General features: G+C 34.2%; 8 protein-coding genes across 19 annotated transcripts; 4 read left to right on the top strand and 4 right to left on the bottom strand.

Annotated features, from left to right (window-relative positions):
* Positions 1-23,062: 23,062 nt before the first annotated feature.
* LOC120088066 (RNA recognition motif (RRM)-containing protein) lies at positions 23,063-31,681 on the top strand. Its single transcript, XM_039045107.2, has 4 exons — positions 23,063-23,345; positions 23,414-23,740; positions 28,045-29,180; positions 29,939-31,681. Exons 1-4 carry the CDS (start codon positions 23,343-23,345, stop codon positions 31,203-31,205), a joined length of 2,733 nt encoding a protein of 910 aa, XP_038901035.2. The 5' UTR covers positions 23,063-23,342; the 3' UTR covers positions 31,206-31,681.
* Positions 31,682-32,238: 557 nt separating this feature from the next.
* On the bottom strand, positions 32,239-40,232 carry LOC120087907 (portal protein). Its single transcript, XM_039044916.2, has 22 exons — positions 39,980-40,232; positions 39,318-39,863; positions 38,970-39,226; positions 38,805-38,885; positions 38,537-38,671; positions 38,288-38,412; positions 37,826-37,990; positions 37,191-37,296; positions 36,899-37,004; positions 36,706-36,816; positions 36,354-36,517; positions 36,112-36,229; positions 35,411-35,635; positions 35,084-35,274; positions 34,768-34,935; positions 34,570-34,675; positions 34,280-34,417; positions 33,941-34,099; positions 33,348-33,554; positions 32,967-33,161; positions 32,730-32,801; positions 32,239-32,631 (listed from the first exon to the last, which is right to left on the bottom strand). The coding sequence occupies exons 1-22, from the start codon at positions 40,025-40,027 to the stop codon at positions 32,473-32,475; spliced, it is 3,582 nt and encodes a 1,193-aa protein (XP_038900844.1). The 5' UTR covers positions 40,028-40,232; the 3' UTR covers positions 32,239-32,472.
* An 8,360-nt stretch (positions 40,233-48,592) lies between these two features.
* LOC120088290 (Endomembrane protein 70 protein family) lies at positions 48,593-51,624 on the bottom strand. Its single transcript, XM_039045481.1, has 2 exons — positions 51,499-51,624; positions 48,593-51,060 (listed from the first exon to the last, which is right to left on the bottom strand). Exon 2 carries the CDS (start codon positions 51,052-51,054, stop codon positions 49,075-49,077), a length of 1,980 nt encoding a protein of 659 aa, XP_038901409.1. The 5' UTR covers positions 51,055-51,060; positions 51,499-51,624; the 3' UTR covers positions 48,593-49,074.
* Positions 51,625-68,125: 16,501 nt separating this feature from the next.
* On the bottom strand, positions 68,126-68,458 carry LOC120089013 (uncharacterized). Its single transcript, XM_039046448.1, has one exon. The coding sequence runs from the start codon at positions 68,456-68,458 to the stop codon at positions 68,126-68,128; it is 333 nt and encodes a 110-aa protein (XP_038902376.1).
* Positions 68,459-73,350: 4,892 nt separating this feature from the next.
* On the top strand, positions 73,351-78,655 carry AKR2 (ankyrin repeat-containing protein 2). 2 transcript variants are annotated; one of them, XM_039046046.2, is made up of 9 exons: positions 73,351-73,610; positions 73,750-73,791; positions 74,599-74,771; positions 75,556-75,768; positions 75,872-76,020; positions 76,135-76,300; positions 77,321-77,413; positions 78,030-78,169; positions 78,259-78,655. In XM_039046046.2, exons 2-9 carry the CDS (start codon positions 73,758-73,760, stop codon positions 78,356-78,358), a joined length of 1,068 nt encoding a protein of 355 aa, XP_038901974.1. In that variant the 5' UTR covers positions 73,351-73,610; positions 73,750-73,757; the 3' UTR covers positions 78,359-78,655. The 2 variants fall into 2 exon arrangements, with proteins under 2 accessions (XP_038901974.1, XP_038901975.1); XM_039046047.2 differs by lacking the exon at positions 74,599-74,771.
* A 3,385-nt stretch (positions 78,656-82,040) lies between these two features.
* LOC120087597 (UDP-rhamnose/UDP-galactose transporter 3-like) lies at positions 82,041-84,625 on the top strand. The gene is made up of 5 exons (XM_039044417.2): positions 82,041-82,402; positions 83,258-83,442; positions 83,530-83,730; positions 83,839-84,000; positions 84,095-84,625. The coding sequence occupies exons 1-5, from the start codon at positions 82,180-82,182 to the stop codon at positions 84,455-84,457; spliced, it is 1,134 nt and encodes a 377-aa protein (XP_038900345.1). The 5' UTR covers positions 82,041-82,179; the 3' UTR covers positions 84,458-84,625.
* A 6,830-nt stretch (positions 84,626-91,455) lies between these two features.
* LOC120088599 (histone deacetylase 19-like) lies at positions 91,456-96,590 on the bottom strand. 11 transcript variants are annotated; one of them, XR_016523859.1, is made up of 9 exons: positions 96,436-96,583; positions 95,505-96,109; positions 94,700-95,140; positions 93,626-93,856; positions 92,731-92,801; positions 92,584-92,641; positions 92,360-92,422; positions 91,944-92,100; positions 91,456-91,847 (listed from the first exon to the last, which is right to left on the bottom strand). XR_016523859.1 is itself a non-coding variant. In XM_039046006.2 (8 exons), the coding sequence occupies exons 2-8, from the start codon at positions 96,030-96,032 to the stop codon at positions 92,014-92,016; spliced, it is 1,479 nt and encodes a 492-aa protein (XP_038901934.1). In that variant the 5' UTR covers positions 96,033-96,112; positions 96,436-96,590; the 3' UTR covers positions 91,456-92,013. The 11 variants fall into 11 exon arrangements, 7 of the variants coding, with proteins under 7 accessions (XP_038901934.1, XP_038901938.1, XP_038901936.1 ...); XR_016523860.1 differs by having other exon boundaries at positions 95,505-96,055; positions 96,436-96,579; XR_005484976.2 differs by having other exon boundaries at positions 95,505-96,112; positions 96,436-96,579.
* Positions 96,591-110,427: 13,837 nt separating this feature from the next.
* On the top strand, positions 110,428-114,952 carry LOC120089349 (dihydroflavonol 4-reductase-like1). Its single transcript, XM_039046786.2, has 6 exons — positions 110,428-110,819; positions 110,917-111,083; positions 112,225-112,413; positions 112,868-113,030; positions 113,116-113,308; positions 114,763-114,952. The coding sequence occupies exons 1-6, from the start codon at positions 110,504-110,506 to the stop codon at positions 114,902-114,904; spliced, it is 1,170 nt and encodes a 389-aa protein (XP_038902714.2). The 5' UTR covers positions 110,428-110,503; the 3' UTR covers positions 114,905-114,952.
* Positions 114,953-144,179: the final 29,227 nt, after the last annotated feature.

The following is a 144,179-nucleotide window of genomic DNA, read 5'->3' on the forward strand; positions in this document are numbered from 1 at the left end:
GGCTCAGAAGCTAGGCCTGTCGACCCACTAACCATCCCATTCGAGATTCCTCTCACAGGCTCAGGAGCTAGACCTCTCGGTCCCCTAACCATCCAGTGAGGTTCTGCTCCCGAGCTCAAGAACTAGGTCTATTGACCCCCTGACCATCTCATTCACATATCCTCAATCTCATGCTAATTACTCATTCACAACATAAGCATATACATATACTCTAAAATATATGCTTAAGACTAAAAGGAAATTACCACTCATCTTGCTCGAGTAGGAACCTTTCTCTCTAGAAATTCCTTGGTTTCCTCGGGCTCCCTTTTGAACCCTAAATTCTAGATTCAAATTCAAACTCAAATTACTCATAGTTTCAAACTTTATTTTGAGATACTTTCTTCTACAAACATGTTCTAAAATATCTTAGGAAGTTTACTTTAGAATCTCAGCTCAGAACTCCTTATGATTTGGCCGGAATCCTCAAATCATCAAGATTGGCTCAAGCTTACCCGAGAGCTCGACCCTTCTGTCTTTTTCTCACTCTCCAACCTGATTCCTTGGAGCTAAATCTTGTAGGTTCCTATATTTTGTAATTTTATTGTACAAACATTTTATTTATGTAATAAAATATGTGATGTTTTATTTCCAAATTAGTTATTTACCACAAACCAATAAACTAACATCCAAGGTTATCTTGTAAGTTAAACATGTATGTAAAGGCATATAGGTGGATCATGTTTAAGTGATAACCTAAATGGTTTGTAGTAGATAAAAAAAGTTGGATACTTTATCCTGGTGACACTACGAGTATAACCCGTTTTGTAGCTGTTACAATTGTTGCAAAGTGCTACAAATGATCTGATTCCAATCATTTATGTGGAGACATGTGAGTTGGGATAGTCTATACAAAGGATTTTATATAAGTTCGAACCACAGAATTTTTAGTCTCATTATATAACGTCGTTCATAATAGAGACTTTCATTTCACCAGAATGACCATAGGTAACATGATCTGAATTCTAAGTGAGCTGTGAACTCCTGCCTATGAAGGCGGTCCTTTGATCTGTATGGATGAGAGTGGCCAGATCATCGACTCAACAAGCCTACCATTTTGGGGATTCGTCTGATTGGGGAGCTGGAAACATATCTACACAAGAAGGAATTTACTCTTTCCCCAATGTCGGGGTAAGTAGATAAATTGCTCCCTTAAGGACTAATTCTGGGGCTTGAACAATGTGGCACCACACTCTTTTCTAGCTCGAGAGGGGTGTGGTCATAGTTGGATTATGATCTATTGTTCATTAGAGGGATCAGTGGTACTTAAAGAGTTAGATGTAACTACAGGGGCAAAACAGTAATTTTAGCCAAACTGTACTTACGAGCAATTTGCGAAAGGTCATTATACTGTTGACTGGTTATATCAAATGGACAGAAATATATTTGTAGTGCAAAGAGTGCAATTGTCGGTCTTTAGTGGAGTGTCTGACAGTTAACGGATGATGAATAATTTAATCAAAGGAGTTTAATTAATTATTCACGTACTGTTGGAGCTTCAAGCTACAGGTCCATGGAGTCCCCTCTGTAGTTCAATGGGAATTAATGAAAATCAATTTTTGGATTAATTTGAATTGTTCAAATTAATTGAGGGAATTAATTATATGTGATATAATTAATTTAATCTAATTATATATAATATAATTACAATAATGTATTTTGATGCATTATAATATAAAGTTTATTTGAGAGAAAATAAATATTTGAATATGATTCAAAATTATATGAATTTGATTCATATAATTAAATTTAATATAAATGAGATTTATACTAAATGTCATTGGTGAGAGAATAGAAACTATAGATTACGTATTATTTGATATAACATATAGTTATATATATATATATATATATATATATATATATATATATATATTATATATATATATATAATATTATATGATAAGATAGTTATCATATAAATATATATTAAACTAATTTATGAAAATAAATTAATTTGATTTAATTTATTTTAAAAAAAAAATCTTGGGAGGGAGTTGTAACTCTCTCCTCCTCTTATCTCTCTAAAATATGCTAGTGGGACAGAAAAGAATGGGTTCTTCTTCTTCCTGGTGTGGTTTCACAAAAAGAGAATAGATACATAGAAACATTTTTATTTTATTTTATTTTATTTTTTTTGGTATCCCCATCATTTCCTCTCATCTCTCTCAAAATCCCTCTCCTCCAAAATAACCAGAGCTCAAAAAACTCCTAGATTCTCACCCAGACAATATTGAGGTAACATTCATGGTGATGTCCTCATTGACGATTAGAGGGTTCGAGATGGTACGTGACAAGATTCGAAGAAGGAATCTTGTGAAGAAGGGTTCTTCAAGGGTAAGGTTTCTTAAACCTATTTTCTATTCTGTAATCTTTATTATAAAGCATGATGCAACTATCTTTTAAATGCATAATTTGTATGTATTTGCTATAAAATTTATGTTCTATAAATTTTGGGTTTGGGTTCAATCCTATGCTTCTCCTCAAAGACCTTCAATGGTTTCTTCAGATAGTTGGGGACATAGTGTGCAAGATGAAAGTCACTCCTACTCGTTTTAAGGATAGTAGAGAGGTTGTTCCCTTAAGTCTTGACTCTGGGTCTTGAACAAGGGGTCTCACCCTCTTATTGGCCCACGAGGGACTTAGTTTGGTGATTGAATCATAAACCAATTGTTTATTAGAGGATCAGTGGAACTTAAGGAACAAGAAGTAATCTCGTGGTAAAACAAGTTTTGACCCAACCATTATTACGAACAGCCTGTGAAGGGTTGACTTACTAATTATGGTTATATCAAGTGGACAAAAATATATCTACAGGGAAGTGCAACTACTGGGCTTTAGTGGAGTGACCCGGTAGTTAACGAATGTTGGTTAATTAGATTTAAAGAGTTTAGTCAATTAATCTCAGATCCTTGATTTGGCCAGGAAAGACTGCACTGCTTTGGGCCCAGGAAGCGAAGGGAATGAGCTCGGCTGCTTCTTCTCCACACTTTTTTTTATCCATGTCCGTTCCGCATGCGCTTCTCTCTATCCTGTTAGAGTTTTGCAAGCTTTTGGCTTCTATATCGGGTTTTCACTCTTATTTATTTTATGCAATTTTTTATTGTCCATGATCTATAGGTCCATGAGATCCCACTACTAGGTCACAAAAGGATTAAAGCTTAGAATAGTGTGATGAGTGAATTTGAAACGTTCAAATTCGAATTAAAGGAATCAATAATTATATATGATATAATTACATGTTTAATTATCGAATTAAACGAGCATGGAGAAGTGGATAATATTTAAATTTGATTTAAATATTAATTACATGAAGAGAGTTTCATGATTGAGGAACTGGTATTTAATTAATTTAATAATTGATACTAAATTAAGTCAATTAATTAAATTGTTTAATTAATTATTTAAATAAATTTGATTTAAAATTCATTGTTTGAATTAATTTAGTTTAAAACTGAAATTTTGAATTTATGAAAATTCAAATAATAAACCATTTTTGTTTTTATTTAAGTTTTGAATTTTTTTAAAGAAAAATTGATTTTAAATCAATTTTGACCTTAGTGGGTTTTTCCACCCAAAACACTTAATACCACTCAATCTTTGAGGAGGTAGGTGTCAATCTCTTTTGTTATGAGATAACATGCCGAAATTGAACAAAAACTAATTCTTGTTGGCTAGAAAGTGGGTACATGTATGAAAATTGAAGAGTGAAGAAGTATTCTTCATCCTCATGTGAAAAGCCTGATATGTTCTCCATTTCTCCAAAAGATTCCAACTCATTTTGGATTCTACAATCCAAATTAAGGTCCTAAAGGATAGTAGGAAAGATCAAGTGGTGGTCTACAATATTTTGGAATGAAGATTCAGGTTGTCTTTGAAGATTAAAGAGTTCTTCAAAGGTATATCTTCAAAACTGTATTTTTAATTTATGAATATGCTTGCTTAGTTGCTAAAATTGATTGAATTTGAGTACTTAATGATTTTGTTTGCTTCCGCTAATTGTATGCTTACTCCAACATTATTGTTGTTGTTGTTATCATCATCTTTACAGTTTATTTAGTCATTGGTTTATTTAGTTGTTATTATTATTATTATGTTTACAATTTATTTTGGATTTTTTTTGTTAGGTATACTTTGTGTTATAGACACTCTTATATTAGATTAAGTTGTGTTATTCACCCTTATATTGTAAATTTTCTTATGATTAAAAAACAAAGATGCATGTCTATATAAGAGAATATTGTCATTGATTTTCAAAATGAGGATGCATGTCTATATAAGAAAATTTATGATGCATGAAACATGATTCGTTTAGAAAGTAATTTTAGTTTATTTCTCTCTTTCATATTAATATATTTACGTTGTTTGTTTCCCATGATTTTGTACTTATTTTTTATTTTGTTTACAGTGAATATTATTTCCAAAAAATATTCTTTTATAAAAATGAGAAACCCAAAACAAAAAGTAGAAAGTCATCAAATTGGCGTCCAAATATGTTCATTAAGCAATTTTTTTTTTTTTTTTGTGAAGAATTAAACACTAATTTGATAACACATACTTCCCATTTTCAACCCATTGTTCAAAAAAATATTTTTTTAGCAAATGAATTGATAGTAAACTTAGGTTCAAATGTTTGAAATGAACATAACTAAAAAGTTAAATTTTTTTAAATATATAATTGGCCTAATTAAACGCTCAAATAAAAACTATTAAATGTTTTAAATGATAAGATTAAAATTTCATTTTTGAATGTAATAAAATCTTGAATTTTATAAAAATATTGAGACCAAAGACTAAATTAGACTTTTCAAATGAACATTAAATGTTTTAAATGGTCATATTTGGTATACAGCAAATTTCATTTTGGAGTCTAATAAAATATTGAGACAAAATTGATTATATTGCAAACAATAAGGGGGAAAATTCAACTTTAACCATAAATTTGTTATGATATATTAATTTAAACCATAAGTTTTTTTAGTTCCTCAATTTTAAACGTAAACTTAAATAAGTCTCTATTCCATAAAGATTCTATATCTATTTTATAATGTTATATTAAGCATAAAAATATTAAATTTGGACAGTTTAACATAGATGGAATATTAAATTTGGATATTTTTTCTTCTTAATATATACTTATATAGTCTATGATAAATATAAGATTGCATTGGCCAAACTACAATGGACGTTGTGAGGTTTCTATGTTATATGCATGGAAACATTGTTAATGGGCAAAATGGTATAGAATATGATAGGCAACCATCTCTTCGTATAAACATGCATCGTCAAGTTGAGTTCAACACATTAATCGATGGATTATGTAATGAAGTATCCATAAACAGAAATGATGTGGTAGAGGTAATATTTAGATATGGTAGTTATGTAGAGGATCTACTTTCTACATTCCTATCTCATTACGAAGTGAGCTGATACACGGTTCATGATGAGCAGCATTCCATACCCTCCAAATACAGCTGAACTGTATATATCCCAACCCAATGTCCCAAGTCCAACCTCAACGGGAGAAATAAACTACTATTGAGTTGGAAAGTCATTATGTGGAGGATGAGCATTGTGATCCAACTATTGCCATAAACGATGAAAAAGTTGAAATAGACGATGATGATATCAATCTAGATCAACTACCTAGTGAATTTTATGCTGGTCATGAAGTCCCCAAATCCTTTAGTGAGATAGACCTGAACGACGTGAACATTGTACTCGATTCGACAACGGAGGAAGACAATAATATGAGGTCTGATTCCTTGCTTAAAGGGATGTTATTCAATTCAAAATTGGATTTAAAAAATGCAATGAAGAGCTATTCAATCATTTAATATCAAAATTTTGACATTATTGAGTCGAAGAAAATAGTATAGGATGTTAGGTGTAAAAGATATGACAACGGTTGTACGTGGAGACTTCGTGTTGTCTGTCGTAAAAGACACAGCAAATTTGAAATTACCTAGTATAATGGCTCTCATTCCTATGTGTATGCAAGACTGAATAAGGATCACAATCAATTAAACTCAAATCTAATTTCATCTGAGGTAAGCAGCGTAGTTAGAAAAATACTTTTGTTGATGTTAAAACATTGCAAGATATTATCTTGAAAAAAATGTGGCTATTCTGTTAGTCATTGGAAAGTGTAGAACGAAAGAAGAAAAGAAATTGCCAAGATATTTGGAGATTGGATTGAATCGTATAATTTGCTACCTAGATGGATGAATATCTTACAAATCACAAGCCCCAATATAGTTATCCATTGGAGGCTAAATGAGGTGGATTCTGATGATAGGGTTGTCATGTTCAATAGCGTGTTTTGGTCATTTGGACTTAAAATAGTGTAGAAATGCACCCACCATGAATGTAAACGTTATTTCATTGCAACAAATGAAATCAGAGTATCAGAAACCTGGCTCTGATACCAATTAAAGGATCTTATACCAAGAGTTCCGTGAGCGAGTTTAGATCACTTCGATTTCACAGTGACCGGAACATAAACGATATACATTCTATACTAACAGTTATGCATATTAAACTTATCAACAGCATGCTCGAAATACTATAAAACATAGAGAAAGGGGTTCATACCAAAGGAAGATGGTCTTCGTTTGTGTGAACCCACAGCAGCGGAAAACTCCCACCGATCTACCAGCACCCGGCGAGTCTATCGATTGTTACTGCACGATCTGAACGTACATGAATAAGGTCATGGGGACAACACCACCACAAGGGAAACCCAAGTATCCTCGGCGTCAAAAATCCAAAGAGTGGACTCTGGTGAGTTTGGTAGAGGACGGAGGAAAAGATTTCGTGTAGACGATAAGCACGCACGAGAAGAACTCTGCTATCGTATAGCGGAGACGATATCGTATAGTATAGCTACACGGTCGTTTAGGAAAAACTGGACAATCGTTTAGGAAATTGGTATACGATCGTTTAGGGAACGCGTGAATTAGAAGATCGTTTAGATGAATGAGATTCTATTGTATAGGCTCTCGCGATCGTTCTCTTCACGAATTTTTTTGGGCACAGGATCTCAAAGCACGACTGAATTCATTCTCCAAAATGAAAACGATTTTCAATCTTTAACCCGTCGGTTACCTTAACCTTTGCGGCCCCCACGTTCCCACATTCATACGTGAATTAATTGGTTGATTATTAAATAATTAATCAATTAATTTAATTAATAAATATAATCATATTATATTTATATCCTATAGTTTGATATCATATATCTACTATAGTATTTTTTCCTCCACTTGATATAAATTATATTTATATCTAATTTCTTCCAAAATAATGTATCTCATACATTTAGCCAATTATATCACATAAAATTAACCAGTCCAATTATATCATATATAATTGAACTTCCTCTTGTCAATTTGAACATTTTAAATTAACCCAAACACTGGTTCTCAACTTTATCCAAGCTACCCAGGTGACCTAATGGACCTGTGGCTCGAAGCTCCAACGGTACGTGAATAGCTGACTAAACTCTTTAGCCACGAGATTCACCATCTGTTAACTATCAGTGATTCCTCTAAAGACTAATAGCTGAACTCTTCTTACCACAGATATATTTCTATGTCCATTGGATATAATCAATCATGAGTATGATAACCCTTCACAGATGCTCGTAAGTATACTTGGGCCAATTTACCGTTTTGCCCCTATAGTTACATCTCACTCCTTAAGTACCATTGATTCCTCTAATGAACAATACAATATAGTCAAATTGTGTGTGAACACCTCTCGATCCAAGAGAAGGTGTATGGCGCCACATCGTTCAAGCCCCGGAATTAACCCTTAAGGGAGCCATCTATCTACTTACCTCTGCCTCAGGGAAGGAGTGAATTCCATCTTGTGTAGTTGAGTTCCCAGCTCCCAAATCAGACGTATCCCCAAAATGGTAGGTTTGAATCGGCGACATGGCCACTCGCACCCATACAAATCAAAGGACCACCCTCAATGGCAGAAGTTCCCAATTCACTCAGGATTGAGGTCATGTTACCTATGGTCATCCTAGTGAAGTGAAGTCTCTGTCATGAACTATGTTATATAACGAGACATTAACACTTCATGGTCAGGTCTTATACAAACTCTTTGTATAGGACGCCCCCGCTCGCATGTCCCCAACACGAATGATCAAAATCAAACCATCTGTGGCAAGTCACAACCTTTGTGACCATTCCACAAAGCAGGCCACGTCCGTAGCATTATATCAGGATAAGGTTTCCCTCCTATATCCATATACTACAGACCCTTTTGGTTATCACTCAAGACATGATCCAGTTGTATGTCACCACATACATGCTTTGTCACACCCCCTCCCTAGCCTTAGCCCCCAAGACTTGGAAAGGAGCGTGAGGGTACACCAGTAGTATTCCAAGAAAAAATTTAAATTTAACATTCCCCCCCCCCCCTATCTATTAAAGATTTCAACATATTTACAACACTCTATCTAACTTTCATACACATAGTTCAATTTCCTATATTCTTTATTACATGATCCGAGCCGTGTCCTGAGAATTAACCAAGTCCTGGTATGTTGATGGTTAGTAGACTCCTTCCTAAACGCTCCGCTTTGCTACCTAAGGGGGGGGCGGGGGGGATATAAGAAAACATTTGGAAGAGTGTGAGTTATTAAGCCCAGTGAGTGGTGCTTTTAAAATAATAATCACTTTGCAAAACATATTTTTGGGAAATCAATCACATAATCACAATTCTAGTATAATTTATGCATGATCATGTGTATATTCATTCAATTATCATCCTTTAGTTCCATGCTATACTTGGCATGTTCACATCATGGACATATTATCAATCATAACAACTTTTTATGGAAACTTTCCTATAACCCACTTTTCCTGCCAATATGCACATCGAAAATTCTTCTCCCGCTAGTCATGCTTAGGTAACTTGACTATATTTCCCACCAGTCATCACCGACTATTATTTTCTGCCGACCAAGGCCGACTATATTTTCTCGCCAAGTACCCTTTTTAAGCATGCTAACTTATGTAGTCCGGGTATAATCTCAGTTTCCATGAAATTCCACGAACAATATCATGGCAATAACATAACATCATAAGCATGCATTTTGTACTTACATATGTATTTATCCACATATCAACGCATAAAACTAAGTAAACACTCACCGCAAGCAAGTTTTTCCACTAAAATCACCTTGAGAATACCTTCCTGAGAATTCCTCCATATCAATGAAAATTCCTCAATTAATACTTGTTATATCAATAAATAATGTCAAAATAGCCAAAATACCATTATATAATGATAATACCAACTTATCATACTTCAATTTAGCCAAAATCCCAAAATTAGCCTCTTTAGAGGTTATTTGGACCGTGGTAGGCAGCTGGGCGTTTGGGCAGTAGGCAAGGGGGCGTGCTTGCCCCACAGGGGGCTAATGCATTGGGCGTGCGTTACGTTGGGTGTGATGCATCGCACGGGGGGCAGCTGCACTAGGCTAGCGCACAGGATGCGTCCGTCTACGCGCTACAAGGCGTGCGCGCAGGGTATGGGCTGGTTATGCATCCGGCTGACTCAATGCCTCACCAACGTAACCTTTGTTTCTTTTGATCTCCAATCAATTTGGCAGCCTAATAACTCAAACGTAACTCTCTAAATATGCTCTCAACACAAGATTTAGGTGATGGTATGAATAAATTCCTCTTGCCCAACCCCTCTATTTATAGCCATTCCAAACTCACCCCCTTGTGACAACTCAACTCCCATTTGTCTCACTTTGGAGCTGCCAACACTTAGTCTACCCAGCCTAGCCTTGAGTTGTTCTCATCTCAGCTTGCCAACCAAAATCTCTTTTTTTTGCTTGAAATCTCCTTCACCCACCTCCTACTTGGGGAGATAAGACTTCAATTGCATGAAATCTCCTTTGTCCACCTCCTACTAGAATTTTGTGTGATCCTCCTTTTGCCACCTAAATCACTTAAATACTTAACATATTTCTCTACTTATTTAAGACTTATGCTCGTATACCATTGGCATCTTCCCTTAAAGTTTTCCATCAATTAGCCTTACCTTTTATCCTTAACGCATAGCAACTCACCTTTCCTTCATCAAAGTCCCACTTAGCCATCGCATGAGTCGGACATCACCAACATATAAGGTGGCCGCTCACCCTCGACGCATGGCTTGCTAGGTATGCTTGCTCGGCCTACTAAGCATGGACGCACGGTGCTGACCATCGATGCATGGGCGTGCTGCCTAGGCACTTGCGCGCTTGGCTGCATAGGCACGCTCGGTCGCATAGGCACTCTCAGCCGCATGGGCATGCCTCGTCGCATGGGCGTGCGCTTGGCATATTGCATCGACCCATGGCTGCTCGACAAACCCGGCAGCGTTCAATGCATAGGATGGCTTGCCTGCTCGGCGCATAGGCAGGGCGCTCAGCATACACCATCAATGCATGGGCTGCGTGCTTGATACATGGCCTGTGCGCTTGTCCTCGATACATAGGTTGCGCGTTTGGCGCATGGCCTATACGCTTGGCTTCAATGCATGGCCTGCACGCCTAGCATGCTCACTCGACGCATGCTTCCTGCCCGTGTCCGCATGGCTCATGTATGCCTTTGCATTGGTTGTATGCAACCCTCAGCCATTTTCCAAGTCTTCTTGCTTCCATCCTTCATGCATTCTTGCGTCCAACATGTTTAAGCCCTTCATAGGTGTTTGGACTTTTGGTCACCTTTTTGGATAATTTTAATGTTTTCCACCCTTTTTTCCAATATCCTTACTTAGGATTTTTCTTCTTTATTTAACCTCCAACTTTAGATGTAATGTTAGGGTCTTACATGCTTGAGTCACATACAGATAACCAGGGATTTTCTGTTTATTGGTTTGTGATAAAGCAAATAAAACACGTAAATGAGTAAAACAACAAGATGTGAAGTAAATATCATATATTAACAATCACAGGTGTTTATATATACTGTTTACAAACTACAGGATATGAGACTTTAGGGTATCAACCCCAACAGCCCCCACGTGTGTCATGCGGGCATCCAACTACGGGTAAGTGCCTTTCACAACTTAACTCTTATCAACATGGGTTTCCCCATTTCTTTGACAGAGGAGTTTTTATTTCCAAACATTTTTTTATTTATTTTTTTATTTTTTTATAGCATCGCAATATAGTGAATGCATTTTTCTAAGACCGCTGCCATTCCCAAATTTAGAGGTTGGCAGAGCTCTCGCCGCATAGCTAAAGACAAACTCAATAGGAATGCGGCAACAAATGTCTGAGTAGAGGTTTGCGCCTAATAAAACTTAGACGGACAAATTTTGAAGAAGCTATCAGAAGTAAGATGAGCCTTGCGATGCTTAGTTAGCGGACGTGGTAAATTATACGTACCATCATAGATGCATCGCAAAGGTAAGCAATCGGACAAAGAGAATTTCAAAAGGATAATGCATAAAAGATAACAAAAAAAGAACCTTGAATAGAATAACACTTGTGACCATGCTTTAGAATTCATGCGGTCGAAGCCATGCGTTGAATGCTGAAGAGGATCTTTCCGTTGTAACACCGAGGAGAATTATTGTCGTACCTATAAGGGGTAAACGCACCACATCCAAAGAAGCAGCCGCATATCCAAAATAACAATAAAAATAAACTAAACTAGAAAAGCAAGGTAAAGATAAAGTAGAAGATGTCCCTGAAGAAATTTGAGTGAAGTCACTGCAAGGAGTCTTCCATGCAGGAGATTGCTCTCAACTGCTTAAGTCAAGAAGCTCGCCCTGACCATTGGAACTTCCGGCATTTGTTGGGCGCATGTTGGCCACCATGTGCTTAGAACTACCTTCAGCTCATGCGACTGATTGCCCTTCTATCTTGGGGCCAATACTGGCTTTCGGTGCATCACTCACACTTCAATGTTGTTTGTAACTTGGTCGCACAAGCTACAATACTCCCAAGGTAAAAAGGTTGCCTCTGAAAACACAAAACTCAACAAACTATTAGTTGCCAAGTCCCAAGTAACGGCACCAAAAACTTGGTGACGTAAATTTGGTAACGCAATTATGCGATGCATGTCTTAGGTTATGCGTTTGTTCTCATGCATCGGTGGTCATACGTTGGAATGGAAAGTATGCGTAATTTCTTATGCAATGACCATGCGTTCCTATCACAAGTTTTCTTGCACTCTCGCCAAGTATAACGAGATCGCACGTTTCTCGGATGATCCGAGGTCAAACTTAGGGACTTGTAGCTAAATGATATGCGGAAATGTGTTTGCGGCGAAAAATAAAAGAATATTGGGGGTTATGAGCTATGCACTACTCCTACTTCTAACTAACAGATTAAGCGGTGGAAGTATGTCTAAGAGGTAGAGACACGGCAACTGTTAACGCGTAGTAAAACGCATGAAAAAATAGATGAAAAGGCGAGGATGTCTTCACTGCAACACTAAACTTGACCACAAGGGTAACCCCAGACAACGCAAACTATGCGATCATGCTATACACACTTGACGTAGACGCATGCGATGTATATGCAATAGTGTTGAGAAGCCTATTTCTAAGCCTCTACATTCCCGCTCACGTGCTCTCACACATAAGCAAGATGACCGTATACCACCATATCCTACTTAAAGGGTGCATACGATATGTAGTAGCAAACGGAGCTTATTCCTAAGTTCCCCATTCTTGCTTATGCGATCCAACCCGCTCTCCCGAGTCTTAGATTTGGTTTTTAGACTACTATCCCAAGTATGCCTAAATGATGAATGATGCACTCATAAGACAAGGTAATCATAGAAACATGGTTGACATAAGATTATTTCTATCTCTAGTGAACACTTGCTTACATTGCTTAATGCGATCAACTACTTACCCTCACGGGCAGTTGGTTACTACTGATTTTACTCATAAACAAGCATTGCGTCCGCTTATAAACAAGCATTGCTACAGCTTCACATTAAACAAATAAGGTTTTCTCACAACACTCACGCAACGCACACCTCCCGGTGGTTTGCTAGATGCTTCATATTCCTATGTCGCATGATTAAGTATGCGATACTCTAACAGTCTTACTGAGTGATGCAATGAAAGTAAAAGATACTAAGTAAATGAAGATGAAGATGGAATTGAAGGAAATGTAGAAATGCATTGATCACAAAATGTATAATATCTTAAGCTAAAATGCAATACATACAAGGAGAGAAGAGATATGGAGGGGCGGATGGAAGCAATGTCTTGCTTCCATCAGATGTGTGTCAAGGCTACTGGTGGTGCCATGGATGAGCGGTGGAGTAGACTCTCTTGAGCTCTAACTCCAGCGCCAGTCATCACTCGGAATGATTGAAGGGATGAAGAACTCTCAAGACTATCTTCTCACTCTTTGGTCTTGATCACAAGGATCTGCCGTTAGGCAGAAAACCCTGAATGATTTGAAGTTCTGCTCAACGGCTTCTATTTATAAAGCTTGATCGCCAACAGCATTAATGGACCTGCTTTGATTCTAACACTCACGGCATGATGGTCCTTTTCTGAATCTCTACTGCTAACGGCGTGGTAAGTGAAATGTCAACATCATCTTTTTTATAATCCCAGTGTATGCTTCATGTTTGCATTCCACCAACCTTGTGATCGCCCTTTTATTATGGTTATTCTCTGTAGCCACAACTTCTATGCGATGACCGCATTCGCTCGACAGCCGCAACTTCTATGTGATGGATGCATGCTGTTAATGGTCGCAACATCCATGCATCAAACGTATGCGTTTGCTTCTGCGATGGATAGATTCCCCGTATGCGGTCATCTTTTGCGATAACCTGACTTCTGCGCATGCGATCGCTTTCTGCAGTTGCTACAAAAATAAACAATTGAATGCATAATAATGGGTTAGTCGAGATTCTTAATGCCGATCGACGCAAACTCGTTTTCTCATAATTTCTAATATAATCGCCACATATTCTACTTAACAACCCTCATATTTCTAAATAAAAGACCTATAATGACATGCATTTCTGCCTGTCATTACTGGTTTTTGAAAAAATTATGGGATCATGTGCTGCATGGAAGGGAGGGAATGTGTCTAATTTCATATAGTCACAAAGGTATTATATCTGTTGTGAGAAGTCTTAACAAAGGCTGGGTAGAAGTACACCACAAATTCTTCTTGCAACATATGACGAGTAATTTTAACGACAAGTATAAGAATAGTATATTGAAGAGCTTGGTGTATAGTACAAGGTCAACAAGATCAAAATTTCAAGTTTGAAAGTTTAATGACTGTATGGCCGAACTTCAAATAGCAAACTCTAATTGCTTATGATTTTTTGCTTCCATAGATCTTAAGTAGTGGATGCAATCACATGATGGTGGTCATCGTTATGAGTGGCTAACCAATAAGTGGTCGAAAGTATAAATGCTATTCTGAAAGGATCTAGAAAGCTACCCATTACCGCACTAGTCCAAGCAACATTCTATCAAACTATCGCTTATTTCCCTACTCTTCGTGTAGAAATAGAAACTACTCTTGAATCTCGAGAGTGTTTCACAAGGTAAATTATTCACATCTTGGTTATCCCACATGTTCGTACTAACTTTGAAGGTATTCTAAGTAATTGTTGTATATGTCATAGGTATACGATTAAGAAATTAACTCATTGGGAAGAAAGTGCAACTAAACATGTCATTAACATATTTGACCATCGGACAAGGTTGTGTGATGTCACCACATCAATCAACCCAATAACACTAAAGAGTGGAACCACACACCGAATAAAGTTAAGTGAGAAAACATGCGTATGCTATGGCAGAGTTATGGAATACTATGTTTTCATGCTATGGCTGCGTCAAAGACCATTGAGTTAGACTACTTGTACTACATTGAAGATTATTACAAAATTCCCACTTATCTGTCTGTTGTTCACCTCAATTTGAGCCCATCCCCGATAAGAAATGTTGGCCTGATCCTAACTTCCCTGTTATTTATCCGGAAGAATCAAGAGTTAGAAATGTTGGCAGACCACATACTTCTTGCATGCAAAACGAGATGGCTTGAAGGGAACTTTACGAGACACATTGCACAATTTGTAGACAAGAAGGACATAATAGACGGAATTGGCCAAATTGAGCTCACGATGTGACTTAGTCATTGGATTTCGTTTTTATTTATTGGCTCGTTTTTGGAACTTTCTTTTGTAACTACAAACAATGAAGGGTGTTTTCCTTATTGATTGTAATTGTCCTTATTGATTGTAATCACATTGATATATAGAAATATTTAAGTTAAATTTAATCATGTTTTTATGGGACCAGATGGACAATGATGTTAGCATAGGGCCATGTACTTACAGTGCAACCCTAGATCTGAAGTTGTTTAGGAACATCGGATGCGGAGGCATACTTAGAATGGGAAAGGAAGATAGAACATGTGTTTGATTGCAACATATTCAGTGAGAATAAGAAGATGAGACTTGCCATTGCCGAATTCACTAACCATGCGGGAAATTGGTATCAACATCTCAAATCTGAGAGAATGAGGAAAGAGAAGGATTCCATTGAAACTTGGGAAGAACTTAAAGAAGTCATGAGAAAGAGGTATGTTTCCAAACATTATGAAAGAGATTTGAGAACTAAATTGCAAGTTTTGAGGCAGGGAACAAAAAGTGTAACTGAATATTATCAAGAGATGGAAACTTTGATAGAAAGAGCAAATATTCGAGAAGAAGAAGAAGACACCATGTCTAGATTCCTTGGAGGTTTAAATCGAGAAATTACTCGTATTGTTGATAGATATCCACAACTACACTTGGAAGATATGTATCATTATATAATCAAAATTGAAGAACAATTGAGAGAAGAAAAGGAACATTCCAAGAGGTATAATTCTAATGCTAATACCTTTTCAAATTCTAATGTTTGGAACAAGGATGGTTTTGTGAATAGGGGTGAAGCAAAAGGGAAGTTTGTGGCTCCTAAAAGAGTGGAAGCCGGGAGCACCTATACTAAAAAGAATGAAGCTTCAAAGGAGGAAAGAGATAAATCTAGTTCCATTCAATGTTGGAAGTGCAAAGGATTTGGGCACATAAGCAAAGATTGTGTCAATAAAAAAGTCATGGTCATAAGAAATGGAATTATTGATTCAGAAAATGAATGTGATGAACAAGGTAGCAGCCTTGAGGAAGAATCCGAAGCCTTTGATGATGAGTACATTAAAGAAGGTAACTCTATATCCTTAGTTGCAAGAAAAGTACTTAATATGCAAATCAAGGAGGAGAAAGTTGAAGATCAAAGGGAGAACTTATTTCACACAAGGTGCTTGATTGAAGGAACCCCATATAGCTTGGTGATTGATAGTGGAAGTTGCACAAATGTAGTAAGTAGTTTTCTTGTAAAAAGACTCCAACTTACTACTCGTCCACATACAAAACCATATAAACTTCAATGGTTAACAAACAAATGAGAATTGAAGGTAAACTCCCAAGTTCTTATTTCTTTTACTTTGGGAAGATATAAGGATGAGGTTCTTTGCGATGTAGTACCTATGCATGCGGGTGATATGTTATTGGGCCGACCTTGGCAATATGATAGAGAAGTCACATATGATGGTTTGTTGAACAAGTACACATGTACTTTGAATGGGAAGAAGTTTACTTTGCTTCCATTATCTCCATATGAAGTACAATGAGATCAAGTGAAATTAGAAAAGAAAAGAATTTGAGGATTAAGAGAGGAGAAAAGAAAGTAAGTTAAAAGAGAAGAGCAAAAAAAAGGAGAAAAGTGAGGGCAAAAGGTGAGTGAAAACCAAGAGAGAAAAAAGAGTGATTTTGAGGAAAAAAAGAAAGAGTATAAGTTTGGTTATGAGAAAGGGGGAAGAGAGGAATATGTTTTCATTCGAAGCATCAAACTTTGTACTTATGTACAAAGAAATGTGTTTAGTAACTGAACCTAACTCTAATGATGGTTTGCCTGGTGCTTTTAAATCTCTTTTGCAAGAATTTAATGACATGTTTCCACATGAAGATGTACCTACGGGTCTACCTCCTGTAAGAGGAATTGAGCATAAAATTGACTTCATACCTGGGGCAACGCTTCCAAATATGGCGGCCTATAGGACCAATCCAATCGAGACCAAGGAAATTCAAAGGCAAGTGGAAGAACTCATGGATAAAGGTTATGTTCGAGAAAGCATGAGTCCTTGTTCGGTTCCAGTCATTTTAGTGCCCAAGAAAGATGGAACATGGAAGATGTGTGTTGATTGTCGAGCCATCAACAAAATAACGGAAAAGTATCAACATCCTATTCCTAAATTGGATGACATGCTAGATGAATTACATGGTGCAAACTTGTTTTCAAAAATTGATCTTAAAAGTGGTTACCATCAAATTCGAATGCATGTGAGAGATGAGTGGAAAATGGCTTTCAAAATAAAATTTGGTCTTTATGAGTGGCTTGTTATGCCATTTGGTCTTACCAATGCACCAAGTACTTTTATGAGGCTAATGAATCATGTTTTGAGAGAATACATTGGAAAATTTGTTGTGGTATACTTTGATTATATTCTTGTTTGCTCTAAAAATTTGAATGAACATATGTTGCATGTCAAGACAATTTTGTTTAAACTTAGAGAAGAAAAGCTTTATGCCAATTTCAAAAAGTGTAGTTTTTGTCTAGACCAAGTCAATTTCTTAGGATTCATTGTTGGAAAGGATGGGGTGAAAGTTGATGAAGAAAAGGTCAAGACTATTCGAGAGTGGCCAACACCCACCAATGCAACCGAGGTGAGATCTTTTCATGGTTTGGCTAGTTTTTATAGAAGGTTTATTAAGGATTTCAGTAGCATAGCCTCACCATTGAATGAACTTATTAAAAAGAATGTGAAATTTGAATGGAAAGAAAAGAAAGAAAATGCATTCAATGAATTAAAAGATAAATTGGCTAATACACCTTGTCTTGCTTTACCTAACTTTGACCAATCTTTTGAAATTGAATGTGATGCAAGTGGGATAGGGATTGGAGCTGTTTTGATGCAAGAAAATAGGCCAATCATGTTCTTTAGTGAGAAGCTAAATGGAGCACAACTTAGCTACCCTACATATGATAAGGAATTACATGTACTTGTAAAGGCTTTGCAAGTTTGGCAACATTACTTGTGGCCAAAAGAGTTTGTCATCCACACGGATCATGAAAGCTTGAAGCACCTCAAAAGCCAAACAAAGTTGAACAAAAGGCATGCTAAATGGGTAGAGTTCATTGAGACATGTCCATATGTCATTCATTACAAGAAAGGTAAGGATAATGTGGTGGTTGATGCATTATCAAGAAGGTATGCATTGTTTTCTTCCCTTAGTGCAAAAATTCTTGGTTTTAAACACATGATTGATTTGTACAAAGTAGAGACATCTGAATTTCATGATGTGCATATTCAATGTTTAGAAGGAAAAAATGTGCATGATTATATTGTGTTTGATGAAATGCTTTTTAGGAAAGGAAAACTTTGTATTCCTAAGTGTTCCATTCGAGAGTTACTTGTGAAGGAAGTTCATGCGGGAGGATTAATGGGGCATTTTGGGGAATTTAAAACATATAACATGTTGGCTGAACATTTTTATTGGCTGAAAATGAGAAAGGATGTGAATAAAGTGTGCAAACAATATTTCAAATGTAAGAAGGCTAAGTCTAAGACACAACCACATGGTCTTTACACACCTTTAGATGTTTCTAGTGAACCTTGGGTTGACATTAGCATGGATTTTGTTTTAAGACTACCAAAGACTAGGAGATATCATGATAGCATTTTTGTGGTAGTTGATAGGTTTAGTAAAATGGCACATTTCATACCATGTAATAAAACAGATGATGCTACTAACATAGCTAATCTTTTCTTTAGAGAAGTGGTTAGATTGCATGGAATTCCTAAGACCATTGTTAGTGATAGAGATGCAAAATTTTTAAGTCATTTTTGGAAAGTTTTGTGGGGTAAATTGGGAACTAAACTTTTATTTTCAACAACTTGTCACCCACAAACCGATGGGCAAACTGAAGTGGTTAATAGAACATTGGGAACTTTGCTTAGGTCATTAATGTCTAAAAATCTCAAGTCTTGGAAGGATACTCTACCTTTTGTAGAGTTTGCTTACAATAGAGCAATACATAGCACCACTCAATGTTCACCTTTTGAGGTTATGTATGGCTTTAATCCATTAACTCTATTAGATTTGCCACCCTTGCCACCTAATATGTTTACTAGTGATCCAGCTATTTCAAGAGCAGAATACATAAAAAAATTTGCATAAAGAAGTCAAAGAAAGGATTGAAAAGAAGAATCAAAAGCTTGTCAATAGCAAGAACCAAGGGAGAAAGAAAATGATTTTTAAACCCGGTGATTGGGTTTGGATTCATCTACGAAAGAAAATGTTTCTAGATCAAAGAATGTCTAACTTAAACCAAGAGGAGATGGTTCATTTCAAGTAATAGAGCAGATAGATGATAATGCCTACAAATTGGATCTTCGAGGTGAGTACAACGTAAGTTCTACTTTCAATGTGGCTGATTTGACTCCTTTTGATGTAGAGAATGAAGACCTTGATTTGAGGACAAATACTTTTAAAGAAAGGGAGGATGATATGAATTCAACCATTGAACCATTGCATGTACTTAAAGGACCAATTACAAGAAGCAAGACAAAGAAGATTCAAGAGGCATTCACACTACATCTTCAAAAACTAGCAAAATCACAAGAACCGAAAAATAATTTTGAGACCAAAGTTTTACATAATGTTAGTTCGATGAGTCAAGAAGAGGCATGAAGATGGCACGGAAAAAGTCCTATAGTTTGGAAGATGACATGGTGGTAAAAAAAAGTGTGCTGATTTTATGAAGAAAATGTTGTCAAGTGTGCACTGCATGGGAAAATGTGATGTTAAACCTTGTCAAACGTGCATATCTACTTTGCCACCTTCTAGAGGAGATATTTAAGGCAATTTGAAGACTTTCTACATTCCTAGTTTTACATTTTGACTTATAATTTAATATGCAATCAAGTTTCAAGTTTCTAGGTGTTATTTTCTACAATTTATAATTAATTGTATTTGAATGACTTTTGAGTTTCTTGGTCTATCCACGATCATTTGGCTTATAAAATGGCTTGTAGTATTCTTCAAAACTTAGATTATTGATGTCAAAAGCTTGTGCTTATTCAATCCTTTGGTGTTGTCTTTTTCTTTCAAATATTGCTTTAGATATGATATTTAAATCAATTCATTGGATTAGTCTTGATCAAGCTAATTCTGGAGTGAGTTGTCTTAGGATCTAAGAGTGACTATCATAGATTCTAAGTTCGATCTAAGTAACTTTCTTTGTGAGTATTTGCAAGGATCCTAGAAGGACCTCTAGCTTTGCATCCAACAAGTATTGCGGGCGCTTATCAAAAGGAGTGAATTTTGCTTGTGTAGTTATGTTCCCAGCTCTGCAATCAAACAAATCCCCAAAATGGTAGGCTTATTGAGTCGAGATTTGGCCACTCTCACCCATACAAATCAAAGGACCGCCTTCATAAGCAGAAGTTCACAACTCACTCAAGATTCATGTCATGTCACCTATGGTCATCCTGGTAAAATGTAAGTCTCTACTATTAAAGGTGTTATATAATGAGACTAGTCATTTCGTGGTTCGGTCTTATACAAACTCCTTTGTATAAAATATCTCCACTCATATGTATCCACATGAATTATCAGGATCGGATCATAACTTTGTGACGTCCTTTTAGGCATAACAACGAATGACGCCATTCTTAAGAGAGGTCATCTTAGCCTGCCATGGTTAGCTGATCAATTCAACAACTTTACCCATCTACCGGATAATGCTGATGAAGAGGAATTCCAATGATATGCTCGAGCATATATTCTCACATTGATTGGAGAATTGGTATTTTCCAACAAATCCAATAGCAAAGTGCACCTAATGTATCTTCCTCTCTTCGTAGATTTTGATGTTGCTAGGACGTACAGTTGGGGGGCTGGATGTCTTGCATGGAACAAGAAACTATGCAAGGGTGCAGTTATAGATGGCAAAGACATTGCATGGTCGCTTCTATTGCTGCAAATTTGGGCATGGGATCAATTTCCTCTTTTAGCGCCTCGAGACTCCATCGATATGAGAACAACTTGGGTGACAGACCACTTGCAATATGGTAAGCATTTTTACCTCATTATTGTTGTCTTCATTATGAAATACTAATAACTAATATTCAACTTGTGATTGTTGTAGATAAAATAACAACTTTTCTATCATTAGAGCACTGGCGCATGTTCTACCGCAATATTGATACATATTGGATATGCATATGCCTAACCAAGTAATATTATATTCATTTATATATTATATATTAACAATATTTCAATCTTTTGGTTCATTCATATTTTGACACATATGCATGCAGATTATTTGGGAGCCATACAATCATCTCATTCAATTATTTGAGACCTCTTATTAACAACGGTGTAGATACTAGGCCTAGATATAGTGAATGGTATTCCACTTTGAGCAGACGATATATAATGAAAACAAGAGCATCCTATCACTAGTTGGTATGAGTTTATTATTTACTAGGATTGTTTAATTTTATTGCTTAATTTCATACCAAAATAACTTTTAAAGTCATAAACTTGTTATTCGCTTTTTCAAGCTGGTTTACCAAATATGACATTATTTGCTATAAAGGCCTTGCATAGACTCACCTCTAAATATCGAGTGCGATATTTCGACAGTGATGTTCCAATGGAAGAACAAGGTGATCCAGCAAGACATTAGGATGTTTCTATTTGACCTAATGTTTAGAATGAATATCCAACATCCCCACTCGATCATTTTACACATGGTTCCATGATGTCATTCCCTCAACATTTGAATTTTTTCCAATAACCCTTAGTACGATAAGTATGGCGAGGTTATACACTTTACAGAGGAGGGTCAACCATTAAGTGTAAGAGACCGGGGTGATCGTGGACACTATGTGACTCAATAAGATCGATCTAGGCATAATAGAGGATCTTCTTCTAGTCATGAATAAAGAAAACTGTACTTATAATCAAATAATAGAAATTTCTTAATCAAAGTAACATTATTGTTTATATTGTTAAAAGATAAGTAACATAATTATGACTATAAAAAATGAAACTAACGAGATGGTTGATTTTAGGATTAAAAGTAATTACAAATCTTATTGTTAATTTTAGGTTAAAAGAATCAAAAAATTATTTTTTAAAAGAAATCTAGTCTTATTGCAATTCATTAGGAAAAAATTGCATTTTGAATGCATTTGCTCAACAGATGCATTCTAAATGATTTTGCATGCATTATATTGAATGCGTCTCTTCAGGAGACGTATTGACCTTTTCTTTTCCTTTTTATTTAATTATTTGAATGCGTCTCTTGAAGAGACACATTTAGAGGAGGATGGTTAAAAAAGGAATAAACTACAAATAATGACCAAAAAATACCCCATTTTTTTTTCTAAATAGTTTGAAAACAACCCCTTTTACCGAGTTAAGTTCTAAAAGATCCTTATTTCTCCAATTAACCTTCGAACCCTGGCGGGGTTGATAAAAAATGCATGACACCACTACTATTCCAAAGTCGTCTACAATATTAAAAAATATACAATCTATTTATATGAATCAAAAACATGTTTTAACTCCATTTATATTCCGTTGGTTGCATGAAGTGGTGGCATCTAGTTTAAGTTAAATACATCTTTTGAAGAGACACATTCTAATAAAGACGAAAAAATCACACTTTTTTCCTAAATAGTTTTATAAGTATCCTTTTTACCTCAATTCTTTCTAACTACCATAACTTTTTAATTGATCTGTGTGTTAGAAATCACCAGATTTGTGATTAAAATCTCTACTCAATTGTATTAAGGAAAAATACATTTCATAGACAGTATCCCATTTGGAAACTTTTTCGTGCGGCTGAGCTGGCACGACTGTTGGACGATAAATTTTCGCGTTAAAAAAAAAAGTATAAAAATTGGATTTTAATTAATAAAAAGAATTTAAAAAGTTCTGAACCCTAACCACGACGAAGAAGATGAGATTTTGCTCGAGCGAAGGTTGATGAAGAAACTCAGCCTCCAAGATCGTTTTAAGCTGCTTTTTCCTCGTTGACGTCTCTGAATTGATCGGAGATCCACTTCCAGTAGTATTTTGCTTGGTGTTACTACTTTCAAGTTTCAACAGATTCTTTCTTGAATTTTTCGGAGTAGCTTTGGGGTTTTTGCCCGAAACTCAGATACCAACGTTGAAATGGTGAGTTGTTTTCGCTTCACTTCCGAGATGGGTTTGTTCCTCTGATTTGATTTCTTGTTTTTTGTTAGTCGGGCCGGGTTGATGGAGGAAGGGATCGGTATCGTAAAGATTATACGTCGAGATATGACGACAAGTCGCAGTCTGGGCATAGCAATACCAGCAGTAATCCTCCGTCGAGACATCTCTGGGTTGGAAATTTGGCTCATGTTGTAGTGGAGCGTGATCTAAGCCGCTACTTTTCACAGTTTGGAGAGCTTGACAGTATTGCTTTCCAGCCCAGTAGGAGCTATGCTTTCATCAATTTCAAAAGGGATGAAGATGCAATGGCAGCCATGAGAGAGCTTCAAGGTTTTGCTCTTGGAGGGAATCCCATTAGAATTGAGTTTACCAAGGCGGTTAGTCTTGCCCCAACTTACTTCTATCTGTTACTTTCTTCAAATTCTTTCTATGTTTCCTTATTGTATATCTTTGATCAAATATATAACTATTTATTGGAAAACATCAATTGTGTACCTCTTACTAATCCAAATGCTCTCATAACTCCATTGAAAACAATGCTGCCCTCCACTGAATTAAACTCACTCAACTACATCACTTCAATCACTTCTCCACAGTTCTCAGTATCACAGAGTAACAAAATTCTAATGTTTTATATAGTCTCAACAACTGGCATTACCTAAAACGTTAAAGATTTAACTGCTCAGGGTCATATGTTACCTTCCACTTCGTCTGCTTTAACAATTTCTCTGAGTTAATTACATACAAGATCTGTGGATCTCAGTTGACCCATAAGGACGATGATAAACTACAAAGCAAGTGGTATTACATTCTTCAATCAAAACGACGAAACATTCAACAAACACAACATTTTCATCACAAACATGCTTAATTTAACACCCTCAGGCAACAAAAAAAAAATGGCTAGGTCAAGGAATAGCTTCATTTATGTATGGTTAGAAAAGTTAGAAACCTGATTTCAATAGCATGAATTGTGACAGCTTACAAACGTGCAAGAATCAAGGAGCAGTATGAGTTATATTTGCTACAAAAGATAGACATACATTGTAGTTGAACAGTCGTTTGATCTTGCACATTCTTTTAGTCATCCATCATGATCTAATCAACCCTCTTATCACACCCTAAGAGTTTAGACTTCACTGGTGCAATAACAAATATCAATGACTTCTCAAACTAGAACAATAAAGCATTGTAACTTGCCATTCCCTAATATTGAAAGCTATCGTTACATTAACGAATGTCAAGAATATAATGATTAATGATAATGTAATTTAAGGAAGCTTTTTGCAGTTTCAGAAACAACCCTTTCAACTACTTGAATGTAAAAGTTATTAATTGTTGTAAATTAATGTCCAAGAAAAATATATATACTTTTCATGTTTTTTCGTATCAAATCAGCACAAGCATCTCCTTGATCAACTGTTGAGACAACCTAATCAGATTGCTAAGGTTGTAGTGGGTTATTTCATAGTATATTACTGAAGTGTGTACCTTTGCCTCTGTGCATGTTTATACCTACTAAATGGTAGAAATGTGTGCCATCTGGAAGATTGGAGTATGTTCCTGAAGGAAGGATTTTTCTTTAAAGAAAAAAGGCTCAGATATTCCTAGTTTGTAGTACTAAAGGTCTTCATGATATACCAACCATTAGGCAAGCACTTGATATCAAGATTTCCAATTTAAACTTTCAAGTATCAGGTCCGAACCCTATTATTATGAAAACCTCAATGTTTCTTGCCTAAAATGACTGAATTTATTGGTATCACTCAGAGAGAAGGTCATAGTCCATAGATAAATGGAAAATCTTGAGCAATTTACAAGTATAGCATAATTTCCAAATTTCTTGCAATATACTTGTTTCTTCTAACGAAAATGAAAAATACTGGGAGAATCTAGTTATCTAAAATCTTTAATGAGCAAACTTATCAATAGTATTGGACTTCTTTATATACCCTTTACCTTTTAAGGGGACATCTTTAGCTTTGACCATCTCTTCCATTATCCTATAAGAAGAGATTTGAGAAGCTCAAAAAATTGACATCTAAGCTAAGCATTATGTATACAATTGCTCTGAACATGACCACACATCAAGAGTTCGTCATAGAGCTACTTGAATTCAACATCATGTAATCAATGAAGGGTTTTACATTTGAGTTTTCTTTCTTTCTTTCTTTCTTTTTTTCCATTGCCCTTTTTCCTCTTAATCCAGTACATTAATATATTATCCATTATGCTGCTCTATTGTTTTTCTTCTAATGCAACTTTAGGTTTTAGTGTAGCAAATAACAGTATGTAAACGCGTTTAAGCTTGGGAAGAATGGTGATATTACAATAGAAAATATGAAATTATTGTGGAATCTTACTTTTTCTATTGGTGGATAACGTCCATAATTTGCAGCTTCTCATCATCGAATCAAAGTCTTAGACGGTTTCATAGACTAAATCAGCTGTTTGCAATTTGACATGACCATTCAATGTAACACAGCACCTCAAATCTCATAAGACATTGTTCAATAGACTTTTTGGGCTGTGCTTTTTGTCTGCAGTAATCAAATATCTACTAGTAAATGAATACCTCCACGTTAAAAGAATACCAGACACTGACTATTCGATTCTGACCATATTTCTCTTTCCATGTTGATACTCTCCAAAGTATGTTGAGAATTCTATGGAATTCTCGGGAACATGTTGAGAATCCTGGGTACATTATTCATTTTCACTGTTCATCTAATCTTGTTAAACATCAGAGGATCCTCATCTCTTCACCAGGTAGAGTGAAGATTTCAATAAACACCATGAAATTTTGATATAACAGAGATGCATTTTATATGTTGCTTAAACCTTCCAGTGAAGCCTAAGTGTGTATATTGTGCTCAAAGCAATTCCATGGACACACTTACATATTGTGATATTATATAACCTTTGAGATGCACTGGTGGTGTACCTAATATGTTCAAATTAAGAAAGAGTATTGTTTGGCACCATACCTGAGCTGTCTTAGATTGTTCACACATTTTTGTATATGAGAATGAATAAAATAATACAAGGGATATGCAACTTCCCTTGATCAGAAGCAGCTTCTAAGTTTAAATTGAAAACTATAGAACATTTTACTGAGATCTCTAGTAAACAAAAAACTTGGTAAACTCTTATTTTTTTAAAAGAAAATGTGTAAACAGATGCAGAACTAACTTGCTAGTTATAATATAGCTTTTATTTAGATGCAAGTGCAAACACTTCATGGAGGCTGGGGTCCTAGTGCTGAGCGAAGCATGGCCTTCAATGAAGTATGGAGTGAGGCAACAGGATATATATAATGTCCTTATTTTATTTTAACTATAATATCACAGAAGTCTTAGCGCTCAATTAATCAAAAAAACTAAAAAAATCTCAAGAATGGTAAATGGTCAATATGTCATACAATAGATGCCTCGCTACACACCAAACCAAAAGTCCTAAGGATGGTTGCAGGAGGCTTGCATTTTGCGAAAGGAACGGTCCTTTTGTGCCTGATTTGTGGAAGTCCAGCTCATATAATTTTGGTCCTGCAACAGCTGGTCTGGTTTATTGATTGAGTGTGAGATCCACATGAATATTTGATTACACATATCTGTACATTTTCTTATTTTTAACAGATGTTTTCGGACGACTTCATTCAATAAGAATTATTTATTATTATTTTTGTTTTGGGGGTGGGGGTTTAACCTTTTGGGATGGTGTCCAGTAGACAACCTCAAATTGTATCAGACCCCATCTTATTTGCTTAGATTGGAGGCCTTCTGCTGGGCTCACCCTTTATATAAGGGACTCCTGTCATGGCCTATGAGTGTTTTTGGGGTTGTCTTAATATTGCGTTCTGCGTCTCACAAAATAATAATGATGAGGGAAGAGTTATGTCTATAAACCTTGGTGAATATGAACCGACAAAGGTTAGGTTTTGTGTGGTGATGGCCACCTTTTGGAAAATTTTGTTTTGAGGATTTTTGTTTATCTAGGAATGGTTTACAGATAATTTTGTAAAAGGAAGCATCTTCTCCCTTTTAGCTAGATGGTATAACTATTCTTTTTTAGTATTTGCCAATTGGAGAGCCTTTATGTAATATCTGTTATCTTTTTGTGTTTCAATTTTTCAATTGATTCATGGAAGAAAAGGGAATAAGTAGAAGTCACCCTTTTAGAGAATGAGCCTCACTTAGAATCTAGAAAAGAGAATGATCCTTTACCTCAAAGTCATGAAACTTCATAAAAATTATTCACTCTCTCAATTGCTCCAGACTGTAGTCATGACAACGTTAATCCAAACAATTAGAGTCTTACTCCTTAGACTACTGACCAACACAGGATAAGGTGATATAACATTTCTCTGTCAGTTTTTATGATTTTACCCTTCCATTTGCCTCTAAAAAAAATATCTCAATTATCCACAACATTGTAGACAACCAAACCAATCAAGTGTCTGAGTGTTTAATGGCGAAGGCAGAGTTTGTTTCCCCTATTCTTTTCTTAGAAAAATAATCATCTATCTTTGTCATCCTAAGCTCTTTTTCTTTCTCTTATAATCTTTGAAAATTTAAAATTCAGAGCATTTTATTCTTATCAAAAAAAAAAAAAAAAAAAGAAAGTTCAGAGCATTTTATTCAGTCATAGGCTGTTGTGCCTTTAATAAGAATTTTGCTCTCAGGATAAGCCATCTGCATCATCACGCGATGAAGACTATTCTCAACATCGAGAGGACAAGTATTATGGAGCGAGGGGTTCCTTCTCACAGGGACGACATGCTAGTCCTGATCAATTTTATCCCGAAAAGTCTAAAATGAGTGATAAAAATACAGAGCCCAGTGAAGTGTTATGGATAGGATTCCCAGCTTTGTTAAAAGTGGATGAAATGATATTAAGGAAGGCCTTTTCACCGTTTGGGGAAATTGATAAGATTACAACATTCCCGGGGCGGACATATGCTTTTGTTCGTTTTCGGGGTGTGGCATCAGCTTGGAGGGCTAAAGAGACTCTACAGGGGAAACTATTTGGAAATCCTCGAGTACATATTTGTTTTGCAAAAAATGATTCTGGTTCATCAAACGGTGGAAGGAGCTCCATGAATGCACCTCTTTCTCCAAGATCACCTCACCTTTTTTCAAACTTTGATTCTGGAGATTTTGATTCCCGTGGTCTTAATAGGAACATTAACTTATGGACTAGTGGGAACAATGCGTTTGAAATGAAGCGGTCAGGAGAATTCTCATCAAAATTAGGTCCATCCCAAGGTAGGTATGAACATGGTAGTCCAACAAAAGAGAGAGGTCCTCCTTTAAATAACTTTCCTCAAAGATTTCCTCAACCTAGTCCATTTTATGAAGATCCATGGGACTTGCCAGAGGATACGAACTTGTATCATGGGTCCAAGAAATTGAAGACTGGACCCTTTCCCCAGGATAAAGAGCTTCCTGAGTACCCATTATCTGATTTGGAACAAGATAAACGTATTATTCCAAAGTTATACCCTGATTTTCCCCCATCAGAAACCTTCGATAAGAAGATGAAGTCTGGACCACCTCTGGGGTATAAACAGACCCCAGATCGGCCTATAACAATGCCTGTCCCTTATGGGGAAAAGAGTGAACACTGGAGGGAACCGTATGATAATTTTCAGGATCCTGATTTTCTTCCACCCAATGCTGTTGCAAGGAAAAGGTTCTCTCCTGATTCAGAACAGTCATCTGTAAAAGAGTGGAAATGGGAAGGAACTATTGCAAAGGGTGGAACACCTGTTTGTCGTGCTCGCTGCTTTCCTGTGGGAAAGGTTCTGGATATGCTGTTGTAAGTATTTGACATTCCTTATTTTTGTCCATTAAATCGTGTTTAATTATAATGCTAATTTGATTTGCTATCATTTGGCCTCGGGCATTAACAGGATTAAATGCACTTCCCTTCTTCTTCCAGTAACTTGATGCGCACCTCTTTCCATTATTTTATCCCAACTATTATAATCCCATATTAGTTTTGCTTTTCATCGGGCAGTATTGTTTTCTATGGAATGTATATTTTGGAGTGACCTTTTCAATTTCTTTCTGTTGTTTATGATATTATTGTTAGAGACAGGTTTTATGGTTTCTTTGACTTAAAAAATAAAAAATTATTTGAGTCGGGAGATGAAGCATGTAGAAAACAATAAATTTTTGTTATTCTGGCCTCTATAATTAGTGAAGTTTTCATTAAATGATTTAATTACGAATTGTGATGAGATAATTTGTTCCACGATAGCTGTAGTTTTGAAGATGAAACGTGTTTAAGCAATCCTTCATTCCGAGTTTTGTTTTGTTTTATTTTTTAAAATGTTTTTTTACTCATTTATTAGCATTCTAAAGAGCAAAATATTTCAATGATTTCTTCCCGAAACTTCCTACAGTTTTATGCGCTCAAATTTGCTTCTGCTGCAATTTGAGTTTCATGGAATTCAGGACTGTCCAATAAATTGTGTGCAAATGGTTGAAAGGGAAAATTTTAATTTCGCCCTCTTAAGATGTCCAATTAACACTCATATAGATCACTTGTGAAACTGATCTCGTATTTTGCAGGCCAGAGTTCTTAGATTGTACTGCAAGAACTGGTCTAGACATGCTTTCAAAGCATTACTATGAAGCAGCTAGTGCTTGGGTTGTTTTCTTTGTACCTGAAAGTGATTCCGACATCGTATTCTATAATGAATTCATGCACTATCTTGGTGAAAAGCAGCGAGCAGCTGTTGCCAAGTTGGATGATAGAACCACCTTGTTTCTTGTACCACCATCTGAGTTCTCAGAAAAAGTGCTCAAAGTACCAGGTAAATTGAGCATTTCAGGGGTAGTTCTGAGGTTAGAGCGTCCTGGTACCATTGCAAGGCCTCCTCCCTATCAAAATGAAACAAAAGACGCAAACTTGTTACCTTTACATAGTGAAACATTATATACAAAATTACCTACGCCTCCAGCCGGTTTTGCCCCTGTATCATCTTTATCTGATCCCAGTAAATCAGGGATCAATAATACATCCTTGCCTAGGAACGTCGCTACTTCACCTTCACCTGTGTTATTTCATGGTTCAGCCCAATCTGTTGGAAATTTGTCTGACCAATATATTGATAACAGGCATGAGTATCCAATTCAACAACAGCAAAATGCCATGGGACCAAACTCGACTTCTCACCATCTACAGAATTCAATGTTGGATATTCGAAATATTCAGCCACAGACTTCCAAAAATTCAATGGATCCTGTTATTCAAGAACGTCATTTTGTCATTCCAAGGGAAATTCAGGAAACAGGGTCAAGTAATTATACAGTTGGAATTTCTACGGTTACATCTGGAAATGCTCTATCAACTCAACAAGAAATAAAGCCAGCAGCCTCTTTGGCTACGACTCTTTCCTCCCTTCCGCCAGACCAACTGGCACAATTAGCATCATCTCTGCTTGGGCATCAAAGGCAGCTGGGGAGCATGTTGAACGTAACCACCGCTGAAGAATCAAGGCAGCGGAATTTGGTTGATGAATCTGTTGTGCCATTGGCAAGGTCCCAAATTGGTTCTTTCCAGAATAATCTGATGAACTCTGAGCCTCATACATCCCAAATTGTTCAAGTTCCACAGATACAGCATGTACAACAGCACCAGATGTTGAACGCGACTGCTGGGCAGATTACGACACAAAGAGAGCTTCAGACAGGGGCGTTAGGCAATAATCATCAACAAGTTCAAAACTCTGATGCACGTGGTGAAGCAGAAGCAGATCCGCAGAAACGCCTCCAAGCCACGCTTCAGCTGGCAGCTGCACTTCTCCAGCAAATTCAACAAGGAAAAGGAAACTGATCAGTCTCGCTTAATCATGTGAAACAAACTAATGTGGAGTTCCAGAACAAATGGGATAGTGATCCTACAAATGGTGTGAAGGAATTAACAGAACTTAAGGAAGACCTAACGCATCATCAGCCACTTTGCCAGCGGTAGTATTTGTTATCCTAAGTAACAAGTCTTTTATTTTTTATTTTTAACTTGTTTATAAGATGTTGATTAGCTAGTTAGTTGGTAGCACACAGCTGCTGCTCTGATGCTATTAGAAACAGGAGGCAATGGGCATTTATGGTGGTATTGCTATTTTGTTTAATCCCCATCTTGAAATTTTGTTGTTATTTCCTTGGTAACTATCACTTGGGGAGAAGAGTTCCACTTGATTGGGTCAACCATTTTCTTATAGTGGCCGATTGTATGTTGTTTCGTAAAACTGGGAATGTGATGATGGGTTTGGCTAGAAATTATATATGATATTGAAGTTCAGTTCTTGGTTCTGCTGGAATCTTTTCCAAGAATGCCACATTTAATAGATGAGAAATGAAAGTTCCAAAATGAATAGTAATAATCAAAATGCAATAAATTGACGGGGATTTTTAATGAGGTTGGCATTTTTCAAATGTTTGGGATTGAAATCAAACATTAATTAAAAATGTATGTCTTTGGTACAAGTAATATTTAAATGATGAAGATGATATTTAATCATCTGGCAACATGTCAAAGTGAGTAACTTAACGATAATTGACATGATCTTTCTATCTAAAGATCGAAGGTTCGATCTCCTATTCTCGTAGTTGTACTAAAAAAATCTGGCATGATAAAGGAAATGTGAGTATTTAATATAATATGATGGAATGAGAATGAACAATAAATCTATGATGTAAAAAAACAAAAGAACAGAGAGAATCGAGGCAGTTTCATTTATTATATTTATTTATTTTAAATAAACCATGCTTTTATTCACCAAGTACAAAATACACCTCGAGGATGATCATTACACAAGCAACAAATAAGCATCATGCAAGAGGGTTTTATCTAGCAATGAACTCTGAACTGAAAGAAAATAAAAAATCTGCTTTTATTGATCTTTATATAAAGAATTGAACATTAATGGTGTACAAGAAAGAACAATGATCCTTGTAAATAACATTACAACAATATAACCTATCGAAATAGATTGAATAAATAGAATAACAAATTCCTAAATTGTAAATAAATCTATTACACCTGACTAAGCTATGGTATTATGTATATGAATGAATTGAAGAAGGCAGAGAAGTTGAAAGTATCAAAGATATAAATAAGTGGCAGTGTCAGTGGCATTTGCCGAGTCCCTGCAGAGAATTGATCGTGCTTCAACAACTGAACGGGGAGGATCAATATCTTTTTCTTGCACTGCATTTCCTAATAATCGCTGCATTTGAGAAGCAAATGTATCATCCAATATCTACACACAAACACAAAAGATAGAATAATCATTGTGAGAGCTCAAGATGAGGAAATTATTCAGAGTTGAGTTAGAAGCATCGAAATTTATTTACATACCCCAAGAGCGTAATATGATCCATTGTACCATACTCTGTTTTCCTTCCTGCCTTCCAGAAATTTCAACACAATCTGTTCCAAAGTAGTATGGTTGCATTAACTTAAAATATTCTCCCAAATGGGTTGAGGAAATTTCATTGTAAGTGCATAAGATATACTTTTCTCGCACTTGGAAACATTTTCTCAAGTACTTAAAAAAAAGTCATTTCAAACAGGTTCGTAATCTCTCGAGTTTACCTGTCCCATCTTATCCCAGAGCCCACGACACAATGCAACAAATATAGGACCTGTGAAGACCTCGTGCAAGTTTGATATGGAATCAATGAGTTGTGAACTTAGCATTTGCATTCTTTCACGAACTTCATGCTCTCCTTCTTCTTCCCTCGTTTCCTCCAAAATCCTTTTCAGCCGTGTATTACGGTTGGCTTGCATCTGATGATGAATTCAAAATTAGAAGGTGTATAGAATTGAAAATGATGAGTATATGCATTGGAGATTTTTTTATTCACTAGATTGATCCTTGGATATAAGAAAAAGATGCTAGGGAAGAAAAGTAAAGAAATAAAAAAAAAAATCAATGCTATGAGAGAGTTGTAAAGTGATTGTGAGCTTGCTTACATTGCATATGAGCTTCCCTACAGTTGCCTGTAAGTAGTTTTTGTACTTGGTCCTCAAAAGAACCGTGATTCCATTCATTTGCTCTCCGAACAGTGACTTCTTGTCTCCCACCACAGGCATATAGGAAGCCCACGACTTCAAGATACCTTCAACTCTAATATGTAGGACATCTAGAATTCTCTTGATGGTATTGAGGAACATTCCCAACTGTACAAGAAACGGTAACAAAATGTGAAAATCACATGAAATGTATGTTTAAAAAAAAATTCAAACTATAAGTATTATGTATATGAAGGGTGTTTTTCCTTATAGTAACTCAAGCTGCAAGTCTATTTTTTAGTTGTTTCATTAGTCCAAGAGGTCCAAAATTTTAGGGAAGTTTTTAATGTAGTAGTTAGTATTTTTACCATTTAGAATTGGTATTTCTAGTGAGAAGTGATTGAATGAAATATACACTTCCCCGAATCTCCTCTTTCTATCTTAGAACAGTTTTACCCATTTCCCCCATATGACTAAAAGTAGATACATAGTCTTGGATGAGCAACAAATAATATTTAAGCACAGATAGGGTACAAGGAAAAGAGGACACCTACTTGATTAGGAACGGAATATATTGCCATTGATTGTCTTCTTGTTAGCTTCTGAACATGCATATTCAGCCTCTTTGGAATGGTATCTTTCAGAGGTGTCAAGATGTCGTTGTATTGTTTTTCAAGTGCTTTTAGTATTGCTCTCTCGACATCTGCAACAGCCTATATAGAACCAGCAAGGGTAGTCAAGTGAGTGAGTATATACAGGAAAAGTACAGGGAATTGGGAATTTTAGAAGTTCGGGCATTGACTGACGCCTAGAAACAAAGTCATTATGCAAAACAGAATGTAGTCTGATATGATGGTGGCCTCTGATGTGATGATAATGATATTCAATCTTACATTTTCTAAAATCAATGAATACTGAGGCCATCGATTGATCACTACTTCATACTGAACGAGGGAATCTCTTATTTTCTCATACATCTCCTCGGGAAAGGGTGAGGTGGAATGATTTGTTGACACACCAGACCATGGCACCTGTGTCAGTTGTTTCAAATCAAGAAAATTTACTTAGACGCTGAATGGTAACTTTCTTTGTAGGAAGGATGAATGAGCTACTAAAACATTGAGAACTCTATGTAGGCTTGCAGCAACTTTGCTTCCTAATAAGATACTGAGAGAGAGCGTACCTTTTCTGCTTTACATAGATCCAGCAAACTTAGTTGCATATCCTGTACCCACACCATTATATAGCTGTGGAATAGATTTCTAGAGTCTAAACCACCCTGCACAGGACTGAAGGATTCCCCAATGTCAGGAAAAAAAAATTGAAATTTCTAACACAGTTGTCTCATTATTCAAGCTGTAAAATGACCATTAACACAAACCTGATATTCCATGATTCAAGGCTTCTTTCAAAATCAGCCGTAGCTACTAAAAGCTCATTTATGTAAGACAATGGACCAGATGGAGGCCATGCAGAGAGGAATCCTCTAAGCCTGTTGCACAACTCGGTACTGTACACAGCGGCGGTGATGTTTGACAGGTCAATCGAACTGTGACAAAATGGTAACATAAGTCACGGTATATTTAAGGCACAACACATGTTATAGTAATAACAAGCATCCTCCTGAAGTTCGTTCAAATTCTTAAAATCTTATCAATTTCACTAACTTCTCTTGCACGCTTATGTATGTAATATACCTTGGCAGTATATGCTGATTATGAATTTTTATATCAGCCTGAATTTCATCACCTATATTTTTACATAGCTGTTTCATCTTCAAATATGCCGTGGATATGGTAATTGGATCCATGAGAAGACCTTCAGAGTTTCCCGAGACAAACTCATCAGTCTCAATCATGTACTTTCGACACCGCTTTTTAGCCCCTCTCTGCAATCATTAGAGGAGTGCAATTTTATTTAGCTTATTCATGTATCAGATGAATCAAATCAGGAAAGTGCATTACTTATCCAAAATCTCAAGAAAGTATAGGTCTGTGTGAGTTCAGAAACAGATGGTGGCTCACCTGAAAATAGTTCCTCAGTGTATTCTGGGCATCTCGAGAAAGTATATCATGGAGCTGCGTGTAGATTTTCACTGCTGGATTTAGAGCAGGTGCTGCAGAGTCTTTTATTGGACCAAGTAAATCTGCCAATCCCGTGGGGGAGTTTTCATCTAATGACTTGTAGTTCTCAAAAACATTTGCCAACAGACTCTCAATTTGAGTTTCACAATCCAGTAGTATACTTCTCTGGCAAAGAGAATGTACTAAATTAGAACCAAAGATTCATCATTGGAGCCACGGATAGTTAGGCCATTCCCCAAAAGAAAAAGAATTAATTGGAGCCTCTCCCTAAAGAATAAAGAACATGCCATATTGGAGGCAAGAAAATGCAAAATGGTTGTGTTCGTATAGTATGACATTTGCCAGTCTATGCTGAATAGATGAGAATCTACTTGTCTCAAGCTACATTTTACCAATTTTATGAGCTTCTTAATTGCGCTTCTCAAGTTACACTCTTTCAAACCAAGCTATATTCTCCTGGGTAAGCTATTTACATGATATACAAATTCAAATTTTCAATCACAAGCTACACAAATCCATATAAGGTCACACTACACAAACCCAGACTTATTTTCCTATGCGCCAAATATAAACAACTCTCACTTCCAAGAGATTCTTACCACCGTAATGACTCTTATTTGGATATATATGGATAAACATACCTCTTGGCGAGTCAAACTTTTCTCGCTTTTGGCCTTCATTATGGGTTCAAGTAATTCATTTACGAGCTCTAAGCAATCTTTAGTTGGAGTAGCCACATTCATGACATGAGAAAGATATCTGCGCACAATGAAGAACTACAGCAAGTCGAAATGAAGCAAAATTTGATAGATTTGCAAGAATATGAATTATTGATCTTCTTAAATTGCTATTCTATATATCCATAATGACATCCATTTAATACCTGATCCTTGTATATGAGTCAGAAACTCCATAGTAGTCTGCAAATTCAGTCAACAACCACTTCCAAAGTCCATCAATCCTAAGATTTGTGGAACAAAACTTTTGTGCACGCATCGCAGCCTCTAGCACTAGATCATAGGCAAGAGTTTCCACTACAGGTCCACTCTGTATCATAGGGGAAAACAAAGGAAGGGATCAATCAAACCCAACCGTCCATCCTTTTGAACCAAATATATATATTTATATATACATAACTACATATTTATATAATTTATATCATGCAACGATATGCCTAGCAATTTGCTTCCAAATAAAAGCTTAAGACTTTGTTAATTGTGAGGGGAAAAAATTACCTTCATATGATTAGTCTCGTCACTTGTCATTGTATGAATAATAGAAAGCTGAATTTTTCCAACACATTCCTGGTCATCATGGTATATGGGCCACCACCGAATCCTATCATTCTGCACATTATGGGTGAAGTCAGTTCGTTTCACATGACGATTGATCAAATGCAGAAAATCATAACTGAAACATGATACTTACGGTGTTATCGATCAAGGATGAAACTGAAATCATAGTTCGACCTTGGGTAGCTTTTTTAACATCCTGGATTTCTAGCAAAAGAGTATCTCCTGGAGTCTCTGGGAAACTGAAGTCACAAATGCATCATATGATCTCTTCTTCATAACATTGCTCTAATAGTACTAGGAATACTAGAATATTGAGCTAAAGTGGCGTGGTGTAATGTCTTGAGAGCAATGGTTTATATGTGATCTCTTGCTTATCAAGTTAAGCTGGTCGAAACCAAGTATGAGTAAGAAATAACAGGACTTACAAGACATGGTAGTCTCCACTGCCAGGGTGCAAGCAAACAGCAGAATCTGACTCCAGATCAGAGCCTTCTGTAGCACTCTTCAATTGAAATAAGCACGATAATTGTTCTGAGAAACATTAAAAAAGTACATCACCATTTCACTATTCAACCAGAAATTATTAAGGTTGGTTGGTAATGATTTGATTTTTAGTTTTTGAAAATTAAGCCTATAAGCATCCATCCCACCTCCAACCAAATGTCTTTATTCTGTTATCTACTTTCTACCAATATTTTAAAAAACTAAGTCTAGTTTTGAAAACTTAAAAAAGTTGTTTTTTATAATTTGTTTTTATTTTTGGAATTTGGCTTATTCAATTCTTTCTCTAGAAAAGAAACCATCATAAGAAATTGAGAGGAAATAAGCACAATTAAAAAAACAAAATGGTTATCAAATATGGCCATAAATTTTTTTTCTGCATGTTATCGAACCCATATTTATCTTTTGGATACATGTGGACTGTCCTGGACGCCACCACCCACAAACATCACTAAAAAAAAACTTACAAATGGAATCTATCATTTTCAATTTGGCGAGAGATTAATCATGTGTTGCAATTAAAAAGAGCAAAAAAAAAAAATCGGGACTAACTACAAACCTTCTGAAGTAATAGAGAATGAAGCCTCTTTTAGAGAATTTATGCCATTTTTTACCAAAGTCGAAATATTTCGTATATACTCTGCTCCTACTTGCATATAGACTGAGCCTCTTTGCGAATACGTATTCATCAGTTTCCTCTTTGGTATCAATCTAAGCTTTTTGACTGCCATTATCAAAAGAAGAAGAGAAAAAATCACGGTCAATCAATATACCACAAAATATTGAATAGGAGAAAAGTTGTTTCGATTTCTAAGCCTGGGGAGAGATGGAACCAGCACAGAAGTGGTTGTTCACTAAACTAGAGGATTGAAAGCAGGGTCCTCAAAAGGAAGCATATCCCATTTTAATAGATTGTTAGACAACACATAACCAAGTAACCTTCTAGAAGCCTTCTTTGGACAGGTAAATTAAACCAATATATTGCTTAAAATAGTGGTGGAATCTTCTGAAAAATATGCACCTTCCACTCTTATCTTTCCGACAACTTTCTTCGGGTTCAAAGTTACCACTTGTTCTGAATGCTCAGCATTCCTCCCCCTTTCAGTCGGTTGTGCAAGCCGAGGTTGCAATAAAAATTTATGTAATCTACATAGTTGTCAATTCATAGAGAGAAATCCATAAGAAGAGGTCCACAATACAAGGTATCATAAACTTTCAAAATGAGCAATGTTTAGTTAAAATACACAAGAAAGAAGATAATGACATGTACCCAAAAGCATTTCGAAGAATCAGGCACCCATTGCGTAAAAATTCAGGTGAATCTGTGCAGCCTCTTTCCCATGCTTGTAGGCACAACCGAATACAAGCATCATATGCAAGTAGCGTTTGCCAGGCATGTTGACCACTGCAATTATGAAACTCAAAACGGACAGGAATGCTAAAGATCAGTATCAAACGTACCTTGAAGAAAAATGATAGAAACAACTAATAAATAACTATTTGAAACCAGACTCAAGAGGAGTAGAATTCAATAAGACCTTGTGCTGTAACAGGATGAAGGATCTGGATAGTTTGCTTGCAGATTAGAGATATAAGAATCTTTAGCTCCTGTTGAAGTTCTGTTAACCCAAAGAATATAACTAAGAAGATTATAAAAAACTTCTTTCAGATAAAAGTAGTCCACTACAAACAAACCACCAAACCTTTCAAAATTTTGGGTGGTTCCTGGAGAGTAAGCTTTCCAATCTGTCGAAACTTCTTTACATCCATCAAGACCCTCCGGCGCTTGCAATGGGCGTCCATTAGCAGTTTGATCAATTTCACTTGAACCTTCAGAATCTCCTCTAGTATGACTTTCACACTCGGTGCTTGTATCTTCACCACCTCCAACATCAGCAATGGGAGGAGCACTAGGGGTTCCAGACAAATCTTCAAATAAACTTCCATGAACTTGAGAACCCTGCAACAATCAACTCACTTCAGCTTTCAAAAAGACCACGGAGAAATGTTGCCACAAAAAAGAGAATTAGAAAGGATTTTGAAGATCTTACACGAGCGCTATGAAAGTGGACTTGATTCTGTCGCTGACTACCATAATTGGGAGTAGAAAATTTTTGGGGGAAATTCCTTACTCCCAATTTCCCATCAGGAAATCTTCTTAAATTAACAGGGACTTCAATCCTGAGATTTTCCTTCAAATGCCCTCTGTTGATATTGGACATATTTCGGGTTCCAGACCCTTTAATCCCACCGGAATATACACTAGACTGGTAACTAAATGCATCTTCATCAAAATCCCGAAACCCCATACCATCATCATCAGAATAAACTCCATCTTCTTCAAACGGAACCGAAGCAATACTTTCATTAATGTCATAATCTCCATCATCGTCATCGTCTTCATCGTCCAGGCAAGGAGAAGACAAACTATGAAGAGGAAGCAATCCAGAATGGAGTTTCAAAGGAGGCAAAGCGTGAGAAGACATGAACCCACTGGAATTAAACGGTAAAGGAGATTTGGGAAATAGATCGGGGCTGGTTTTCTCGGCAAGAGGAGATCGAAGTCGAGTTTCATCTTCCAGTGATTTATCCGTCCCCTGTGGAGAAACAAGGAACGATTAGCGAAGTGAATCGAATGCAAACATACAAAAAAAAAAACAAAAAAAAAAACAAAAAAAAAAACCATAAAAAACTGCATGAAAATGGAGAGTACCTTTTTTATCCAGTTAATTGCAGTTTCATCGAGACCATCTGTGAACATCTTGCTCGATGATTAAGCTTCTAGCGGGAAGGAGATTCTGGAACAGAGAGTGAGAGAAGATGAAAGAGGTTAAGGAAGAAGGTTTCGTTGACGTACAGGAGAGAGTCAAAGAAAATGATGATGATGATGATGATGATGAAGAAGAAGAAGAAGAAGAAGAAGGAGCGTGACAGCGCATTAGTGCAGTGGGTCTTCGTTTGTTAACGGCTAGTTTCTGGAGCTTTTCTTTTTTAAAATAATAATATTAATATTATTACGAAAACCGAAAAAGAAGAAACATTTTCTGATCTGTATTCTTATACCTATACCAATTCTATCTGGCTATTGGGAACTTTTTCAAATATATAAAAACAAGTCAAAATATTTACAAATATGTTAAAATGTCACCGTTATTGTATACAGATAACAATGATAAATATATTGATATACAGTGATATTTTTATTATATTTATTTTATTTTATTTTTTGTCAATTTTATCGTTTAAAATAATTTCTCCTTTATTTTTATAATAAAAAATAATATATCGTTATATATTTTAAATTCTAAACTTTCAATTTTATAAACTAAGTATTAGAAAATTTTAAATTCAGGTAAAGTTTTGTTGATGTGTCTAATGATTTTAGCATAAATTAGTGAAAAATCAACCTAAATTTGTCAATTTTAATATAATAAAGTTTCTGCCGAAATCATTGATTGATGGACAAATTAATCATAGAATGATTTTCACAAAATTTATTAATTTCAGTGAAAAGAAATTTAGCTCTGAACATTTTTTTTTTAATTTCTATCGATTTTGTAAAATTGATTTTATGAATTTTGTAAATATTGTCAACGTATCTTTTGAAATTGAGTTGAAAAGATTATAATTTAAATAATTTATGATCTATTTGGATAGATTTAAGAAAAAAAATACAAAAATCTCTTTTCATTTTGACACTTTTGATTAAAAAAAAAGTCTAAAATAAAATTACTGATGTGTTTGGCAAGTTTTGTCAAAAAAATGTTTATATATATAAATTTGTTTGATTTGTTATGTGCTAAAAATGTTTTCTATTAATATCAAATTACTACAAAATATTATGAACTAATAATTTAAAATAATGTTCACCTGAATTGGTTGTCTGGAATGATCGTCATCGGAATTGGTGGTGGTTGTTGTCAAAGTGATTGTCAAGGTAATCGCTTGAGGTGTCTGGCGGTGGTAGTGGCCACAAAAGTTGGTCATCATTGGTGGTGGCCGGAGAAGGTCACTAGAGGTGGTGGACTACGGCGGTGGACGGTGGACGGTGGTAGTAACCATGACAACATGATGAAAGTGAAGTAAATGACTTTCGAGGACACTTTGGTCATTTTAAGGATTATTTAAATTGAGAAGAGATTAATAATTAAGCACTCCAATTTCATTTTTCTAAAAGTTGATTCCAAATATTTATCCTAAACCAACTTATTTCATAAAACTCATTTTTTCAAAATCTATTTTGAATGGTTGCTAAACACTTTGATGTTTTTCAAAATGACTTTTTATTAAATTCAACACTTGAAAATGTAATCACACACCCATGTTATTCAAGTTTCAAAAAATATATTTTGGTCCTTGAGGTTTGTAAAATAATTCTAAGTGGTCTTTGATTTAACTTAGTTTAACAGAAAAATGTATATACCGTTATCTATAGTACCGAAAATGTGATATCTCACTCTACTTAATTCAAGGTCTTTACTGTGTTTAATGTGTTTATCTAGCGTTTTTATAGGTTTTTGGTGCATTGGAGGTAGAATCGACCGTTATGGATTATTCGAGGTTAATTTAGAGCTAAAAAGACCATCTAGGCTTCAATGGAGGCAAAATGACAAAAATGCCCCTAGAGGCATAACGCTTTGCGCCATGGCGTCAGCGCACGATGTTTTTTTCTGGTAGCACCAATTCTAGTGCAACGCCGCACGTTGTCTTATAGTGTTGCAGCGCTACAAAATTCGATGGATGCGCGCGCACCACAGTGCCACCGACTTGTTATAAAGGAAATTTAGGTCGTTTTTACAAGGGGATAACACCATTTTTCCATTTTCTTCACTTGTAATCTCAAGTTCTCCACTGAAAATGTTAGTTTATTCTATTTTTAGTCAAGATTGAACTTAAAGAACTTGAATTTGAAGATGATTAAGGGCTAGAAGTGAATCGTTCCTTTAAAATTCTTGATACATGGGATTGTATTTTGCTGAGATTTTCCGGTTTAATAGAGATTTTGAAGGAAATCTAAACAGAGATCTCCATGAGCAGCGGAAGTGAATCGTTCTAAATCTCCTTCAAAATGAACACAATAATTACAATCTAACCAGAAACAAACAAATTATGCATAAATAGAAATTACAACATGCTACAAGAGGATACAAGGGATAGAATATGCGTATCTTTGAAGAACTATTCTTCAAGTATCCCTCGATCAGTCTCCAATGCTTCCAAAGCAGCACTTGAATGCAACAAATAGAACACGACCTCTACAAACGTCTAAATGAGCCTCGATCCCAATCGAGTCCAACTCGATCCACGAACTGAGCAGGAACACCACCACAAGTGTTACCTTGCCATTCTCGGTGTGAGAATCCAGGAGTTGTGGGCTCTGTATGATATTGGATTGAGGAAGATAGGAGGTATACAATCGAGTAGCTGATCGAGTAAGTGGGAGTTATGAAGACTGTCTATCGCATAAACGATGTACTCGATCATTTAGAAGATGAAGCCTATCGTATAGACTTTACTACTCAATCATGTAGCAACGATCAAACGAGCAACTATCGTATAGTCAACTCTTAGCTCAATCGTGTATGCTATCAACGCTATCGCTTAGTAAAAACTCTTTTTACTTGATAGCCTTTTTCGTGAGATTCTTCCAAATGAATCAATCCTCTAATTTTGGAAAAGAATTTTTCTTTTATCTCACGGTTACCCTAAAACTTCTAATAACCTCCCACTCAAATCGATTATTAGAGAAAAAGAATTAATTATCATATAATTAATATATTATAAATAAATATGATAACCAACTTATCATATTATATTTATAACCTATAGTTTTAATATTTTATCATATGAAACATATAAACCATAGTTTTTTTTTTCTATTTTATGGTGCTTAATATAAATCATATGTATATTAATTCCTTTAATTAATATATCTAATACATCATATCAATTATATCACATATAATTGAATTTCCTCTTGTTAATTTGAACACTTCAAACTAACTCAAAATCTGATTCTCAACTTGAACCCATTAAGCTACCAAGGGGACCTCAAAGACCTGTAATTTGAAGCTCCAACGGTACGTGAATAACTAACTAAACTCTTTAGTCACGAGATCCACCATCCGTTAACTGTTGGTCATTCCACTAAAGACGGACAGCTACACCCTTCGCACTACAGATATATTTCTATGTTCATATGACCAATCAACAGTGCGATAACCCTTCATAAATCACTCCTAAGTATAGTTGGGCCAATTTACCATTTTGCCCCTGTAGTTATATCTAAGTTCTTAAGTACCACTGATTCCTCTAATGAACAATGAGTCATAGTCCTACTATGACTGAGTCCTATCTTCCAAAGAAAAGGTATGGCCATTATGCTCAAGACCCGGAATCAGCCCTTAAGGGAGCAATTTATCTACTTACCCCTGCTTCGGGGAAGGAGTGAATTCTGTCTTGTGTAGCTGAGTTCCCATCTCCTCAATCAGACGAATCCTCAAAAAGGTAGGCTTGTTGAGTTGGCAATCTGGTTACTCTCACCCATACTAATCAAAGGACCGCTCTCATAGGTAGGAGTTCCCAACTCACTCAAAATTAAGGTCATGTCACCTATGGTCAATTTAGTGAAATGTAAGTCTCAATTATCGATGACGTTATATAAAGAGACTAATCATCTCGTGGTTCGGTCTTATACAAACTCTTTGTATAGGACAACCCCGCTCGCATGTCTCTACATGAATCGTCGGATCAGATCATTGGTAGCACTTTACAACACTTGTAAATATCTACAAAGCAGGTGGTATCTGTAGTGTCACCAGGATAAGGTATCCCCTCCTTTATCCTTATACTACAGACCGTTTAGGTTATTACTTAAGGCATGATCCACTTGTATGTCTCACATACATGCTTAAATTACATGAAATAACCACGGATCTTAGTTTATTGGATATGAGTAAATGCAAATAAAATAACATTTATTTTATTAATAACAATGTGTACAAAATGTTTACAAACTACAAGAGCACTGGGAGAATTAGGACACCAATCCCAACAATTTCATCTTGTGGTCATTCTTAATTATTTCTTTCATAGGATTATCTGAAAAATTAATCATGTTAGTTTGATTGTTTGCTTTCAATTAGCTCTAATTTGTAATCGTTAGTAAGTTAATTACCTAGAAGCAAAGGTTAAGTAAGGTTGTGATGTTACTTTGGGATTCCAATTAATAAGTATTCTTTTTCTAATCTAGATGCATCTCACCTTGAGTAGTCAATTAGACAATGAAAATTGATTACTCAACATAGTGTTGGGATTGGTGTCCTAAATCTATTTGTAATCTCGTAGTTTATAAACTTTGTATAAACATATTATTGTTAATAAAATAAGTGTTATTTTATAAGCATATACTCAATCCAATAAACTAAGATCCAAGGTTATTTCATGTAATTTAAACAAGTATATAGAGACATACAATTGGATCTTGTTTAAATAATAACCTAAACGGCCTGTAGTAGATAGATAAGCTTGGTACCTTATCCTGGTGACACTACGGATACGACCCGTTTTATAGGTGTTACAAGTATTGTAAAGTGCTACAAATGATCTGATCCTGATCATTCATGTGGAGACATGTGAGCAGGATATCTTATATAAAGAGTTTGTATAAGACCGGACCACGAAATGATTAGTCTCTTTATATAACATCGTTAATAATAGAGACTTACATTTCACTAGGATGACCATAGGTGACATGATTTGAATCCTGAACGAGTTGTGAACTCCTGTTCATGAAGGCGGTCCTTTGATTTGTATGGGTGAGAGTGGCCAGATTGCCAACTCAACAAGCCTACCATTTTGGAGATTCGTCTGATTGGGGAGCTGGGAACACTGCTACATGAGACGAAATTCACTCCTTCCCCGATGTAGGGGCAAGTAGATAAATTGCTTCCTTAAGGGCTGGTTTCGGGGCTTGAACATAATGGCTACACCCTCTCCTGGACCGAGAGGGATAGTTGGACTATGGTTTATTATTCATTAGAGGGATTAGTGGTACTTAAGGAGTTAGATGTAACTACAGGGGCAAAACGGTAATTTTGGCCTAGCTGTACTTACAAGCAATTTGTGAAGGGTCGTCGCACTGTTGATTGGTTATATCCAATGGACATAGAAATTTATCCGTAGTGCGAAGAGTGCAGCTGTCGGTCTTTAGTGGAATGACTAATAGTTAACGGATGTTGGATAATTTAATTAAAGAGTTTAATTAATTATCTGAGTACCGTTGGAGCTTCAATCTACATGTTCATAAGGTCCCCTCTATAGCTCAACAATGATTTAATTGAGAATTATTGGATTAATTTGAAGTGTTCAAATTAATTGTACATAATATAATTAATTAAATTAATTATATCTGAGATATAATTAATATAATGTATTTGACACATTATAATATAAGGTAATATGAGAGAAATTTGAATATGATTCAAATACTAATTATATGAATGAGATTCATGTAATTAAACTTAATATAAATATGATTTATATTGAGAGGAATTAAATAGTTGGATATGATCTAGATATCAATTATATGAATGAGATTCATATAAGTGAATTTAATATAAATGTGATTTATATTAAATATCATGTATGGTTGAGAGAAAATACATTTATAGGTTATATTGTATTTGATACAATATGTAACTATAGATTATGTGTTATATGAGATATAACATATAGGTTATATACATATAATAAGGTTGTTATTATATGTATAATTATTATTAATTTAATTTTATTAAATTAATATTAATTAATTAAAGAGAGAAAGTTACAACTCCCTCCCCCTAATTCACTCAGTTCGTTCAATTCACACTCTGTGCATAAAATTCACCTTGGCATTCCTCTGCATCCTTTTAGGATGCTTTGTCCTCACTCACATGTATCTTAGGAAAATTCCCTGCTCCAAGCTAAGCACGCTTAATTTTGGAGTTCTTATGATTGAGCCACCAAAAAGGAAGGTGCACCTTGCTGGTATAGGTAGTAACTTTCAATTTTTTTAAGTCATTCTTAACCATACTTTCATGTCCTTGAGATCTCACTCATTTAAATGTGATATCGATTCATTCATGTACCCCTCCTAAACTCAGGTCGTTACATGCCCACCAACTTCTGCTTGGTTCGTCCCCGGACCACATCTTACAGGGAGAGGTTCTGATACCATTTGGCACTGTAAGAACTGGAGTTGAAACCAACTTCTGCTTGAACTCTTCTCACAAGCCTCACTCCAAATGAAAGAGGCTCCCTTTTGAGTCAACTGAGTCAAAGGGGTGGCTATGCGAGAAAAATCCTTCACAAATTGCCTGTAGTAGCCTACTAAGGTGTCGAAGAATTCCTTGAACACTTTATTCATCAGGTCCATAAATACTGTTGGGGCGCTCATCAGAATGAACAACATCACGATGAACTCATAATGCCCATATCTCGAACGGAAGGTTGTCTTAGATATATCACTGTAACTGGTCGAACAAGTCATCGGGGAAGATCCTCCAGCATTAACCAACACGGGTCTTTCAACATGTTTTGTCCTCACTCACATGCATCTTAGGAAAATTCCCAAGAAGTCACCCAACATAGGATTGCTCCAAGCTAAGAACGCTTAATTTTGGAGTTCTTATGATTGAGCCACTGAAAAGGAAGGTACACCTTGTTGGTATAGGTAGTAACTTTCAATTCTTTTAAGTCTTTCTTAACCATACTTTCATGTCCTCAAGATCTCTCTCATTTAGATGTGATATCGGTTCATTCATGTACCCCTCCTAAACTCGGGTCGTTACAACTTCCTATAAGCTTTGTGGTCTAGAAATCTTGACGACTCTTTGTGAATCGACTCCGTACTTTCCTTTGCTATATTTAGTAAAGTAAGGCACATTTTTTTGTGTGTGTGTGTTGGAAACGTGGGGTTTTTAACGATGCCCTAACGGTCGCGGCCAAATTGGCGCTGTTGTCGGATAGCCAATAAGTTTCTTTACTAGAAAGCTTATAGTTTCTTGCTTGCTAACTCATTTCTCTTTTGATGCATGACTGACGTTCCTAAAGGGTCTAGATTGTTATATTTTGCAAAAATATATCGGAAGGAGAGGAGAATCATAAGAAAAATGAGGGTGCAAGCCATGAAATTTTGATATGATTTTAATAACATATAAATTACCTTTAATTTGGTCTATCAATAGTGAAAAATATATTAACTTCATGTTTCGTATATGAGTATACCGATATACTAAATTTAAAGAGAGAAAAATATATCGATGATGTTGTTGATACACCAATTATGAAGTATATCATTCAAAATGATATACGAAAAGTATAACATTGATATTTAAATTTTATATAATTACTTATTCAAAATGCATTTCATGTTATATCATTAGTGTATCAATAATATATCATCATTCGCTCAAAATGCAATACTAAGTATTATTGTCATATATTCATAATTTATCAGCACTCATCCGAAGTTCATTTAAAATTTAACAGTGATGTATCATTTAATATATTACGAGTGTCAATAATATACTAGGATAAAAGTCACTTTTAGTACCTAAACTATATCATAAAAGTAACGATTTAATCCACAAACTTTAGTTTGTAATAATACAATCCATGTACTTTCAATTTTATAACAATTTAGTTCTTAAACTTTACTATGTAATAATTTGATATTTGTACTTAAAACTTTGTAATGATTTAGTCCCTATCGTAGAAATTAATGTTAAAATTTAATAAGATCTTTTTGCATAAATAGAGACTATATTTATATAATAATATGTCTACATCATAAAATAATAAAAATTGACATCTAATTTTCATGAATTTTTTTTTTTACATAATGGGCTAAATTATAAATTTGAAAGTACAGTGATCAAATTGTTATATAATAAAGTTCATGGATTAAATTGTTACAAAATTGAAAGTATAAAGACTTAATCATTATAAATCAAAGTTCACATATTAAATTGTTACTTTCATCAATCAAAGTTGAGAGATGAAATGATCCATTTCAAGTCCAACATTGATTACTAATTACATTAACTCTAAATTCAAAAATCCATCTCCACTGAAGAAGGAAAAAAAAAACATTTCGAAGTTAAGGTAAAGAGAAACTTTTCAAAGTCAAGATCAATACAATTTCGTGGAACTTGACCTAAAATCAAACCATAACTCGACATGCATAGGTAGTTAAATACTTGTCTTCAGTGTATTTCTTTAAAAAAATAAAAAATAAATAATGTGGCAGGAAAAGCAAAAAAGAAAAAATGAGGAAAGGAAATGAACAACGTGGAAACCATCAATAGAGAAAGCTCAAGCAGTCTTTTCTTTTAAAGAAATACAATGAAATGGTATACAAGAATGGAAGGGTAAAACAATGATAACTTTCAAGTTTCAACTAACAATTTGATTGGATAGAAGCGCTCAATCAAAACTAGATCAATGGCATTAAGAAACCAAGGCACATCTCTTCTTCTTTTCTCTCTTTTTTTTTCCTTTTTGTTTGGGATTTGGTATTGGCGGGAGGGAGGTAGTAGATATTTGCATCCTAAACACAGGTTGGGATTCATATAACTAGAAATAACTATCCCATCATTTCACTTCACTCCATACATAATGTAACAGCTCCAAAGACCATTTGCCTAAGAAACTTGCTAGGCTGAAAAGAAACAAAAGAAAAGAAGTATCAGACAATTCACCAAGAGCCAAAATGTTACCGAAAACATCCGCTGCCCGAGCGCGTAAGGGCAGTGTTGGCTATTTCTAATCTATCTTTACTGATGAAAATAGGTAGTGGACAAAGTAGAAGGACGTTAGGAAGCCGATGGTGCCAGTTGATAACATAATTGCCGTTGCCATGATCAATGAATAACCGAGATAAAGAATAGCCGAGACCGGGCCACTCAAACTCTGCAGCTCAAAGACCAAGTAGTGGATGGAATAAAGGAAGACGTAAAGCGCAACGGAACCAGAAGCAAAGAAAGCCTTCCACCACCACCGCCAATCTTCCACACAGAGATGCATATAGGTAAGGACAACTGATACTTCGGCACACACAATAACCAGCAAAGACAAAACTATCAGTAGGAAACCGAAAACATAATAAAACCTTCCAAGCCAAATGCTAGAAAGGATAAAGAAGAGTTCGATGAAAAGGGTTCCAAAGGGAAGGGTCCCAGCTCCAAGAATGAGAAGCCAAGATGGGTACTTTCGAGCAGGAATCTCCCTCGGAATCTGGTTGGTTCTCACAGGAAACTGAATTTCCTCTGCTCGCGTGCCGAAGAATCCTCCAAGCAGTGTGAGTGGCACAGATATGCAAAACCAAAGAGCCAAGAGTTCAAAATATAGTGAGATGGGAATGGCACCAGTACTCTTGCTACTCCAAAGTATGAAGTTCAGTATGGTAAGAATGACGAAGACAATCCCGGGAAAGAAGCAAGCAACTGACCAGGAAACTGATCTCCACCCTTCTGACGTTCCTTTAATGGTTCTCCATGCACGTACACCAACATAACCTGCAATAATCCCAAGGAAAAGATAAAGAATAATCATCCCTGTCAGTAGCATTCCTCTTGAAGCTGGTGACATAAAGCCAAATGCTGTACAAACAACAGTAACAACTGCCATCCCTAAAATTTGAACTCCATCACCAACCATCACACAGAGGAGCTTCGAACAATCGGGTTCCCTGAATACATCTCCAACCACAAGTTTCCATCCTGAGAGTTCTTCGTTCATCTGTGCTTGAGATTCTTTGTCCAACTCCTCATACCTTGTCAAATCTCTTCTCACAGTCCTCAAGAATATGACAAAAACTATACCCGCTAAGAAGAAGATTACCATTAGAGAATTTAAAATAGAGAACCAGTGTACTTTGGAACCCTCCATTCTCAAATATGCATCCCACCTTGATGGCCACCGTATATCACTTTTGACAAACTGCACGTCATACGTGAATGACACTTGCTCTTTCTCCCTGATGATCTGGGACTTATCAAGTTCTTTCGGACACTCTACACTTGTGATATTCTCAAGCATTTTATACTTTTTCATCACTTCAGGATCATGTTTAATACTACAAGGTGCAACCTGAAATCCAACAATCTCGAATCCAGAAGACTTCTTCTGTTCAGTTTGCGAAATCACACCCATCCCTTCTTCCCCAGTTCCAATTATTTCCACACCACTCCCTTCGTACTCATGAACCAAGACTGTGAACTTTAGATGATTAATAATATAATCATCCTCACTGTTTGTTGGTGTATACCCTACTGGAAACCCAGTCCACTGGATTTTAACCCCATTTTGTTCAGTAAATCTCATGGCAGGTAAATTATCCAGTATCATGTTTACCTGATAGAGATCACGGGTTCTCTGTTTCAAAAGCTTCACTTGAACCTCACTCAAAGGATCAGTAGTACAGAGGAAGACTGTTTCGTTTACATTCATACGGAAACGATAAGGAGAGTTGTCAATCTGATCACCCATAAGCAACTCCCCAAGATTCTCTGCACTTTTCTTGACACCACCCGGTGGTTTGCAGTAGGGAAGACTATAATAGTTGAAGGGAAGCTCAGTTTCAATGGACGTCAAGGAATTAACCTTAGCAAATATAGGATCCTCAGAGGAGTAAACATTCATGTAGCTTCCGGGAAGATAGAAGGCATCACAACAATAGGCAAGAACCAGAAACACAAGGAAAACCCCACAGATTGAGGGCTTCCTCGAACTGGAGGAGGCCATTGGAAACTGAAAGAAATGCGGCAATCTCATTAACAATCCAACCAGACTTAAAAGATCCATTCGCTAGCAGCAACAAGAGCAATTTAAATCATAAAGCAACAAGAAGAGAGCAACAAGATCTATAAAAAGAAAATGTATCTCTACCCATAACTGATAAACTGAAAATCTGCGAAATTAATTATTAAACGCATTAGATCTGAGTTAACTTACCGGTAGCATGGAAGAAACGAAAGAGATTCTACGCAAATCTTTCTCAAATAACGAACGGAAACAATGTTAAGAACAAGCTCGGAAATGACGAAATCCAATTAAATTCAATTTCCACAAACAGTGATGAAATGAAAAATGGAATCAATTGCAGAGAAACATATGCCTTAGATCCATAACTTGAAAACATACACCAAAAAAGGGGCAAAAATCTTGAGATCTAGGTCGAAAACTTACCACCGACGCGGTGCGAGATACTCACGAAGCGCAACGGACGATACAGAGTGAGTATTTTGTTGGGGGTTCTTGATATTTCGTTGCACTGGGAATTAATATTCTTTTGCTCAAATTCTTACAATATATATATTATTTATTTATTTATTCTTTTGAAAAAATAATTAAGGTTATTTTTAAATATAAGATGATGAATCAATATAAAAACCATAGACGATGAAATTTTCTTATTATTGGTAAATACTTTCAACAATTTTATCATTTTAAATAATTCAGAGCTCTTTTTATTTCTTTTTTATTTTCTTTTCTTTTGGCCAAGTTAATATTTGTTGGTTAAAACAATTATTTTTTTTATGTATTTGATGAGGTAAATTAGTTTGATTGAGTTGAATTGGTAATAATTATCGAGGTTGGTAATAAATGTATGTATTTGGTTATAAAATTGAGTTGAGTAGATAAGAATTACATGTTTGGGTAGTGAGTTGAGCTGAGTTTGAAATAATTGTCTATAATGGAGTGTTGGGTTAAGTTCGATTAGTAAGTATGTGCTTGAATGCAGAGTTGAGTCGGGTGTAATTTTTTTTACCTAAAAAATTGTGCATTTTATGGGTTTTTTCTTAGGTTTTTTTATATTATTTTTTGTTATTATGTTTTTTTTCTTAACTTTTCGTTCAGTATACAACTACATGTATATTTATCCAAATTTTTAACACTTAATTGAGATGTGAACTTAATAAATCAAAATATATTTTACAATTTCCTACATATAACTATTGCATTTGATGTAGATAAAACACATTGTTATTTATATAATCAACTACCCTATAACATACTTTAACAATCTTGGATTATATGAGTTGAACATTCACAAAAAAGAGTTATCATCAGTTGTTTATTAACATGTCCACAAAAGTATATATATAGACGTGGCTAACAATAGCCAATTTCATGCATACAAAAAATATTGTTCATTAAGATAGTCAAGTTAGTCATAATGTCAAGTAGATGCAAATATACTTATTCCTAAACTGTGGTGGGATTGTTAAGAAGTAGTCAATCTTCTGATTGTTTGTGACAAGTAGGTCTATAAGGATGACCAAATCATCCTCAAAACGATCAATCAATGTCAAATTACTATAAAAGATGACTATTAAATACTATAACTAATAATTTCAATTTTTTTATTTTAAAACACTTTCGCCAGTCTTTTTATTTTAAATTTTTTTTCTTTTAGTGAATGATCGGTCGAGTTAGTCATTAGAGTTAGTCGTTGAAGATGAATGACAAAGTTGGTGGTTGGAGTTGGTCGCCAGAGATAATCATTGGAGTTGACCGCCAGAGGTAGTCGTTGTCGAAGTTAATCAATCATCAGCAATGATATTCGTCAGAGTTGGTCGCCTAAAGTGAATGTTCGTTGAAAGTTAGTGTTGGTTGTTATAGATGATTGTCACCAGAGTTGAACATCAAAGGCGGTGTATCTGTCAAAGTTATCATCAGAGGTGGTTGCTGGAGCCTAGCATTGATCATCGAAATTAACAACATGAAGGTGGTTATTGAAGTTAGTTGCTAGAGTGTGTGGCAATGGTAGTTGTTGGCAATGATCAATGGGTGGAGTCGTTGAAAACATTAGAGAGAGGGAGAGTTGGAGTGAGTTGATTAAATAACCAACTCAACTCTACCAACTTTTAAATTGGTGGTCTAAACATTGAGTTGATAATTTTTACCAACTCAGTCCAATTCATGTTGATGAACAAAACACTTCCTTTGACTTTAGGGTATATGTGAACATTTTGATCAATATACTCTCAAGTTCACATCCTTGAGTTTGGTCTATCAAATAAAATATCCATAAATTTTAGGTAGGTTTCAATTATTTATCAGAACTTTTTTAAAATTACAATTTAACCTATGAAATTCTTTTTAAATAAATCAATTGAGAATTTTTATGTTAAAATGATGGATAGAGAGTTGTGCAACAGCTTATGCACAAATATTGGGAAGGCATACCACATACATAATATCAAAATTAACATCTACAAATTAATTTTGTAAGGATGAAAGATATTTTATAAATAAGGTTAACAAGATTGCTGTCTGAGATTTGTGGAGAAATTTAATTCGTTGAATGATCAATAAACTTTGAAATTGTATTGATTTTGATACAGTAGATACAATCTCTAGTATATGTTCTTTTGGTGTTTTGTCTCAAATATTAAAGGAAGTTTAAATCTTCCAAATCTTCTTGGAACTTTAGCTTCAAAATCTTCATCAATTTAAGAAAAGTATTAGTCTCCTAAGTCTTCGACTTTAGATCTTTAACGCTTGAAAGCTTCGGTGTTCATTTCTTCATAATTCGAGTCTTGATCTTTAGTTCTTCAAAACTTCAAAGATTGAGAGTTTCAATCTTTAGAACTTTAGAGCTTGAGAGTTTTGGTTGTCAAACCTTCATAGATTGAGAATTTCAGTCTTTAGAGCTTTAAAGATTAAGAGCTTTGGTCTTTAGAACTATAGTTTGAAAGCTTCCACCTTCAGTTTTTTAGAACTAAGTGCTTCACTCTTTAAAGCTTGAGAGATTGAGAGCTTCAATCTTTACTTCTTTTCATATTTTCCCAAGTGAAGGGGTAAGATCTCTATTTATGGAGTGTTTATGGTCATATATGGGCTTAGACTTAGGCTAAAGTTAGGTTTAAGTCCTCTTTTTTTTTGGGGGACCATGTTCTTGAATTGGGTTGGACTTTATACTCGAGAAATTTTAATTATTTGGTCCAATCAAATATATAATTTCAAACCAATCGAGCCTCTAGCCTAATTTATTGATTATGGTCTAGGCTTAATCACCATTGGATTTGATAAGATTATTGTTGTGATCAGATGACGAAAAAGGAAACACGTGACACTTTTCTAATTTGTCATGTAGTTGTCTCCAAATTTTAATTTAGGGACTCCATAATTATTAATTTGTCCTCAACTTAATAAAATAACTAAAATGACAATTTAATTGACCGAAATTTCTTCCTCAAGAGATAAATGACAAATTTTAGTTGTGTTTACAGTTTTATTATTAGAAAAATTGCAAAACGTAATATTTTTATATTAAATGGAATTTATTGAAGGACTAAACATGAGAGCTAACCGATTTTTTAAAGTAGGTTGCAAAAAATTGAAATTCAAAAAACATTTGAAAATTCAAGAGACCAACTCCAAGATTGCGTTTAGGATTACTTTTAGAGGATTGAAATCAATCCTAAAAAGAATTTTAATTGCTTTGTATATTTTGTTAAATAAATTATTCTTTAATTTTTTTTAAAATCACTTTTCAATTTTTTGTACGGTGAAAACACTTACATACTAATTTTTAGCTTGGTTAGAAATATGTCAATCTTTCTAATTAATTATTTTAAATTAAAATTGCCACTTACGTACTAACTTTTAGCTTTACTAAAATATGTCACTCTGTCTAACTAAATATTTTAAATTAAAATCTTATCTTTTTATATATTTTTTTCTTTTATGTCTCTTTCATTTTATATCTATCAAATTTTGAATGATTAACATTTTTATAATAACTTTTTCTAAACTTGTACAAATGATTTATATGAAATAAAATATTTTACAATTTAAATCATGTATTTTTTTTAAAAAAAAATGAACTTATATTAGAATATTTGAATTGAAATAATATATATTCATTTCAATTTTATATAATAATGATTTTTTCTATTATTTTATCATATAATTTAAAGAAATATAAACGTTAATTTGTAATATAAACTATAAAAACTATAACTAATTAACAAATTTATATATTAATTATCAACTTATACATATGGTATAATATGTAACTTTATAGTTAAGTAAGTCAAATCAAATCTAGTTCAAATTTACCAAACATTGTTAGCCGCTTTTGATTTTTAAATTCAAAATGTAGCAGACATTAATCTACTTCATATGACAACTAATTTTACTATAAGCACGATTGCCAACAATTATTTTAAAAGTTACAACCCCCAAATGAAGCCTAAGGTAATAAAATTCGTTTATTTAACACAAAAGCTAAGACCTTGTTTGGTCACAATTTCATTTTTTTGTTTTTCTTTTTTTTTTTTTTTTAAATTAAGCTCATTTTCTCTCCATTTTCTTACAATGATTTATATTTTTCTTAAGTACAAGAGTTGAATTCTTAACTAAACTCAAAAAATAAAGGCAAATTTTTTAAAACTACATTTTTTTTTTAAGGTTTTCAAAAATGTGGTTTGTTGTTTAAATCATTAATAAAAAGTAGATAAAAAATAAAGAGATTTGGAGGTGCAAAGAGTATTTATAGACTTAATTTTCAAAAAAAAAAAAAAAAAAAAAATCAACCAAGTAGGACCTAAAATTAAAAACAAAAAAACACCTGACCACTATTTATACCAAAATTTAAACCTAATAGCATATAATTTTTTTTTTTTTTGAAATATCATATTAACTTTTTTTTTTGAAAAAAAAAACTAATTTCTAAAATAATAACTACAAACAATATCTCAACAATAATCTTTAAGAAAAAAAAAAAAAATCTAACATAGGTAATTACACATATGACTTTTATTTATGTTTGGATTTCTAACAAAATTAACATTAGAATATTATATGTTCTAACAAAAAAAAAAAAACAAAAGAGTTTGAGTTTAGTTCCTATAGAATCGTGTCAAGAATCTGCTCTTATTTAAAATTTTCAAATGGTTGGACAAAGAATGGGTACTTAGGAACGGTCCGTGGCTTTTTTACAAACATTCACTAGTATTGGAAGAACTTACGATTGATCGCAAACCTTCCAATGCGGGTTCGAAGATGTTAGCCTTTTGGCTCAGATTGTTTGATGTGTCGCTTGGTTTTCAGAACAGATAAACGGCTAGAAGAATGAGAGATGTTATTGGAGTGTTCATGGATGTGGATAGTAACCAGGATGAATTTTTTTGGGCGGAGACTCTCCGCCTGCAGGTGCTTATTGATATCTCCAAGCCTTTACGGGGAGGAATTAAGGTCCAATATTCTGATCAAGAAGAGGAAAGACAGGTGCCTATCAAATATGGAAGATTGCCAGAATTTTGTTTCTCATGTCGTTGTATTAGCCCTGTAGCAAAGGAGAATTTGAAGGGTTTAAGGGTTGAATGTTATCAATATGGTTCTAAATTAAGATTTTTTTTTTAATTTTTTTTTTTTTTTTTTTGGCTTCTCTAAGAATTCAAAGAAAGATGGCCAAGAAGATGGCTCTCCAAATGCTTCTTTTGGTCCATCTAAAGAGGCCTCGGTTAAGAATATGTCAAAGACAGATATTAAGTTAAGTTTACTCTTCGTATTTTAATTAGAGTGAGTTTCTAACTCACTGTATGTAAGTGTATATATTGCCTTTTGTACACTTTAATAAAATGAGGAAGATACTTTTATCCAAAAACTCAAGTCTCAATCTGGTATCAGATGAAAATTTCGTGCTTCTTTCTTGAGTCCATTCTTTCCACGCTCTACTCCTCTTCCTTTCTTTTTAAAACCTTCTGCCATGGCCGGTGAAGATCCACTCCCTTCTCCACGAAACCCTAACATCCCAACTACCTCTTCTACCTTCGACTTGTCGTTTCCACCATCAATGTCGCTTAATCCTACTGTTCTTGAACAATACACCAACTCTTATTTTCTTCACCATTCCGATAGCACCAATCTTGTTATTGTCTCCAATTTACTCACTGAAACGAATTACACATCTTGGAGTCAAGTTATGGTCATCGGTCTCATTGTGAAGAACAAATTGGGGTTTGTTGATGGATCCATTCCACGTTCAACAGGTGATTTGCTCAGTTCTTGGATTATCTGCGATGGTGTAGTCACTGCCTGGATTCTCAATTCATTACCCAAGGAGATATCTATAAGCATCAATTTCGCTGATTCTGCTCGGAAAATTTGGGTTGATCTTCAAGAACGATATCAATGCAAGAATCGTCCAAGAGTCTTCCAACTTCGACGTGAGTTATCGAATCTTTATTAAGATCAAACCTTTGTGATTGCATATTATGCAAAATTGAAATCTCTCTGGAATGAATTAGTTTCTTACCGGCCGGTATGTTCTTGTGGTTGTTGTACCTGTGGTGGTGTCAAAGACTTGTTCAATATTTCCAAACCGAATACATAATGGCTTTCCTTATGGGTCTCAATGACTCTTTCAGTTAAATCCGAGCTCTGTTGTTACTAATGGAGCCTGAACTAACCATTAATCGAGTGTTTTCTCTGGTTGTTCAAAAAGCATAACAGCGTGAAATTCCTTCTTCTACCTTAACACCATCCATTTCTTCCATCACTGCACTCATGGTCAAGAACTTTTCAACAACCAATGGCAATCCCAATGGCTCTTCCAATCATTCAAATACTCAAAGAAGAAAGATAGGCCCATTTGTTCATACTGGACACACTGTTGATCATTGCTATAAGCTCCATGGCTATCCACCAAGTCATCGACTTCACAAGAAAAATCCTTCATTCGAGAAGGCAGATCCATCTAATTCGCTCTCTTCTTTGACATTTAAACAATGCCAGGGGTTATTATCCTTGTTACAGTCTCATTTGACCAAGTACAAGACTGACACAGATTCAACTGCCACTACCTCACATGTTGCAAGTATCTTCCCTGATTCCCCTGCTTCTCTTATTACGTTTAGTGCTTGGTTTTTAGATTTTGGAGCAACAACTCACATATGTTATCAACAAGATGCCTTTACATATTTTATCCCTATTGCTAATGCTTTAGTTTTCTTATCAAATCAGTCTAAGATTGTTGTCCAATATATGGGAATTGTGAAGTTATCCTCCAACTTTATCCTTCAAGATGTTCTGTTCATACCTGATTTTTCCTTCAACTTGATTTCTATCAGTGCTCTCACTAAACAAATGCCTATTATTGTCAAATTTATAAAAATCTTCTTGTATGATTCAGGACAAGTTGTCTTTGAAGATGATTGGCAAGGCTAGCTTGTGGCAAGGACTTTACCTATTTCACATTGAACAACAAAATAAGTAGGTTCCTACAGATATTGTTGTTTGTAATACATCTCATTTCTTAGTTTCTACTTGGCATGATAGACTTGGACATCCTTCTCATAAACATTTAAAATTTTAAAGAATTTGATGTCTGTTGATCCTTTTAGAATCTCTGCACATGAACCTTGTGTGATTTTTCCTTTAGCAAAGCAAAAAACGTTTGAGTTTCCATTGTAATCAACATTTAGCAAATAACATGTTTGAATTGATTCGTTATGATACTTAGGGTCCCTATCCTTCTCCCACACATGCTGGTTGTCATTACTTTTTAACCATTGTTGATGATTTTTTAAGGTATACTTGGGTTTTCTTAATGAAGAACAAATCTGATGCCTTGAAAATTATTCCACAATTCTTTGCTTTGGTTGAAACTGAGTATGAAACCAAGATCAAATGTTTTCGATCAGATAATGCTCCTGAATTATCTTTTCAAGATTTCTTTTCATCCAAAGGAGTTGTTCACCAGTTTTCATGTGTAGAGCGTCCTGAAAAGAATTCAGTGGTTGAAAGGAAACATCAACACCTATTAAATGTGGCAAGGGCTTTGATGTTTCAATCTCGTATTCCCATCTAGTTTTGGGGAGAATGTTTGTTAACAGCTGCTTTCTTGATTAATAAAACCCCTTCCCCTGTATTGCATTGGCATATTCCTTATTTTCGTCTCAACCAATCACATGCTGATTATTCCATGCTTTGAGTGTTTGGTTGTCTTTGTTTTACTGCATCTCTACCTTCTCACAGATCTAAATTTCATCCACGAGCTATTCCATCAGTTTTTATGAGTATCCTCTTGGCATGAAAGAATACAAGCTTTATCATATTGAAAACCAGGAATTTTTTGTCTCAAGAGATGTGGTATTCCATGAAACTATATATCCTTTTCATAAGATCACACATCAAGACCATGCCATTGACTTACTTCTAGATCTTGTTCTACCTAACTCCTCTGATTTTTCTGGTACTTCTATAGTTCTTACTCAAGCAGTTAATGAACATGATCACCCAATTGAAACATGTCCCAGTCATCCTTTTGACTCCAATGAGAATGAATCTCATCCATCTCCTATCCAAAATGATAGTTCATGAAAATCAAACAAGCATACACAAGACATTAATAAATATAACTTTTTATATTTACCTAAATAATGTCATGCATCATGCTTTTCCAATTTCATATATTTAACATAACATGTGAAATATCATGCTAACATACATTATAACTCTTATGATATATTAAAATGCATGAACATATTTAACCTATGGTGAGATTTATCTAAATGATATCCATAAAATATTTAAACAACAAATGAATCGGTAATTTGGCCCCTAGGATAAAATAAAGCAATAAATTACATTAATTTTGCAAAATTAGGTTAAACATGCTTTACATCTATTGCATTCAATTTTATAGAGAAAGAAAAACGTCACTTACTCTGGTTGACGACTCAGATGAAAAGCCCAATTCTTCTTGGGATGGAATTCACAAACATCACCACTTGGGAGCCTCCCTATTCTCTGAGAAATTGAGGATAATGGTTTATGGGAATCAAGCTCAAATTTGGGAAAAGAAAGCTACTAGAATAATATGATTTTCTTGAGAGAATTTTAGAGAGGGTTTTTCTTCTTTCACCAATCACTTTCTTGTTAAAAAAAAACTTCTTCCTTCTCAAGTCTATTTAGGCGTGAGAGACTGAGAGTTAAACGTGGGAAGTATTCCACGTTTTCGGATAACTTCCATACGTGGGAGTTTTCTTTTAAATTTATTTAATTTAATAAATTAAATTAAATAATAATTTAATTAATTAATTAAACAATTAATAATTAATTAAATCTAATTTAATTAATAATTTCATTTAAATCATATTTAAATGAACATCTTTCATACAACCTATAGTTTTAATTCGATTTATTTAATTAAATCAAATCAAATTAAATTAAACAATAAATTAATCTTCCAATTAATTAATTACTAAATTAAATATCACATATTTAATCTAACCTATATTTAAATCATATTCAATTATATTTCTCTCATAACCTATAGTTTTAATATGCATCTAATACGCATTAACTTTAACCAATAGTTTTAATATGAATCCAATTCATATTAAATTAATATTTGAACTCCTTTAAATATTTAATTCTCTCATAAATTAATTTTGAAACATATCCAAAATTAAATTTATATTATAAAGTTTAATTAAAATATAAACTTTATATTATAATGTATCATTATACATTATACTATTTCCCTAAGTGAATTTGATCATTTCAAACTCTATTCAAGACATACTTACCTCAATACCCTTTATGAGCTAGGAAGGAGACCTAATGGTCCTACGTATCATAAGCTCCAACGATACAGGATTAATTGGCTAAACTCATTAACCACATTAATCAATATTCGTTAACTGTGGGTACACTCCAATAAAGACCCATAGTTGTACTCTTCCCATTGCAGATATATTTTTGTGTCCACAGATATAGACCAATAACAATAAGCTAGTCCTTCACGAGTATTTGTAACATCAGTTGTGTCAAAATTATCTGTTTACCCCTGGGTTACCGCTATATTCTTAAGTATCATTGCTCCTCCAATGAACTGTTTATGTTCAAAATATTAAAGAGAAACCCCTCTCGGGCTAGTGAGAGGGTAGGTCCCTTTGTTCAAATTCCAGAGACACCACTTAAGGAAACACCCATCTACTTACCCTATAGTCGGGAAGGAATGAATCCATCTTGTATTATTATGTTCCTAGCTCCCCAGTTAGTCTTGTCCTCAAAATGGTATGCATATTATGTCGATAAACTGGTCACTCTCACCCATACAAATAAAAGGACAATCCCTCGTGAATAGGAGTTCATAATGTTGGGGTTGATGCCCTAAAGTCTCGTATGTTGTAGTTTGTAAACAGTTTGTACGAACGTTTGTGTTGTTAATATATGATATTTACTTCACATCTTGTATTTTGCTCAGTTACATGTTTTATTTGCTTTACTATAAACCAATAAACATAAAATCCCTGATTATCTGTATGTGACTCAAGCATGTATGTGGTGACATACAAGTGAATCATGTCTTGAGTGATAACCAAAATGGTCTGTAGTATATGGATATAGGAGGGAAACCTTATCCTGGTAACGCTACGGATGTGACCCGCTTTGTGGAATGGTCACAAGTGTTGTGACTTGTCACAGATGGTCTGATCCTGATCATTCGTGTTGGGGACATGCGAGCGGGGGCATTCTATACAAAGAGTTTGTATAAGACCTAACCACGAAGTTTAAACGTCTCGTTATATAACATCATTCATGACAGAGACTTCACTTCACTAGGATGACCATAGGTAACATGACCTCAATCCTAAGTGAGTTGGAAACTCCTGCCATTGAGGGCGGTCATTTGATTTGTATGGATGCAAGTGGCCAGGTCGCCGATTCAAACCTACCATTTTGGGGATTCGTCTGATTTGGGAGCTGGGAACTCAGCTACACAAGATGGAATTTACTCCTTCCCCGAGGTAGGGGTAAGTAGATAGATAGCTCCCTTAAGGACTGATTCCGGGGCTTGAACGATGTGGCGCCACACACCTTCTTTTGGCCCAAGAGGTGTTCACACATAGTTGGACTATGTTGTATTGTTCATTAGAGGAATCAATGGTACTTAAGGAGTGAGATGTAACTATAGGGGCAAAACGGTAATTTGGCCCCAGCTGTACTTACGAGCATCTGTGAAGGGTCATCGTACTCATGACTGGTTATATCCGATGGACACATAAATATATATGTGGTAAGAAGAGTTCAACTATTGTTGTTTAGTGGAATGCTTGACAGTTAACGGATGGTGGATCTCGTGGCTAAAGAGTTTAGTTAGCTATTCACGAACTGTTGAAGTTTTGAGCCACAGGTCCATTAGGTCTCCTGTGTAGCTTGGATAAAGTCGAAAATCAATGTTTGAGTTAATTTGAAATGTTCAAATTGACAAGAGGAAGTTCGATTATGTATGATATAATTGGACTGGTTAATTATATATGATATAATTGGTTAAATGTATGAGATACATTATTTTGGAGGAAATTAGATATAAATATGATTTATATCAAGTAGAGGAGAAAATACTATAGTAGATATGTGATATCAAACTATAGGATAAAAATATAATATGATTATATTTATTAATTAATTAATTAGTTAATTATATGATAATTAATCCAAAAATTCACGTTCGGACATGGGTTAGTGGGGCAGCGTCGGTTATTGTAACCGATGAATTAAAATGAAAATAGTTTTCATTTTGATCAATCATCCAAAAGAATTCGCAAGCGTGCGTTGGTGAAAAGAAAACAATCGCTTAAAGAATCGAGAGCTTATATTATAGTCGCCTCGCGCCTAAACGATCGCACACTTGTTCCTACACGATCGCATAGCTTCTCTAAACGTGTGCCGATTTTGTTAAACGATCGTATACCATTTCCTAAACGATCGTTCAGTAATATTTACACGATCGTGTAGCTTCTCCTAAACGATAAGCATTTTTCTATTCCCACTTGCTTATCGCCTACACGATTCGTGTTTTCTTCTTCGTCTAACAAATTCATCAAAGACCACGCTTTGGGTTCTCACTCCGAGAATACCTGGGGCTCTTTTCTGATGGTGTCGTTCCCGCGGCGTTCGTGTTCATGCGGTTGTTTGTGCTGCTATAATCGACGCTGCTGCTGGGCGTTGGTTGATCGGGTGGAGGGTTCTGTTGCATTGAGTTCCGAAGTGTGAAAAACGTCTTCAACCGGTATGACACCCATTCTCTTGTTATTTTATTGTTCATAGAATGCCGTTAATGAAGATTTGTTTGCATAACTGTGCGTCTGAATGTATAATATGTATTTCGGTCATTGTGAGATCGGAGAGATCCGAACATGCTCATAGAATTCTTCGGTAAGAGATCCTTCACATAATACACTCGGGATTAAGACTAAGTTGCCTAGGTAATCCTGTCAATGGAGTTACATCTATTAGTTACTATTTCGCAGTCCGGTCTTATGCAAACTCATGGCATAGGATACCCCACACGCATGTCACCTACATGAACGTGTTCGATCATTGCATTTGTATCAAATAGAAAATTGGTCATATCCATATTGTCACCAAGATAAGGTACCCATCTTTATCTCTATATTATAGACCCATTAGGTTGTATCTTGAACATTATTTCCCGTATGTCTCCACATAACATAGGATGTTAACTTATTGGATTTATGGTTATCAAGAGAAAAAAATACAATAATTATTGAAATAATATCAATAACTTTTTATTGATGACAGTCAATTATTTACATTTTCTATCTATGAGTTTTAGGGCATAAAACCCAACAGAAATAAAATAGACAAATTTTACAAATTCATAAGTATACAACTCATATGAAATATATTAGACATATATAAATAGAAATAAATAAATAAACAAACATAAATAAATAAATTTATATTAATCAGAAATAAATAAATAAATAGACATATTTAATAAAACAATATCATTATCTATCTATCTATATATATATATATATAAACTAAACTAAACAGTCTAAACTTAGTACTAGAAAAAAAAATCAGTACTTGTGTTCACGTCTCACAATGAACAGCTCTGCTCAAATGAACTCGATGACGACAATAAACGAACAAGATCGGTGGTGAATAGTCTAATAGAGCAAAGTGGGAGGAAGAAAAGAGATAGAGATTAAGAGAAGAGAGTGTAAAAGAAAAAAAAATAACTAGGGTTTCAAGTTTTCAACCTTAAAAAGGGATTTGGTTTGGGGCTTTTGGGCTTTGTTCTTGGACATGGGCCAAATAAATATTAAATAAAATAAGTATGGGCCAAATAGATATTAAGTAAAATATTAAATTGCTTGCAAAATAAGTATATATATTATAAAAAATAATCGGGGTCAGGGGAATGCCTTCTCAGGTCGAGGACCCTAAAAAAGTCTCCGACCTTATCCCTAGTCAAACCAAGGATTTTCCGACCCAATTGGGTCGGGGCCCCATAGGGATCCATCCCTTGGATTTTTTGTCAAGCCTAGGGACAACTATATTACATGCAATATAAATTATGTAATATATGATATATAGTCTAGGTTATTTGAAATAATATTCACATGCTATAATGTTGTAAACATGTTATAGAAAAATGATTCATGTAAAAATGCCTCGTGAAAAAGTACAATAGAGATAAAGCGAAAGGATTTTGGGTTTTTCAAGTAAGTAGTAATCCTATGAGTAGGAAGTTTGAATTCCCAAATTTCAATTCCTAGATATAGGTTCTTTAAAAATGCACTATGGATTATAATATTTTGCAATGAATTTCAATGGATTAACTTCAAGTATAATTATTAGGTTTGTTTAATATGATATTTGTTTATGCCAAATTTTGGATAAGGAAAATCACACCTGACTTTCATATGACAACGATAGTAAATTTATAATTTGAGGAAGAGAGCATCTACAAAACAAATAAAAAGGGTTTCGATGCCTAAGTCAATATGAGAATTATAAAGTAGAAAAGAAATTAGTACTTTCAAGTTACCTCTTCTAGTGTTGTTATGATCAATTTATAGTTTTTCTCCTCATTCCCCAATCCTACTTGGAATCGGAAACACCTTCATGCTCCAAAATGTACCAAAATCCTAGAGTTTCCTTCGACTTGGCATGGCCTCAGCTTGGGCCAAGGCTAGGTAAGCTCAGCCTTAGCTTGGGTAAGGGCAAACAGGATGGTTTGGGCTTGGCTCGTGCCATTTTTCCTTTTTGGACCTCTTTTGATCTGGCTATCCCTTTTTTTTTTTGGTCTAAAACTTAATATTTTCACTAGAAGAAATTTGGGCTTTAATGTCGGTTGCCAACCGACATTAAAGATAGTATTATTAAAGCCCTTTAATGTCGGTTTTAAACCGACATTAAAGGACTTCAATAACATCAATAACATAGCCTTTAATGTCGATTGCAACCGACATTAAAGGTCTTTAGTGATTAAAGGTCTTTAATGTCGGTTGCAACCGACATTAAAGCCTATTTTTTTTTAAATTCTTAACCGACATTGAAGCCCAAATCTGTCCCTTTTTTTTTAAATTCCATTGTCAAATCCATTTTTTTTATCAAATAAGTTAAAAACAATATTATATGTCTTGTGTTGGGTCAGGAAATGTCCGTGTTTTATATTAAAAAGTATAAAAAATTTTGCATGGCGAGCCCATCAATATTTGTCTTCCACCTATGAATTTATCCACAAACAAGAATCAATATTTCTAATCCATTACATATGAATCAATATTTGTCTTCCACCTATGAATTTATCCACCAAAATTTGCAAAACAATACCAGAACCAGAATATTTGCATGGCGAGCCCATCAATATTTGCTTTCCAATCCATTACATTTACATTCATTCTAAGCTAGCATTTACATTCTATTGAGACAAAAAAACAAGAATTACATCCTTACACAAATCGGCCAACAAAACTTGCCCATTGGGTCCAAATTACGTCTATCTCTCCTTGCATATATGCATCTTTTGCATTGAACTACAAAAAGGAAAAAAAAAAAAAGAAAAAAAAAGAAGATAAATTCAACATAAGTTTACGTCCATTTATTAAATTAAAGCTAGTACTATATAAAAAATAAATAATTTACGTACGAGGCTAGCATATTCAACTAAAAAGTTTTACATTATCCATATAACTAAAAAGTAAAAAGCTCCCTAAAGCAACACCAAAACTTCAAGCATCTAAAAAGCACACCAATGGATACAAAACTTCAATCAAATGAAACCACAAAAAATATCTCCAACTAAAAGATGCTATCGAGAGCCAATCTTAGATTATCTAAACAAGATTCCAAAGACGAATTAGATTCAAATTGTATGTAACTAAAAGCAAATACAACACAGAAATACATCACTGAACTTCTACTATCTATATGTCACAATTGCATTTTACCTTCCTAAATCGAAACTAAATGCTAATCAATGCATGAGCATAGACAAATGTTAGTGAAGCCCCAAGCTGTAAGATGTTTTGTTCGTTTCAATGCAGATATGACTTAACCTTTTTGAAACAATGGTGCTCTACTAATATCTCGTCTATCCAAAATAAACTCAACTTTCTCCCAAGTTCTTTACTAGTTAGACTACGTAAATAGTCACTAATTCTGATATGACAAACCATTACAAGGGCAAGAAAATGTAGAGAATGATTATCAAGAATATACAATAAAAAGATTACAGACGATCATCGTATCGGACGGTAAAACTTTATGATTTTTTATATATGCAAGTCTTTGAGTCAGCTTGCGCACCTTAACTATTCTCACAGAGGAACTATGTAGGCCTACTAAATTTAGTTACCAAAGTAACTCATAGAATATTAAATCCTGCATAAGTGGCTACAGGCTTGAATCATTCCCACTAAGCTCTTTATCATTTTCATGGCCTTGACCACTAGTCCAACCCATGGTTGCTTAAAATTCGATGTAAATAGCCAAAGCCAAGAGAATTTTACCAAAAACAGTAACCTCTTTACAAAATAAAGGTCTTATGTATAGAGAAAGGCCCAAGTTAACTGCCTACCTACCCAAATAAGTAACAAAAATAAATTAAAGAATCCAAGATCTGAAACAAAAATAAAACTAACAGCTGTAAGATAATAAAGCAAAAGAATACTAATAAAACCAAAACGACTCAACAGTGGTTACACCCAAAATTCTAGGCTTATAGGTTCCCCAGCTTTACAAAATGACATACTAAAATCTCCATGCTTGGTGGTTGCAAAGAATCTACAAGTAAAATATCACCATAAAGTTAAAGAGTAATAGAACGCTGAGGTATATAACACAACATACCTGCAATGACGTTAAACACGACACACTCTGTCGGTCGCTCTGGAATCACAATGTGAATGAGGATCCAAAATGGTGGGTTTGCATTGGAACTAGAAAAAGATAAAAACCATGATGATCATTTAGAAGACGAATGTTACAAAACAAAAATCAGAAAGAAGGTTTTATCGAAAGGTAACAACATTAGAAGCTCTCTAATTAGAGCATATATTAGACACCGTGCCTAGAGAAGGGGAAAAATCATTTAGCATGGATTTACAGGGCATTCTAACATAAATAAGCGTAGCCGTAAGATGAACTTTAATTGTACAACTAAATTCCTTCAATTCTTGGCATATACAGAGCAAAAAGTTTCTAGAAATGCAAACAGCTCAAGATGGTATACGATTTATTTCATCGTAACTTTCTTTGAAATGAAACCACAAACCCACATGACTAATCCAAAAGAAGATACAAAAATAAATGAATGTGAACCTCGGAATTCTCGCACATGTCTCGGATGCACAGGCAATAGCATTCAGCTTGCCACACCAAGCAACAGCACTGGAGAAAAAAAAACTAGCAGAGAGTTGAAATTGAAGCTCCTTGAAGTTAAAGCATAAAACTACCGAACTAAGGTATTAGTCATTGGGTGATTTAAGGAAGAGATCTAAGGAAGAGATAAACATCTATAGTAGGAAAAAACTTAAAGATCATCAGGAAGGTACTGATGCTTCATGGAAAGGTCCATGGCCCGCTTCAAATGCTGATTGCCCACATCAACAACCTCCTTGGGGAGTCGATTCAAAGCCTCCTTCACATCAATATCATAATATGAATCATACAGATCGAATTGAAGACCTAACATAGTAACACAACCCAAAATCAATCTCCACGGAACAAAATTTGAAATCAACGCCATAGAAAAAGAAACGATTAGGGTTTCAATTACCATAATTACGGAGGCGTTGGGTCGATCTGGTGATGAATCCCTAATCTTCTTCTTTGGGTCAATGAATGACTGCAAAAAGAGTGTCATTTCGATCTCTCTCCTTTCTTCCTCCGGAAAAATTTACTCTATGATTTTTCCGTCAGAACAAGATTTTTTAATGAACATGAACTTCAGGCATGGACAAACTCAATCTATGAACATGAGCTGCACAACGGCTAGATCTGACGTATGGCTTGCAAATTGGTGAGAGTGAGAGAGAGAGAAAGAAAGATCGGAACTTTAGGCGGTGGATCTACTTTTTTGTGGGTTAGAGAGAGAGAGTTCGACATACCAAAATTTAGGATTTACACATAACAAAATTTAGGTCTTTCTTCTCAACAACAATCAACAATCAATCAATAGATTCTTTGATTTACACATCCAACAATCAATCAATAGATCAGGATTTATACATAACAAAATTTAGGATTTACACACCTAAACATTTGTTCTTCTCCGAGCGATGTTCTTCAAGACCTATAGTATTTAGAAAAAGAGATTTCTCTAATACGAAATTAAATTTTGCCTCTTTCTTCTTTGAAAACAACAACACAATAACAAAAGTATGAGTACAATCTTAATCATACAACATTTCAGTTTTAGGTTCTAAAAGTTTATTGCATGGGATATGCACAGTATGAAACAAAGCATGAGATAGAACTTCTTCAAGTAACTTCATCAATGTTCTTGTCCAACAATGCTTACATCCATCAGCTTTAAGGCTTATATCACACAATAATTGTAGTAAACGTTCCAAAAGCTTATTGACAAAATTGTGAAATCTTGTTTTCTTGGTTAGGTGAATCCACAAAAATTTAGCAAAAGGTTCAAGCATTATGCACGAAAATTTAATAGCAAAAATGGTTACATCACCTTCCGAGTTATTTAAATAAATTATGTGAAGAAACTCGAGTGCTGCATCAATTGTAGAAATCCAAGCATCTAAATTATAGGGATTAAGTTCTAATTACAACCATAGATACTAAATTTTAACTATATAACATTGGTTCCACCATATACAAGTAAAACTACAACAACAAGAGTAGTGGGATGGGTCACTCCATTTTTCAAATTGAACCCCAATTTGTTCAATAGAAGTAGTAGAATAAACGACAATGAACTCAATTAGGCATCAATTCATTTCAGTCAAACAATACAATGAGGTAACCGATTCTCATATTAACGGACTCATTGGCAGAGACGAACAGTAAAGAAATGGATATAAGAAAATATCATACTAACGGACGACTCACTGACATACAAACAATATATAAGATAAGCATCAATTCATTTCAGTAAGAAAATGGATATAAGAAAATATCATACTAACGGACGTGATAGAGATCGACCACGGCAAAGACGACCCACTAACAGAGACGACCTCACTGGCAGAGACAACCAACGACCGATGACCATATCGGTTTAAAATCGACATTAAAGCCCATCTTCAATGTCGTTTTAAAACTGACATTAAAGATCCTTTTTTTAAACCGACATTATATATTTGATTTCATTTTTTCCAACCGACATTAAAGCCCGAAATTCTTCTAATGTTCATAACAAAATGTCCATTTTGCCCTCTAGTACAAATTAGCCTATAATAATATTGATTAAGCTGGCTTTAAAATATACCTTAATGATAACGATGATAAATATATAGTATAAAATTTAAAGAATAACTTAATGAGAACATAGTGTCAATAAACAATCATCAAACAAAACTTTTAAATGGAACAATCATTTATCATAGTATTTTTCAAATATACTTTCGAATGCAACTACTGTATTGCCTAAAAGACATCTTATACGATGTTTTACAATATATTTCATTATATAACAAATCTTGATATATTTCATTATTGGTTTAAATATTTCATACACCCAATATTTCATACCGCCTAACCAATTTAAAATCTTCAAATATAATAACTCTAGTTTAATATATTTGAGCAAAATCTCTTTCCAACATTAATAACCTTTGAAAACATAGAAAAAAAAATTCTAATATATAGCTTCCGACTAACCAATTTAGAAACTTCAAATATAACAATCCTGATTTAATATATTAGAAAATTGGCACACAAGCGATACCTAATTAGTATGGCATATATATCAGAACATCTGTGGTACACATTAAAATCAATATATATTATGATATATGCGTGTTACCAATATGTAATATACTGACTCAAAATAAACGATAGAATATATTATATACAAGCAAATATGGAACATACAGTATATACATACGAATATATTAACATAAAAAGAAAAAGAAACAATGTACGCAAATTATTACAAAAAGAAATTAAAACGAAAGAAATTATGTGTACGTGATAAGAAATCATCATTTGATAATTTGTCTTGCAGTTTTACAAAGAAATTATTTGTATATATTTTAATTGTGATATTTAATTAAATTTAACGTACCTAGCAAAATATTTACATGCATTAGTTTGATAAAAGGTATAAACATTATTCATAAAAACATTATTTATATTAAAAATACAAATCTCTAAGTCAAAGGTTTAATTCCTTCATACCGCAAACGTTCTACTAAACAAAGGAATACTTTATACGTCATACAAGAAAAAATGAATTAAAAAAAAAAACATTCTTCAGTTATTTTTTCCCTTCAAATCTCTTAAAAGATTTGGTTTGTGTATTAAGAGTTTGTTAAATTTTAGTTTTCAATTTTAGTTCATCTACTTTTAATAAATATTAGATTTAGTTTCTCAAAATTGATTTTGGTCAAAATTAATTAAATAATAACTAATAATTTTCATGCAAAGAAACCTATTTAAAAATATCTTTTAAAAATTATAGTGTAAATATTAATAAAAATAAATAAATAATTATGAAAAAAAAAACAATAAATTAACGAGATTAAATATAAATTTTGAAAATACATAAATTAAAATTAAATAAAAGTATACATTTAATTAACTTAAAAAAAACACAGCGACACAATTAAATGTACAACCACAAATTATTGTCCCGAAAAGGGAAAGGAAAAGAAAATTATTATTATTATTATTATTATTATTATTTAAAAAAAGCAGTTGATAAAGGATGGCCATTGGTTAGGCAGAGATGAGGATTGCGGTGGCCCACTAAAACTCTTGCCTGCCTATGTACATTTCATTTAATTCCAAATAAAAACTAATTCTACCTAAATAAATAAATAAATAATAAAACTAACTGTGGTAAATTAAAATTTGTGTAACCATAACTCAACTGAATTCTTTCACTTCTATTATATTAAAAAAATTGTGAAAGAGAGTCTAACATAGTGGTAAATTGATAATTGACATGCATTACTTTTTATGAAATTAGTATTTTAAATTTTCATACCATATTTATCGATCAAATTATATTAATTTTTACATTTTTAGGATGAATTATAAGTCAAAAGTTTAGATTGGGTTTGATAACCATTTTGTTATTTATTTTTAGTTTTTGAATATTAAGCTTTTAAATACTACTTCTATGCATAAATTTGTATATTTTCTTATTTATGTTGATATTTTAAAAAATAAAGTTTAGTTTTGAAAATATGAAAAAATATTTTTCAAAAGTTCGTTCTTTCTTTTGTTGTTTAGAATTTACTTGAAGTTTAAGCATTTCTTTCGTATAAGTATTTTAATTTTATCCGGATTCTAAAAACACAAGTTTTGAAAGTAATTTGTTTATTCTATTCGATAACAATTTCGTTTTTTTTATTATTTATTATTTTTTGTTGTTCCCAATTTTCTTACTTTAGTTTTTACGTTTCTTGTATAAATATTTGCATTTTTAATCAAGTTTCAAAAATAAAACCAAGTTTTAGTAAAGCTACTTTTTAATTTTTAAAAGTTGTTTTGGTTTTTAAAAATTTTGTGGATAAGAAAACATATAAATAAAAAAAATAGTATTTATAAATTTAATTTTTTTAAATGATAAAAAATGTTATTGCACAGGGTCTTAATTTTCTAACCTTACCGTTTTAGATGGCAAATAACAAAAGCAATAAACTCATATGTGTAATAGTGCATATAATTTAAATTCTCAGAAACTAAAAAGTTGAATTTGATAAGCATCTCATTTTTTTAAATTTACTATTTATTTTTCGTAATTTTTATCTATATTTAAATCTTTACTCAAATTCTAAACACAAAAACAAGTGTTCAAAAACATTTTTTTGAAAACACTCCTACACTATAAATTTAAAAAAAAAAATTGTGATAGTGTTTATAAACTTAATTTTTAAAAAATAAAAAATAAAAAAATAAAAAAAATATAAAATGGTTGTCGAAAACTTGCTCCCAAGAGTTCCATAATTAAAATATTTATATAAAGTTATTAATATTTTTCATTTAAAAAAAAGTTTAGCCCTATCCTCGACAATAATTTATTTATTTTTAAATCTTTGTATGTTTATTAGAAAAAAAATGACTAAATCTCTCGACCAAAGTATGTATCAATTATTATCGACATAGGCTCATATTAACTTCTTAATCTATTTATAAAATAAAATAAAAATTTAAACAGTGTCGAATTATCGAGAACTTCTTATTGCTAAAATGAAAAAGACCTTACATTTATATATGAACTACTATTCTTATTGTCATTTATTCAAAATTGACTAACTAAAAATATACCATACCATTTGAGAGACATGTTTGAAAATTCTACTTTAAATATATGGCTAATGGATATTATTTTTAGATAATTATTTTAAATGACAATACTACTGAAAATATTTTCAAATATAGTAGAATGTCACTTTTTATCAGGGTCTCTTACTAATAGATAATAATATTTTATTATATTTATAAATATGTAGCTCATTTTTTTATATTTAAAAATAATCCTTAATTTTGGAAAAAATGTCAATAAAAAACAATTTTATAATATAAATGTGTGTGTATATATATGTATAACAAAATTTACTTTATTTTACTATATTCATAAAATAATAATAATAATGATTAGGAAAAAAAGAAAGGAAAAAAAAAGAAGAAAGTGTTTGAGAAGAGAATCGATAGGGATAGGTGATAGATGAAGAAGTGAAAGTGATTTATATTATCTTCATATCTACAAAGTTCTGAGCTTTCTCTACTCTTCTTTGGTTTGAGATTGCTTCCACCCATCGCCCTTCTGCTTCACCTTCAATCTCCGAATCTCCATCGCAGGCCGTCTTTGAAGCTTTCAATCAAAGGTTCTTTGAATCTTCTCTTTCTTTTCCGTCTTTCATTCTTTCCTTCTGCTCCATTTCTACTATCCAATTCCCAAATCATACTTTTCCTCGTTCTTCTGCTTTAACCCTTCTCACATTTTCTTCTCTTAATTGACTTCAGTTACTCCCATGGCTTCCACTTCCACCAAGGATGTTGCTGCTGGTAAATTCTTAATTTCGTTTCTACCAATTCCATCCATCACATACTCATACTCTGTATTCTAGATTGTGGGTGTTGGGGGTAATTTGTGGGGGCTTTCTTTTTACGTGAAAATAAAGGGGTTCTTCTGTTCAAGTTCCTGTTTAGATTTAGGCTTTCATTTTGAGTGGCTAGAAATGCATATCAATGGAGACCATTTGATGGTTTTTAGGAATTTTGTTTCCTGATTAATTTAGTCTCTCGATTGGATATTAACTTTCATGGAGTTAAAATTTGTAGTGGAATTGCCGTACTGTGGTTTAAGTTAGTTGTAATGCTGCTTGTTCTACAGAGGTAATGGATCGTTTGATAGGCACAATGCAATATGGGTTCGACTCCCTGTAGGACCTCATTTCTTTTAGCGTGCAAAAACGAAAATACATGCTGGGTTGTTCACCCTTTTCGAGTCTAGATAAGATTTTTTCCGGCAGGATAAGGAGATAAGCCTAGGCTCAAAAGAATATAAGGGTCGTGATCAGTGGAAAGAGAGAAGCAAACAACTTAGAGTGTAGGGGATGTTTCTGTTGATGTGAAAGGGTATATATTTAGAAGAAGTTGGCATAGAGAAAGCTAACCATGAGTTTCATGTTCTATTTCAAAAAGAGAACTTTATGTGCAAACCTTCTTGGCTGATCTTCCCCCTACATTCATCTTCTTAATATCAATAATCCCGTTACTTTTTCCATTTCTTCATCCTTTTAGAAAATTATAGTTTCTTCTGAACTCTTTTCTCTTTTAGTTTCCTTCTGATAATCTGTTATCCATTTGCAGAAGAGAAGACAGCTTTATCAGAAAACAAAAATACCAAAAGCGAAGCACCTAAAAGTGAAACATCCTCTGTAGAGCAGCAGCCAGATAAACCAAAATCTCCCTCTGCTTCACCTCATGAAGGAGAATTTCCTCCAAATCCTTTTGATTTCTCAGCAATGACTGGTTTGCTTAATGTATGCCAGCTTCTTTCATGTCTAAGATATATTTAATTTCTGAAGGACTGCCATCTATTTGGTTTTAATTTAATTAAACTTTTATGTACTTAGGTCTACAATTACTTTGTTGTAACATATGATTACGTAATTGGTTGATTTTATTTTCCATATCAAATGCGACTTATAAATGACATTTGAGGTGAGGAGGAAGCAGTTTGTAGAATTTAATCTGCATGCAAACATAAGGTGGATGCCTAAAGTATATATGAGAGTTTATTAGTCCATGATCAAGCTGAAAGATGATAAGATAATGGTAGATTGCATAAACTCTTTCATTTTGTTAAGTTTTGGATGGGGAACTGATTTGTGTAAGGATATTATATACATGTCATGAGATACCCAACTACCAAAATTTCAATGTATTGGGAACCTAAAGGTTGCATAGGAAAATTAGGAGGTCTTTTAGTACTGAAAAAAAATTTAAGCTTAATTGATGTTGGATTTACATCTCAGTTGCATGTGAATCCATGATGCCAAAAGATATTTTAAAATTTTGATGCTTGAATACATTTTTTTTTTTTTTTTTGGGGGGGGTGGGTGGGTGGGAGAAGAGCACAGTTTAATTGGTAAATGAAATGGTACTTGAATACAATTTTATGACTGAAAACTTTTGAAACATGTTAAGAGGAAGTTGTCAAGGACCATTTATTTACCAGAGAAAAAGAAGATTGAATTTGTACTGCATATGTTCTTTTCACGCTTAGAAATGTAAAAGCAAAAGAACCCTTTGTTTTCCGTGCAGGATCCTAGCATTCAAGAATTAGCTTCTCAAATAGCAAAAGATCCTGCATTTAATCAGATGGCGTCGCAGCTGCAAAAGACTTTTCAAGGTGCTTCTGCTCAGCAGGGTATTCCTCAGTTCGATACACAACAATACTATTCTACCATGCAGCAGGTCATGCAGAATCCTCAATTCATGACAATGGCTGAGCGCCTTGGCAATGCATTAATGCAGGTTTTTGTTGTTGATTGAATTGAAATGCTCTCCTCTTGTTCTCCATCCTTTGTTTGCGAGAGCATGTCAATAGAAGATATAATTTTATTTTACAATTTTCCAGGATCCATCCATGTCTAGCATGCTGGAAACTTTTGCAAATCCATCAAATAAAGAGCAGCTTGAGGAACGAATGGCACAAATCAAGGAAGATCCAAGTTTGAAGCCAATTTTAGATGAAATAGAGACTGGTGGTCCAGCTGCCATGATGAGGTTTTGGTTTCTATGATTAATTATTTACAATCCTGCATCAATTTTTGGAACAAAATTGTCTGCTAAGTTAGATACCGTTCTGTTAAACTTTAAAGAGAAAATTTGCTTTCTTAGGTACTGGAATGACAGAGATGTCTTGAAAAAATTAGGCGAAGCAATGGGTTTTGCAGTGTATGGTGATGCTGCCAATGCTGAAAGTTCTGCTGCAGATGATTCAGAAGAAGTGGGGAATGATGATGAATCTGTAGTTCATCAAACTGCTAGTGTTGGCGATGCTGAGGTACATGATTATTTGTCACAAATTTTCATCCTCCAGGTCTCTTTCATTATGTTCATATGAAAGAACTATTGCAATCCAATCATCAGATGCAGCCTCATTTATAGAGGCATATCATACTTGGAGTTTTCTTAACTAGTGTAACATTAACATATTTCATAATGTTTGCATTTTTGTTGTGTTGTTTGGTTGTCATACTTTTCTCTGCTGTTTTTTTTAGGTTGTTTAAATCTTAATGTATTATTGGAGTAATTTTTAGTTTACTTTATTCATGATTCAATGATATAAGTATCTTTTAATTCTAGTGGTAGTTTCTTGAGAATAGTTGAGTTGCATGGAAGCTAGACCAACATCTACAGTGCGTTTGTGTTTCTTTACCTGTAGTTACAGCATTGTTAATATATTGAGATTAAAAGTAAATATAAGGTGATATCACTAGGATGACTCAATGCCCTTCGGTGGTGTAATTTAAAAAGCCCATGGAGAGCTATTTCTTCCTATCATAACTAGATATAAGGTGATATCTATAGTTTGCTGTTTGTCCTTCCGATGTGGCAATACTGAGGCTTATCATTTCTATCTTCAATATGTTTAATAAGATTTTGAAACTCTGTTGCATATTATTCTTTCTTCTTCTTCTTATTTTTTATTATTTTTTTATTATTTTTATTATTTTTGGTTTTTGGTTAATAGAATTGCGTTAAAATCATCCATTTTCACTTGTTAGTCTTTTTTTTTTGTGGTTCACCTTAGATCAATTTATATTAATACAAATAAAAAATATTTTTATCCTTATCAATTTGCCTCAATGAAATAAATTTTCTTTGTCATTTATCAATAAAATTGTTTCCCTTCTCAAAAAAATCATTATCGATTTGCCTCACCCCTTTGTCTGTTTAGAAATAGTAGAATTAAATAATTTGGAGTTTGTTTCGTGATGGAGAATATTAGACTAGAGCAGGATGATACCAAAACAATAAGAAATGACTTGCTTGATCCAGGTTTTGTTTTTGTTTTATTTAGGGCTTAAAAAATGCACTAGCAGCTGGTGCGAACAAGGACGAAGAAGATTCAGAGGGAAGGACCGCATTACATTTTGCATGTGGGTATGGTGAGGTACGATTGGTTTTTGTTGGAACTTTTTTTTTTTCCAAACTTGTTCTTTTCATTATGTTTCAAATTCTTAACATCCTTGTGTACTTGGGATGTTGAGTAATTTGCCTTTTTATTCCTGATAAATTGAAGACGAGCACTAAGAAATCTGATGACCACCATCTAGGATTTAATAGCCTACGAATTTTCTTCATACCCAAATGTTGTAGGCTCAGGTAGGTTGTCCTGTGAGATTAGTCAAGGTTTATGCAAGTTGGTTTAGACACTCAAAGAAATCTGTGTTCTTGGAAAATGCTATAATTTTTTGGTGGTTTTGCATAGATTAAGGTGCAAACATACAGTTGCGCTGTTAGCTAAATTGGTTGTACGTGGTCATCCAGTTAGCTAATGCTTATATTTTTTTTTTATTTTGTACTTGGTATTAACCTGATTCAACTTCTGAGATGGGTAAATTCTTAGTTACATGTGCTATCAATGAGCTTCCTATAGTGCCAGTTTTTTGGCATCAATTTGCCTTGTTTTTGTATTTTCAACTATGAATCTGGGAATTTTTGCCTTACTTTTGAACTGAGATATGACTAATCACCAAACACTCCCTCCCCTCCGAACAAAAAAACAGGCGAAGTGCGCTCAGATCCTTCTTGAAGCTGGAGTGAAGGTGGATGCATTGGATAAGAATAAGAACACTGCACTTCATTACGCAGCTGGTTATGGCAGGAAGGAGTGTGTTGCACTATTACTTGAGAATGGCGCCGCAGTGTAAACAAAACAGCCTTTAGAATGACATTACTCCATTCAATACTCTTTTCCTTACTCAATTTCACTGTTCTCTCCTTTTCTTCCTGCAGCACTCTCCAAAACTTGGATGGAAAGACTCCCATAGACGTTGCCAAGCTAAACAACCAACACGAGGTGCTAAAATTGCTCGAGAAGGATGTTTTCCTCTAAGCTTTGATGCCACAGGAAATATTTTGTGCCACAATTTGCGCACACCATGGGCGTTCCAGTGTTGTGATTATCTACGTTCGAAAAAGTTACAACTTAATTTAAGTAATGTGATTTTCATTAGAATGCTATATAGTTAGTGAGACAAAATCCGTTCTATTATGAGGTGTGCTGTGTGAGCCTTTTGTTATTTGGCATTGTGCCTGGGATTTAAGTACTGTCTTGCTACTTGACAAAGAGTACCCTGTGTTCAATTCTTTCTCTTGTTTTTAAATAATATCCAAAATCAAATTTGCAAAAGGTGGTAGATATTTTACTTGCTTGGTGAAAAGAATGAAAAAGTTGTTAATCTTCTGAAGCAATTTGTTCTCTCTCTCTCTCTCTCTCTCTCTCTTCATAACAGTAAAAGTTTTTGCATTTTTTCAAAGAGAAAAAGTGGGGTTCAAATGCCTATGCTTGCATTTTATATCTTCAAGCAGGTGCTGTAAAATGTTCCATTATGCTGCTCAGATCTGAAATCTAGTGGAGAAAGCTAGGAAACAAGTTGGTTAAAAAACACTTTTTTGTTTCCTAAATTTAACAATTTAGTTATAGAAATTTAGTTGGTAATGATTCAAATTAAGTGTGCAACAACTTAGTCCTTATAGTTTATATATATATATATATAAAGACTCTCGATCAATTTATTGATCTAGAAATTTCATTAAAATTTAAAAATATTTTTCATATTATGGGCTAAATTGATACAAATTGTAAATTATACTGATTAAATTGTTACTATCTAATTAAACTTTTGCAAATTTGAAAGTAAAGACACTAAATCATTGAACTAAAATTTAAGGGTTAAATTTCACAGAGATCAATCATACTTTAATTGTTAATAGAATCGAGAGGTGGAAAATACATGTTATAATGATATTTTAACCATGCGAATTATGACAACGTTAATAATTGTCTAGGCATTAGGATAGGCAGACTTTTTTTTAAGAAAACGAGTAGTGAATTGCATAATGAACAGTAGTCGTACCTTGAGTGCTGAAGATTATTCCAAATGCTTTAAAAATCAATTCCAAAGAGGGCCTACCTTTCTCTAATTGTAATAAACCCTTCATTCTTCAACCCACATTTCTGCACCTTCAAAACTGTCAAAAGCACAGCACATGCCAACACACGAACTAGTAATTAGAAAGACAAGTCACAAGTCACAAGTCACAAGTCGCCAATTTTGATTATTTTGCATCAGAAATTACCCAACCATACAACTCTATACACTTTTTTTTATTTTTATTTTTTAGTTTTAATTAAGTTTTAAATGAAGGATGTACTTACCTTTATTTTTAATCAAAGTCTACTTTATTAATGCATGTAGCAACCGTAATTGTATTTATGAGTGGCTATAGTAGCTACCAAGCTATCTAGGGAACGTTTGAGATAAAGAGTGGAGTTGTGAACTTTAAGAGATTGTTTGGGAGGTTGAAATTTTATTAGAATTACTAGGAATCGGAATGTTGGAGTGAATGAGAAATCAAATGTGGAAATGGGATTGTGAAGCGTGAAAATGGTGGGAAAGATGGTTGGGTTGAAAATTGTGAGAATGAAATGAGTTTGAGATTACAAATTGAATTCAAAACACTCAATTTAAACATGGATTTTTGGATTGCATTACATTACAAATCCATTTCATTACGAGTTCTCCAAACAACCTCTAAGGAGTTAGTGAATTTTTGGACCCATCGTGTAAGGAGAAAAGATAAATTTTTTTTTTTTTTTTAGTCATGGACCCACACACTCCTTGGGTTAGATAAGGAATAGTTCACAATTCCAATTCTACCAATTCTTGAGGTTTATAGTGTAAAAAGTTAATAAGAGATAAAATTGATATAAGCAGTTGTAAATATAACAATCAAACTCAAAGCATTAACATATATATAACATAATGGAAAAGAATTTGCTATAGTAAAATTCAAATCCATGTCTTAGAGTCTATTAGTGATAAACCAAATTGCTAGTAGGAGTCTTTCAATAATAGAATCTCTCACCGGTAGATTTTGTCATATTTACAATTCTTTAAAAACGTCGCGATATACTTCATTATTAATTTTAGGAATGCTACTTATTATAGTCAAATTAATATTTTTCTGACATGGCCTACAAATTCTTTAGGTCAACAAAGAGTGTTGTTCACAACTCTCGGTCAACTCTTTGGGCTAAATACTCAATTACCTTTGGGGAAGAAAACCAAAATTTTGATAAAGGTGAGTACCATAGAAGTGTAAAGGTTGAAAAGCAAAACAACTAATCTCCTTCTTCACTCCATCTTAAAAGAAAAACTTTATTTTATTTCTTGAAACTCGAAAAACTTCCATGGGGATTTGTGGGATTCTTAGTTTATTAACGTGCTGGTTGCTCCAAAAAGCAGCAAAACCCAATTGATTTGAACAGGGAAGTGCTTCCTTCCATTCCATTGAGAGTGGACTTTTGATTTTTGCAGCAACAATTTTGGAGGAAAAAAGATCCCCTTGAAAAAACAAAGTAGCTTTGATACTGTTGTTGAAATAATTAAAGCTACTTGATATCACTGGTGAAAAATTAGGGTAATTCCGATGCTACGGTTAAGAAAATAGAATTGATGTAAAAATAAATGTCTTGTTTGTTAAACAAAGAGTAGAAAAATGAACATGAGAGTGAAATTCAAACTTCTTATTGAAGTAGGAAAAAAATTGGTGATACTCTCGAGACATGGTAGCTCACCCTTATATAGAACAAAAATACCTATGAAGTACAGACACAGATACGGCTACACGATACGGATACGACGATTCGTCAATTTCTATAAGATACGGATACGTCTAAGGATGCATCATCTTTTATATATATTTTTAATATATATATTTCTGAAAAACGAGAATACTAATATGTTGAAGATACATTTTCTTTTTCTTTAAAAAAAATCTAAGATATAGATAAATTTAGCATACAAGTTAATAATAATAACACAAAATATAATACAAACACTAAAATACAATATAAAAAAAACAACATCTAAGATGTTGAAGTACAATAATTAATAAAAGTCAATAGAAAAGTGACTCATATTGCAAAGAAGAAGATTAGAGGGAGAAGTATCAAGATAAACAAATAACTTAATTGTTGAAAATATTCAAATGGTTTATATTTTGGTTGACTTTGTGGGGATTGAAATGTGAAGATGGAGATTATATGATTCTAGTCTAGGGTTTGGTCCGTTATTTTTTTTCTTTTAGTTTTGGACTCGAGTAGTGAGCTTTTTAAATAGGTCGCCTAATTTTATATTGGAAAAGATTAGATGAGTTACTTGTCTTTTTTCTTTAAAAAAAAAAATACGCATAGAAATAGATATGTCAAATCGCGTGTTAGATACATATCTGAAAAGTATCTGAAAATATAGATACGTCAAATTACATGTCAAATACATATCTGGAAGAATCAGTATCCGATACGGGTCTCATATTAATTCTTTACCTCACGTGAAGTATCTATGCTTCATAGAAAAATACGAACCTAATTAATACTATTAACTTACCATTTAAAACAATATTAAAAAGAGAAACTTACAAAACATTAAAAGCTTAAAAATAACAAACAACTTAAATTTTACATCTAAATTAAATAAAACAATAAAGTTAAGAAACTTAAAAATTGAAATTGAATAAAGGAAAACCTTTGAGCATTCAAAATCATTATAAGTTGACCCAGAAGACTAATGAATCAAATTAACTTCTTATTCTTCTGCCTTTTCAATTCTCATTTCATCTAAATTTTTGGCTTCACCTGCTGCTTTTCTTATGAATTTGGGAGCAATATCGTTGAGCAAAGAGAAATCCCCTAGAAGAAGCAAATTTTTTGATCTGGATTTGAAGAAGAAGAAGAAGGAGAAGTTGATGGAGGAGAGAAAATCATCCTCTGTTTCAGATGTCGGAGCTTGGAGTATGAACATTATCAGCTCAGTGGGGATTATTATGGCTAACAAGCAACTCATGTCTCAAACTGGCTTTGCCTTTTCCTTTGGTTTGTTTCTCTTCTTTCTCCATTTTTTGTTTCTAATTTCATTACCTCTAGTTTTGTAAGCAATTCAGAGGTTCAGACTTGCTTGTTGCATTTACGGCATTTCAGACTGAAAGTCACTTCCAAACATGAGTTTAAGTAAATTTCATACCATCAAATTTGATTTCAAATTACTAAAATCATGTTTAGAAGTGATTTTTTGTGGTTCGTGATAGTAATTTAAGTCTTCTTTGATGATGATTAGTTTTTTAAAATTAAACTTATAAACATAGTTATATTTGTGAGTTTCTATAAAAAGAAAAAAAAAACCAAGTGTAGAAAACTAAAAACGAAATCATTATCTAACAAGGCTGTTCGTAACAATTCTATTCACTAATTTCTACCACAGAAGATTGACCTACGGACTCTTTGCTCCATCCCTTGTCACAATTCTCTTTCATTTAGCTGTTTGGATTGTAGATGTAGATCCAACTAAATTGAATTATGATGTTAAGGAACAAATAGTGGAATCTGGTCATCACACTCTTCACATAAGCATAGCATTACTGGTTTCCCTTTTGATGAAGAGATTAGAACACTAAAAAGAAGGAAAATGACTGAGCATGTAACTAGATGATAAAAAATGAACTTGAAAAGTTCCATTTTCAGGTAGCCAGTCATGCCAGAGGCCAGCTATCGATCCCCCGTTGACTGAGCGAAACGGCTTTAATCAAACTTCTCAATAAATTATGAATGATCCTTATGAAAATGATTGTCCCATATGAGTGTGTTTTCTAGAGAAAACTAAAATGCATAATGCATCCCTTTCATTTCATCAATTAGTTGCTTTGATCCAAGGCTTTCCCTCTTGTGTTTCAGCTACAACTTTAACTGGATTTCACTTTTCTGTAACTGCATTGATTGGTTGGATTTCAAATGCCACTGGCTATTCTGAATCCAAGTCTATTCCCTTCTGGGAGCTCTTTTGGTTCTCGATTATCGCCAACACGTCGATAGCAGCCATGAACTTCAGCCTCATGTTAAACTCTGTTGGATTCTATCAGGTTTAATTCTTGCTCCCCTTACTCTTAAGTCATCACTCATCGTCATCGACGATAACTGAACTTTGTCACTACTTTATATGCTTGTAGATATCAAAGCTGAGCATGATACCAGTGGTTTGTGTACTGGAGTGGATTCTTCATGGAAAACAATACTCAAGGGAAGTGAAGATGGCCGTTACTGTGGTCGTTGTCGGTGTCGGAGTCTGTACCGTGACTGATGTCAAAGTTAATGCCAAAGGCTTTCTTTGTGCCTTGGTAGCAATCTTATGCACATCACTACAACAAATTGTAAGCATTCTCTTTTCTCCCTATAAAATCACTTGAAATTCAGCATTTGAACTCTAAGAACCTAATTATGAAACATCAAACTCAAATCTTTTGCATTGATTTAAACAGTCAATAGGTTCATTACAGAAGAAGTACTCAATAGGTTCCTTTGAATTATTAAGCAAAACAGCTCCCATACAAGCACTTTCCCTTCTAACAGTTGGTCCGTTCATTGACTATTGCCTTACTAGCAAATCTCTACTGAAATACAACTACACTTTTGGTGCATTTGTAAGTCGTTATTCCGATATCTCTCTTTTTTCGAATCTTGTATTCGTTTCGCTTTTACTTCTGAAGTTCAATCTATCCTTAATGAATGTTGCAGTGTTTCATATTATTGTCATGCTCCCTAGCTGTGTTCTGCAACATCAGTCAATATCTGTGCATCGGGCGCTTCTCGGCCGTATCATTCCAGGTTTTAGGCCATATGAAAACGGTATGCGTGCTGATGTTGGGATGGCTTCTCTTTGATTCAGAGATGACATTGAAGAACATATCAGGGATGGTTCTTGCTATTGTTGGGATGGTGGTGTATAGCTGGGCAGTTGAAATTGAGAAAAAAGCCAATGCAATGGCCATCCCTCAGATAAAGAGCCAACTTTCTGATGAGGAGTTGATGCTGTTGAAGGAGGGGATGGAGAATAGTAGTTTGAGAGATGAAGAGCTTGGTCAAGTCCCAAAATCATAAGAATCAGTTCTTTTTGTTTTTTCCCTTTCTTTTTGATCTTCCATTTTTTACCCACCAATGTGGATATTAAGGTCCCCTAAATGGTTATTCTAGAAGGTTGACTTGATTTATAGATATTGAGATTGTAACATTTGTGTTTGAATAAAAGTATTTGAAATTGTTGTGCAAGTATATGGTGCTTAAGAGATAGTGACATGAATATATAAAGAGGAACATCAGAGAATATAGCTATCTACTTTTGTTACAAAATCATTTTCAAGGTTAAGTTAAAGGTATTCCATATTTGAAATTTGGTTAAAATAACATTTTGATTCCAAAAAGTTGGACCACCCATTTTAGTTTTTACAATTTTAAATGTGCAAATTTAGTCAATGAAAGTCAATGTCATCTTAGTTTTCAAAGATCTCTTGCAGGTGCATGGAGATAAATATTTTTGTTGTCATAATAGTTTAGCTCATTATTTTGTCCATAGAGTGATGGAAGATCACCAAACTTCTTTGCTAGAAAGTTTGTTTCTTTTGTGGCTTATTAGGGTTATCTCTCGACATTTGATTATTTAAGGTCCGGTTTGATAACGATTTTGTTTTTTGTTTTTGAAACTTAAGCCTATGGACATTACTTCTATCTCCAAAATTTTGCCTCTGTTTTCTACTTTTCACCCATGGTTTGAAAAACCAAGTCAAATTTTAGGAACTAAAAAAAGTGGCTTCCAAAAAGTTGTTTTTGTTTTTGAAATTTGGTTAAGAATTCAACTATTGTACTTAACAAAAATGCAAATCATTATCATAAATGTGAATGAAATAAATTTAATTTCAAAAACAAAAACAGAAAAATCAATCAAAGGTTACCAAACGAGGCTTAAGTTTCTCATTTTCTTAAAAAATAAATTTATAATTTTTATTTTAAAAAGATACCAAATAAATATGTATGTTAACATTTATAGAGGAAACACTAATAGACCATGTAAATATATTTCTAAAATCAATAGAGGGCATACTAATACACCATGTAAATATATTTCTACAATCCATAGAGGGAATGCTAATAGAGATTATATTGTTTCTAACAAAATGAAGCATAACAAACAATAACTGAAGCTGCCATTCTATTTATAGTTATTTTGAATTAGCCTTAAATTCTAGTTTCTAGAAAAGTTGTTGAGTTCTATATTTAGAGTTTGTGGTGGTGGAGTTAGATTAGTGGGATTTGTTGTTGGATTTATGCTGCCAACTAAGCTATTTTTAGCATGTAACACTATCATTATAGTGATGGTTCTCCAATTCTTTTTGTTGAGTGAGATAGAGTTAGACTTGTGAGATTTGAGTGAGATAGAATTAGGATCGAACAATCTTTCCTCATTAATGCCACCTGTATTTGATGGTGAAAACTACCAAACTTCAGCCTAGTATAAGTGTACACTATCGAAAAGTAGTAGTAAAAATGTTGGAAGAATTCCAAGACGTCTCTCAAGGGAACGATTTTTCAACAAAATTCTCAAGCAACAAAATTTTTCTCAAAGTTGCAATTATAGTAACAAGAGAAAAAATTGATTTGAGGTTTTTGGTAGAAAACTAATTTGACAAATAATTATGAGAAAATGGGGATTCAAACATGTCCATGCTCATTTTTTAAAGTAAATTTAGCATAATATGAAAATTTTTAACTTAGGCCAATTTCAATGCATTGGTGAACCGAGTTCAACGTCTATTTGATCTCCTAAAAAGTATCTTTAGGAGGTTAGGCCATTAAACGTAAATAATTAAAAGTACAATCCCTTGGTTCTATAGGTTTTACTCTATGTTTAGGGTTAAAAACTAAGTTCTATTTCTAGACTATTTTCGTACATCACTTTTATGAGAACCAAATTTCACCTAACTTTTTCGATATTAGATTCAATTTTAGTATACTTAATCTAGATGATCAAGCTCGACTAATAATAATGAAACTACAATCAATAAAAGCATGTCAAGCTATGAATTGAGGCAAGTTACTATATTTTACATGTTAGGTTTTTGCTATTTTTTGTAGGGCATTCACATACTTGAATTCCGAAGAAGAACTTAGCTCATGATTAAAGAATTAAATAATGAACATTTAGATGGAAATAAATTTATAGTAAACTAAACAAGAAACAAACAGATCTTAAAAAAAAATACCGAATTGAAAATTAAAAATAAATTAAATACACAAGATATATAAACTAAACTGGTAGAAAATTAAATTAAAAAAATGAAACACATAACTTAAAGTAAAAATAAACTTTAAACAATGAATTACAATACAATGAACCTTAAAACTTGAACAAAATGAAATACACTAGCCTTGGATCTATCTTGATTCAATCTTTGTCCGGACGAATCAAGATTGAACACCTTTTGAAAGAGATCAGGTCAGTACAAGTGCTTCAGCTTGATGCTTCAAGAAATAATAATAAAAGAAAAAGTAAAGAAACATAGATGCATAAGTGTAGACTTTTTTTTCCCTTTGTGCTGGAGAAGGAAGAATGGATGAAGAATGGTTCAATTGGAGAGCATTGGTCCTTTTTTATAAAGTTGAACAGGTGCTGGCTACTTCTGAAGATGAAGAGGTGGTGGTTGCTTTTCAAGATAGGAGGGTGTCACGAATTTAGTGGGATTTCCTAGTTTTGGGAATTTTGGGAGAGGATTTTCAGCCCTCTCGAAAGTGCTGGTTTGACATTGTTCTACTTGGTAATTTTGTTCGTTTTGCTTGCAATATTATAGTATAATGCAATATATTTTACTATAATTCTATAATTGAATTGTTATTGAGTTTATTCTATATTCTTGAATATTGTACTTGTTAGGAAGGATCCTAACAGAGTTCCCCTAATTTGTAAGATTCGAGGAGAGAATCCCTAAATTTCAGCCTCAAAATCAAATAAGCAATTACCTTTTTGTTGTGGTTGATTGTTCTAGCAATCTGGTTTTCTGAAATGTTGTAGTAATTTGACTTCAATCAATTTTCTACAAAAATACACCAAAATTAAGGAAGTTCTTGTCAAATTCAACTTCTTTTTCAACTAAAATAAAAAATGTCATCTATGAATTATTTTCTATTTAAAACTTAATTTTCTGTGAAAAAGACTAAATGTATGAATTTTACCTCAAAATCCTTAGGTTTAGAAACTAAATAATTCTAAAAATGAGAATTATCAAGTCACCAAGAAGGCAAGGCTAAGGCTTGTCTTTATGCAACAGTGTCTCTTGCCATATTTAATAGAATCATGGTCTTGAAATAAGCAAAGAAGATGTGAAAATTCCTCAAAGGTAAGTATGAAGAAGATGTGAAAATTCCTCAAAGGTAAGTATGAAGAAAATGAAAGGATTAAGGGCATGAAAGTGTTGAAATTGATGAGGAAATTTGAGGATGTAGATGAAGGATTCTAAGTCCATTAAAGAGTGCTTAGACAAGTTGATTTAGATTGCCAACAAGGAAAAAACATTAGAAATTGATTTATTTGACAATAAATTGGTTTAAAAGTTTTTATTCTCAATGCCTGAGAGGTATGAAGTAACCATTGTTTCCTTAAAAAATACTAAGGATCTCTCTCAACTCAAAGTGATAGAATTAGTTAGTGCTTTGCAAGCACAAGAGCAGAGGAGGTTGATGAGGCAGGAAGGGAGCATTGAAGGGGCACTGAAAGTCAAAATGCAACGGGAGAAGGTGCAAGACAGAAGAAGTGGAAAGGGAAGTGGTTGTAGTAGCTCAGAACCTACGGTAAAAGATATTGGAAGTGTGAGTTTCAATAAGGGCATTGCATGCAAGCACCATGGGAAGCAGAATTATTCACACTTTAGATACTAGAGAATGCCATATGTGAAGTGTAGAAGGTGCCACTTAATAGAGCATATTGAAAGGTTTTGTTAAGAAACTCAACAGTAAAGAGGAGCATATGCTGCAGAACAACAAGAAGAGAATTAACTTTTTGTGGCTATCTATTTCCATTAGTCACTCAATGTGACAATTGGTTGGTCGATAGTGGATGTACCAATTACATGACAAGTGAAAAGAGTTATTCAAGGATCTTGACAAGTCATTTAAGTCAAAGATGAAGATAGGGAATGGTGAATATCTAGAAGTAAAGGAGAAGAGCACGATATCAATAGAAAGTTGTGCAGTAACCAAGTTGATTACTGAAGTGTTACTTATTATTGAGATTGATTAAAACTTGTTAAGTGTTGGTCAACTAATATATAAGGGATTTTAATGTATTATTTGAAGACGAAAAATGTCTTATTTTCAATCATGTGGAAATGAGTTGTTCAAAATAAAGATGCAAAACAAGAGCTTCTCATTGGATATACTTGGGAAGGAGTATATAGCTTTCAAGTGCCAAGTGAATGACACTGAGCCGTGGTAAAAAAGGCTAGGAAATTTTCATCAAAAGGGATTGCGGTATTTGCAAAAGAATGAGATGACATTTGGAGTACAATTTGGAGGAGCTAAAGACAAATTACAGAGCCTGTTTAACAAGAAAACAAAGCAAACAAGGTTTTCATTCAAGAAGTCAATATAGAAAGTAACTGAGAAGTTAAGCTCATCCACACTGACTTGTGTAGACGTCAACAAACACTTTCACTGAATGGTAGTAAGTATTTCATGATCTTCATTGATGATTATACCAAAATGTGTTAGATTTACTTCATGAAACATAAATCTAAAGTAGCTAAAGTGTTTCTAAAGTTTAGAAGATGGGTTGAGAATCAAAGTGGTTATAAGATTCACGTGTGAGGTTTGATATTGAGAGTAAATACACATCACAAAGGTTCAATTTCATATGTGAAGAAATTGGGATAAAGCATCAACTCGCTACTCCATATACTCCACAACAACATACAGTAAGTGAGAGGAAAAACAAGAGTACTATAGAGATAATAGAATGCATGTTGCATGAGAAGAACTTGTCAAAAGAGTTTTGGGTTAAAACAACTAATAAATCAGTCTTTCTATTGAATAGACTACCAACAAAGACATCAGATAAAAAGACACCTTACAAAGCCTGGTTTAATACTAAACCAAGATTGAAAAATTTGAAGGTGTTCGTTTGTCTATGCTTGTCTCATATTCCACGAGTGAAGAGAGACAAATTGAGTGAAAAGGTAGAACTAAGAATCTTTGTAGGCTTATCATGGTGTCCAAAGCCAACAAGATCTATCATCCTCACACAAAGAAGATGGTGGTTAGTACATATCTTCAGTTCATGGAGGATGAGGAGTGGGATTGGATGGAAGAAGTGGAGGTGAAGAAACAAGAAGTTTCTCTGGACCTTGATGAACTAGTCGATAATGCACTAGTTAGAGGGGCTAGACTGCTGAATGAGGTGTATGGGAGAAGTAGTGTAGTTGTGTTGGAGCTTGTAAGGTATGAAGAAGCTAAACAAGATCAGAAATAGATGGAACCAATGAAGGGGGAATTGAGGATGATAGAGAAAAACAGGACACGAAAACTAGTAGAAATGCTTCCAACCAGGAAAGTGATTAAGATATTTTTGCCAAAAACCCCGAATCAATTTTCTCCTCCCAGCAGGAAAGTGATAAGAAGTAAATGTGTTAGATTTTGATGTAATTTTCTTATTTTCCAATTTTATCCTTTCACAATTATATTAATTCAAATGGTCCTTTTACCATTTTACTAAGCCTTCCAAAACTCTAACGTGTGCACATCATAAAATTAGCGAGATTCAGCCCACATTTCTAGCGAGATTTCCTTCTAGAACGAGATTCTCATCACAAAATTAGCGAGATTCAGCCCACATTTCTAGCGAGATTTTCTTCTAGAGCGAGATCCTCATCACAAAATTAGCGAGATTCAGCCCACAATTCTAGCGAGATTTCCTTCTAGAGCGAGATCCTCATCACAAAATTAGCGAGATTCAACCCACATTTCTAGCGAGATTTCCTTCTAGAGCGAGATTCTCATCACAAAATTAGCGAGATTTACTTCTAGACCGAGATTCTCATCACAAAATTAGCGAGATTTCACTTGTCGTTCGACCTCTACATTAATCGAATCCTCAACCCTCGACTTCTATCAAAACAACAATATTTCTCTAATATAAAAGGTCTAATATTTCTCTAATATAATAAGTTTTGAAAACAATCATATTAATATAAAAGGTCCTAGTTTTGAGGGGATAAAAAAGGAGAGTTTTGAGTGGGTAAAAAAGAAGTTTTAATAACTCATAGGTTTTCTTTATGGGCTTAACAAACATGGTAATAAATTCTCACCCAACTCAATAACTCATACCCATTTATCAAAAACCCCCTTAGTAAAATGTAAAAACACTATTTAATATGTTTGACAAAGGAAAAAATTAGATAAAAGAAAATTACATCAAAATTATTAAATAAATATAATTAATAATTTGTTCTTTTTTATCTCTCTTGCTGGTATTTATTGTGTTTATAATTTTTTTTTTACTCATCTTGATTTTAGAATCTCTCTTTCCATGACCGGGCAAGGTGGAGATACCCTTGGTTTCTTTGCAAATTTTTCTTTTTTTCTTTTAAACTCGTTATTGTTCAATTATATCTTAATCTCATCATGTAATATAGTCATTAGGTTCTAATATCACATTAATTAAAATATTTATCGTACATAAGTATTTTAGATCAACAGGTAACTCACTCTATTTTTTTTCCTTATATTTAATTTGGTTTCTTGAAGTTCCAAAATTATATTTCAATATTGAAATCTAATTTAACAATTAATAAAAATAACATAAGATCAATATTTCTATACAGTCAATAAATTGACAATATATATATTTTACAAATTTCATATACAAAGTAAGATTTGTTGAAGGCGAAGCTTGAGTTTGAAGATTTTTTTCAGTGAAAGAAAGGAAGTGTAAAAGTTGGAAGACTAATGAATAAAAGAATATGAGCATTCAACAACTCATGTCCTTGTTTTGTTAAAAGCTTTTACGAAAAAGGCAATAACTGAAATTTATGAAAATTTAAGAGATCAATCCATAATTTAGGAACCATACACACCAAATTTATATTTAATTATGCAAATTTTAGATGGAGAGTGAAAATTGTGTCCCATCCCAAAATAAGAATGGATGACAATTCACCTTTTCCAGGTTCAGTTGCACATATACATAGAAATGAGAATTCAAACCTATGACCTCTCGATCAATAGATCGTTAAATTAAAACGATGGCAAATTAATTAATTAGCTCAAGTCACATGACCTACAGAGATTTCAGAAACTTCTATTCTCTTTCATGGTGATTTACATGGAAGCCTCAGTACAAATAACATGCCAAGGTTGCCAATGCCAGCACAACATTTAGCAAATCATTAATACCTGGTCTAAATAATAAGATTATCCATCTCAACTCCAGACTTTTATACACGAATACCTGCAGCACGACACAGGACTTTTACGACCCGGCTCATTCTTACACTAGGAGTACCAAGTCTGAAGAATCTGTGCAACAAAGAATGTCAAAAGTCACCTCTATTTACTTGGAGTCAGTTCTCGTGTTTGATCCCCTCCCTATCCACCCTTTTCTCTTTTCTCAAAGACTATGGGAACATTTGGTCATTCTGCTTGCTGGTCTCTTCGAGTTTTACGCCCGGCTCTTCGATTTTGAGAGAACCTATATCTAAAGCCTGCAAGTGCAATGTAGACATATAAACAAATAAGTACTAAAGATGACACGTCAGTTTTTTATTATAGTTTTTGGAAATTTTCATAAAAGATTATGTAAGGGACAAGAGAAGAAGAAAACTCCTCAAATCTAGGGGGCTGCAGAAAGCAAACTCAAGGAGGAATCCTTCTAGACGTAATTTCAATGAAAAGTGATAGTTTCCTATTTCAACACTTTTAAAGAGAGTATTTCATGGCTTTCACTTTTCAGAGATTTTTCACCTTTGCGCTTGTAGCCTCGGGTGCTGCCTTTTCTAAACCTCTAGCACTCTCAGGATTAACTTCCTAAAAAAAAAAAAAAAGAAAGAAAAAAAAATTAAAGAGCCCATACAGAATCAAAAAGCATGCTGGCACAATATGTCATGAATGGTAGCTTGAATGGGTAAATGTAACACAGCATGGGCATGAACAAAAATAGGACATACTATTTTCAATTAAGAGCATACCGGATCTTTGATTTCAGATTCAACCGTTTCTCTTTTAACCCTGCTTGGGATGGGTTTTCTGTCCAAACAGCAAGTGGAAAGCAAAAGTTAAGATACTAAGGATTGAAAAGATAAAATAAAATAGTAATCAAGTATAAAATGAAATACCTCTCTTCGTCAACTTCCATATCCGAGTCTGGATCCCATCTCTCATCCCTATCCTCCTGATCTTCCTCTGCCTAAAGAGGATTACCAACGACATAATAGATGAAGTAGATTGCCAAATTAAATGTGTTTTCAATTTCCTCAGAAACAACAAATAGGAGGGAAATGGAACAGATTTTGCACCTCAAGTATAAAATTTTATCATACTAAACCCGTGTTACCATTTTACATCTTTCAACAAATTATTGCCACCATGCCTAGAAGACAAGCAACACCATAGAGACACAATGGATCTATTTGCATATGGAGCAAAAAAACCATGGGCGTGAACTGCATACAAGTTGTCTTAGACTGAGAGACATGAGGGACAGCGAAACCAAAACCAGCAGGAAACATGTGACTCATTTGACAGAAAGGAGTCACATCCAATAAAGTTCAATAAGCTTATCAACTCAACTCATGAATCGGACTGTCCAACCTTTGCCATATATGGAATTGGAAGAGGAAACTACCAATAGAATCAATCATATATAGAATATCTCAAGCTGCCCAGGTGACTAGCAAACCATCACCTCTAGGTTAAATCCAAACACCAAAGGTATTTTAAGAAATATTACGAAAACTTGAATTAGTAATCAGTAATGCTAATGACTTATTAACTACTAAAATGAAATGTGATAGTTACAAACTGTATCATTGAAAAATTTTCAGCAGTTGTTGAAGCTTGCGAAATATGAGGTCAATGAATAATTTCATGTTATAAGAAGTCAATCCAAAATCATATCTACAGTGCAACTAATAAGAACTCTTCTATATCTAACTGTGCACGTTACAACATAGAAAAATGGAAAAATTAAAAGAGAACACTAATGAAACAAATTATATTGTGTTAACCTACCTCTGGGAGTTCAGTATCAGGAGGTCTTTCTTGAAACTGAACACTGGGTGCATGTTGAAGCCTTGAAAGGTATTCAAGCAGCTTTCCCTGTATTTCTTCCAACATTTGGTGCGTATTCTTGTTCTCCATATTACTGGGAGCAACATGCAGAGTGTAATCAGGGCCAAAATACTCATAATATTCATGTTGTGGCATTTTGTCATCAACCTCCATCCCTAGTGCAACTCCTGTCTGCATGACATGTGACAGTTCATTGCCAAACAGCCAGTCAGAAAAATGATATAGATATGAGATAGAACTTTAGATTAACAATCTAACATCAAGGACCAAGTGACTTCATAGAAAATCTAAATACCACACCCAGTGGCGGATCCAAAAATTTTGTTGACAGGAGACTTTATATAATTTTGTAAAAATGCATGTAATGAGTGAGGCTTGAACTTGGGTCTAGAGAGGGTTAGAAAGAAGATTAACTATTAAGCTCACCAGTGGTTTTGATATTATGTCAATTTTATATATACATAAAATAGAAGTAGCATAAAATTGGGAGGGGGGCTTGAGCCCCCGGCCCATACTAAATCCGTCCTGACCACACCATGAAAATAGTAAAGCGCACTACTGTTATAGTCACAGAGTTTATCAGATCTCTCCATATGAACTTTTGTTCTAACTTGGAACACATTGGCATGTTATACTTATAACATAAAAGAAATGGGATGGATCAAAAGGAATGTCTGATGTCCCACTGATCAGAAGCTTCAATAAAGATACTCACTGCTCACAAAAGGAGTCAACCACACTCTTTGTGTAAAATAGATTTTGTTTAAATTGAGTTGACCGGTGTCATATAAACTGAAGAGAACCTTTGAATTATGAATACTTTCCATTATGAGCTAATAGGATCAAGTGGCGCACTTCCCAAAACAAGCACAATCTTAAATTATAACATTCGCCTCACTCATTATGAGCTAATAGGATCAAGTGGTGCAGTTTCCAAAACTTTGTACCCAGAGATACGAGAAGAAACCAACACTTCATCATACAAAAATTATCGTTTGAAGGCAAAATGTGTACCTCATAGCACCAGCAGCGAGCAACATTACGGATGGTATAGCCACCCCCACCAAGCAGTAATACAGGCACATTGAATGATCTCATATATCTAACACACTCTGCATGACCTTTTATTGACAGGTTAAAGCATCCTAGCCTATCGCCAGAAAGAGAGTCAGCACCACACTGGAGAACAACAGCGCCAGGTTTAAAAACTTCCATAACTTTTCCCATTATAGGTTTGAACAAGAAATGATAGCTCTCATCATCAATTCCATCATCCAATGGAACATTAAGGGAGTAGTACTTTCCTTTCCCATAACCAATGTCTCTTATATCTCCTGTACCAGGGAAATAATCTCCAAATTTGTGGAACGATACAGTCATGACCCTGTCAGTTGTATAAAAAGCCTCTTCAACACCATCTCCATGGTGGATATCAATGTCGACATATAAAACACGCTGCAGATAAAGAAGTTACAAAATTACATGATGAACATGCAGAAAAACAATAACATCACAAATTGTCAAGATCACATCCCAGTATGAGCTTATTTAAAACAAAACCATGCTACATGAAGTGATGTGATTAAAGATTACAAAAACAATATTTGTAAATCTCGAGTCTTTACCATTAATCAGTGGTGCACAACGATAATATGACATGATATCACAGGAAAAATACATACTTCTGGCAAGAGCTTTAGGTTATTCCAATGAAAGATTTAACATCAGTTAATAGTTAAGTAAACCTCAGGATGGATTAGAAAGAACAATCTAACAACAACTAATAGTTAATGGTTAATAGTTCAGTGGCTATACGAACCTCATAATGTTTAAGGAGCTCCAGTATGGCCAAAACAATATCATTGACATAACAAAACCCAGAAGCTTCACACTTCTTCGCATGATGTAGTCCACCAGACCAATTAACAGCAATATCACAAACCTTATGATTTAACTTAACGGCACCACCAACAGATCCACCAGCATAAGTTTGACAGAAAGAATAGAGTCCATCAAAAACAGGACAGTCCTCACCGACATTGAAGCGCTTAAGCTGTCTCAGCTGGTCTTGCTGCGTTTCAGGGGTAATGCTTTTAAGAAACGCCACATAATCATCAGCGTGAAATCTGCAGAGGACTTTGTCTCTCGCAGGAAGAGGCTTGAAGACCTGCATATGCTGGAGTAAGCCATAATGAGCAAGAAGGGCATGCGTCATTCTGATGCGATGCGGCTTCATTGGGTGACCCTGCCCATAATAGTAGTTCCCAACCTCAGGGTCGTAGAAGTAGCAGACCTTCCTCTTCACACCATCAGGTCCAGATGGTAATGAATTGCCTCCTGTCTCCATATCCCCCACAAAGTGCAAGAATTCTAGGGCAAAAACAGCCAATAAGTAACCTAGCTTGAATTGGGTCCCCAAAATTCCTACTACAAATGGTCAGAAACCACAGGAATTCAATCAGATTTTACATCAAAACGAAATTCAGAGAGAGAATATAAAAAAAGAAGACAATTAACAAGTACAAAGAAAGCAAATTATAGTGTCTAAATTAACGTCAACATCCAGATTCAGGCAAAAGTAATGGTTGTTGAAACAGGATTTTCGTAGCAAAAGTGAAGGAAGTAAAACATTGATGAGAGCGAGAAATGTAATATGGTAAAGAAAGCTTTAGGAAATTGAAACCTTCTGTGAAGAATGAGTAAACACAACACAAAAAGAACAAAAGCCTGAAACTGCGAAGAGAGCAAACCTCGAAAATGGTGGAAGAAGCGGCCCCAATACCTTCCTCACTACGCTCAACAACGAGAAGACCCAACTCTCTAACCTCTTCGGGAGAGTGAAAAATTAAGCGTATATTCCATATTTGGCTAAATACGCCTCAATTTATTTGGCTAACTACCCTTCAATTTTCAGCTTCGATAATATACTAGATTTAAAATCCTATTTTAGTTTCCGAACCATCAACTTTATTCTATTTTGGTTTCTAAATTATGAATTTTATTCTATTTTCATTTTAAATTTTCAAAAGAATACGTTTTAGTTCTTAAATTTTAAAAAATTATTTATTTTGATCCTTACCATTAAGATTTTGTTAACTCTAACAAAATTCTGAGGCCGCTTGTATTTTTAGATGATTTGCATCTAAATGACTTGGTCAATATTAAGTTAAAATTTGTTGAATCTTGATATTTCTTCTAGTGATAAGCATTATGTGATTACAACATTTTGTTCTCATAATACACGTTCAACAAGAAACAAGCTTCATTACTTCATTTCTCTAATTAATATATTTTAGAAACAAAGAAAAACAATGTAAAAAAGGATATCAATTAAATCAATTTTAGCGACAAGTGAATAATCCACCTGAATACTAACAATAGCTTCCTAACTAGATTTGTAACGTCCCGGCTCCATAGGACTTAAACTAGGTTGTTACTATAGAAATGCATGCATATATTTCAAAATGACACTTTTCCTTGATTTGATAAAAGACCAAAATTCATAAATTTATTAAAAGTAAATAAATGAAATTCATTTAATAGGGCACTCTTAAATAATGAAGTAAAGTAAATATCACAATAAAATATTACCCAAAATATCCCATGTGCAAAAAATAAAAATAAAAACTGAAAAATCCTCTAAATTCAACAATTGGCTAAGTTTAAAATCATGAAGACATGGAAAAAATGAGTAGAAACATTGACTAGTCACAGTGGTTTGAATACGGATTCCACTTATCATTCACCAGCATGTTCCTACTTTTACCTTGGAGAAAGCTCACAGAACCAATTCATTGAAGAACACCTTTTTCATCCGAATTTTTCAGCAAAAATTCAATCGGTTCATCATTCTTTTCTTCACTTCAATCTCTTCAATATATTGCAGACTATCATGCAAAGAAATGTGTTGCATGGGATGCAGCTCATGCTTTGAGTAAACCAAAGGAGGAGGTGGTGGGTTCCTTGTAAGCTAGTTGAAGATGAACTTTGAAAAACCCATTTTCAATTTTGTGTAATTTTTCAATTTTCAAAATTTATTTTGATTTTAAAATCATATTTATTTCTAAAATCAAAATTTATTAATTTTACAAATTAATTTCATAGATTAATTTTCTAATAAAATTAATAAATAATTATTTAAATAATTTAAATAATTCTAATTAATTTAATATCTAATATTAAATTAATTTTTACAAATTCATCTTCATATATTTAAATCATATTTTCTCCAATTCCATTTGATTCTAATTTGAATGTTTCAAATTAACTTATCACACTACTCTAGAGCTAATCCATTTCCGAGCTAGTAGGGGAACCTTATGGACCAACAGATCATGGGCTTCAACGATCTGAGATTAATCGGCTAAACTCATTAGACCGATCTAACCCCCATTCATTAACTAATGGGTCACTCCACTAAAGGCCATAATTGAACTCCCCTTAGATATATTATGTCAACTCGATATAACCATGATAAGTAAGTTAACACTTCACAGGTTGTTCGTAATAAAGGCTGGCTCAAATCTCTGTTTTACCCTCGAAATTACCTCTTGTTTCTTAAGTCCCCACTAATCCCTTAAATGAACAATTATTTTGTGATCCCATCACAATACCGAGTCCATCTCATACCAAATGAGAGGGTGGGATCCCTTGTTCAAGCCCTAGAATCAGCACTTAAAGAAACAACCTCTCTACTATCCCTAAAGAGGGCAGGAGTGAATTCCCTCTTACACCCTATGTCCCCAGCTATCTATCCGATCTTACCCCTGAAATGGCAGTCATATTGAACCAGCGCTATTGAGCCAACCTTCACCTATGCAAATCTAAGAGCAATCCCAGATAAATAGAAGTTCATAGTTAGCTCAGGATTAAGGTCAAGTTACCTTAGGTCATCGCTTTGAAATAGTCAGTCTTAAACAGTAAACAACGTTATAAAGTAAAAGTGACTCATTTCATGGTCCACTCTTGTACAAACTCTTCTGCACAAGGACACCCCCACTCCTCATGTCCAATATGAACGAATTAGGATCACTTCGTTTGTAGCACTTTACAACTCCTTGTAACAACTACAGAGCAGGCCGTATCCAATAATGATACCAGAATAAGGTACCCAACCTTATCCATGTACTATAGATCATTTTAACTATTTACTCGAACCTGATCCACCTCTATGTCCCACATAAAGTTCAAGTACTCATCCAATAGTCAAGGGACTTTTAGGTTTATTGGATTTCTATTCAAGCAATAGATCTATTCAATAACACCTTTATTGAATTATCAGAATAAGCTCCATTGTTTACATACCACGAGTTTTAGGACATAAAACCCAACAAACTCCCATTTAGACTAGAACTCGAGTGGTAACTTATACATCTGATATATAAGACTGAATTTCTAAGTTTTATAGAGAAATACAATAAACTAAGGCATCCCATACCCATCTTTTACCATTCGGTATCTCTATACCCGATATTTGTCCCACTTGCCCTAGATTATCTAGTATTTCTAGTCCTACTAGGTAATTCTTAAGCACTTTAGCCGAAAGAATTATTGTAAACATTTTAGTATACAATAGGCTTTAGATAAAACTATAAGGGGATTGCATCTTAATCTCAATAATGGCTAGGAAGCACACTTTCCTCCCACTACTTTAAGGTACTCTCAACTTTTTGAGCAAGATGCATCTGACCTGTCTCAACAACTCTTTGTTAATAGTCAGATCTAGAAATCTTTAAACTTTCTATACTTTGATCTAGTCATTTAGATATCTGAATATCTACAAATGGCTTTAACAATTTTGATTCTCAACAGAGGTTGCTAGAACAAACAAAATTTTTGAAAATGAACATTTCATTTAACACAAAAATACATATAATTTGTTCTTTACAAGATTTAACAATTAAAAACAAGTAGCAACTTCACCCACTGGTTGAGTTGAGCAAATGGTCCTAAGGACAAGTTAGCCTGGTTACCTTTCTCTACTCTCTTCTTGACAAGATATTGAGGACAGTGTCTCCTCTAGTGCCCTTCATCGTTGCAATGGAAATATTTCCCTTTTGCAGCGCTATCCTTGCCTTTCAATCCAATAGACTTCTTCTTCCCTTTCCCTTTGCCTTTCTTCACAAGAATACTCTTACTCTTTGAAGAGGAGGCAACTTCAGGCTTGGAGGATATTCCTCACTTCTCGGTAGTAGGAACATTTACTTCTGACATCAGATCCTTTGTTCTTAATATTGCCTGGTAAGCCTGTAGCTCATTCAGTAAAGTAGTCAAATTTTATTCATGAATGCATTCAAAATTGCAGAAAACTCTTCAGATGAGATTCTAGAATAAAACCAACTTGATATCTCTCTTTCATAAAAGCACCGTTTACTTCTGCCATATTAAAGTGGACCATCATGTCTTAGACATGTTCATAACATTGGTCCCCACTTTGATGCGATTGTTGTAAACGTGCTTAATGGCATCCCTCGTAGAGATTCCATAATCTCTTTGGCAGTACTCATATCCTCATGCTTCTTTTGTCAACACATCAGATAAACTGATGAGGATATAAGCACAGGCTATATCATTAGCTCTGACTCATTGTCATATACATCCCGAACATTTTCGGTTTGTTTTTTAGAGCTAGGAATGGGAGGACAATCCCAGTTAAGAAAAACCGCAAATCGTCTATCACAAGTATCGTGTTCAAATTTGATTTTTAATTCACATAATTATCCCCAATAAATTTATCTGACGCCAACACTTGTATTAATGAACTTGTCATTCTAAAATTTTATATCCAATCAAATGTTCACAATTTTAATAATTTACCCAAGATTATTCTTTTGCAACGATACTATATCAAGACATTCTTGACTAAATACTACCTCCAGAATAATTCATATTCCAATAGTCATTTAGGTACCACTTTTGGTTGGACATTATTAACACTTAATAATTCTGTAAGTGTAGACCTACCATTTTCGGATCTTATAGAACGATATGTGTCGCTTCGAAATGGAAAACAATACCCAAGATGGAACTATAAAACCCTATTCATTTTACTGAAGCCTGGGTTGTTTCGAATCCTATGTTACGACCCTCCGTAGGGATAACCGTCATTAAACGACTAGCAAAAGGCCACTTAAAGCTAACCAGCAGACGCAACATAGGAACCTCACGGTTCAGACTAATGGAGGAGACCATAGGATATGTTGACACATTTCCTTCACCCACTTACTATGAACTACTTCCTCTGTTCACCTTGGTATTGATGCATACATCCGCTTTCCGAAGGGAGGTCACTTCCAGGGTGACACGAAGCATCATATGAATCTCACGGTGTGAACTATGTGGTGACGTGATACTTGAAATCATACACCGGATTTCTGTTTGAACAACTTCCCTTATTCACCAAAATCTAAATTTAAGCTAAAAAATAATTTCCGAAGGGAGCTTAAATCCAGATAGTGAACTTTTAGGGACGCAAGAGCTAAAAATAACATACCGAGTAGGTTATTAATCTCCCGCTGAAGTTTTCTAATAACTCTATCATATAAAAGTTATTCACTACCACTGAAGTTTTCTAACGTTTGGGTAACTACATACTTAGGTTTCTTTTTCCGACTAATTAAAAATAACTCTAAGTCTATGTGATTTATCCATGTATAGCTCTTATAAATAGATTTGAACCTATAATGTCTAGGTGATAAACGCTTTTATTACCTCACATCGCTCACGGATACTCATAAAACTGGTTACCAAGGCTCAATTATTCGGCCATAATCCCCAGGTAGGAGGTGTTCCGTAGACCGTCAACTTAAATACCCCTAACCTCCGACAGGACTATATACCGGTTGAGTTTATAACCCTAGTATTACAAGTTTAACGACCTATTTTAACTAATTAAAACAAGTAGTTAACCTACGTGAGCATGCAACTGTTCTTTGTTATGGATTTTAAATGTCTAACCCAATTTTATGATAGCTTATAAAACTTTAGACATGCTAAACATCCACAACATACAGGCATTCAAAATATAATATAACACTTATATTAAATACAAGAAACCCTAACATGCATACTATATATTATAACAAATTATAACATAGTTTCAATGCATGTTGCATGCTTCCTATGGTGGGATTTTAAATCTAAATGACATACTATATGCACAAGCTCCCGATCAAAGGTAAACGATTGTGTAAGCGATCACTCAGCGCCATCGCACATCTCTTCGCTGCATCGCTTAGCTCCCACCCAAAGCTACACGATCATGTAGTGCCATTACATAGCAAAACAACGCATCACTTAGCTCCCAAGGTAGATGATCGTCTAACGCACAACACCTAAATGATTAACACCCAAGCTACACGATCGTTTAGCGTTTCCTTCATATCATCTAACGTATGAAGCTAAACGATCGTTTAGCTACTAAAGCTCAACGACAATATGAACAGAAGTTGATTGTCTGGAATCTGCAACTCAGCCCCTTCGTTTGTTTCTTTGAATTACAGCTTAATTTCAACTCTAATGACTCCAAATAAATTACAAACTCTTGGGAAGACATTAAAGCTCATCAAACAAGAGCCAATTACAAATTTAAATGGGAAATCAAAGAGAAATTAAAGGCCAAAACTCAGAAAACCATATCATTACAACAGTTTCATATTTTCATACAAAACACCCACCAAACCAGAATTAATCCGAATTGAATGCTTATAAGATGCTCTGATACCAATTGTTGGATCGACAATATCACGCAGTGGAAGAATTCAGGATCCATAAGCATTCTAATTCATTAATTTTGGTTTAAAAGAAACATGCTAAAACAGAGTATAAAGGGTTTCATGAACATACCTTGGCCGAACCATTGAAATTTCCATTTTCAAGCTGTAAAATCCTCTAAATCCTTGTGTATACCACCACAAGATCTTCCCTACTATCCTCTTGATGCTCTAGATTGAGTTGTGGGACTCAAAATAAGCTGAAATCAAAGGGAATATGGAGAAAGCTCACTGAACCAACCCATTGAAGAACACTTTTTTCATCCAAATTTTTCAGCAAAAATTCAATCAGTTCATCATCCCTTTCTTCACTTCACTCTCTTCAATATATTGCAGACTATCATGCAAAGAGATGTGCTGTATGGGATGTAGCTCATGCTTAGAGTAAACCAAAGGAGGAGATGGTGGGTTCCTTATAAGCTAGTTGAAGATGAACTTTGAAAAAACCATTTTCAATTTTGTATAATTTTTCAGTTTCCAAAATGTATTTTGATTTTAAAATCATATTTTATTTCTAAAATCAAAATTTATTAATTTTACAAATTAATTTCATAAATTAATTTTCTAATAAAATTAATAAATTATTATTTAAACAATTTAAATAATCTAATTAATTTAAAATCCAATATTGAATTAATTTTTACAAATTCATCTTCATATATTTAAATCATATTTAAATATATTTTCTCTAATTCCATTTGATTCTAATTTGAACGTTTCAAATTAACTTATCACATTACTTTAGAGCTAATCCATTTCTAAGCTAGTAGGGGGACCTTATGAACCTATAGATCATGGACTCCAACGATCTGAGATTAATCGGCTAAACTCATTAGACCGACCTAACCCCCATTCATTAACTAATGGGTCACTCCACTGACGCCCATAGTTGAACTCCTCTCACTGTAGATATATTATGTCCACTCGATATAACCATGATTAGTAAGTTAACCCTTCATAGGTTGTTTGTAATAACGGCTGGGTTAAATCTCTATTTTACCCCCGAAATTACCTCTTGTTCCTTAAGTCTCCACTGATCCCCTAATGAACAATTATTTTGTGATCCCATCACAAAACTAAGTCCCATCTCTAGATAAATTCATGAAGAATTACAAGTTATTGATTACAAATAAAAAAGAAATCAAAATCTAACCTAGGGAAACAAAATTACCATAAAGACTAATTGATACAGAGAGAAATTTCAGCCTCAATTGAAATCGTGCTTCCTCCCTTCAGCAAAAATGAAAGAAAACTATTTATAGTTGTAGGGACAGTGTCGTGACGCCAAGGCCAGCGTTGCAATGCAAAATCGTAGAAAATCCAAGAAGCGTCGAGCACTTGGTTGCGTGAGGCGCGGGGATGAATCGCATTAGAATCTGGAGCGTTGCAACGCATCGAGTTTTTTGCAGCAAAAAGCGAGCGTTTTGTCTTTAACTCGATGCTTGATGCTTGATAGCATTCACTCGATAAGCTTTTTAGTAATTATTGATGACTCGATAGCCTTACTCGATGGCATTCTGGATATTTACTCGATGACCTTTTTACTCGATGACAATTTACTCGATGGCTAATTATACTCGATGCTTGATTACTCAATAGCCTTACTCGATTATACTTGATAGTATTCTGCTAAATACTCGATGGCACTCGATTCTCTTCAATTTGTTGATTTTCTTGGTCATTTTTTATCCTTTTGGCACAATTTTCTCTTAATGACTTCTAAACGCCTCGGGGACCATTTTACCTACAAAATTAGTAATTAAAGCAGATAATCAACACTATTTTGGAAAAATTAACATAGAAAATATACATTCTTTAAAAACCTAACAGTTCATCCTCTGGAACTAAGTTTGTTCAATTATCTTCTGGTTCTAAGAAGATTTAGAAAAAGAAAGGAGCTCCCGCTACTGGAAAAGGAAAGGGCAAGACCAAGATGGCTAACAACGATAAATGCTTCCACTGCAATGTGGATGGTCACTGAAACAAAATTGCCCCAAGTATCTCTTCGAGAAGAAGAAAGAGGAGGAAGGTAACTAGGATTTAATGGTCCTAGAAACTTGTTTAATGGAATATGACCATAATGCCTGGATACTTAATTCAAAAACCACTAATCAAGTTGGTTCTTCTTTGCAGGGAATTAGTTTCTTCTAGCAGATCGAGGAGGGTGAAATGATGCTCAAAGTTGGAATGGGAGACACCATTTCAGCTTGAGTAGTAGGAGCTACAAAGTTGTTTTTTTGGAAATAGACGTCTGTTTTTTAGAAAACTTATATATAGTTCCTAAAATTAAGAGGGATCTTATATCTATTTCTTGTTTAATTGAACAATCATATTCTGTTTCTTTTTCAATTTATAAAGCTTTAATTATAAAAAAATGGTGTCACGATTTGTTTAGCTAAACTAGAAGACAACTTATATTTGTTAAGACCAACTGAATAAAAAACACTTTTAAGTCATGAAATGTTTAAAACTACGGATACTTTTAAATCATGAAATCAGGGAAAACGACATGGAAGGCTGAGAGATTGTTGGTGAAGGCTAAATGTAATGAGGGAAAACCTAAAAAAAAGCTTTTTTTTTTGTGCTTTTGTTTTGCGTGTTCTCACTTTTTCTTCTTCTTTTTTTATAGCATATTATAAGACACGCTATGCTTGGATGCTATTGAAAGATACATTTTTTGTAGTGTATGTATCTATTTATTTTATGTACTTACATGTATGGAAGTTCATATATGAACTTCAAGGGTTGGAAAATATAGTTGAAACGTGGTATTCTTTCATAGAAACCTTTCATTCAATCTAAAAGGATTGTATTTAGATTCACTGAAATAAAATTGAAATATGTATGAATTTATCATAAACTTGAATCTATCAAACTTTTATGCTTTCTTTGTATTTGTGTGTTTAAAATGTACATTTTAGAACTTTCAATCTAGCTTTATCAATTAGATTATGGAAAGTTTGAAATATTGAAGATAAGAACAAGTTCTCTTTTCTTCTTGATCTTTAATCAAGAAGAAAGATTAAGATATATTAGTAGAAAGATTAAGTTATATTAATGGTAAGGAATTTTTTATAAGATCTTTAATCAAGTTCTTGATTCAACAATAGCAGTAGTAAGATTACAATCATATAATTCCTTGCTTTCTAATAATATATTACGCAAAACATCATCATCATGTGTAGGTACAACATTAGTAAGCTTCTCTTTACTACATCTATCTTATCAAAATGTTTGTGTAGGGTAGATAAATTAACTCTTTTCACTAGTATATTGACATTGAAATTAGACTTGATTAAGTGTACTTTGAAAATCTCCTTTGGAGTTGTCTTTCTATCTTGATGGAAATGTGCACCATTTCTTCCAAATCTGGCCAAGGTCGGATTTATTCTCGATCGATGATAGGCTTGAAACTTACATTGTTAATAAGCTTCAAACTTGATCAAAAGAAAATTTGTAAATATCGAACTACTCCTATCACTACAAAGATGTAGCAACAGTGGTAAGTCTGAATCGATCCGCAGGGAAGCACAATTTATTTCGTTAAGTTAATTTTCTAACTAGAATTGTAAATAAGGGGTTTTATGTGGATGAGATATATGCATGGAATTAAAATAAAAAGGATTTAATCTAGAATAGAGATATATCTAATTTCTAGAGTAAGAGAGAGTTTCTTATGTAGTTTCTTTCATTAGACATCAATTAACTACACTGAATCTGTCAACCCCTCAACCTATTAGAAAATCTAATAGCCCAATTAGTCAAATTCAATATTAAACCAAATTAGCCCTAATTCAATTCACAACTCTTCCTTTTTAGCGACATACAAGTTAAAATTGAATTGTATTACAGAATGGTTCAATTGTTGAGACATACTACAAGCTGGAAAAACCATATCTTATAGCATGATTTATTTGGAAAAGATTATAATAAGGCATACATGCATTTGGTCAGAAAAAGTCTAGAGTTTACACATGCAATCCTAATATGCGCAACTAAATCAATCAATATATGCATAGGCTATGACGATTTTGCAAACAAGAATTTCAGTAAACTAATTTGTCAGGTCAATTTATAAAAATTTCATTAAGATTCAATCAAATCATCCCGAAGAGTTCACAACAATTCAATTAAATTAACTAAAAGTCCTTCAAGAAATTAAACATAGGGCTCTTGCTCAAAGAAGTTGGATAGGAGTTACCTCTTAATTCATAAACAAATCCAAGATACACACCCAATCCGTCGATTACAACCCAAAATAAAAAGAAAAAACTAAACTAAAGATACTAAAATTTGAAGGAAAAATAAGAAGAATGAAGGTTAACTTCGACCTCCATCAATTCAGCCCCCAAAAGTTAATATATTTTGACCTAAAAATGAAGGGAGGTATTTATAGAGATCTTCGCAGCTTTACAACGTTCGACAGAAAAGCCACAATCGTCAGGGAAAACGTTGCAGTGCTGGAGTTACTGCCAACTCGGAATGTTGTAATGCTAGGAGTAGCATTACAATGCTCCCCTGCACACCAGGCTACTGCCTTTTAGCATCGGGCTTCGTATAAGGTGAGTGTTGTGACGCTGAAGTAAGGGCATTTTGGTCTTTTTGACTCATTTGAAGCTCGGATGCTCAAATCAACTCCAAATTGCTCCAAATTAACCCCGTTCTTCACCAAATGGCCAATTCTACCTTTTGATTGCTCAGTATTTACAAAATGGAAAAATAAACACATAAAATCTAATAACGAGCCCGAATTAAGCTAGGAATAATAGCTCTTTTTTAGAGTTATTAAACGAAAAATTTCTCGATGATCTCCTCATTAAGTCCTTTGTAGAATCAATCCATAGTAGCTTCCTCATGCTCATATATGGTCATCTTCTCAAGCAATAGCAAGATCTTTTCATAGTACTTTTCCACACTTTTGCTCCATTGTTTCAAATTTTGTTATTTGTGGAATGACTTAGGCACGAAATGCTTTCTAATGAGAAACTTAATTTCTTTCTACGAGGGAATTGCATGATTTTCACGTCTCCTCAATTTTTACAATAAAAGATTCCACCATGTTAGAGCATAATCCACAAATCTAGAAACAATTAGTTTTACCTTTCTTTTTTTCACTATAGTAGTGGTGATAAAAAATGACGTCAACTTTCTCCTTCCAAAAAAGGTACTCCTTAGGATTTGAAATACATCCAAAGAACAACTGAGGCTTTTTTGGTCAACATGGTAGCTATTCGTCGAAACTCTTGTTTGTGTGCACATGACTTACAAAATTCAGCTACTTATAACTTATGAAAAATCAACTATTTATAACTCATGAAAATTTAGCTATTTAATTGATGTGCCTACTTGACGTATATGTTTCCAATTTTTTCCCTACAATCATCAGGCATTCCTTTCGTACATTTTGTTTTTTTGCTCAATTTCACATTTTGTTCTCTATTTGGAATTTGGATGCGTGGATTTTTTTGTCAGCCCCATATTTCGAATTTCCTATTTTCTTTCACCTTCAAATCTCCAATCCAATCACTACTTTCTTTTACGAAGAATGATTAGGTGCAACCTCCTCATACTCCCTCTTTCTTTTACTCACATAAAATAATAATAATTATTATAACTTTTTAAAAAACGTGTACCACATGACACAATTTCATTGGATATTGATTGGGTTGCACAAGAGATAGGTGTAACCTAGCTGCACCTAAGTTTTTTTCATTATTTTATCTAATTTCCAATTTTGTTTTCTCCTTCTATCAAATTCGCCTCTTCACTCCCACCGAATTCAACTGTAGTCTTTTGCCTCAATTTTATTTTTCTTTTCAAATTTATTTTTCTCTTCTACGAAATTTGAATATTTTTCCCCAATAATAACACACAGAAAACAAAATCTAAACTTCCAATTTTAAAACTCAATCAAATAAAAATATACTCACAAACACATATCCGATCTAGAGCGTCTAGTCTCTTATATCAAATGATATGAAAATCTTAGAATTACTAAAACCCCAAATCGATTCGATCTCAACATTAAGGATTGGGTTAGACAAAAATTGCTTTAAAATCAAAACTCTTGAGACAAAGAACAAGTTTCTTGGCTCAAGATTTGAATATTCTACAAGATAGAATGACCAATCCCAGTTGAACATTCTTGACATTCAACGCAACACATGAATTACAAATTCAAGAAATTCTCCAAGCTAATCTTGAAAAAATTAGCACAATAGCCGAAACCCAATTCATCGTAAAAAACTTTTCAAAACAACCGAAGACTTTAATAGCCTCCCCAATGAAAATCTTAGTGTCAAATCATTGTTCATAGTAAAAAGACCAAAATACTCTTATTTAATGTAACATAAAAAGGATAAAATTTAAAAAAATACTAAAATTACATCAACATTCTTAAACAAATTATAAATAATAATTGGATGTCCTAGATGGTTCATATCAAGAGTTAAAAGCTAAATACGATTCTAGTTACCATGAAACTAGTATTAGTTCAAGTGGGGGTTCATATGGCAGAAGGGGGGTTGAATTTAGATGAGACTTTGAAGCTCATTGATGGAATTCACAAGAGATGAATTGGGTAAATATCAATTGAAAAGATTAAGAGTTTGCTCCCTTGAGATTAGGGGTGTTCAAAAAATCTATTGACTCGAAAAAATCAATCAATCCAACCCAATCCATGTGGTCTGAGTTGGGTTATCAACTCATTTAGGTTGGGTTGGATTTGGTTTAAATAAATGAAAATTTTATGGTTAAATTGGTTCATGGGTTCATCTAATATAATCCAAACCAACCCGAACCAATCCGAATTTATTATTAACTTTAAAATATATTTTTTATTACTTATAACACAATTATTTATACATATATTGATTTTAATTTTATTTAATTCCAGTATTTTTTGAATAATTTATTCTTCAACAAATCTTAAAAGTAGTTTCTTTGCACTTAGAAAGAAAATTTTCACTATATAAATTGAAATTTAGTTGTTAATCTTAATTCAATATATGAAAATAATTAAATCAAATTTTTACATATTTATGTTTTGCTTTTTTTTAAAACAAAATTTTAAATAAATGATCCGATTAATTTGAACTAACCCAACCCAAATATTTCATGGTTGGGTTGGGTTTGGTTCATTTTTAATAAAGGTTATTTGGGTTGAAGAAATTTACAACCCGAACAATTGAGTTGGGTCTAAAAATTTTGTTAATCCAATCTAATCCATGAATACCGCTACTTGAGATGTAGTTAATGGTGATTTTTTAGGAAGAAATCATTTTCAAAGGGACGAAGGGGGAGAGAATAGAGAAGGGAGGAGAGAGAGCAAAAAAGAGAAGGAAAAGTAAAAAGTACCTAATCTAGAGAAATAATATAAAACTAATAAAAATTGACCTTTCACTTAAAATTTGCCAATTAACCGTTAAGTGGCAGTCAAATTTAACTCATGAACCATAGAAGCATTTTTTAAACCTTAGGAACTAAAATATATCTTTTAAAACATCAAAATCTCAAATAGACATTAACTTCAAATTTTATTAACCAAAAGTGCATTTTATCTTTCTTAGTTTTAAAAGGTTATATTTAAAAATAATATTGCAAGTTTGCAACTCTTACAAGTATCAGAGATATTTTTAGGATAATTGCAATTGATAGCATGTTTAGAATAATAATTAAGTGTACAACATCATTTAAAAAAAATTGCAAATATAGACATAGCAATAGACTTCTATTGTTGATAGACTCTTCTTAGTAATATGGTCTATCATTGATAGACTCCTATTAATAATATGATTTATCACTAATATACTATTTAAATTTTGTCATATTCGTAATTTTTTTATATTACGTTATATTTACTAATACTTTGGGTGTAACATCTATATTTGTCCCTGTGTTTTCTTTAAACCAACTATAAAGATGAAGGGTAATTTTCATAATGTAACTAAAAAACAAGAATAATAAAATTGAGATGGGTTGTTAGAAATTTTCATCCCTTGTGAATGCATGATCTACTTTCCATTCGTGTTAAGCTCACGAGTACCAAATGGCTTACCTTCTCCTTCTCTTCCCCGCTTTCTTTAGACTACCATTAATGCTACCAAATTCTGAAGAACAAGGAGAAGATGATGAAGAAGAAGCCCTCCATTATCAACATCTACAAAAGCCTCGGCCTCTCTGCTTCATTCTCCACCCTAAACCGCCCCCATTATTCCGAGACTCGAACGAAATGGAGCAGAAGCTTGAAACCAATGGCAAAGGCAAAGTCTGTGTTACTGGAGCTTCTGGGTTTTTTGCTTCTTGGCTTGTTAAGCGATTGCTTTTGTCTGGCTATCATGTGATTGGTACTGTTAGGAATCCAGGTTTCAATCTCTCTATATCTCTCTCTCACTCCTGTTTGAATGTGTGAAAAAATAGGGCATAGAGAAGAAGTTCATTGATTGATTGAAATTTGTGTAGGGAATGTGAAGAAGGTGGAGCATCTATGGAGATTGGAAGGAGCCAAGGAGAGGCTTCGACTCGTCAAGGCTGATTTGATGGAAACTGGGAGCTTTGATGATGCTGTGATGGGATGTCATGGCGTTTTCCACACAGCTTCACCTGTCTTAGATGCTACTCATTCCAAGGTAAAAACTTCAAAAGCTTAAGGAGTTGTTTGGAACTTCAAGTGTGTAGGGAGTGGAATATTATAATCCCCACCATATTTCGTGCTCTAATTATCTTAGTTAGTGTTTTCGATTGTTATAAGTTACAATTAACTACAATATTACTATTTTAAATTCTTCTTTGTTATAATATATAATATTTTCTACTCATCATCTCTTTTCCTCTTTGTTATAGAGTATACTATTTTCTACTCAAACTAAATTAGTTTGCACCCGAAACACAGACAACCCAAACTAGAATAGTTTACATCCCAAACATAAACTATTATAACATACATGCTATTATAACCTATTGATTTATAGTAACTACTAGTTATAATAACCAACTCAGCGTTCCAAACTTCTTTGAGTGGGTAGGTTATGTGTGCCTTATATGAATAGAGTCTTTATATTTGTATTTGTGTGATTAGATATTGTATAGTTAGCATAACTTTAGTCACTTAAAACATTTTGTACTAACGACAAAGTTGTCATTTAAGTTTTGTAACTATTGACAAAGTTGTCCTTTACCTTTTATATCATGTAAATTTTTGCTGTTAGATCATATGAGAATGTGTTTTCTTTATTATCATTCTTCCTTTCGAACAATAGACTTTATTAAACCTCTCCTCAAATAGTCATTCATTTATATACTCTTGAAATCATCAAAACTTACTCTAATTGAAGTTAACTTCTCTTTTTCGGAATACATCACGTGTTCAATATATCTCAAATATGGGTTAACACAACAATGGATTACGTATTTCAAGGCTTACCACCTTTTTTGTTTGACAAAATGAGGATTCCTTTGATACATTTGAATCTAGTACAACTCCGATACCATGATAAAATTAGTACAATCTCCTACTGTGATACCGTGTTTAACCACAATGGGATCACCTAACTTGATATCATGTTAAGTTACGATTGACCTCAAAAAGCTTAAACTAGTAGATGAGAGTTTGTTTAATATTTTAACACTTACATTCAACGTTTAATCAGATTTTTAATTTTGTTTGCCAGTTGAAGATCATATACTACTTTCCATAGAAAAAGGTAGTTGTGATTGAATTTCAAAGCAAATATATCCTCTTTCTTTACCATTTTCTTGGAATTGAAACAGGCAGAAACACTGGAACCAGCTATTGAGGGCACATTGAATGTGCTACGTTCATGCAAGAAGAACCCATCTCTAAGGCGTGTGGTGCTCACTTCATCTTCCTCAGCTGTTAGAGTAAGAGAAGATTTTGACCCCAAAATACCATTGGATGAGTCATCTTGGACCTCTGTTCAACTGTGTGAGAGACTCAAGGTGCCATTATATAATTCCATCCTTTCGATAATGATATTGTTGTTTAAACTACATTTGACTTCTCATCCTCTTTTAGGTTTCAAAAGAGTTCTATTAAAAAACAAAAACAAACCAAAATGCATTCAAGTCACAACGACCATCTATTTAAGTTTTAATATTCTACCAATTTTTTTGGCAACCAAAATAAGTAGGGCCTTTCTGGTTGTCTCGTGAGAATAGTCAAGGTGCGCATAAGCTTGGCCAGACACTCACGAATATTAGAAAAAAAAAGAATTAAAATAAAATGAAAAAATTCATTATTTAATCCTACATACCATGGCTGTTGTAAGCCATCATTTTGGAGATTTGTAGCCTATGGATTGAAGATGACATTGAGTTGATGAACGATCTCTTACCGTGTTTCTCATTTTCTTACAAAAAAAAAAAAAAACCTTGTGTGGGACATGAAACAAAGCTGTGGTATGCTCTTGCAAAAACTCTAGCAGAAAAGGCAGCTTGGGGATTCTGCAAAGAAAACGGAATCGATTTAGTAACCGTGCTCCCTTCGGTGATCATCGGCCCTAGTTTGTCGCGGGATTTATGTTATACAGCAACTATTGTCCTTGGCCTGCTTAAAGGTTTGAAACTTCAATGGCTTACTATTATGCAGTCTTGGTTTTTAGAAAGCATATAAAGTGAAAGTTGTTTTATGAAACAATGCAGGGGAGACTGAGGCTTTCCAATCACTTGGAAGGGTAGGATATGTTCATATTGACGATGCTGCCCAATCCCACATCCTTGCTTTTGAGAACAAAGATGCCCAAGGCAGATACATTTGCTCCTCAATTGTGCTCGAAATCGACGACTTGGCATCGCGCTTATCGTCCCGCTATCCGTTGTTCCCTATTTCAAAAAGGTTTGCTTCAATCACCATAACCATCAAAATTTTCTTTTAGATAAGAAACTGGCTTTCATTGTGATGGAAAGAAACAAAAGTTTCCATTTATATCTCAAGCTTGATTTTGAATTCTTTTCCCTTTTATTATATGCTCTTTTCCATTTGTTGTTTTCCCTTTTATTATATTTTTCCAATTTTAGTTATTTTCTACTTTATTATAATAATTTCCATTTATTTATTTGAATTTGAATGACAAATAATGTAAAAGATATTATTTTTACACTTCATTTTCACATCAATTCTCCTATAATTTGCTTATAGAAATGAAACGATTCTCTTGTATTTTGTCAGTAAGTTTTATTTTTGTTATTTTTCTCCTTTGACTTGTGATTGATCAATATTGATATTGTTTAATCAATATGATTTTTTCAAGAAAAATTAAAATAAATATATAATTGTTGTATATATTAAATAAGAATTATTGTAAAATAGTTTTAGTTTATTAATATAAAAAATATAAAACTAAAAAAGGTTATCAATTTTTATTTTTCAAAAAATAAAACAAAAAACAATTACTAAACATATTTTTTGGTTTTTTGTGTTTTTTTTAAAAAAAAAAAAAAAAACCAAAAACAGTAACGAAACATGCATAGATTTTTGTTTTTTAAAAACTAAAAATTAAAAAAAATTAAAAAGAAACAAAAATCAATAACTAAATGATTATCACACCAGACCTATGTTTTTAGGTTTCTATTTTTGAAATTATGCTTATAAACACTCATTTCATCTCCAAATTTATTGATTTGTCATCTACATTTTACCAATATTTTTAAAAATCAAGTCAAATTTTAAAAACTAAAAAAAAAAACTTTAAAAACTTGTATTTATTTTTTTATTTTTTATTAAGAATTCAATTTTGGTACTTGAGAAAGATGCAAATCATTGTAATAAATTGGGAGAAAATAGGTTTAATTTTCAAAAACCAAAAACAAAAAACAAAAAACAAAATGATTACTAAATGAGGCTTAAGAAATATATTTTTTTTAATTTTCAAAACTTAGCATATTTTTACGATCTTACATGAATAGAATCTGGTCTATAGGTTGTAAAACTACGTCCTTGATTTCAAAACTTAGCCTAGTTTTGTAACACATTAGTAGAATGTTGACTAATGTGTTACAAAACTTATATAAGTAGAAGTAGTTCCTATAAACCTATTTTTCAAAAACAAACAACCAAATAGTCATAAAGGTCTTAAAATTTTGTTATTGTTTTTGAAATTTGGTTAATAATTAAAATATTCTTTACGAAAGACGAAAAACCATCATAAAGAAACGGTGGGAAAACAAGCTAACATATCAAAAAAAAAAAAAATCAGATGCTTATTAAACGGGTTGTTTATATTAATTTTGTAGTAACTGTAATGTTGAGAATGGGTGTGAAGAATAAGGTTGAGCATTTTCATCTTTCAGGTTTGAGGCATCAAACAGACCATATTATGATTACAACATATCAAAGGTTGAGAAATTGGGGATCAAGTTCAAGTCTGTTGAAGAGATGTTTGGTGACTGCATTGCTTCTCTCTTGGAGCAAGGCCATCTTTCTTCACCTTAATTTATACCATATCATACCACTCCCTCTTACTTGAAAATCATATTTCAATATCTCCAAGTTTGTAGTAATTAAATATACAATAAGGTTTATATATCATATTCACCAATTGCAAATCGATTGTGAAATGGGAGATTTGAACCTTTAAAGCATATTTAGCAATGATTTTGAAATAGTCACGACCACCCTTTTATGTTAAAAATCTTTCTTGAAACATATTTTTAATCATTTAAATTTTTTTAAATAGATTCGAAATCAAATTTGATGATATGAAAAATATATTTGAGTGATTTTAAATCTGATAAAAGTAATTTTAACTATTTCAAAATCATCTTCAAACATGATTTAATGTTATATGCCTTGATCACTTGAATTGTATTTAGGTTGAATAGTAATAACTATTTAGTCAATATAACAAATGTTGGGATTGGTGTCCTAATTCTCCCGGAGTCTCGTTGTTTTATAAAAATACACATTGTTCAATGAATAAAATAAGTGTTATTTAATTCTGGCATTTACTTATATCCAATAAACAAAACTCTTTGGTTATCTTATGTGAACTTAAGCATGTATATGTGATATACAAGTAGATCTTGCCTTATGTGATAACCTAAATCGGTCTGTAGTATAAGGATTAAGGTGGGATACCTGATCTTGGTGACACTACGGATACGACCCGTTTTGTAGAGGGTTGCAAGTGTTGTAAACTACAGTAGATTCTGACCATTCATGTGGAGATGTGGAGCGGGGATGTCCTATATAAAGAGTTTGTATAAGACTTGGACCATGAGATGACTAGACTCTGTATATAACGCCGTTGATACTAGAGACTTGCATCTCATCTAAACGACCATAGGTGACACGACCTTAATCCTGAGTATTTTGTGAACTCCTGCCTTTGAGGGCGGTCCTTTAATTAGTATGGGTGAGAGTGACCAGATTACCAACTAAACATGCCTACCTTTTTGGGGACTTGTCTGATCTGGGAGCTGGGAACTCAATCCACAATATGAAATTCAGTCCTTTCCCGAAACAGGGATAAGTAGAGAGATTGCTCCCTTAAGGGCTGATTCCAGGGCTTGAACATAGTGGCCACAACTTCTCTTTGAAAGAGAAGACTCAGCCATAGTAGGACTATGACTTATGTTCATTAGATGGATCAGTGGTACTTAAGAAGACAGATGTAACTACAGGGGCATAACGGTTATTGGCCCAGCTGTACTTACGAGCGATCTGTGAAGGGTTATCGCACTGTTCATTGGTTAAGAAGGACACATAATATATCTGTAGTGAGGAGAGTTCAACTGTCGGTCTTTAGTGGAGTGCCTGGCAATTAACGGATGATCACTAGAAAAAATTTGGGCTTTAATGTCGATTGCCAACCGACATTAAAGATAGTGTTATTAAAGCCCTTTAATGTCGGTTTTAAACCGACATTAAAGGGCTTCAATAACACCAATAACACAGCCTTTAATTTCGGTTACAACCGACATTGAAGGTCTTTAATATTGGTTGCAACCGACATTTAAAGGTCTCAACATTGAAGGTCTTTAATGTCGGTTGCAACCTGCAACCGACATTAAAGCCTGTTTTTTTTTTTAATTCTTAACCAACACTGAAGCCCAAATCTTCCCTTTTTTTTAAATTCCGTTGCCGAATCCATTTTTTTGGTCAAATAAGTTAAAAACGATATTATATATCTTGTGTTGGGTCAGGAAATGTCCGTGTTTTATATTAAAAAGTATAGAAAATTTTGCATGGCGAGCCCATCAATATTTGTCTTCCACCTATGAATTTATCCACAAACAAGAATCAATATTTCCAATCCATTACATATACTCATCAATATTTGTCTTCCACCTATGAATTTATCCACCAAAATTTGCAAAATAATACCAGAACTAGAATATTTGCATGGCGAGCCCATCAATATTTGCCTTCCAATCCATTACATTACATTCATTCTAAGCTAGCATTTACATTCTATTGAGACAAAAAATAAGAATTACATCCTTACACAAACCGGCCAACAAAACTTGCCCATTGGGTCCGAATTACGTCGATCTCTCCTTGCGTATATGCATATTTTGTATTGAACTACAAAAAGGGAAAAAAAGAAGATAAATTCAACATAAGTTTACGTCCATTTATTAAATTAAAGCTAGTACTATATAAAAAATAAATAATTTATGTACGAGGCTAGCATATTCAACTAAAAAGTTTTACATTATCCATATAACTAAAAAGTAAAAAGCCCCCTAAAGCAACACCAAAACTTCAAGCATCTAAAAAGCACACCAATGGATACAAGACTTCAATCAAATGAAACCACAAAAAACATCTCCAACTAAAAGATGCTATCGAGAGTCAATCTTAGATTATCTAAACAAGATTCCAAAGACGAATTAGATTCAAATTGTATGTAACTAAAAGCAAACACAACACAAAAATACATCACTGAACTTCTGCCATTTATCTATCACAATTGCATTTTACCTTCCTAAATCAAAACTAAATATTAATCAATGCATCAACATAGACAAATGTTAGTGAAGCCCCAAGCTGCAAGATGTTTTGTTCGTTTCAATGCAGATATGACTTAACCTTTTTGAAACAATGGTGCTCTACTAATACCTCGTCTATCCAAAATAAACTCAACTTTCTCCCAAGTTCTTTACTCGTTAGACTACGTAAATAGTCACCAATTTTGATATGACAAACCATTACAAGGGCAAGAAAATGTAGAGAATGATTATCGAGAATATACAATAAAAAGATTACAGACAATCATCGTATCGGACGGTAAAACTTTAGGATTTTTTATATATGCAAGTCTTTGAGTCAGCTTGCGCACCTTGACTATTCTCACAGAGGAACTATGTAGGCCTACTAAATTTAGTTGCTAAAGTAACTCATAGAATGTTAAATCCTGCATAAGTGGCCACTGGCTTGAATCATTCCCACGAAGCTCTTTATCATTTACATGGCCTTGACCACTAGTCCAACCCATGGTGGCTTAAAATTCGATGTAAACAGCCAAAGCCAAGAGAATTTTATCAAAAAACAATAACCTTTTTACAAAATAAAGGTCTTATGTACAGAGAAAGGCCCAAGCTAACTGCTTACCTATCCAAATAAGTAGCAAAAATAAATTAAAGAATCCAAGATCTGAAACAAAAATAAAACTAACAGCTGCAAGATAGCAAAGCAAAAGAATACTAATAAAACCAAAACGACTCAACAGTGGTTACACCCAAAATTTTAGGCTTATAGGTTCCCCAGCTTTACAAAATGACATGTTAAAATCTCTATGCTTGGTGGTTGCAAGGAATCCACAAGTAAAATATCACCATAAAGTTAAAGAGTAATAGAACGCTGAGGTATATAACACAGCATACCTGCAATGACGTTAAACACGGCACACTTTGTCGGTCGCTCTGGAATCACAATGTGAATGGGGATCCAAAATGGGTTTGCATTGGAACTAGAAAAAGATAAAAACCATGATGATCATTTAGAAGACAAATGTTACAAAGCAAAAATCAGAAAGAAAGTTTCATTGGAGGGTAACAATATTAGAAGCTCTCTAATTGGAGCATATATTAGACACCATGCGTAGAGAAGAGGGAAAAATCATTTGGCATGGATTCGCAGGGCATTCTAACATAAATAAGCGTAGCCGTAAGATGAACTTTAATTGTACAACTAAATTCCTGCAATTCTTGGCATATACAGAGCAAAAAGTTTCTAGAAATGCAAACAAGGTATACGATTTATTTCATCATAACTTCCTTTGAAATGAAACCACAAACCCACATGACTAATCCAAAAGACGATAAAAAAATAAACGAATACTAACCTCGGAATTCTCGCACATGTCTCGAATGCACATGTAATAGCATTCAGCTTGCCACACCAAGCAACAACACTGGGGGAAAAAAACCAGCAGAGAGTTGAAATTAAAGCTCCCTAAAGTTAAAGCATAAAACTACCGAACTAAGGTATTAGTCATTGGGCGATCTAAGGAAGAGATCTAAGGAAGAGATAAACATTTATAGTAGGAACAAACTTGAAGATCATCAAGAAGGTACTGATGCTTCATGGAAAGGTCCATGGCCCACTTCAAATGCTGATTGCCCGCATCAACAACCTCTCTGGGGAGTCGATTCAAAGCCTCCTTCACATCAATATCATAATATGGATCATACAGATCGAATTGAAGACCTAACATAGTAACACAACCCAAAATCAATCTCCACGGAACAAAATTCGAAATCAACGCCAGAGAAAAAGAAACGATTAGGGTTTCAATTACCATAATTACGAGGGCGTTGGGTCGATCTGGCGATGAATCCCCAATCTTCTTTTTTGGGGTTAATGAAGGACTGCAAAAAGGATGCCATTTCGATCTTTCTCCTTTCTTCCTCCGGAAAAATTTACTCTATGATTTTTCCGTCCGAACAAGATTTGTTAATGAACATGAACTTCGGGCATGGACAAACTCAATCTATGAACACGAGCTGCACAATGGCTAGATCTGGCGTATGGCTTGTAGATTGGTGAGAGTGAGAGAGAGAGAGAGAAAGTTAGGATTTACACATAACAAAATTTAGGTCTTTCTTCTCAATAACAATCAACAATCAATCAATAGATTCTTTGATTTACACATCCAACAATCAATCAATAGATCAGGATTTACACATAACAAAATTCAGGATTTACACACCTAAACATTTGTTCTTCTCCGAGCGATGTTCTTTAAGACCTATAGTATTTGGAAAAAGAGATTTTTCTAATACGAAATTAAATTTTGCCTCTTTCTTCTTTGAAAACAACAACACAATAACAAAAGTATGAGTACAATCTTAAATCATACAACATTTCAGTTTTAGGTTCTGAAAGTTTACTGCATGGGATATGCACAGTATGAAACAAAGCATGAGATAGAACTTCTTAAAGTAACTTCATCAATGTTCTTGTCCAAAAATGCTTACATCCATCAGCTTTAAGGCTTATATCACACAATAATTGCAGTAAACATTCCAAAAGCTTATTGACAAAATTGTGAAATCCCGTTTTCTTGGTTAGGTGAATCCACAAAAATTTAGCAAAAGGTTCAAGCATTATGCACAAAAATTTAATAGCAAAAATGGCTATATCAGACCTTCCGAGTTATTTACATAAATTATGTGAAGAAACTCGAGCACTGCATCAATTGTAGAAATCCAAGCATCTAAATTATAGGGATTAAGTTCTAATTACAAACCATAGATACTAAATTTTAACTATATAATATTGGTTCCACCATGTACAAATAAAACTACAACAACAAGAGTAGTGGGATGGGTCACTCCATTTTTCAAACTAAGCCCCAATTTATTCAATAGAAGTAGTAAAATAAACGACAATGAACTCAATTAGGCATCAATTCATTTCAGTCAAACAATACAATAAGGTAACCGATTCTCATACTAACGTATTCACTGGCAGAGACGACCAGTAAACAAATAGATATAAGAAAATATCATACTAACGGACGACTCACTGGCATACAAACAATATATAAGATAAGCATCAATTCATTTCAGTAAGAAAATGGATATAAGAAAATATCATACTAACGGACGCGATGGAGATCGACCACGGCAGAGACGACCAACTAGTAGAGACGATCGACGACTGACTGGCAGAGACAACCGATGACCGACGACCCATTCACAGATTTATACCCACGGCTATAGATTTGAAAATGACAAGACTAACAAAAATAAATTCTTGAATCTTCCAAAAAATATTAGGCTCTTCCAACCTACCTACCAAGGAACGAATATTAATTACATAGAAAGAATTACATTGAAAATGGTCAGTGAGTAGGTTAGTTTTCCATTGCAAACGTTTCTCAGGAGCCAAACACAAACGATACATAAAGAATTACACCATAGAAAAGGAACAACGATTCATTGATTGCAATAAAGAACATTGCTGCCAAAGCAACAAAATCCGATTGAAAATCTAATGCAGACAAAAAAACAAAAAATCAGAAACTCACAACTCCACCGGAAGTGATGGTGGCTCGGATCGAGGGGACCGACGGACAGCCGACGATATCATTTCTGATTTAAAGCCCGATGGACTATGGACGACCGACGGACTGCCGAAGCCTTAAAGCTCGAAATTCTCGGATCGACGGTTGGAGACTGAAGGACAATGGACGACAAACTTGATAGGGACTGACGAAGACTGACGGACAGTTGGTGGACAACCACGGACAAATGAACAGTGAAGTAGATCGGTTAGGGTTTGGGCAAGAAAGAAATGGAGGCCAGTGCGCGTGATAGGGTAAAGATGAAAAAGGGGGCAAGCGCGATAGTTGTTTAATTTTTAATAAAATAAGAAAAAAAAAATTACACCTTTAATGTCGGTTTAAAACCGACATTAAAGCCAATCTTCAATGTCGGTTTAAAACCGACATTAAAGATCCTTTTTTTTAAACCGACATTATATATCTGATTTCACTTTTTCCAACCGACATTAAAGTCTGAAATTCTTCTAATGGGTGGATCCCATGACTAAAGAGTTTAGTCAGTTATTCACGCACCGTTGGAGCTTCGGATCTATAGGTCCATGAGGTCTCCTTGGTAGCTTGGATTCATGTTGAGGGATCAGTTCTTGGTGTTGATTTAAAATGTTCAAATTGACAAGAGGTATTTTGATTATATGTGATATAATCGGCATGATGTATAAGATACATCTAGTGGAGGATTGATGTAAATGAGATTTACATTAAGTACCATGGAATAGAAAAAGAACTATGGTTTATATGTTTCATGAGATGACATATTAAAACTATAGGTTATAAATATAGTATGATAAGTTGGTTATCATTTATATTTATAATAATATTAATTATTAGATAATTAATACTTTTTCTTTAAAATAGCCAAAAGTAGTGGGTGGTTATTGGATCATGGTAAATGTGAGTATAAAGGAAAGTGGTTTCCTATTTTGAAGAAGAGGTTTTTTTTACAAAAGTTTGAAAAAGAATTTGAGTTTTCTCTCCTGCAAAAAGAAACTCATGGAAGTTGTTAAGTAAATACATATTTACTAAACGACGACGGGGTGAGCTAAACGATCGTGCAGGTGCTAGCTAAACGATCGTGCAGTGTTTACTAAACCATTGCATAGCTTTGCTAGATGATCGCTGGCCCAAGGTAAACGATCGAGTAGAGTTTGTAGGCGACAGATCGAGCTAAACGATCACATAGCTTTTGCTAGACGATCGCATAGATTTTCTAAACGATTGGGCATTGACCTATACGATAGGTCTCCGACTTCTCCCACTTGCCCAGTCGTATACGCGATCGTTGTTTCCTTCCTGCGTCTGCCTCACACCAAGTCCGAACAAAGCCCACCCTCTGGATTCTCACACCGAGTATACCGAGGTCGCCTTGTTGGTGGTGTCAGACTTAACTCGACACCGTTGAGGTTTTCTGGAGGTCGTTCATGGTGCGGCAAAGGAGTTCGTGTTGCGGAGGAGTTCGTGACCGAGGAGATCGTTGAAGACGAGCGCGAAGTGTTCATGCTGTGTTCGTGTGGTATTGCGGTCGTGTAGATCAAGCGTTTGTGGTTGCTGTTGTTCGATCAAAGTGCGCATCGGAGCGTGGAGACGCTTTTGCCGTTGTTAGTACAGTTTTTCCCTCTGTACATTTGTTGTTTCATGCTATAATTTCTCTGTAAATTGTATAACCACTTGTATTGAAGTCGACTATAAATGTATTATTGATTCATGATTGTAATTTGGAATAGTCTTGTTTCACTGCTCACGAAAATCTCGAGTTCCGATTTCCTTAAACAAATGCATGTCAATAATAATCACAAAGTAACTGTTGGATGGTTTGTTGGCTTTATAACTTTTTCTAAGTCATTGGTTTTATAGATATTTCAAATAAAATATTAATATCCAGTTGTAACATTAGAGTATTTTCCTGTAGAATATATTTTTTTCATATTTAGAAATATCCGGCTATGATATTTAGTCCGATATGTTCCTTTTTGAAGCGCGACTTTTTATTCCAAATGAGGACTTATTTCCTTTATTGGATTCGTTTATTTAAAGTGATTGTTTCAGGCCATTTAGGGTTGGTGCATTTGTGTACTTGAGCAAGATGTTTTTCTGTATGTCGGTCGAACTATTCTATATCATGTTCTTGCTTGTATGTTCACTATTTGGTTAGGCATGTTCTTCATTTATTGAGTGCAACACGTTGAAAAGTTTCAAGGTCTTAGGGGAGCCTAAGCCATTACTGCCAGAGAATAGATTCTCAGTCTTAGAGGGAGCCTAAGACTCAAGTTCAGAGAAGGAGTTCTCTATCTTAGAAGGACCTAAGAGTTTTCGGTAAAAGGAGTTCATTGATCCAAGAGGAAGATAATCAAGTTGAGAGAAGTTTCACACACTTTTGAGTGTTGAAGTGTCAGATGCTAATATTAACATACTTCTGGGGAGCCTAAGTTTAGTTGAAAGGGAGTCTCACATCTAGGGGGAGCCTAGGTGTAGTGTAAGTTAAGCTCTATGTGAGCAATTGTAGTAGTTGGTTTATTACAGATAAGTACTACATTTTAAATTGCTTAGCTTTTTAATATTAGTAGATTATTTTTCTTCGGCTTTCTGCCCCCCAGACGTAGATGTTTATCATCAAACTGGGTTACCAACTGTTGTGTGCCTTTACTTATTTACTTGTTGGTATTTTTCTTGTTACAGTTGTTGTATGTGCTTTCGGTTTAGAATTCATATATCGAGTGGCGAGTCACCCTAGTGCTTTTTCAATTGGTATCAGAGCAGGTCACTTTTATCTCAAGTGCTTCGATCATGGAAGGAATCAAGGAAGGAGGCTCTACCACTCATCCATTTGTTCTTGATGATACAAACTATTCTTACTAGAAAGCTTGAATGACTTCCTTTCTGAAGTCGATTGATAGCAAAACTTGGAAGGCTGTTGTATCCAGATGGACTCATCCTACCATCAAAACTGATGATGGAAAGGAAATTTTGAAGTCGAAATCTCAATGGTCTGGAGAAGAAGATGAAGCCTCTTTGGGAAATTCTCGTGCCTTGAATGTCATATTCAATGGTGTAGATCGCAACATATTCAGATTAATTAACACTTGTGTCTCAACTAAGGAGGCATGGGACATATTGTCTATTACACATGAGGGAACATCTAAAGTAAAGATGTCCAGGCTGTAGTTGACATCAAAGTTTGAGCATCTTACAATGCACAAAGAAGAATCCATTGTTGAATTCAATGTACGTTTGCTAGATATTGAAAATTGATAACGGGCAGAAATGCACGTCATTTTAGGCCTTTTATTTAGAGTTATGAAGGTTTTTAAGTAGAATATGCGGCGAAAATGTTAGGAATTCATGAGAAAATGAGTTCTGTCATTCGGCAGTAAGAATCTCGGCTAACCCACTATTATGCGTTCAATTGACTATCTTTGTAACTAATGCAGGAAGTGGATGCATACACGGAAGCCGGGCTATCGCAAAGACGACCGCATGCGGAGAATTTCTCCATCGCAAAGGCGAATGCATACGATCAACACATGGGGGTTGCGGTAATCGACCACATGCATCCATCGCATAGGAGTTGCAATCGTCAAGCGATTGCGGTCATCACGTAGAAGTTGTGGTCGTTAAGCGAATGTGGTCATCGCAAGATTGCGGCTACATAATGATAACCATAATAGAGGGATGAACGCAAAGTTGGTGGAATGGAAACGTTAATACATGTCTCGGGAGAATCAAAAGATGATGTTGACATTTCACCTACCACGCCGTTAGCAGTAGAAATTCAGAAAAGGACCATCGCGCCATGAATGTCAGAATCAGAGCAGGTCCATTAATACTGTCGGCGATCCAGCTCTATAAATAGAAGTCAATGAGTAGAATTTTATTTTATCCAAGTTTTGGCCTTCGGGTGGATCTTTGTGATCCAGATGAAAGTGTGAGAGGAAAGCTTGAGAGTTCTTCATCTCCTTCATCCATTTACTTAGCATCCTTAATCTTCATTGCATCATTTAGCAAGATTGTTAGAGTATCACATACTTAATCATGCGGAATAGGAATATGAAGCATGTAGCAAACCACCGGGAGGTGTTTGTTGCGTGAGTGTTGTGAGAAAACCTTATTTGCTTAGTGTGAAGCTGTAGCAACGCCTGTTTATAGCCAGACACAATGCTTGTCTATGAGTAAAGTCAACAACAACTTACTGCCTGGGAGGGTAAGTGGTCGGTCGCATTAAGCAATGTAAGCCAATATTCATTAGAGATAGGAAAAATCTTACGTCAACTAGGTTATGCGATTACCTTGTCTTATGAGCGCATCATTCATCATTTAGGCATACTTGGGAGAGTAGTCTAAAAACCAGATCTAAGACTCGAGAGAGTGGATCGGATCGCATAAGCAAGAATGGGGAACTTAGAAATAAGCTCTGTTTGCTATTACACAGCGTATGCACCCTACAGAGAGGATATTGCATGCGTCCAAGAAGTAGGATATGGTAGTATGCAGTCATCTTGTTTATGTGTGGGAGCACATGAGCAAGAATAGAGATTTAGGAATAAGGCCTCTCGACATTTCGCATATACATCGCATGCATCCTAGAATTAGGCACAAGTGTGTGTAGCATGATCGCATAGCTTGCGTTGGCTGGGGTTGCCCTTGCGATCAAGCTTAGGGTTGCGATGAAGACATCTTCACATTTTTATCTATTTTTTTCCATACATTTACTACGCATTAACAGTTGCCATGTCTCTACCTCTCAGGCATAATCTCACTTCTTTGTCTGTTAGCTAAAAGTAGGAGTAGGTTGTAGCTTAAAACCCCCATCATTCTTTTATTCATCCGTTGGAAGCACATCACTACATAGCCTTTAGTTACAAGTCCCTGACTTCGACCTCGGATCACTCGAGAAACTTGCATTCTCGTTATACTTAGCGAGAGCATAAGAAAACTTGTGACAGGTATACATGGTCATCGCATACATTCGTAAACACATAGTGTCATTCCAATGCATGACCACCGATGCATGATAATAAACGCATACCTTAAGACATGCATCGCATATTGCCTTCACCATAATTTTAGTCATCAAGTCTTTGACGACTAATTTACATCACCATAAATGAGTCATGCTCTCGGAGAGAAAATTTTAGAAGAAAAACTTTTCAGGAAGGTACTTAGATCTCTACCCAAGAGATTTGACATGAAAGTCACTGCCATTGAGGAAGCTTAAGATATAAAAGTTGAGAGTAAACAAATTATTTGAATCCTTACTCACTTTTGAAATGTTTCTGGATAGGAAAGTCGAAAAGAAAAATAAGGGATTGCCCTTCAATCCGCGGTTAAAGAAGAGTTGGTGAGTGACAATAGAGAATCAGAAGATCCTCTTGCTTAATCAATTGCTTTGCTTTCAAAATAGTTTAACCATGTGCTAAAACGTTTCGATTAGAGGGTTGTCTCTTATAATAATAACAAGTCTGATGGTTATACTCTTCCCAATCAATTCAGATCTCAAAATAGTAAAAGGGAATCTGATAAGCCAGGAAATCTACTTTCGCATAAGGAAAAGAACTTCAAATGTCAAGAGTGTGGTGGATTTAGTTATATACAAGTTGAATGCCCCACTTTTTTTAAGAGACAAAGCAAAGTATATGTATTAACTTTGTCTGATACTGAATCCAAAGATAGCAGTGACTCAGACGATGATGTGAAAGCGCTTGTTAGTAATCTCTTCGGACACCTCCTCATGTGATATTTCTGAATATGATATGTATAAAAAAAAACAGATCATAATACTGCAGGAATTAAGTCTACAAATCCCTCATATCATACTCTTTTTCTCAAAAGACAAGATGATCAGAAAGTCTTTGATGTACAGAAGGTAAGAATTGAGACTTTGATTGCTGATAATCGCAGAATTATATATACTATTGTTGATTTGAAGCGTGAACTCTCTTAAGTTAAAACTGAAAAGGATTCAATATGCAAAAATATCATAATGTTGAATCCTGGAACTGAGTCTTTCGAAAAACTTTTGATAGAAAGAAAATCTACTGGTAATAACTTTGGGCTTAAATTTTCTAAAAGAGGAAGTCAACATTACAATCAATCAAAACAAAAAGGGAAGCAAAAGATCGAATTTGTTAGAGTTGAAGATCCCGAGTCTTACGGCTTTATAGGTACATCTACCAACAATGTTGTATTGAAAGATAATCCCTTGACTAAACCAAGGTGGGTTTGTTATTATTGTTGAAAGGTGGGGCATAAGAGCTGAAGATCCCGAGTCTTATGGCTTTATAGAGCGAGAGATTGCTAGACGATTGCTTATGAGAGTGAGAGATTGCTAGACAATTGCTCACGAGAGCGAGAGTTTACCAGACGATCGAGTACCCACTGTCTACTTTCTCCCACTTACTCGATCGTGTAGTTCGATCCTTCCCTCTACCAAATTCACACAGAGCCCACACCTTCTACATTCTCATTCTAAGAATACCAAGGTTACCGAGTGGTAGTGTCGAGAGTTGCCGTTCGAGGATTAGATAGTTCGTGATTGCAACGAGAGAGAGATTTTTCTGGACGATTACAACGAGAGTGAGATTCTGCTGGACGATTACAATGAGAGTGAGATTCTGCTGGACGATTGCGACGAGAGTGAGATTTTTCTAGACAATTGTGACGAGATCGAGAGTTTACCAGACAATTTCTTCTCGTTCAAAGGTATGTCTCTTGATTCCCTTTATTTTAGTAAGAAAACATGTTGTAATTTTTTCTATAATGCATAACTATTCTTGTATGTTTGTGAATGCCTTTATTCTTTCACAATGGGCTTGGAAAGATCTTGCTTCTGCTCACTGGTTCTCTTGAATAATAGATCCTTCAAACACATACAAATACCCTTAGGTTGTCAAGATTAGGAGGATGTTTGGACCATTTTTCTTCAGGAGTTAAAAAGTTTAGGGATGTATATGGGCACCTATTTAAGATGTACACTGTATAGCTTGCAGTTTCAACCTAGTACTTTTCACTGAGAATGGCATTTGAGAGTAAACATCTGACCCTTTCCATAATATTCCTATTAAGCCTCTCTGCTACCCCATTCTGTTGGGGTGTATATCTGACTGTCTTGTGCCTAGTTATGCTTGATTCTTTACAAAATTTATTGAATTCTTCACTATAAAATTCCAGCCTATTATCTATTCTTAGGTATTTAATTTCTTTGAGGTTTGCTTCTCAATCATGAGTTTCCATTCTTTAAATTTTTCAAACACTTGGTCTTTTGATTTAAGAAAGTAAACCCAACTTTTCCTAGAGAAGTCATCAATAAAAGAGAGTAAATACCTTGAGCCACTTAGGCTAGGTGTAGAAGCTGATCCCCATATATCTGAGTGGATGTAGTTAAGAATAGCTTTTGTTGAATGTTGTGTTTTGGTAAAACTATGTCTAGTTGCTTTTCCCAAAACATAATGCTCACAAAAAGTTAGTTTGTCTGAGATTCCTTTGGGTAGAATTCCTTGTTTAGACAACACTTCTAGGTCTTTAGCACTAATATTAGACAGTCTTTTGTGCCAAACATCAACTTTTTCCATTTCATTAGTAGTGGCAACATATGCCCCTGTCACCATCTCAACACCTCTGAGCATAAACAAGTCATTGACTTTCTCCCCAACAAGGACCACCTTTGAGTCTTTTAGAACTTCAAGAGTTCCACCCTTTCCTCTGTAATCACACCCAACTACATCAAGCATTCCTAAGGAGATTAAATTCTTTTTAAGGAGAGGAACATGTCTCACCTTTCTGAGTAGTTTAACAGTCCCATCCTTGAGTTTCATAGAGATAGAGCCAATGCCTTTAATTTTACAGTCTTGGTTGTTCCCCATGTAAACCATTTCTCCATCAATTTCTTTGTAGGTGTTAAATCAGGGTCTCATAGGTGTCATGTGGTAGGTGCATCCTGAATCCAAGATCCAATCATGTTTCCCAAGGGGGTTAACATGATTGGCCTTGTTAAGTGTTGAGGCTAGTGCATCAGAGTAGATGTAGGAGCTTTCTACAACAGAGGCTTCAGGTTGCTTGCCTTTGGACTCTTTTTCTTTCTTCTGATTCTTTTTCTTGAGAATGAAGTAGTCTTTGATCAAATGCCCCTTATTTTTGCAATATTTGCATTTAATTTTCTGTTTTGGCTTGTTTTCTTCTGAATGCTACTGTTTTATGTCCTTTGACTGATTTTGTTTGAAATTTCCTTTCACAAACAACCCTTCACCACTTGGTTGTTCCTTTTTAAACTATTTGCAGCTCAAACCCTCTTGTTCTTAGGGCGTAAATTATTGCATCAATGCTTATAGTATCCCTTCCATATTTCAGTGCATTTTTAATCTCCCTATAGGATTCAGGTAAGGAGTTAAGTAGCACATAGACCTCATTCTCATCTCTAATTTTCTCTCCTAGATTTTTAAATTCAGCAACAATTCTTTTGAATTCATCTAGGTTGTCTAAAAGTATTCTTGATGAATCCATTTTAAAAGTAAAGAATCTCTCCCTAAGGTACATTTTATTGGGAAGATCTTTAGTAGCATACAAGTCTTCCAATTTTGTCCAAATCCTATAGGTTGTCTCTTGATCAAGGACTTGTCTTAAAACATTATCACTTAGGTTTAGGACTAACGTACCATAAGCAACTAGCTCCCAGTCTTCCTTTTCTTGAATTGTCATAGTGTTTGGGAGAGTGGATGGATCAAGAAGAGCCTTGTGAGCCTTTTGCTGACCAAGGATAGCTTTAATTTTGGCCTTCCAAAGGCCAAAATCTCCTTTTCCATCAGATTCCTCTACTTCGAATCTTGCTACTGCCATTTTAGAGTGAATCTTGAACCTTGATTCTTCAAGAATTGAAATTTTTGAGTGTCTTTGCTCTGATCCAATTTTGTTGGGCTGACTTTGTCTTTCAGGCCCAAAAGAAAAAGAAATTTGATCCACGAAGGAGGTTAGGTAGAAAGAAAGGTTCTCCTGAGGCCACGAAGTTGAGCTAAGATGACTCCACACGTTGATTCCACTGTCTTGATCAGAAGAGAGTAAATGCACTCTGAGCAAAACCCTCTGATAAGCAAATTCTCTTTCACTCTCTCTCTCAGCTCGTTTCAGAAATCCTCTCAATTCTCTCTATTGTTCTCCACTGGTTTTGCAAGATTCATTGATTATGAAGATGAAGCTCAAACATGCAATTTGATAAAGAGAAAGAGGAAGAAGAGAGCAACAAAAACATGTACGTGGTTCGGCAAGGTGATGCCTACATCCACAGGAAAGGAGTAAGTTCGTTTATTGAAGACTACAAAGATGAGTATTCTTTTCTTCACGGATCTTATACAGAAACTTGGAGTAAAAGATGTAAAAATTACAACTGATTTTTGAATGTAACATATATATATATGATTACAAATCTGTTAAAGAAAGAAAAAATAGCCGTTGAAGCTGTTGAGATTATTTTTCTTCACTTAGTATATTGATCTTTTGACACTTCATTTGAAAAAAAATGTAGGTAGATCTCTTTAAGGTTTTAACCCTTTTTTAAGTTTATTTGAAAATTATATGACAAAAATGGAGTGGTAAAGCAAACCATTGACAAATTTGAGGTACCCAATTCACATACAGGCTACACTGTTTTTTTTCTCTTTCTTTTTTTTCCCCTTCTTCTTCCTTCCTTCCTCGAAAAGCAATGAAACACCAAACCCTCACTTCCTCACTCCCATGATTTAGTTAGCTATTTTTTCTCCAATCAATTCAGCTTTTTCTTCATATTCGGCCAAGGAAAAATTAAAAAATTAATAATAATAGAAACAAACCAGACTCCACTTCTTCCACAACTTCAAATGGTGAAGCTCTTTTCTAAAAAAGTTAACAATCAATGAAGATCTCAATCCAATTGTTGAATAATAATATGAAATTCTTTTTAAAAAAAAATAAAAAGAAACTCCACTTTTCACAACCCCCAATCTCTTTCTTCTACTAGCAGCAGTGGCCGGTGATAGAAATAAGATCGGAACCCTGGCAGTGCAGAAGGAACCCAAACGGCACAGAGATGGCTCAAAAACGGGATAAGGATTTTACAAAATTAAGAAAGAGAGAAAATTTCAAGTATTGTAATTAAAGTGTGAGGTAGGAGTATCGAATCTCTAACCTTTAAGTTGATACTAAGAGACTATGCACGTTGAGCTATGCAGCTCACGTTGGCCCTTTTAAGTTAATTTTTGTGATATCAAAATGTGAACGTTGTACATGATTTATCTACCCTATTTTTAGAATTAGTTTGGAAGCTATCTTATTTTTTTATTTTGTTTTTTGAATTACATTATTAAAAAAAAAATAAAAATAATAAACTCCTCAAGAACCCTTTACATAAAGATACAGTAATGTTTATGTAACAATGTTTAACTTTTATATTTGCTATATAGGATTTCCAAACATGGTCTGAAATAATGTTTTTGCTAAAGACATACATATTTTCCTTGATTAGCATATTTATAAGTTTGGATAAGTTATTCAAAGTTTACTTTTGTTTTTATTTCCTTTACTAACATGATTCTTATTTCTTATATGTCAAATATATAGACGATTTTATGGGATTTTTTTTTTTTTTTGGTTGTACTAAGTGTAATTTTGTGGATTAGTAACGTAACTTGTTATACATATTTTGAAAAACTTGTGGATGTTCACTTTGACAAATGGTATTTCAAATTCTAGACTTATTTTTTTTAAGATATAACAAATTAATTAATATATTTGATTTTATATTGTTTTGTATTGAAGTGTTGGTTAGGTTTGCTTAAATTTTACTTTAGTTATTTTTAAAAATAATAAATAACAGCCAAAAATAGAAACACATCAGTAATTTGGTAAAAGTTCAATTTCAGTGATGTTGGATAATTAGAGCCCCTAGGTTATCGTTTCCTGTTTCCTGTTTTCCGTTTCATGTTCTGAATGTGTTTGATAACTATTTCTATTTACTATTTCTTAAAAAAAGAAACAAGAAACAGATACTTGTTTAATAACTATTTCTTGTTTCTTGTTTATTGTATCTTGTTTTTTTCTTGTTTACTCTCTTATTTTTTTTTCTTTTCTTAATAATATAATATCAAAAGAGATAAAATGCCATACACTAAATATAAAAAAGATATTATCAAAAGTTTGTATTATCTAATACAAGTAAGTCCTGATGAAAACTAAATATAATAATAAATTGTATCTCATTCTTCATATGTTGCCCAAATTTGATCGGTATTGTCATCTCTAACTCGAACCATTTGTCTTAAATGATGTCGAGTCAAATCCAACTTAATTATATTATTATGTAAATGTCGGGGTTGTAAAATATTAAAGTTAAGCCAAATGCATGTCTTAGTCGGCGAAATCTATATATATGGAAAAATCTACTCAATTTTAGATATACTATGAAGCACAGATACTTCATGTGAGGCAACGAATCCGTATCTGACACGCGATTTGACGTATCTATTTCTACGCGTACCTTTTTTTTAAAGAAAAAAGATAAGTAACTCATCTAATCTTTCCCAATCTAAAACTAAGCAACCTATTTGAAAAGCTCACTACTCGAGTCCAAAACTAAAAGGAAAAAAATAAATAAAAGACCAAACCCTAGAATCATCTAATCTTCATCTTCACATTTTAGTCCCCACAAAGTCCACCAAAATATAAACCATTTGGATATCTTCAACAATTCAATGAAGAAATTCTTCGTTTATCTTCATACTTCTCCCTCTAATCTTCTTCTTCTTATTTGTAATATGACTCACTTTTCTATTGCATTTTATTAACTATTGTACTTCAACATCTTAGATGTTGCTTTTTTTTTTTATTATTTTTTATTTTATTGTATTTCAGTGTTTGTATTCTATTTTATACTATTATTATTAACTTGTATGCTAAATTTATCTATATCCTAGATTTTTTTAAGAAAAAAAAAATGTATCATCAATGTATCAGTATCCTCATTTTTAGAAATATATATATTAAAAAATATAAAAAATGATTTATCCTTAGACGTATCCGTATCTTAGTTTTTTAGAAATTGACGAATCGTCGTATCTGATCGTATCTGTATCGTGTAACCGTTTCTGTATCTATGCTTCGTAGACTAAAATATTAGAATTAAGATAATATATAAACAAGAATATTGAAAAATTTAATATCAAAAGTTGATATAAAAATTAATATATATATTGAAAATTAAAATAATATATAAATATAAATATTGAAAAATTTTAAAATTCAAAATTAAAATAAAATATAAATTTAGCAAAATTATTTTTGTAAATAGAAAAATTAATAAAGAAAATATAAAATATGGAAATAAATATTAAAAAAACAAAGAATAAATAAAAGTGCCTTTGAGAGTTAAATATGAAATATAAAAATTAACATATATATTGAAAATTAAAAAATATATAAATCTAAATATTGGAAAATTTTAAAATTCAAAATTAAAATAAAATATAAATATAGCAGATTTTTTTTTTGGTAAATATAACATTAATTAAAATAAATAAAATATGAAAGATGGAAATAAATATAAAATAAAAATGCAAATCTTAATACTTGAACTCACAACCAAGAGATGAAAGGATTTAGTGGCCATGAAAAGCTACTAATAGGCCAAGAATACATTTTACTAAACAAAGGAAACATTTTAATACAAGACAGAAATAAAATAGGGAGTAACTACTTTTGTAATTTCTCAAAATTTGCTCATCTTTTATGAACGTTACTCAAATTTAGAAACAAGAAATGGGAACGGTTATCAAACAAGTTTGTTTCTTGAAAAATGAGAAACAGATATAGGAAACAAGAATGTTATCAAACGGGTCCTGAGTGACGACACCAATGCTAGTAAAAGATTAAAATTTGTTGTTCTCAACAACATTTTTTGTGACGAAAGGTACATCACTAAAGCTTATCATTAGTGACAAGTAAAAATACATCATTGAATGTGAGCTTTAGTGATGCATAAATTCAACAATAAACATCATTTTTAGTGACGCGCTTACGTCACCGAAAACAAAATGTTAGTGATGTTGCATTTAAAGGGATCGAATCTCCAGCGGAAGTGAGTGATCGTATTGCTAAGATTTTGGTTTAAAATTACAACACAAGAAAGAAGTAACATATATCAATATGTATTAAGTTAAGCATGCAAAAATTTCTACAGGGAAGAAGAAACTTACTTTTGAAGACAATATTCAATTTCCAGCAGTTTCTTTTACAAGATTTCCTTTCCCTCAACGAACAAATCACCATGTACATCAGTAGAGGCCACCAATAGAGTCTTCCTATGCTATTCTCTTGGCAAGATTCGGTTTGTGAAAACTGACTTTTGAAAGAGATAAAAGGGAATCTTGTTGTAGAGGAAAGTTTTTCTACACAGAACTCTTTCTCTGTTAAAATCCATTGAGAGATAAGAGGAAGAGATGGAAGGAAATGAGAGGAAGTTTATTTCTACGGTGACAAAAAATCTCCAAGAAAAAACTTATGCTCCCTTCCTTTATTTAAAAAGTGGAGTGGGATTAAAACATAACTTCCAATTGCCATTATTTATTTAAATTAAAATGAAATAAAATTCATTTAATTAAATTAAATAATTTAATAATTTAATTAATTAATTAAAATTTAGATATCTCATATTTAATTAAATGTACATTAAATCATATTCAAATGCACATAACCTATAGTTTTAATATAATTCTCATTCATATTAAATTTTAACCTATAATTTTAATATGAATTTAATTCCTACTATTTTAGTATTTGAATCATATTCAAATATATTAAATATCTTTTTATTATAAAGTTTAATTTTGAATCTTATTCAGAATTAACTTTATATTATAATGTAACTATGTACATTATATTATTGCATCATATACAATTAATGTTATTCCCTTAAATAATTTGATAGTTCAAATTCTTTCAAAACTATTGGGACCTAATGGACCTACAGATTAGAAGCTCCAATGATTTGAGCTTAACTAATTAAACTTTTTAATTATGTTAATTAACATTCATTAACTGTGGGTCACTTCACAAAAGATCCACAGCTGCACTTTTCACACTGTAGAATATTTTGCATCCATAGATTTAACCATTACAAGTAAGTCGATCTTTCACGAGTTATTTGTCATTACAACTGGGTCAAATTACTTTTTATTCCCTATAATTATCTCTTACTCCTTAAGTACCACTAATCCCTTTAATGAACAATCTGTTTATGGTCCTACCATAAACCTTTTAGATTTGGTGTCCAAAATTTCATATATCTTGTAGTTTGTAAAAACAGATTATATATATTTAATAAAATAAAAGGAATTTTATTAACATTTATACTGCATTAATTCAATAAAAAAAAAAAAAAAAACTAAGATCCAAAGTTATATGATGTAACTTAAACATGTACATGGAGACATACAGGTGGATCATGTTTAAGTAATAACCTAAACGGTCTGTACTAGATGGATAAAGCTGGATACCTTATCCTGGTGACACTACGAATACGGCCCGCTTTGTAGTTGTTACAAGTGTCGTAAAGTGTTGCAAATGATCTAATCTTGATCATTCATGTGGAGACATGTGAGCAGGGAATCCTATATAAAGAGTTTGTATAAGATCGGGCCATAAAATGAATAGTCTCTCTTTATAATACCATTGCTAGAAGAGCTTACATTTCACCAGGATGACCATAGGTGACTTGACCTAAATCCTGAGTGAGTTATGAAGTCATGCCTATGAGGCTGGTCCTTTGATTTGCATGGGTGAGAGTGGCCAGTTCCATCGACTCAATATGCCTACCATTTTGGGGTTTCATCTGATTGGGGAGTTGAGAACGCAACTACACAAGAAAGAATTTACTCCTTCACGACCTTAGGGAAAGTAGATAAATTGCTCCCTTAACAGTTGATTCCAAGTCTTGAACAATGTGGCTTCAATCTCTCACAAGAGGTGCTAGTCTATAGTTGGACTATAAACTGTTTGTTCATTAAAGGAATAGGTGGTACTTAAGAAGTTAGATGTAACTACAGGGACAAAACAATAATTTGGCCTAGTTGTTGTTATGAGCAATTTGTGAAGGGTCAACTCACTTTGATTGTTTATATCGATGGACACAAAAATATATCTGCAGTGCGAAAAGTGCAGCTATCAGTCTTTAGTGTAGTGACTGATAGTTAATGAATATTGATTCATTTAATTAAAGAGTTTAATTAATTAATCTCATATCATTTGAGCTTTTAATCAGCTGGTCCATAAAGTCCCTCCATTAGCTTACTAAGAATAGTAATGAGGAACGATTTGAATTTTTCAAATTACTTAAAGGAATTTTATATTAATATGATTAATATATAGTATATTTTGATACATTATAGAATATGGTTAATTATAGATATGATCTATAATCCAAACTATATAAGAGAGATATATTTGAATGAGATTCAAATATTAAATTCATATGAATTGGATTCATATAGAATTACAATATTAGAAAGATATAATTGAATGAGAAAAAAGACAAGTAACCCATCTAATCTTTCCCAATCTATTCTTTTGACGTATCTATTTCTATGCATACTTTTTTTTTTAAAGAAAAAAAACAAGTAACCCATATAATCTTTCCCAATCTAAAATTAGGCAACCTATTTAAAAAGCTGACTACTCGACACCAAAACTAAAAGAAATTAAATAAATAATGGACCAAACCATAGACAAAAATCATCTAATCTACATCTTCACATTTGAGTCCCCACAAAGTCCACTAAAATATAAACCATTTGGATGTCTTCAACAATAAGTTCTTCGTTTATCTTCATATTTCTCTCTCTAATTTTCTTCTTCTTTGCAATATGAGTCACTTTTCTATTGCATTTTTATTAACTATTGTACTTCAACATCTTAGATGTTGCTTTTTTTGTATTATATTTCAGTGTTCATATTCTATTTTGTGCTATTGTTATTAACTTGTATGCTAAATTTATCTATATCCTAGATTTTTTAAAGAAAAAAATGTATCTTCAATGTATTAGTATCATCGTTTTTAGAAATATATATATTAAAAAATATATAAAAAGTGACATATCCTTAGATGTATTCGTATCTTATTTTTTTAGAAATTGATGAATCACCATATCCGATCGTATCCGTATCATATAGTCGTATCTATATCTATGCTTCATAGAATATGTGATATTTATATGTTAGTTAATTACCCTATATTAAATATGATTTATTATATAGTTATTTAATTTACATGTTAATTGATTAATTAATGGTTAGTTAATTAATTAACAAATGATGGAGAATGAAAACTAGTATAAATATGTGATTTTATGTTAATTAATTAACTGTATATTAAATATGTTTTGATATGTAGTTATTTAATTTAATGTTTATTGATTAATTAATAGTTAATTAATCAATTAGCAAATGATGGAAAAAGTGGGAAGATGCTGACTTGATGATGAACGCAAAATGTATGCGATGCTTAGATGATATGCTACAAGCTCATGTTGCCATAAACTTGTAACGCTGGATTTATGCGATGATATGCACACATGGTTCAAGTCCAATGTTATGCAATAATGACTTGACTTGACTTAATTCATGCAATACTACTTCTAGATATGCGTTAGTGATGGATGTTCTAGTAGTATTCTGTGCATTGTCATAAGTTTCCTTACGTTGGAACCAAGTATAATTCCATCGCAAGTTTCTCGATGTGATCCAAAATCGAACACAGGGACTGTTTGAGGTTATTGTGTTATGTTTATGATACATGCGACCAGGTTTTTCAATCTTTAAAAGTATAGTTTGTGCAAGTATATAAAAATTGCAATAAAGTAAAGGAAAGCAGTAAAAATGCGATAATAAAATAAAGTGCAGTAAACCTAAGCTAAGAGGGTACAAGATACAGGCTTCATGTTACAAGATACTGAGGTCAAGGCTAGCTGTGAAGATTATACACAGATCATGTAATGCGACGACAAGTCTTATGTATGAAACAGAATAGAAAGATAACTAATATAACCATCGCAAGTTCTCAATTGTGTTGAAGTGATAAGTGCGGTTTCGTTTTTCCCTTAGCGTACACCTTTCAGTGATCGGCTGTGTTCCCACATGTCTGTGGTGAAACAGAGACGAATGTAATGAATGCAAGGTTGCTTTCTTGTCTGGAAGTACTACTCGCTCTAGTTAATGCATTCTTCTGACCTTCTCTCAATAGATTAGAAGGACATCTTCACTTCTGCTCTCACAGGTGGAGATGCCATCTAGCATGCCTTAGATAAACGCAATTTATCTCTTTAACACAGATTAAGTACTCGTTTAATTCATGATAACTACCAGGAGATTAAGAACACATCATGAAGAAAGCGATAAACGGAGGAACGGAAATAGACAGAAAAGTGGTGATGAAAGCGATCAAGACATTCAATATATTTATTTAGCGTTTGATACATGGTGTGTGAATGCAGAGATAAAGAAGATGAACTACAATGATGAAAAGAAATAGAACAGATACAAATAGCGCCAACATTTCGGCACCGATTTGGATGGAGATCTGCTTGTCGGATTGGATGGATTGGACGGATGGATGAGCTTCCCTCTCAGGCTTGCTCAACAGGTAGCAGGGATCTGATTAAAAGAGCTTCACGGCGGGGATCTTGGCAGATGAACACTAAGACTCACCTCTCAGTCTTGCCTCTTCTTCTTCCCGGATTTCTATAGTTTAACACTCAGCTCAGCCTTTCTCTCAATATAATAGCAGCACTTAGCCCCGTATCGAGTAACCTTCTTTTCTGTGAATTCTATGAGGTATTTATAGGTGAAGATCTTTGACTCCGACCTTGTGGTCCCCACTTGTTGTTATGGAAATTCCGAAGATGGAGGGATATTATTCCTTCTGTTATGCAATCAGACCGTCGAATCTATACAACCGTTAGTTGTACACGTGTTACAATCCTCCGCTTTTGCGTTGCTCAGCTGCATCTTTCGATCGAGTGTTTGCATGCAGTATTGTTTTTATTACCGCATTAGGTTGAAAGTCAGCTTTGGATCGACTGTCGCATTGTGCCATCATTGCGTTAATCATCTTTTCAGTGTTAGTTGATGGGTGTAATGTGACAAAGATGCGTTGGTCAGTTCTTCTTGAGCCTTGATCGCAAGCGGTGACTTGGTTTCCTGCAAAACAGAGTAGAAATCTCCTTTTCTTCCATCTTAATGATATTAGTAGGTGTAATTGCGATAATTCAGAATTATTGTATTTCTAAGCTAATTTCCATACAATTGGCGCATATTTAAACTCTTTTGGCCGCAATATCTAGATAAGGCAGTATAAATAACTTGTATTTCTACAAGTTATCACACCCCCAAATTTAGATATATGCTTGTCCTCAAGCATATCTTCTACTAAGGCAATAAAGCTCAATTCCTATCCTATATTTCTACATCAATTGGTTGCTTCGAATGTTACCCTTAGGCACATTACTTGACATTGCAATTTCTTCCTATCCTTGCTAATTCTTAACAAGCCCTACTTTATTCTTCTATATTACAAAATTTTGTTCAAAGATGCTTTTTTAATTTTTCAAAATAGAATGTTTATCTCTTCTTTGTCAAAACAACTCGATATATCTATATCCGATGGTCAACACGTTTACATCATTTATTAGAGACAGTTGGTCATGGTTACACTCTTCGTTTTGGCCTGCCCCCATGAGTGTCATGCGAACATCCAACTACGGTTGTGTGCCAATCTCAACTTTAACTCATGATATTAAGAGGAGTTGTCTCTTGCATTTATTTTTCTTTTCTATTCTTCATATTGCGTTGTTCTTGGAAACCCACCTTCATTTTAGCTTGCTCCTACGGGTGTCATACGAACATCCAACTGCGAGCAGGCTCTTTTCACAACTAAACTCTTATCAGGTTGGGAACATTTTTAAGGATTTCCCTTGTGCTGACATTGGAGTTTTGTATGATTTTTTTTTTATGATAACAGAAAATGAACGCATTTTCTTAGATACTGCATATTCTGATCTTATCTACTCAGACCTTCCCCACCCCCAAATTTAAAGATTAGCAAGGTCCTCATTGCGTTGTTTGAATAGACTAGACAAACACTTAGAAGAAAAATTTCAAAAAGAAGGTTTGAGCAGAACTTTGAAAGATAGAGAGGTAAAGTACTGCTAAACTAAGAATTAACTAAGTGTTACTCAGAATTTACAAAGTATGGGAAATGTTTCTAAGTATAAACACATATTACATCATAGCAACGCAATGAAGAACACAAAAGTAAAAGATTCAGAATATTGCAAATATTGACAAAGGATGATAAAGAAAAAAGCACAGGTAAAAAGTAGAGTGAATATATACTCATTGTATTGATTATTAACAAAGTATACAAATAATTAAAAATTAATGGAATACAAAATTTCGTGCCGTACAAAAATCAAAGAATTGATTAAAAGAATAAATGAATTTAAAAGAATACATAATGGTCGCATAGAAGAGGAAAAATATAGAAGGATTATTGCTGAGGGGCTGGCGGGTCTGAAGGCGGATTTTGAGGTGGTGCGGGATGAGCGTCTTCAAAATTTAAGTGCTGCCAGAGATGTAGAGGTACCATTGGACCATGAAGATATGCGGTGAGAAAGTTGAAGTACTCTTGATTACGCTCCGTAATCGGTCTCTGGTGCATATGGACCTTATAAATGTTGCGTTGCATGTTGATCAGCGCCTCTCTTGATGTGGCAACACTGCGTTGAATATCATCAATCTGCTCCATTACCACTTTAAATCTTTGGTTGAAGAAGTGTTGTTGTTGAGAGAAAAGTTGTTGTTGAGAGAAGAGGGATCTCATTTCTACTAACTCAGCAGCCATGGAGGTGATGGAGGGTTGTGCCTGCGATGTCTCGCCAGCATCGTTTTGGGGTTGGGCAGAGGTGCCTTCACCCAAATCGTGTGAGTCATCAACTTGCAGCAGTGGAATGGGGGGTTACGGTGATGATGCTATTGGTGAAGGTAGGGCTGCTGGGTAAACAGGAGAGGAGGTTGGGACAAGGAGGAGATTGGTAAAATGTTAGTGTAGTGGAGAAAAAGGTTGTGTGGGTGGGCTAGGAGGACTCGGAGGGCGAATGACTAAGGGAAGAAGGTCCGCAGGTTCTGGATCTTGCGCTGGTGACTCTTGAACCCTTTCTTTTCCTTTATCTTCTCTACGTCGTCTTTTTGGCCTGGGTCCTTACGGCATATTTAAATCGATCGCGGGCCTCTTTGCTGGCAGCTCGGGGCAGTGTGGGGAGTCTTTGAGGAGCAGCCTCAAGATCTTGATGTTGATGAGGCCGTGGATCTCTAGCATGGGCTCCTCATCAACGCCTACGCCCATAGACAGGCACAGACTTGAAACGATCCACGGGAAGAAGTACTGCCCTCGGATATGCCCCACCAATGATCTGATCTACCTTACGATCAATTGCCCTACGTCGATAGGAATGCCGCGTGCGATGCAGTATGTAGCCATGACCCGATCCCTTGATATAGTTCTGTCAAGCGTTATTGGGATCAGCCGCTTTTTGACTAGGTAAACCCAAAGCCTTCCCTCCGGAAGCAAGAACTTGGACTCCAGGGTGCGGATGCCTTTGAGCGAGACCGACCACTTCGTGCCCAGTTGCGTTAATATCCTCAACACATCTTCCATCTTTTGCTCCATGGGATCATCAATAATCTTGTTCCCTAGTGCATCAGGGTTGTCCTTCATTTGATATATTTCGTTGATGTCCCTTGCGCTAAAGGATACCGTTTCTCCTTTAAAGGTCACCGCATCCCTGTTTCCATGTAGACGCTCGCGATAGAAGTCCCGCACCACTTGAGGCACAATAATGGATGGGCACTGGCAGAATGTGTCCCACTCATGTTCCACAATCATGCTCGTGATGAGGTCAGATAGTGGTGTTGGCGTCGGATAGAAGCCCATCTCAATCAACATGTAATCATTCTCCTTTCTTTTTTATGGACGCTTCCTGGCCGATGCGGGCTCGATGCTCTCCGCGATTGCCTTGCCTTTTTCCTTAGTCAACGCAAGACGAGCTACTTCTTTGTTTCTTCTCTCGCTTTTTGCATTGTTCCTCCTTCTCACGCTCTGCGATTTCTTTGCCCTTTTTCTTCATTAAGCATCGCATATTAGCTTTGCGCTTTTTTTTCTTCTCTTCCAACAATGTCCTCCCTCTTCCTCCTTTTTCCTTCTCTCTTCTTCTTCTTCTTCTTGTTCTTCCCTCACAAATTCTTCTTCAAATTGCTCAGAGGCCAGCAACAAACATTGTTCCTCCTTACGCCTCCATATCCCTTCAACTCTTGCAAGCTCATTATTGCTTCGCATTTCTTTGAACTCCAATCTTCTTCTTTTATTTCCTTCTACGATGGTGAGCGTTCCCCTCTCTATCTTTTCTTGCTTCTCCTCCTCTTCTTTTCTTTTTCTTTCTTTTTCTTCCATTGCGATAATTAATCTTTGCGGATCAATAGTGGACCTTTGCAGCGCATTCTCCCTACGATGTCGCATCAGGGGGGCTTCTTCTGCTTCTTCTCCTTCATCGGCTGCAACCATTTGCGTTGTTTCGGGTTACGCCGATTCCATCAACTGTGTCGTTTCCCCCCTATCCCCCCTCACAGAGGTTGATTCTCCATCCTTCTGCGGGCTCGAACCCTTTGCTTTTCTTCTTCTGCTCTTTTTAGGCGCCTCTCTTCACACTGGCGCATTTTCTTTTCTCCTTTTTCCTTCTTCTTTCTTTCCTTCTTAACCTTCTCATCTTTATCTTCATCCTATTTCTCTTTGTTCTTTCTCTCCTTGCGATGATAGGAAGATTTAGCCTCTCCCGCCTTCCTTCCTTTGTTTTCCTTCTTCTTCTTTTTCTTCTCAGCCACTTCTGGTTACGCCTCCCCTGCAACCTCCTTCATCGCAATGTCAGGGGTCTCCAACGCAACTTCAGCCTCCTTGGCCTCCTCCACCGCAATCTCTTCCTCCACAATTCTGGGAGGTTCGTCATAAGCTTCTACGCTGACAGTCACCTCGGGAATCTCTGGGGCCAGAATGCCTCTTCCTGTTTCTTCTTCAGTCACCACTGCCTTCTCCTCCACCACTTCTTCCATCACTGCCACCGTCTCCTCCTCTATAGACAGTGGTTGATTTACAACCCCTTCCTAGGGCAGTCCACCTCCTAGCTCCAAGTTACTCAGGATGTTGCCAAACACCTCCGTATCATCGCGTCTCTTCCTTTCACTCTCAGTTAAGACGGTAGGTGTTGGAACCTGTATGCTTTCAGTGCTTCCTCCCCTTTTGAACAGAGGAGGTCTAATGGCCAGGGGGTTTCTCCGGGTCCTCCCAACGATTATGGGGACAGTGTGGACTTGGGCGGCGAGCCTGCGACTAGCAGCCAGAAATGGTGCCTCTCGCATGGCTACTTGGTCAGGGGTAGGGGTGGATAGTGAAGCAGATTGGTTGAAAGTTTGGTCAGCCATGGAAGCTAAGCTCGGAAGAACTGGTAAAATGTTGGGATGCTGGGGAAGAAGGAAGCTTGTATGCTAATGCGCTAGGCTTTTTTATTGCAAAGATGAGGCAACCTTTCCAAAATAAAGTAAGGGTCCTATTTGTAGGTTGGGCCGCAGTGGGCCCAACGCGATTTTTGCAACGACAAGCCTCGAGACACTCAAAAGGTTCGTCAATCGATTTCCCTCATTTATGGAATTTTAGAAAAAATGTCCTTTCGTCTGTCGAATCATCATTACTTTGGGATACGAAATAATTGGATTCCCCCAAATTACAAAAAGAATTTTCTTTAATATTTTATTCGAATGGACGCAAGATAAAGATTAACGCAATGTGCTCACCAATGCAAATGCATCTTCACCGAGGACGGGCAACAATGCATACATCCCCGCAACACACCCCTTAACCAAACACATTTCTGGAGGATACCTCAACATAGTGCATTTAGCTAAGGCTAGGCAAAGATCATATGCGAGCGCAACACACCCCTCAGCTCAATACAGTTGAGTTGGGTGAATGCAAAGCGTATCTTATTGGTTCAAGATGCGTCCATTATTGCCTTGCATACTCGTTGTTGATTGTATGATTTTATATTTATTTATTATTATTTTCCTCATCAATGCAAGTGCTATGAC

This window comes from Benincasa hispida, chromosome 10 (assembly GCF_027475165.1).
Source record: "Benincasa hispida cultivar pf3 chromosome 10, pf3_genome.v1.1, whole genome shotgun sequence".
In the NCBI taxonomy this organism is placed as follows: Eukaryota; Viridiplantae; Streptophyta; class Magnoliopsida; order Cucurbitales; family Cucurbitaceae; genus Benincasa; species Benincasa hispida.

Excerpts from the sequence above, each read along its gene's own strand:
- LOC120088066 (XM_039045107.2), top strand. Across the intron at positions 23,741-28,044 it reads GAATTGAGTTTACCAAGGCG|GATAAGCCATCTGCATCATC; the intron begins GTTAGTCTTGCC and ends TTTTGCTCTCAG. Across the intron at positions 29,181-29,938 it reads AAGGTTCTGGATATGCTGTT|GCCAGAGTTCTTAGATTGTA; the intron begins GTAAGTATTTGA and ends CGTATTTTGCAG.
- LOC120087907 (XM_039044916.2), bottom strand. The coding sequence starts at position 40,027 with ATGTTCACAGATGGTCTCGATGAAACTGCAATTAACTGGATAAAAAAG. Across the intron at positions 37,005-37,190 it reads AGTGGAGACTACCATGTCTT|TTTCCCAGAGACTCCAGGAG; the intron begins GTAAGTCCTGTT and ends TTGTGACTTCAG. Across the intron at positions 36,230-36,353 it reads GACTCATATACAAGGATCAG|ATATCTTTCTCATGTCATGA; the intron begins GTATTAAATGGA and ends CATTGTGCGCAG.
- LOC120088290 (XM_039045481.1), bottom strand. The coding sequence starts at position 51,054 with ATGGCCTCCTCCAGTTCGAGGAAGCCCTCAATCTGTGGGGTTTTCCTT.
- LOC120089013 (XM_039046448.1), bottom strand. The coding sequence starts at position 68,458 with ATGACACTCTTTTTGCAGTCATTCATTGACCCAAAGAAGAAGATTAGG.
- AKR2 (XM_039046046.2), top strand. The coding sequence starts at position 73,758 with ATGGCTTCCACTTCCACCAAGGATGTTGCTGCTG. Across the intron at positions 75,769-75,871 it reads TTGGCAATGCATTAATGCAG|GATCCATCCATGTCTAGCAT; the intron begins GTTTTTGTTGTT and ends ACAATTTTCCAG. Across the intron at positions 77,414-78,029 it reads TTGCATGTGGGTATGGTGAG|GCGAAGTGCGCTCAGATCCT; the intron begins GTACGATTGGTT and ends ACAAAAAAACAG.
- LOC120087597 (XM_039044417.2), top strand. The coding sequence starts at position 82,180 with ATGAATTTGGGAGCAATATCGTTGAGCAAAGAGAAATCCCCTAGAAGA. Across the intron at positions 83,443-83,529 it reads ACTCTGTTGGATTCTATCAG|ATATCAAAGCTGAGCATGAT; the intron begins GTTTAATTCTTG and ends ATATGCTTGTAG. Across the intron at positions 84,001-84,094 it reads ACTACACTTTTGGTGCATTT|TGTTTCATATTATTGTCATG; the intron begins GTAAGTCGTTAT and ends TGAATGTTGCAG.
- LOC120088599 (XM_039046006.2), bottom strand. The coding sequence starts at position 96,032 with ATGGAGACAGGAGGCAATTCATTACCATCTGGACCTGATGGTGTGAAG. Across the intron at positions 92,802-93,625 it reads CTGATACTGAACTCCCAGAG|GCAGAGGAAGATCAGGAGGA; the intron begins GTAGGTTAACAC and ends AATCCTCTTTAG. Across the intron at positions 92,101-92,359 it reads CCGAGGCTACAAGCGCAAAG|GCTTTAGATATAGGTTCTCT; the intron begins GTGAAAAATCTC and ends TTGCACTTGCAG.
- LOC120089349 (XM_039046786.2), top strand. The coding sequence starts at position 110,504 with ATGGCTTACCTTCTCCTTCTCTTCCCCGCTTTCTTTAGACTACCATTA. Across the intron at positions 111,084-112,224 it reads TAGATGCTACTCATTCCAAG|GCAGAAACACTGGAACCAGC; the intron begins GTAAAAACTTCA and ends GAATTGAAACAG. Across the intron at positions 112,414-112,867 it reads AACTGTGTGAGAGACTCAAG|CTGTGGTATGCTCTTGCAAA; the intron begins GTGCCATTATAT and ends CATGAAACAAAG.